At 33.2% G+C, this 144,179-nt stretch overlaps 1 non-coding gene across 1 annotated transcript; it reads left to right on the top strand.

Annotated features, from left to right (window-relative positions):
• The first annotated feature begins 125,781 nt into the window (after positions 1-125,781).
• Positions 125,782-125,912, top strand: LOC141552397 (U6atac minor spliceosomal RNA). Its single transcript, XR_012485190.1, has one exon. It is a non-coding gene; the product is annotated as a U6atac minor spliceosomal RNA (small nuclear RNA).
• The last annotated feature ends 18,267 nt before the right edge of the window (positions 125,913-144,179 follow it).

Genomic DNA, 144,179 nt, shown 5'->3' with positions numbered 1-144,179 from the left:
CGGTTTACTATTACATATCAAGGTTTGTTTTATTTTTTTTATTGGATGTCTAAATTTAAAATGATGAAGAAAATGGTAAAAAAAAATGCAGATTGAACTTATGTCAAGCTTTTCAGAGAGTAGGTTGTTAATCATTTACAAGCAAAGTACTAGAAAGGTAGATAGACAGATATAGATAGATGGATGATAGATACACACAGACATAGAGATTGATGTAGATAACTACCAAACCAGAAAACCTGAGTAAATAACCCAAAGTGCTTTAATCTTATTTAAGGCCCCTCACAAATTCAGGGATTACTTGATTCTAAGTAAAAGCATTTTTTTTCACCCTGCCATCCAATTCATTGTGTTGATCCTACTTGTCCTATTATTTTGTTATTAAGCATTTGGCATTACATTTGAATCGTGTTTGTAGTGATAAGGATCCATTATGGAAATTTTGGATGTCTTCTGTTGTTTCAGGGCATATGCATATACATACACACATGTATTTATATTATACGCATATACATATATCTTTCATATGGAAGAGATAAATAGAAATTTTATTTTAATGTCTATTTGACTTCTTTTATGTGTGAAAAGGATAAGTAGAAATTTATTTTTAAAAAAGAATTCTTAATTCTTGTATATTTTAGATAGTGATGGGGGAAAATTGCTGCAGGGACCCAGAGGAGTTTTATAAGTTTAAATTTTACCTGGAAATGTGCATTCAGAATACAATAGGATAGATATCCCAATTCCTCACCCTAAGTACTCCAGTGCTAATTTGTTGTAACACTTGATATGGCTTCAAAATTATCATGTGAGAAAAATTGATTTTCTCACCCAAAGATTAGAGAGTGACTTCAAATTGACCCGAAGTCCTATATCCATGCAGCAAAAGCTCTACCTGTTTCAGTGAATTCTATAGTTTTTTTGTTTGTTTGTTCTGTTTTGTTTTGTTTTGTTTTCAGGTAGGAAACAATTGTCTCTCCCTTTTTCTTTTTTTGCCTTTTGGTTGGGATAAGGAACATTTCATTTAAATTAATGCTTAGGAACTATTAACTTTCTATTAAACTATGTAAAATATTCTTTGTAGCATTTGTTTTTAGGGATCATTGTTTCATCTTTACTTATAACTTTAAAAAAAACATATTTTTGTGACTATTATTGTAAAGGGATCTCCTCTACTGCTCTTATTTATTCATTTTATACTATGGATTTCTATACACCATATCCATTTGAAGATTATTGTGGCATATTATTTGAGATACTGAACTAAATCTAATATTTATAGGACTTCTTTCTAATTTTCCCAGAAATTTTAATTAAATATTAATTTCATATCTGAGTAATTATGGGCTTTGGATTTTTTTTTAATATGACACTATGACTTTACGTGGATGTGTTCAATTTGTATCATTGATCAACTTCTCAATGTTTTAACCTATATCAAAAGAATTTTTTATGATTATTACATTAAAGTATAATATGAAATCAGACATTGTTTGGTCCTCTGATTTTTTAACTTCAACTTTGAGGTTTTTGATCATTTGTTCCTACAGATGTACTTACTTATTTTTACTAGCTCTAAAAATACTGCTTTGATGGTTTAACTGTAATAACACTACATAAGTAAATTAATATGGGCAATATTGTTATTTTATTATATTGCTAAAGTCAATGAACAATTGATAGATTTCCTAATTTGTCTTAATTTTATGAAAGGAAAAATTTCCTAGTTCTATTCATATGAATCCTGATTTTATATGTGTGTGTGTGTGTGTGTGTGTGTGTGTATCATAGGGGATAGATTCTCAGATATTTTATATGTTCCATAATAAGTTTAGTGGAATTTGCCTTTCACTTTCTTCCTTCTGGGTTAAGTTGGTAAAAGAAAGTTTGATGATTTGAACAGAGCAATATTTTATATTCAGCTACTTTGCTTTCAATTAATTTTAATTGAATCTCTGGGGTTCTCTAAGTAAACCATATTATCTTCAAAAAGTGATAATTTTTACTTATTTGCATATGATTAATCTCTCAGTTTTTTTCTTGCCTCATTGCTATGGATAATCCTTCATAAGTATATCAAATAATAGTAGACAGAACTTGATTTGCAAGTTCTTGATTTGTCAAGGACACTTTGAATTTCTTGAGTTATGCCTTGTGACCACTCCTGATTTAATCATCACCACTTTTCAATAACAGACCTATTATAAATAGCAAAGATTTACCATTATCTACCACATGGACCAAATCATTGAGATAGGAGATTTAGTACTTCCAATGGAACTCTATTGTCCTTCTAATGGAACTGAAATTTCTGTTCTTCATTTTCTAACAGAGATAGTCATTTTGGGGGTGATTATAAAGATAATTCACTTCTTTGTTATGTTCTCTTTTTTTTCCTTTTACCTATGCTAAGTTCCAATTATACCTATTCCAGGTTTCTTAAATTCCCAAAGTCAGGATTATAGAGAAGCAGTTAACTTTTTTTAAGGAGGTAAAATATATGATCACATTCATTTTAGGCAATTCAACTGTCCCCAAGGTTGTACAAGACAGATTGTTACTTTCCAACTGGTCCATCATATTGATAGAATTAAGAAAAGCCCCAAATTCCAAGGGATTTTTTTATTTCTTCTTCTATTGGAGGTCATCATCTTCAAAGCAGAAAATAATCATCATTGTAGTCAGCTCTGACAAAGGACCCCAAGTGCTCTTGTTATCTCAGACTTAGAAATCTATTTTCAAGGTTAGAATATACATCTCAGAATTACTGCTGATTGTTCACCTATAGTTACGTAGAGACACAAAGTAGAAAAGGCAGCTGTGTACTCACCCAAACAGTTATATGTATTCTAGTTAGCATGTATGAAGTTTTCATTTTTGTTGGAGTTGGGGAAAGTCCAAATCCCATTACTGGGACTCATTCTACAAAGTTCCTTCACTGAAAGTCTCATCAAGAAAGTATGACAATACCAGAGCAAGAACAAAAGCTCTTTTTCCTCTAAAACTTATGCTATATCCATTGTGCTCAGCAAATAAACTGGGGTGCATTTGGTACATTTGTTCATATCCCCAAATCTAAAAGAGTCTTTTAGCTAAAGAGACTCAAGTACTGTCCTTTCAAATGTCTCCCCCTGTGCAAATCTTTGATAGCAGGACTATTAACCTTCCAAGATTCTTCACATACACACATACTATTCTTCATTTTAACAAGATCAGCCATAGTCATTCTGATCTAATCTTAAGATTTAATTTTAACAACAAATGTTCTAAAGCAGGTCTCAGTTCAGTCCAATAGTTCAGGCTTAAGAAAGAATGAAATGATTCTCTCATATAATATCATTTAATAGTTAACAAAAGGGCTTATTTAATAATAGCACGGAAGGAATATTCATCAAGGTACAATATTAATTTAGTTTGGAGTCATTTGCTTTCTCCTACATCGACCAAGAGATATTCCAGTCAGAATCCTTTTTAAAGCCTGAAAGCTAAGTTGAATCCATCTGTACTGTATTTTTCTGCTTAGATGACTAGGGAGTTTAATCAGTGGTTTGGACCTTGTTATCTTCTAGACCAGGACTTCTTAAACTTTTTCTAATCATAACCCCCTTTCACCCAAGATATTTTTAAGCAACCCCAAACATATAGGTATATCAATTAAGTATACAAATCATATATTTATTGATGATAAATCATAATTTCATGATCCCCACATTCAGTTTCATGACTTCATCTATTTTCCCAGACCCACAATTTAAGAAGCTTTGTTCCAGACCAATTATATTAAGACTTCATCGCCTTTGAAGAAAAAAACTATTTTAGCCCATGTGGGGAAGAAATTAGTTTAATGATACTTCTTTAGTAGAATAATGTTTTGATTTGCTTTGTTTTTAAGGAGTTTAAGTCCTAACTTATCATAGGTTACATGGAGATGGGGAGCAGGGGAGGAAGTAGGAGGTAAGTAAGAGGTAGGGGAGGATGAAGCAGAAAATTAATATACACAACAGGGTTGCTTTTTTTCTTTTTGCATTACTATTCATTTTTGTCCAAATTAAATGTCTTAATGTTTCGATTCTCTTTCTTGCTTAGCTCTGTGTATGAGGAAAACGTAAATGCCTAGATGTGTTAAATAAAAGTTCAAAGTTCTCTGAGATATGGTCTTTCCATTAAGCCATTGTTTAGTGCTCCAAATCACTTTCTCTTCTTGTTCATTTTCTCTGTACATTGTATGAAAGGAGGCCAGCAAGAAGCAATGAAACATCTCCAAGTGATTCTACAGAAAGGAAAAACTGTCAACATTTTCTGTCATCGAGAATGTTCTTTAAAAGAGAAAACAGAGAAAAGCTGACCTGAATTCCAAGCTAATGGACAATATGACTCAATGGAAAATGCTCTGATGAGGCAAAGCAAACACTCAGCCATCATACCATCAGGGCAGAAACAAATAAACAGCACTCCACTCCAATTCCTACCTCCCCTCAGTACTCATTTTATTAGAAGGGTCAATAAGCAAGTTTTTCTGCACAGATACTTGCTTGTCTGGTGATTCTTTAATGACCCGCATTTTCTCATATCTCCAATTTAGCAAAGCAACAAAAACTGATTGCATACACACCTTGGAAGGTAACCTTGCCATAAAAAAAGAACATTCATTTTGAGCTTTCCTTTCAAGCATACACCCTCGAGAATAATACCGGAGGTTATAGTTCGTTGCCTATTCACCCATTTTTCTTTATTCCTCCCACAATGAAGAATTGTTTCTGTCACTGTTATTTTCTTGCATCCTTTCTAAACCTCCCCACTTTTTTCAGCATAAGAGCTATGCTTTTAATTGGGTACTCCATAGAGAAGAATGAGGCACAGAGTAGAACAGCATGGTCTGCAGTCATTTGTTTGCAGGGAGATCATTTTAGTCATCAACATCTGAACCCTGCTGAAGTGCAGTTTCAATTTCCCTCTTCAACCATGGGTAAAACAATGTTGACAACACATATTTCTCTCTGTCAAAACATTTCACTTACTCGGCAGTCTGTAGACAGTTTGAGAGCCATATCTCCAACGAGCAATACCATAGCATTCTTCCAATTATTTTTAAATTGGGGTGGCCACATGCCTCACAAGAGGGCACAACTTGGGACTGGAGCCAATTTAGGGGAAAATATTAAACACTAGCACTGATAAAGCTCTAGAATAAGCATGTCACAAGGGGCGTCCGAGATTACCTATATGCTTATTGCAAAAAATAATAATAATAATAACAACAATAAAGAAGGTCAGGGCAACCTTTTGTAAGTCTCATTTTGAGATTTTAGTTTGCTTTTTCTTGGCTTTCTCTGTACAGGGGTTCTTTAAATGGTATTATAAAAAAATAGTTCCATTTGGACAAAATAGGATTACACAATCTCAGAATCTTAGAGTTAGAGCTGGAAGAGACCTTAAGCCTTTTTGCTTAAAGGTTACATTCCTTCTCTGTATGCATCATCAGCGTAGCTGAGTAAATAAGCATGATATACACATAACAACAACATTAACATTAATAAAATGCTTATTTTGTCTCAGACAAGTGCTTTACAATTATATTACTTCATTTGATCCTCACTATACCCCATTAGGGAAGTGCTATTTCTTATGCCCATTTTAGAGATGAGAAAACTGAAATAAATAAGTGGCTTGCCCAGGATCACATAACTAGTAAAAAAATGAGCTATTTAAGATCAAGCTGACTCTAGGTCCAGAGCTCTCTTCATTTTACCAACTAGCTATCTAGTACAATAAGTTAACATCTCTTCTATTCTGTATGAATCTTCTATGTACCTGTATAAATAAATATTAAAGGCATACCTATATACATAGGCCTTTTAATATTTATTTAAACAAGTACATAGAAGATTTACATGTATGTATATATATATATATGTATATGTATATATATATATATATGTCTCTATATGTATGTGTTTTGTAAGATTTCATTCCATCTCGGTTTCATATGACCTTATATACTTGTTCAAATTAATATAATATGCATATATATGCATTATATAATATTTAATATGTATAGTGGAAGGAAACAATGTTAATATATAGTTTGTCTTAAAAAAGGCTACAGTTCTCCAACTGGGCATGTATCTTATATGCACCTGTTTAAATATATATATTACATGATACATAATATGTATAATTCTAGGGAAGATGATAAATAACCAACTCTTCCATTAGCATAAAAAACTCACAATATAGAAACACACAATTGTCTTCTCCAATTAGTATATTAGCTAAATGAGAGGAGAAACATTTTTTTCCCTTTATTTTTCTCTCCAGCACTTAATACAGTGCCTCGCTCAGCTTGAGTGCTTACAAATGGTTGACTGATTATTGATTGATTTCCTGGTTGATCATCAGCTCCAATCCCTTGATTTTATATTAGAGGACCCTCTGGCAAATAGACATGAAGTCCATGAACCAGGTTTTCTAATTGTAAATCTGGTATTCTTTTATTGCACTGATTAGTGCCACTGGTTTTAAGAAATTTGGATATGAAAGAGAATTGGGGAATCATCTAGATCAACTCCTTCATTTTACAGTTGAAGAAATGAAAGCCCAGAGCAGGCTTGTCCTAAGTATCATGGACCAAAAGTACCAGAGGTAGCATTTAAACCAAGGTCTTCTGATTCCAAATCAAGGATTCTCTCTCCTTTACAACAACCACTTCATCTTTCTACTGCAGTCAATCAAATGAATGTATTTTATTTAGTCCAGCACTTAGCCACTATCCCCACATTCAGGTAAAATGTCAGCCTGTAGGTATCACTGGCTTTATTGACAGTCTGACCAGCTTAAGAAACTGAGAGCATAAAGAATGTATGATAGAAAGATAGCAATAAAACTGCTTATGGCTCCTGCAGCAGCATGTTGACTATAGTGTAATCATCTTTAAAATGTTTAATACTTCATGTGGAATATTTAAAGGAGATAATGTCAATGGAATGGGAATAGTGTGCTTGGATAATGGCCTCATGCTGTAAGATAAATGCCAAGGCTAGACAAGGCCATGGCATTTGTAAAAAACAAATACAAAGGCAAAGCCAGGACATTTATTTTCAAAGCAGGAAAGCATTTACCAGTCACAAAGTTCAGATTCATTGACGTTATTGTTACAGCACTCAGGGAAAAAAGAGAAAGAAAACCCTTGAAACTATGAATAGAGTCAATAAAATACACCAGAGAAATGACCAAGATGGCCAATGGGGGACGATATTCTGCAAGCAATTGGGGAAAAGCACTTTTTAAATTTTATTGCTGAATGGATCAACAAAGAGAATTGTTCAGCCTTCCTGTCTATCAAATACCAGTTTATCTCACAACATAACCATCAGTTTTAAGGTCAACCAGGATGAATGTTGATTCAAAGCAAGGGCTTTGGCCATCACCTATGATTATATTAGTATGCCTGAGTTTCACTTAAGTATACAGTCATTTTTATCCACCAAATAAAAATTATTTTATTTGAATCAAGTTGATACTAACTTTTAGAGATTCTTCCAGATTAAAATTCTGAAAACAATTCATGGTCTTTTCTCCAACTATCTCATTACATATGTGAAGTTTATTCTTTATTTGGTAGCTTGCATTAGTCTGAAAGATGTGGTCATTTAGACTTATACATTTTCTTGTTTATAAGAATACAAACAGAATCCTTTAGTCCTCTATCACACCTCAACTCACACTGAAAATGGATTGTGTCTCTTGTCTCTTTAAAGTGACAAAAATCTCTTCCCAAATCTCTATCACATGCCAGCCACCAAATTTTCATTTTTCAAAGAAATAAATAAATATATTAGTATAAAAGGATACAGTCAGAGCTAACCATCTTGAGATAGAAGTCAAGGAAGGATGGATTTCTGTCTCTTCCTCCCTAAACTAAACAAGAAAGGAGAAAGAGTCTGTGATGCAATAGTCTTGTATAATATAACCTATTGGTCTTAACACAGGGATTTCTTTTCAGTTCTGGATCATCATAAATTGACTTAGGAATTCATAGGACACTAGAGCAGGAAAGAGACAAGAATCAGAGATTTTTTAAAAATAGAATAAAAGGTAATGCACAAGTCTCAGGTTTATGACAATCAATTCAGCATTAATGAAAAGATTCAATAATCTCAAATGTTAAATTAGGACCTTTGTGTGTACTAATTTATTCATAAAACTAATTGTTCTTTACTTGAAGTAATTTCTCATTTCATTATTATTATTACTAATGAAGTACACACATATGGAAGTGCTCCATATATGATTTTATGATTATTGATCCAGAGATAGAAGTGTCCTCATATGGACTATATGTCCAACCCTTTTATTTTATAAATAAGAAAATAAAGACTCAAAGTCTCAGAGGTAGTGGATGTCAAACACAGAATTTGAACCTTTAGCCTCTGACTTTTCATATACCAGAATGAAACTGACTTAACAAATGAACCAAACTTACAAATCCAAATTGATCATTTTAATGTAGTCATATGCATATTACTGCCTTGTAGTGAAATTACAGGCAGTCAGATGTATCCTCCAGCATTTACCATCTATGAGAACTTTAGATCTGGCCTCAGATTATTTTGTGGCCATATGATTCTGGGCAAGTCACTTAATCTTATTTGCCTCAGGTTTCTCATCTGTAAAATGGGCTCAGAAAGAAATGGCAAAGCCACACATCTTCCCCCCCCCCAAAAAAAAAATGAAATCACATAAAGCAGACACAACTGAAATGACTAAATAACTGAACAGAGCTTTTTTTTAAATACTATTTTTATTATTTTATAATTACACATTGAATAATGAGTCATTATTGTTTAACTCAGAAAAATTAAACCAGCAACTATATAGTAATAATATCTAACACTTATGTAGTAATTTCAAGTAGGCAAAGCACTTTACAAATATTATCTCATTCATTACTCATAACAATTCTGCAAGACAGGAATTATTCCCAATTTATAGATGAGGAAACTGAGGCAAACAAAAGGTGATTTGCCTAAGGTCACATAGCTAATAAGTATCTGAGATTGGATTTGAACTCAGATCTTTTTGATTCTAGGTCTATTGCTATATCTACTCTTGTCAGCATTATTAAACCTCTAATATCTTAAGTAGCATCATCAGTTAGTTTGGTCACAAGTCCAATGGACATAATTCCCCTGTGCTCTATTGACTTATCTATATCTATTCTTTAACTAGTTGATGAAATTGGCTAATCATAGGCCTCATAGTCACAAATCCCTAACCCCAAACAAAGGAGAAAAGGGTCTGAGATCCTTAAGGATAACCCTTTTAGAATTTCTGGTCATTAATTATATCATAGCCTGTTACTAATGACCCATGATGACGCTTTTTTGTCAACATACTGCAAATAGACAAATTGCAAAATTATATGTAGCTAGTAGCTAAATGTATCTTTGGCACACAATTATATAGTAATAAGCACACACATCAAAGAAAATACTAAATTATAGGATAATAAAATATTGGATCATAGATTTAGAGTTGAAAGGAATCTTAGAAATGTCATCCAATATGAACCCTTATTTTAAAAAGAAGAAGCTGAGAGATACCAAGAGGTTTGTCCAAAATCACATAAATTGTAAATACCCAAAAAGAGATTTGAATTTAGGTAATATTACTGGAATTTAAGAATAAGAATACTAAAATAACTCCTTTGGAAATGGGAGAAACTACTTGAATGTTTCAGTTTAAATTCAATTTATTGAAGTAAAACATATTAAGGCACAAAGGAAAGAGCACCAAGTAGAAAATCAAAAGGCTGTGGATTCAAATCCCAATTCTGACCTTTATTACTTAACTTCCATTAGCCCCACTGAGTCTCTGAGACCACAAGCATAGACACTAAATGGAGCCAAATGGCAATACTAAAGAAGTAACCTAAAATAATGCTTACAGCATTGAATAAGACCCCAGTCAAATTCTAGCTTCAAAACTTACTAGATATTGAACTCTAAGAAATTCACTCAACTGTCCCAGTCCTCCATTTCCTCAAAAATAGCATGAGGATATTTGATTGGATGAGTTTAAAAAAAAAAAAAAAAAAAAAAAAAAACTTCCAGCTGCCAATCTGTGTCTTTATGTGCCTTATTTAATTGCATATGCTCATTGATGCATGTGGTAATATTCCACCTTCCTGCACCAAACATACATTTTCCTGTTAACTGTAATTTGTCTATTTATATATATTCTACTGTTTAATCATGTTCTCTTATTATATGGGCCTACCAATTTTGTTGGGTTTTTTTGTTTTCTTGTTTTTGTTTTTGTTTTTGTTTTTTGCTTTCTTTGCTTTACAGATTATTTTTAAATTTCCCTGATGGATAGTAATATACAATTCTCATATAAGCATATAATGTGCATGTGACAGTGAATGTAACTAAGATCTATAGTCAGCAAGGAGTTATCCAGAATTCAGGACTATGGACAGATATACCCCACATGGCCTTGATTTATTTGCAAGGGATAGCATATGTTTATCCAAAGAAAAGAATGAAAGAAACATACCATTAAGACTCCATTTGCATTTCTTAAAGAGTGCTCCCCCTTTCATCTTGAATGTATTATTTTTCACCTAAAAGGAAGTGAGATTTTGAGTAGCTCATTTGCACATAAAAGATCAAGAAAACAGCTGCCAACCAAAAACAATTGGATGACAGCGTGAAAATTGCTTTTATACCTTTACCTAACCCACTCATTTGCATGGACTTATGAAGAAATAAAGATTCGAGAAATGTCAGCACTTTGAACTTGGTGCTTTTCTTGGTTTTAATTCCATGAGCAAGATGCTTCACCTGCTCCAAAGCAGCCCCTCAACACTTTTAATCTCATCACCAATTTACTAACTCAAGCCTTGATTAACACAATTTTCTTCAGACTCTTCTGACTAGGCTCATCTGGCTAGAAGGCTGAAATGTGGAGCCTCCCAATGCCTTTCTTTATGAAAGGCAGAAATTGGACTTTCAGTTTAATTCCCTTTGATGTTCTGTCTGGTTTCAAGTGCATGGAACAAAATGATTTCAGGTACTCCCTGTTGTCCTGTGGCCTGCCTTTTACAGTTATCTTATCCACAGGGAGATGTTACCAATCACAGTTCTGATATACCATAGGTCAGCATAAGAAATTAAATGGGAATTTGGGGAAGATTTGCAGAACTCACAAATGACATGCAAAACCCAAAAAATGACATAAAATTTTTTTTAGAAACTCAGAAATATGTAAAATATATGTATAGTAATGTTTAATACTTTTGTATTTTATATATATATGTATGTAATGTTTATATACATCCATATAATATCATATAATATTTTATATTTTTATGGCATAATAATTCAAACTTTTCTAATATGAAGAGAAGGGCAAAATATTTTAGGAAGATTTTCCAAATCACAGTAGTGCCATATCCTAATCATCTTCTTTTCCCTTGCCTTCTTCCCACAATGTGGAAGGTTTAACTGTTGGACCTTCTTTTGTAGGTTGTCTCCCCGTCCATTAGATTATAAGCTTCTTGGTATTAAGCTTTTAATTAATTGTATCCCAAACTCCTAGAACAGTCCCTGGCACATAATAGGTGCTTAATAAGTGTTTATTAGATTAGACTGGATGTTTTTAATAGTTATCATAAGTAAGAGTAAGATTTATCATGAAATGAACCCATCTAAAAACTAAAAAGAGGGATGGAAATAAAAGGAATTGGCTCAATGAGCTAAATCTACTCTGGCTCCTTCCTGTTTTGGGATACAACAGGTCCCAACCTTAAGGCTCTCAGTGAAACAGATCTGAAAAAGGCTTCCTATAAGGAGTGCCTGCTTTTTCTGAAAGATCATACATGTTTTGAAGTATAGAAATGGAGCTCAAAAAGCTGTATTAAGCAAGTAGAGGGAAAATATGGATGGGTTAGAGGTCCAGTGCTCAGAAACAAGCCTGAACTAATCAGATATGAAGAATATTGGGACAGATGCTATTCTTGAAACTGCAGACAATGGATCTTAAGACAATAATGCTGAATTATCTTTTTTACTAGTGTTCTACTGTATTTTTTTTATTTTAAAGCTTTTTATTTTCAAAACATGCATAGACAGTTTTCAACATTCACCCTTGCTTGTAAAACCTTGTTTTCCAATTTTTTTTTACCCCTTTCCTCCTTCCCTCCCCCCCTCCCCTGGACAGCAAGTAATCCAATATATATTGACCATGTGCAGTTCTTTTATACATATTTCCAGAATTGGCATGCTGAAAGAGAAAAATCAGACCAAAAAGGAAAAAAATAAGAAAACAAAATGCATGCAAATAACAAAAAAGGGAAAATACTATGTTGTGATCCATATTCAATCCCCACAGTGCTCACTCTGAATGCAGATGGCCCTCTCCATCACAAGACCATTGAAGGTGGCTTGAATTACCTCACTGTTGAAAAAAAAAACATGTCCATCAGAATTAATCATTGTATAATCTTGTTCTTTCTGTATACCATGTTCTCTTGGTTTTGCTCACTTCACCTAGCATCAGTTCATGTAAGTCTCTCCAGGCCTTTCTGAAATCATCCTGCTGCTTTCTTATGTAAGCCTGAAGCATTTCTCTTAGTCATGGGGAAAGTCTATTTGCCTTACTCAAATTAATTTCACCAGTGCTAGTAAAACCATCACCCCATGATATCATTTATCCTTTTCAAAATGAAGATAAAAAACAATTTTAAAGGAGGTAATTGAGGTAGGGTAACTGTCCTACTACTAAAGTCTTGCATGTCATGCTATAAGAACTTGTTTTATCAACATGTAACAAATGACTAGAACATCTGTATTTTCAAGAAAGAGAAAAAGATAGTTCCTTTCTAAGGATGCTTCTTCCTCAATTGCTTCAATACAAAATTAAAGTATTTTGCTAGAGTACCTTTTCCAGCTAATCGATCAAACTAGAAAATTAGAGAAAAGTACAATTATATTGATACAACTCCTTACAGCAGAGATAAGATTCAGAAAATCTATCTAAGTGATTAGTCAGTAAGTACTGGGATGAGGGGGACAAATAGGAATGGTCAAAAATTCCTCTCACCACAACACATCAGCATTGCTACACACAAATACATATGATACAAAATAAAATGGGATAAGGAGAAATCTGAGCTATTTGAAGAATGGAGAAGATTCAAGAAACTTTCTAAGAATCAAGAAGATTGGATATGCATTATCTAGCTCTCCTGAGAAGTTTTCTGGATGTGGGAATATACTGAAAATAACCAGAATAGGTTCATAAAATCTGCATCACCCTTCGTTAAGGCATTTTGGATGCTATTCCAGGTAATAAAGACAATTTTACAAGAAGTGAAAATCAGAATCAGAATTCAAATTCAATTTAAATGTATTTCTGAAATGACCATAGTGCTGAAAACAGAACCTAATTTTAAATCCCCAAATTTGACACCACTATCAAATATACTCTGAGAATGATTCTGATTTTGAATGGTGACAGGAAACAGGTAAGGAATTATCTGGTTTCAGGGAATTGATGTGTCTGGAAAACTGCCCTATCATCAAAGCCTAACATGTTGGGCTAAAAGAATTTACTCTATCAACATTTACAAATGATTAGATCAATCATAAATATCACAAATATTTCTTGAATAATAGATACTGAAGTTGAAAGAGATCACTTAACTCAGCTTATAATTTTCTATGTGAGAAAGCTTGAAGTCATAGAGATTAAATAATTTAATGAAGGTTAACTGGATATTACATAAGATAAAGTGAAAATAGAGTCATTTTGCTAACTCCATTACTATTTTTTATGAATGACTTGGATTGTCAGTCTTGTGGTATATTAGAAATAGCAGAATTGAACCAAAACAACTTAGATGCAATTTCTTACCTTTTCTACTTTGTTACCTTTAACCAGCTGCTTTACCTTTCTAGACTTGAACATCCTTATTGCAGAATGAGTTAGACTGGATGCTTTTGTGATCTATGATCTTATGTTCCTAACTAATTCTACCATGACTTCCATCTCAGCAAAAAAAAAAAAAAAAAACAATTTGAATTTCTAGCCAAATGCAATAAAAATTTGAAATCTATTTGCCTTATAGCTTTGCCAGTTCTTTAAATATAGATGACTTCTACAAGCACTGTTGAACTGTACTAAACAAAGACCAATCTGCCTTATAATTCTGGTCTGACCAATGAATGCTTCAATGTACTTCAGAAATGACTCTATAAATTAATCTTACTTCAAATAGAACTGCTTTAGTGAAAAGAAGTCAGCCTTCTCCTAGGATGCCTCATAGTGTGAGCCAAAGGTTTCTTTCCAGGATTCTGAAAAGTGTGGAAATTTGATGAAACTTTTGCACTTCAATAAATTTAATTATATTAAGGAAAAAGGAAAATCCAATCCATGCCCTTTAGCCTTAACACTATCTCACACACACACACACACACACACACACACACACACACACACACACACACACACACACACATAATAAACACACAATCCCTTTTAATATGCCCCCATTTCCCATATTGTGGTATACTTTTCCAGTACTATATAGAGTATATTGTTTGATTCTAGGACCTAAAGGAGTCAATGGAGAAAAAAAGAAAGTCTTCCTCTATATATAGAAAAAAACTTCAGAGTTTGATGAAAATCCCAAGTGACATTTTCCAATAGAGAAGAGAGAAATTAAATGAATTATGCAACATGCCCAAAAATTCATATTACACTTTTAAGATTTAGTAATGTAGGACATCCTGTATATTGAGAGGAAGTTCTAGTTGTGCTTGAGATAGCCAAAGAAGTGCATTAAGAGTTTAGTCAACAAGTGTTATCCAAACTAGATCATTATCATGGGCATAAGTAAAGCTTGTTATTATTCTCAGTAAATAAACAGATACAATAAATAAATAAACAGATATATATACGGATATACAATATATTTATTCTATACTATTTTATACCCTGTAATTGGTTTATTTGCTTACTTATCCAAAAATTAGGAACAATTGCTTAGAAAATATAGCCTTTTACATAATAAGAAAAGCCAAAATAGGTACAATTAAATAAATGTTTGATACAGGTTATGATTGGGACAAATTGTTTAGCACAAGAAAAAGTGCTAATGGCTCAAAAACTTGCACACAATAATAATTACCATCTAAAGAGTTAGTATACCTTCAAAAACAAAACTTATATCTCTATACCCCTTGTTCAAATCTTAATTTAGAGGATAGACTACTTCTTTCACACCTAATATCACAAAGATGAGACAAGAGAATTCCTAGAAGGTAAAGATATTCTTAATTAATTTATATTGCAAAGCACTGAGTCCAATACAATCCATGAGCATACTTACTGAATATTATTGAAAAATTAAGAGAACAGAGACAAGAAAATATATTAGAAGCAGCAATCCAGATGAACTCTCACAATATTCCCTTCCAAACAACTTTAAAATAACACCCCAAATGATCTTTTGGACAGCAGAATCAATAAGCCAGGATGAATCATTTTTCCAACCTAAGAAAAAGGCCCATTTGGAACACAAAAAAGGACAACAGCAAGAGATTTGGAGTTCTCTGCCCAGAGACAATAAAGGGATCAGACAACTGGCAAAAAGAGATCGACCGATGACATATTGATGGTACTGGACACAATTGGCATTGGTCGGCAATTCTAGGTTGCATAAAAATCACAAAGGAGCATTTCCAAAGCAGAAAGGAACACTAGTCAAGGTAGCTGCAGCAGAGCAGGTGACCTAGTCACAGTTCCAAAGGCAAAAAGACTACTAATAATTTGGCTGTAAAAAAGTAGGGGTCCTTCCTGGGTAAAGACCAGAACACAAACTAGGAGAGCAGTAAACACACCTCTCCGATCATACCAACTTGGAAGCACTAAAAACTTGCCTATTTTAGAACTACCTCTAAAAATGGGAGTACCAAAAACAAATGAACAAACAAAAAGCCTGAACCTTGGAAGAATGTCTCTCCACTCAAAGTGAGCAGAGCCAAACTTTAACATAAAGTCAAAAGTCATGAAAGTAACTAAGAAAATGAGTGAACAACAATAAAAAAAATTTGACCATAAAAGGCTAATACGGTGTCATGAAAGACACAATCTCAGAAGGCTATAATGTAAAAACAGCTACAAGTAAAACATCAAAGAAAAATGATAACTGGACACAAGCAAAATAAGAATTATTGGAAGAGTTAAAGAAGGAGGTGAATGGTAAAGAGGGAGAAATGGGAAATGACTTTGATATAAGAAAATTGTGAAAAGAGAATTATCAAATTGTTTTCAAAGACACACTAGCAATATTGAAGGAAATAACACCAAAAAAAAACAAAAAACAAAAACAGAATAAGCCTAATGGTAAGAAAGGGATTAAAAGAAAAAAAAAAAAAAAAAAAAAACAGAGTGGCCAAATAGAGAATGAATGAAAGCTCACTGAGGAAAATAATTCCTCAAAAATAGGAATTGGAGAAGTAGAAATAAATGACCTCATGAGACACCAAGAAACAATAAAGCAAAAGTACAGGAGTGAAAAAATTAGTAATTGTGAAATTGGAAAAACATTGGAAAAACAACTGACATGAAAAATAAACCGAGAGAGAATTTTAAAATTATTGAACTACCAAAAAGCTACAATAAAGAAATATCTAGACATCATTTTCAAGAAATCATCCAGAAAACCTGCCCTGATATTCTAGAACCAGAGGGTAAAATAGAAATTGAAAAAATCCACTGATCACCTCCTTAAAGAGTTCCTCAAATGAAAACTCTCACAAAAGTTATAGCTAAATTTTAAACTCCCAGGTTAAGAAGAAAATATTATAAGCAGGCAAAAAAAAACAATTCAAATATTATGTAGTCATAGTCAACTCACATGCAAGATTTAGTGATTTTCATGTTAAAAGAGTAAAGTATATAGAATATGATATCCTGTTAGGCAAAGGAGTTAGGATTATAACCAAGTATAACCTACCCAGCAAAACTGAGTATAATCTTTTAGATAGGAAAATGTCTATTTAATAAAATAGAGGATTCAAGCAATGGTGATGAAAAGACCAGAGCTGAATAGAAAATTTGACATTTAAACATAAGACTCAAGAGAAATAGCAAGGAACTTAATACAGTTAAATTGTATTCCTTTATGGGAACATGATGCATGTAACTTCTAAGAACTTTATCATTATTAGGATAGTTAAAAGGAATTTATATAAACAGAGAACATAGATTAATCTAAAAAATTGGAATGATCTAAAAAAATTGAAGGATAAGAAAGAAAGTTATACTGGGAGAAGAAGGAAAAAGTATGATATGGAAAATATTTTCACATAAAAAAGCATGCAACAAAAAGCTTTTACAATGGAGGGGGAAGTAGAGGGCAATTTTTGGGTCCCATTCTCATTAGAATTGTTTCATAATTGGAAGAATATATAAACACTTGGATGTTATAAAAATATAACTTTAGTTGGGAAATAGGAGAGGAAGGGAATTAAAAAAAAAGGTTAATGATAAAAAGTAGGGCAGATAAAGGGAGACTGTGGCTAGAAGCCAAATGTTTAAGCAGAAACAGGATTAAAAAGAGAAAAAAAGAAAAGAAGAAAAGGGAAGGAGGGAAACTTACAGTTAGTAATAATTATGAATGCAAATTTGAATGAGCCAATCCATAAAATGGAAGTGGATAGCAGAATGAGTTAGAAAGTCTAATCCAACAATTCACTGCTCACAAAAGACACACTTGAAACAGAAAAACATGCAGAATTAAAATGAAAGCTTGAGCACAATTTAATATATTTCAGCTGAACTTTAAAAGTCAAGGAAAGTAATCATAATCTCAAACAAAACAAGAGCAAAAATAGACTTTGTTAAAAGGGATAACCAGGAAAACTGTATTGTTATAAATGAAACTTAATTAACAAAATAATATAAAGATTATATGCAAGTTTCTCTGATAAAGCCCTCATTTCTAAAATATATAAGGAACTGAGACAATTTTATAAAAAAGAACAGCCATTCCCCAATGAAAGAATGGCCAAAGAATAAAAATAAGAAAACAAATCAAAGTTTTCTATAATCATTTTTAAAATGTTCTAACTCACTATTCAGTAAAGAAATGTCAATTTTTTAAAAATCTAAGGTACTATATCACCTATCAGAAATAAAAATTACTAGAGTGGATGATGGAAAATAGACACACTAATAAATTGTTGATGGAATAATAAATTAGTCCAAACATTCTAAACAAAAATCTGTAGCTATCCCCAAAGAGCTACAAAACTGTGCACTCACTTTGACCCAGAAATATCCCTACTGTATCTGTAGTAATCAAAGAAAAAGCGAAAGACATATTTGTAAAAAATAAAAATAAAAAAATAACAATATTAGCTTTTGTAGTAGTGAAGAATAGAAAATCAAGAAAATGCTCATCAACTGGGAAATAGCTGAAGAAATTGTAGTATGTGATTGAGATAGTGCTATAAGAAATGAAGAGAGGAGTTGTTTGGGGGGGCTAGGGAAAAGACATGGTAAGATCTGTATAAGACCTAAACAAAGCAATAATGATAAACTGTAAGAGAAATTATTTATCTCCAGAGAGAGATCTAGTGAACTCTGAGTTCAAATTGATGTATGATTTTCTTACTTTTTAGCCTTTTTTTCAATATGTGGAAATACATGTTGCATAATTTCATAAATATGATAAATATTATTTTGCTTATTTTCTCAGTGAGTGGAGAAGGAGTGGAAGGAAGGAAGATATTTTTAAATTCAAATTTTAAAAAGAAACATTTCAAATAAATATTGAAAAAAAGAAAGAAAAACAAAGAGGATGAAGAAGCAGGCAGGGTAGCTATGCTAGATGCAAGAGCCATTAGAAGGAGCATGTTGTTTGGGAACTATCTCTACTTATGGATTACTGAATTAGACCTACAAGATTTCAAGGACAAAATTTCAAAGACATGATGGAAACCATTATTACTACTAGCCAAAAGAGGATAAGTGAAAAATATAACTCTGGCTGTTACCATGACATCCTCATTATTATTGCTTTTCAGTAACATTTTAAGCCATAGTTCTCTGAGAGTGTTTTCTGCATTACTTCATAAATTGTAGGTCATCAAAGAAAGCATGTGCTCAACCATCAGAGATATTTGGAACATAAGAGGCATCAGAGAAACACAGCAGCACCAGCAGGGCCTATAGAGACACAACAACTAATGACACAGCCAAGAAATAGTCCCTGATCAGTAGATCAAAAGTCTAGCAGCTATTAAACTAAACAAGGGATGCAATTTTGAAAGGGAGAAAGAAAGGGGCCCTAGAGCAAGGCAATTAGAGAAATAATGCTATACCTTCCTCTTAACCCTGGTTCTTAAATAAGAATTAAAGACTGAGTTATGTATTTGTGTCCCATGCCAATTGCAAAAGATTATTTTTTTTAAAATTTTTTTGGTTACACAATTGGGGTTACATGATTTGCCCAAGGTCACACAGCTAGGAAATGTTAAGTGTCTGAGACTGGATTTGAGCTCAGGTCCTCCTGATTTCAGGGCTCATGCTTTATCTACTGCACCATCTAGCTGACCTTACAAAGGATTTATTATAGTTATGTATATGTCATAGACCCAGATCTGAGTATAGCATGTGTTTTTTTCATAGAGATAATTTATTGACATTTATTGGTCAAATCCAGACCAAAACTTTTGAAAAATAACTCATTAAATAATACAAAAACTATCATTTGTATAGTACTTATTAAGCGTCAGGCACTATGCTAAGTATTTGACAATTATTTCATTTGATCTCCACAACAACTTTTGGAAGCAAGGGCTATTACTATACCTATTTTATAGGTGAGGAAGAGGAAACTGAAGTAAACAGAGATTAGATCATGTTCTCAGATTCACAGAGCTAACAAGTGTCTAAGAACAGATTTAAACTCAGATCTGTCTTTAGACTTTCTTAAGTCTTCCAGGACTTCTATTCATTACTCCAAAAAGCACTAAACTCTCAATTCTATGGGAGGGAATAGCAAGGAAGCAGAAGACATGGTGACTCTTCTCCAAAATCTTATAATCTAATCAGGTATCCAAGATAAGGTACACACTAAATAAACCAATATATGGCAGAATGCTATTATAATTAAATAACGTATGTGAAAACGTTTTTTGTAAACCGTACACCACTAAATCAGGGGAAAGTGCTAGTGGTAATAACAATAAATGTCCAAATAAATGAGACAGATGCATACTATCAGAGATCTGAGGAGGAAGTGATCAATATGAATTAAAAAGGCCGCAGAAAGCTTCAAGGAAGGGAGAGTGTAAACTCAGTCTTAAGGACAGATAAAATTTAGATTAACTTTAAAAACAAAGTAAAAACAGCATTAGAAGAGCTGTGGTATGTTTATGGAACAGAATGTAACTGTAATAATAACAATACTAGCTCTCATTTTAAATAGCACTATGCAAAATCTTTTTCATGCGGCAAGATTTCAGTGGAACTAATGTTTAACTATTTGTATAACTATTATTATCCCTATTTTATAACACATTAAAACTAAGATGCAAAATGTTTTTCATGTGGCAAGATTTCATTGGAACTGTTTTTAAACTACTTGCATAACCATTATTATCCTGATTTATACACATTAAAACTAAGATGATTAAAAACTCAAAATGGAAGATCCAGGACTCAAATTCAGGTCTTCTGATTCTATAAATAATGCTCTTTTCATCATGCCATGCTATCTGTCTCTTAGATGTTTAATGGGAAAAGATGAGCCTGGTTAGAAGATAATGTTCAGATAACATAAAAATGAAATATAAGTTTCAGTTTGTTAAGTTGCATCCAAATCATGGACAGCTTAAGTGGAAAACTAAGTAGCTAGAGTCATATTTGCTAGGCAGAAGTTAATTGGAACTTGTTTATATGAATAAAATAAACCTAACAGATAAAGTGTTTTCAAAAGCATACTAATAAAGTTCTCAATATCCAAACCACTAAATGAAATTCACAGTGAGTCAATTATCTTTTTAGTTTAAGGAAAAAGAGAGAAAGAGGGAGCACCAGATTAAGGGGCAGAAAACATAGATCAAAGTACCAGCTTCATCTTTTACCGGTTATGAAATCTTTGGCAAATCACAATCTTTGTAAGCCTCAGTTTCCCCAAATGTAAAATGAGAAAATAGAACTTGCGTATGTTACAAGGTCCTTCCAGCTGCAAATCTATAATCCCCTAAAGGTATATGTAATTGTCAGTAATTCTTTATATTACTGTTCTCACTAACATTTCAAAAGTGTGAAAAGTAAAAATTACCTTAAAAATCACTAGGCAGATAGATGCTCATGTGCTCTTTAGAATAATCTGATCCAGAAGATGCTTGCTTCTTTATAATGTAATATAATTTCTTTCCAGAGAAAACTATCAAGCAAAAAATGTACCTTTACTCAAATTACATTATTGACCACAGCAATAATTTTGAAATAATAATGATAATAATAATAATAGAAGTCAACATTTATGCAGAATTTTTAGGTTTGCAGAGCCCTTACATATATTTTCCTCATTTGATCTGTGTGAGGCAGGTTAAAAAAATAGATTGTAACTAATAGGAACTGCAGGTGGAAGGAGTCTGTTGTTTGTGGGCAGTCTATGAAGTAAAATGGCATCATCTAATTTATTACCAGTAATAGCTCTTAGGAGAGAAGAGCAAACAGTACAAAAGAACTGCATTATTTGTAATGTTTTGCTTCACAGAATGCTTTGGCTCATTTTCTTGCTGCCTGAGTATGCTACAAAAAAGAGAGTGCCAAGCTGACAACTTTGCTTCTGATTTATAGGAAAGGTCAGTTAATCCCAAATAAGCATTTTTCTAAATATCAAGATCTCCCCCTATGTTTCCTTAATTCAACTAAAGGAAGGTAATATTATATATATTATCACAGGAAGGTATTATTATCCACATTATTAAGGTTAGAGAGTAAGAGGTAATACTCTAATGACCTGTTTGAGATGATTTTACCTTTAATATGTCACACTGTCACTTGGGTCATTTATCTCCAGCATTTGTCCAGCTGTCAAAGAAGGTAACTTATTCTAATACTATTAGCTAAAATTTAAATATACCAGAAATGTATTTTAAATGCATGTAGCTATGAGTTCAGATAATGAAATACTAAAAACAATGCATATTGATAATAATATAAATGTGATAGAATAGTCAAAGAGAAACACTGGATGGTACAAAGTGAAAAGACTTTTAGTATCCTTATGGGCTTCCAAATCTGAAAATATTGACACATCATCTTTAGATCTGTTAAAATTAATAGAATCTAGAAATGCCATACAAAGCAAGTTATATTAATTGCATATAATGGGTGCCATCATCTTTCTAATACTCAAGGACATGATTTGCAATTACACACTACCTGAAGGGCAGAAAACAACAGAGGGAGATATTCAATACAATTATCATCCTTACAGCAGATGGGGGGAGGCTACTTAGGAGAGATTACATCACCTCCACTGGTATTAGGAAATAAATGAAGCAGAAGCAAAGACATTTACATCTGTTTAAGTAAAGTTATGGCAATAGGCACATAGTATATAAATTAAAAAATAAAATAAAACTTTCCTCTTGCCCTCCCCTCAAAAAAATCCCTGAAGTATCCCAAACCTAACAATCCATAACATTCTCTATATTAAAATACCATATCACACCTGCCAAGAAACAAAGGTAAAATTAGAAGGTCACTGAAGATCTTTGCTGTTATGTTATTCTTTGCCAAGTAGTAAAAGTTATCCAAAGAGTAGTATCCTCAAGTAAAATACTGATGTGAGGGATTGGCCTTCTGGTTTGACTGAATGGATTTCTGAAGCACTAGGAAAGATTTTACAGAGGCCTCTTTCTACAGGCTTGAATATCTCACTCATCGTTCATACATACATACATACATAATACATATATGAATGAATAAAAAATGCAAATCTAGTCCATGGAGTCCTAATATATATCTAATTCATAATTTTATTCCTAATTCAGGGTCATATAGGGGATTTTCAACCCTATTCTTATATAATATTGAACTGAACAAATTTCAAAAGCCAAATTTTATAACTGCTTCACAAAACAATGCTTTAATCCTCTCAAATATCTTAATTTCCATACATTCTCTTCATCCTATTCCATATAATAAATTATGCCCTTTCATTCTGCTGAAAATACTATTTATCTAACAGCTTCACACACTTACTCAACTCAATTATCTAATATAAAGGATTTACCTTGAAAGGAATTTTGCCTTTTACAATAAATGGCTATAGATTCCTTTAAAATATTAGTTCTGAAAGCATATTAATTTGGGGTTTCATTTGATCTACTCAATTTTAAAGTAATTTTATATTGTACCCACCTTTAATGAAGTTACTTGATATCATTCCACCATGCCCAAGTCCAACCAATATCTTTCAGATGTTGGATTTGAGATAATGAAGATATTAGCAACTTTCCATGGAAAAAGTCAAATAGAGATTTACTATTCAGAGAACACAAGTTAAGAACATGTTGTAGTAGCATCATCTACACAGTCACCCTTCTTTCATATTTTGGGAACTGCAATAGATCAGCTATAGCTTAAGCATTTATCTATAAAGGGTTGCCAGGAGAAGCTTAAGATTGCCATTCTAGTCTAACAATGACATAACTATATATCCAGGACTTTTAATATAGTCTCAAGCAATATCAGTTAACAAAAATCTTAATTCTAATGCCAGTCAGTTCACAGCATTAAGAAATGACACAGTTGGGGCAGCTAGGCGGCGCAGTGGATAGAGCACCAGCCTTGAATTCAGGAGGACCCGAGTTCAAATCTGATCTCAGACACTTAACACTTCCTAGCTGTGTGACCCTGGGCAAGTCACTTAACCCCAGCCTCAGGAAAATTAAAAAATTAAAAAAAAAAAAAGAAAGAAATGACACGATTAAATATAATCAATTATGGGGAAGCATTAATGTTTTACTAATTAAAAAAAAAAGAATCAGATGCCATCCAAATAGATTTATGTGGGAGCACAACTGAGTTACATTATTTTTCTTTTTCTATAGAGAAAAACAAGTGACACAAGGTAGACTGTCACATGTGGAATATAACTACAGAGAGACAATTCCAGGAACACACTGAGAAGTCACATGGAACAAGCAACAGTACAATTCTGAGAAGTAGATCAAGTACCCATGATAAAACATACAAGATAGTGATTGAAAGAAAATACCAGAGTTTCTCTATTCTCTAAATAGGTCACATTTAATCATTATAATCTATGAATTTTTAAAGACTATTATGTTAAACATTAAGTGAAAATGCTAGTTCACAGAATCATAGAAATTCAACATATTTTATAGAAATGAGAACTTAAACCCTGAGATTCAGGACGATTTATCCAAAATTACTCATCTATAATTTCAGTCCATTGTGCCTATATTGCATGTAGTCATTCTTCCAAATATTTGCCAAATGCTAATTTATAAATGAGACAATTGGTTGCTCCTTGGACATAGGGCTAGTCCTGGAGCTAGGAACACTCATCTTCCCAAGTTCCTCTCTGACTTCAGACACCTACTAGCTGTGTGACTCTGTTCAGATCACTTAACTCAGTTTCATTATCTGTAAAATGAGCTGGAGAAAGAAATGGCATGACTGAAAAACTGAATACCATCAATTTATAACTACATATATTTTTAAAACAACAGATATTGAATGGATAGTAAATATAATCAACTCCATCCTATCTTCCCTAAACATAAACTTCCCCCCTGCAACTTATTCCAAATGTAGTCATCTAGACATGAAAAGATAATGATAAATGTCAGAGGGGATATGAGCAAACTGGCACATTAATGTATTGTTGGTGAGCATTCTGGAGAGCAATTTGGAAATATGCCCAAAGGACTTATAAACAAAGCCCTTTGATCCAGCTGTCACAATTGGATCTATATCCTAAAAAGATCATAAAAGAGGGAAAAGGACTATATGTACAAAAATATTTGTAGTCACTTTTTTGCAGTGACAAGAAATTGGAAAGTAAGTTGACCATCAATTGGGAAATGGATAAAGAAATTATGGGATATGAATGTAATGGAATATTATCGATAAGAAATGATGAGCTGACTGACCTTTTAAATTTATTTTATTTGAAAAAAGAGTAAAAAAGAAAAAACAGAAAAGGAATATAAAACAAAACAAAAAAGAACATTGTAATTATTAGGGCCTGACAACATCAGGGAAGATTCAAAATATTTAATAACAAATCACCATATCAAGAAAGTATGTGTATGTGTGTGTACGTGCATGCACGCACATGTATGTGTATGTGTGTGCATGCATGCACGCACATGAATATCCATTTTTTCTTTACTTACTTGTAGATTTTTCCTTGGTTCACTGCTGTGCATCTTATTTACTTTATTCTTTTTTTCCCCTTTCATCCTCCCCAAATCTCAAGCAGGATATAGTTAGAAAAGGATATATTTATATATACATATGTGTGTGTGTATATATATATATATACACACACATAAAACACACATTTATCTTTCCTAATCCTGCTGACCATTTGCTTTAATTCTGCTTAATTTGCTTTGCTATAACTTAACCTCTTCCATTGATGGATCCCTCCTTTTGTCTTCTTCCCCCACCCTTTCTTTGCTCCCCCCTCTGCCCATCCTTCACCTCTTATTCCTTTATAGATTTTAGAGAGTTCTATAAACCCTTCAAGGTATATATGTAGTATTGCCTATTTAACCCATTCCTGATGTGAATAGGTTTTCAGAACTATAAGTCCTCCTTTCTCCCCCAATGCCTCTGTGTCTTTTCTTCCTCTGCACCTAATTTGTATGACATTATTATTTCTACCTTAACTCTGCCCCAGTCTTTCTTTTGAGTTGCCCTATTGTTGATGTTAAACATATGCTATATATTTTTCATGTAAAAAAAAACAATTTATATATGTTCAGTTCCTTGAAATTGATCTTTGATATTGGCTCTTATACATTAAATTTTCTATTAAATTAGGGTTTGTTCTAACCTGAAAGTCCTGAAAATCTGCAAGTTTGCTAAATGTCCATTTCTTCTCATTTTCAATATTATAAATAATTTTGCTAAATATAACATTTTGGCCACAGGCCTAGTTCTTTTGAATGTTGTTATATATGATTCTAGGACCTGTTATCTTTTATTGTGGCTGCTGATAAGTTCTGTACAATTCTAATTGAAGTTCCAGTGTATTTGAATTGATTTTTCTTGTTTCTTGCAAAAATTTCTCTTTAATATGGGGGTTTCAAAATTTGGCAATAATGTTCCCATATGTCTTCCACAAAAGATCTCATTGAGGTGGTGATCAGTGGATTTTTTCTATTTCTACTTTCTACTCTTTTTCTATCACTCCAGGACAATTTCTTGTATTATTTCTTACTTTATTGTGTCAAGGTCCTTTTTTTTTTTTTGGTCACAACTTTCCTATATTTTACATTCTGTTCTATTTTTTTATTCTTTTTAATCTGTTTTATTATTTCTTGGTCTCTCATAGCTTCACTTCCCCTTAACCAATTCTAATTTTCAAAGAGCTATTTTCATCTTTCTGACTTTGTAAATCCTTTTTCTAGTTGCTTACCTTTTTGTCATAATCATCTTGCTTTCCTTGGATTTTTTAAAAGTTTTTCTTCAAGGTCTCTCATTTTATTTTTAAATTCTTATATAAATTCTCTCTGGGCAGGAAATCATTTCACAGTAGTCTTTGGGGTAGAACCTTTTTTTTACTTCAGTGTCCTCCTCTGAAGATGAATGTCAGTCTTCCTTATTCCCATGTAGGTTTCTATGGTGTGATTGATACTTTCTTCTTTGCCTGCTCATTTTTTTAAAAATAAGAGTTATCATGTAAGCACCTTTAATCATGGGGTGGGAGGATAATGCCTCAAGCTTCCCTTCAGCTTTATACTCTAATCAGGAATCCCAAACCAGAGCTCCACTTTCCTGCAAATGCTCATAGCTAGCAGCCTCCCTGCCCTCCTGCTTCTGGTGTTAGTTCCCTCCCGCCCAGAGCAAGATGTTCAAGATAATTATTGAAAGAAAATACCAGAATTTTTATATTCTTTGAACCACTACATTTGGTCACTATAATCTATGAATTTTTAAAAATTATTATGTTAAACATTGAGCATACTAGTCCACAGAATCATAGAATTTTCAAGCAGGAAATTCAACATTATTCATTTTATAGAAATGAGAACTTAGACCCAGAAATTTAGGATGACTTATCCAAAATCACTCATCTAGTAACACTAACATTCTAGAATTTCATTCCTTTGTACCTATGTTGCATATATTTACTTTTCCAAATGTTAATTTTATCTAGTTTTCTTTTTGCCAACTGTTAATTTATAAATGAGACAGTTTGGATAGAGTGCTAGGTCTGGAATTAGGAAAACTCATCTTCTTGATTTCATATCTGATCTCAGCTACTAGCTATGTGACTCTGGGCAAGTCATTTAATTATTTTTACCTCAGTTTTCTCATTTGTAAAAATGGCATATCATCAATTTATGAATATGTATTTTTAAAATAATAGATATGGAATGAATTGTAAATACCATCAATTCTATCCATCAACTGTGCATACTTTTGATCCAACAGTGCCACTACTGGGTCTACCCCAAAAAGATCATAAAGAGGGAAAAGGACTATATGTACAAAAAAAAAAAAAAAAAAAAAAAAAAAAAAAAAACCTGTTTGTAGCCACTTCTTTATAGTGGCAAGGAATTAGAAAGTGAGATGGCCATCAATTGGGGAATGGCTAAATAAGTTATGGGATATGAAGGAAATGGAATACTATTGTTCTATAAGAAATGATGAGCAGACTTATTTTTAATGTTTTTTTTTTTTTTACTTTAATCAAAGACAAAAAACATACAGGTAAAACTTCTTCCCCAATACCATATACAAAACAAAACAAGGAAAAACAAACCTCAATGAATCCCATAGAAGTCATTATAAATTCTAGGATCAAGATTATCATGTTGTGTCATCAAAAGGTACATCATTTCTATTCTACTTGTGATGCTTCCTTCATTACAGTTTAGTTTCTACAGCATAGTAACAAATTATTTTAATGTCAGCAAGCAAAAGCCAATAGGAAAACTCACCAATTAATTACATACCAGGCAGCACCTTGTTCCAGCAACTCTGTTTCTGAGTTCCCTTTAAATATCTTGAATAAGGTTCTCGGATTAATTAGATTTATATGCTACTTGAGAGAGAAAAAAAAGTTAGGGTTGAATGCTGAGTTTTAGAAACTATTCCTTGCCAACACAATGGCTATGAGTAAAATCTTGAATTCTCCTAGAAAACATAATGAATTAGGAATATCAGAACATAAAAGGAGAAAAAAGGACAAAACAATGACTATGTTGTGAGTCTGAATATATTCTTTGGAAGGGAGTTATTAACTTACTAAGATGTAGCTGAATGTTCAATTTAAAGAGATATGGGTACATCTGGACCTAACTGGCCTATTCTATGCCTTAGTTTTCTGTCAATGCCAATTAACTTCTCTCATACTGTTGACCCATTTCCAAAGAATCAAAAATCTCTTTTTTAAATTTTTTTTAATTTTTTAATTATAACTTTTTTTTTTGACAGTACATATACATGGGTAATTTTTCACAACATTATTCCTTGCACTTACTTCTGTTCTGATTTTTCCCTTCTTTCCCTCCACCCCTTCCCCTAGATAGCAGGCAGTCTTACACATGTTAGATATGTTATAGTATATCCTAGATACAATATATATGTGTGTGTGTGTATATATATATATATATATATATATATATATATATATATGTGTGTGTGTGTGTGTACATATATATATATACACATATATATACATATATATATATGTAGAACCGAATTTCTTGTTACACAGGAAGAATTGGATTCAGAAGATAAAAATAACCTGGGAAGAAAAACAAAAATGCAAACAGTTTATACTCAATTCCCAGTGAATTGTACATGTTTAACCTATATCTGATTGCTTGCTGTCTTGGGAAAGAAGAGAGACAGGGGAAGGAAAAAAAATTGGAACATAAAATCCCTATTTCCTTCAAGTAACCCTGAAATGGTATATTCTTCACACAATTTTATCACTTTAATGTATGCATTTGTCAAATTGCTCGCTAGCTCATTAATATTCAAAATTACTAATGTTCTAATTATGAGTTAATTGCTTCAACCAATTTAGTAATTCATTTCCAATTAGTTTAATCATATATCCTATACCTATATCCTAAAAAACTCCTAATCAAACTCTACCTGATAAGTCAATCAATATGCAATTAATTGTTCTTCTTTTCATTGAATTGAATCCTTAAAAGGATTCCAATATTTTGATGCCATAATTCACTGTATACCAAAGTCCTGCTCCATATATGAAAACTAAGGTATAGAAATGATTGTTGTTAAGAAGAAAAGGGGAGCAGATGAAAGGGAATCGCATAGTGGTTGGAGTACCAGCCTAGGGAGTCAGGAGCATCTGAGTTTAAATCTGGCCTAAGATGCTTAACACTTACTAACTATGAGATCCTGGGCAAGTCATTTAACCCCAACTGCAAAGAAAGAAAGAGAGACCTACAGAGAGATGAAAAATAAGAAAGAAAAAAAAAGAAAAGAAAAGGAAGAAAGAGAGAGAGAGAGAAAGAGGGAGAAAGAGGGAGGGGGAAGGGGAGAGGAACAGGGGAGGAGGAGAGGGAGGGGGAGGGGGAGAGAGAACCATGACATCAGGGAAGTAATACCATGCCATTCAAGTGAATTGAATTTAATTGAAGGAAAACTGTGCAAGGTCACTTGCCTCACTTTGTTCTCCAGAGTCATATGAGTACAGTGACCACACGTAGATCAGGATGATGGGAGATGGCCCCAGATACAGCAAGCTGGTCTTTTTAAGCTAATGTCTTTAACATCTTTCAATTTGACTGATATAACACCCATTCATTGATTAAGACTAGATAAGAAATGAGACAGAAAATAGCTTTTTTTTTACCTAGTTAAAAATATCATTTGGGGAGAAAAAGACCCTCAAGGTTTCCTCAAAAAAAAATGGTATGATGCTAAGAGCAAAATTAGAATTAGTTATCCAGTCACTGAATGGAAATATGAAAACCATATATTAAAAAACTATCCTGAGATTCCAGGAAGAATAAACATATATCCACAGACTAGATATTTTTAAATGGGTAAAAATGGGTTGTCATCAGTTAGAAGCAATTAATGGTAGAGTAGATTGAGTTTTGGATATAGGGTCATGAAGATCTGAGTTCAAATTCATCTTGACTCTCTTCAACAATGAATTGATTCAGACAAGTTTCAATTGTTCAGTAATGAAGAGAGCCAACTACACCCAGGGAGAGAACTATTGGAAATGAGTATGGATCACAACTTACTAGTTCTGTGACACTGGGAAAGTCACTTAATTCTGTCACTCTCAGTTTCCCCATTTCTTTTTTTTTAAATTTTATTTATAAATTTTTGACAGAATATATGCATGAGTAATTTTTTATAACATTATCGCTTGTATTCATTTTTCCACATTATCCCCTCCCTCCCTCTACTTCCTCCCCTTGATGACAGGCAATCCCATATATTTTACATGTGTTACAATATAACCTAGATACAATATATGTGTGTAAATACCATTTTTTTTTGTTGCACATTAAGTATTAGATTCTGAAGATATAAGTAACCTGGGTAGATAGACAGTAATGCTAACAATTTACATTCACTTCCCAGTGTTCCTTCTCTGGGTGTAGTTGTTTCTGTCCATCATTGACCAACTGGAAGTGAGTTGGATCTTCTTTATGTTGAAGATAATCACTTCCATTAGATTAAATCTTCATACAGTATTGTTGTTGAAGTGTACAGCGATCTTCTGATTCTGCTCATTTCACTCAGCATCAGTTCATGAAAGTCTCTCCAAGCCTTTCTGTATTCCTCCTGCTGGTCATTTCTTACAGAGCAATAATATTCCATAACCTTCATATACCATAATTTACCCAACCATTCTCCAATTGATGGAAATCCATTCATCTTCCAGTTTCTAGCCACTATGAAAAGAGCTGCCACAAACATTTTGGCACATACAGATCCCTTTCCCCTCCTCAGTATTTCTTTGGGATATAAGCCCAATAGCAGCAATGCTGGACCAAAGGGTATGCACAGTTTGATAACTTTTTGGGCATAGTTCCAAATTGCTCTCCAGAATGGCTGGATTCTTTCACAACTCCACCAAAAATGTATTAGTGTCCCAGTTTTCCCACATCCCCTCCAACATTCATCATTATTTGTTCCTGTCATCTTAGCCAATCTGACAGGTGTGTAGTGGTATCTCAGAGTTGTCTTAATTTGCATTTCTCTGATCAGTAGTGATTTGGAACACTCTTTCATATAAGTGGATAGTTTCAATTTCGTCATCTGAGAATTGTCTGTTCATATCCTTTGACCATTTATCAATTGGAGAATGGTTTGATTTCTTATAAATTAGGGTCAGTTCTCTATATATTTTGGAAATGAGACTTTATCAGAACCCTTAACTGTAAAAATATTTTCCCAATTTGTTACTTCCCTTCTAATCTTGTTTGCATTAGAATTGTTTGTACAGAAACTTTAGTTTGATGTAATCAAAATCTTCTATTTTGTGATCAATAATGATCTCTAGTTCTCCTTTGGTCATAAATTCCTTCCTCCTCCACAGGTCTGAGAGGTAGACTATTCTCTGTTCCTCTACTCTATTTATGATCTCATTCTTTAAGCCTAAATCATGGACCCATTTTGATCTTATCTTGGTATATGGTGTTAAGTGTGGCTCCATATCTAATTTCTGCCATACTAATTTCCAGTTTTCCCAACAGTTTTTTTCCAAATATTGAATTTTTATCCCTAATGTTGGTATCTTTGGGTTTGTCAAAGACTAGATTGCTATAGATGTACCCTTTTTTGTCCTTTGTATCTAATCTGTTCCACTGATCGACTGGTCTATTTCTTAGCCAATACTAAATGGTTTTGGTGACTGCTGCTATATAATATAGCTTTAGATCAGGTACACCTAGACCACCTTCATCTGACTTTTTTTTCATTAGTTCCCTTGCAATTCTTGACCTTTTATTCTTCCATATGAATTTTGTTATTATTTTTTCTAGGTCATTAAAATAGTTTCTTGGGAGTCTAATTGGTATAGCACTAAATAGATTAGTTTGGGGAGTATTGTCATCTTTATTATATTCGCTTGGCCTATCCAAGAGCACTGAATGTCTTTCCAATTATTTAAATCTGACTTTATTTTTTTGTGGCAAGTGTTTCGTAATTTTTCTCATATAATTCCTGACTATTTTTTGGTAGATGGATTCCCAAATATTTTATACTCTCTACATTTGTTTGGAATGGAATTTCTCTTTGTATCTTGCTGTTGCATTTTGTTGGTGATATATAAAAATGCTGAGGATTTATGTGGATTTATTTTTTATCCTGCAACTTTGCTAAAATTCTGAATTATTTCTAAAGCTTTGTAGCAGAGTCTTTGGGGTTCTCTAAGTATACCATCATATCATCTGCAAAGAGTGATAGTTTGATTTCCTCATTTCCTACTCTAATTCCTTGAATCTCTTTCTCGGCTCTTATTGCTGAGGCTAGCATTTCTAGTACTATATTGAATAGTAATGGTGATTGTGGGCAACCTTGTTTCACTCCTGATCTTACTGGAAAAGGTTCCAGTTTATTTCTGTTGCATATTATGCTTACTGACGGTCGTAAATATATGCTCCTGATTATTCTAAGGAATAGTCCATTTATTCCTATACTCTCAAGCATTTTTAGTAGGAATGGATGTTGGATTTTATCAAATGCTTTTTCTGCATCTACTGAGATGATCATATGGTTTTTATTAATTTGATTATTAATATGGTCAATTATACTAATAGTTTTCCTAATATTAAACCAGCCCTGCATTCCTGATATAAATCCTACTTGATCATAGTGTATTATCCTAGGCATGATTTTCTGAAGTCTTTTTGCTAATATCTTATTTAAGTTTTTAGCATCAATATTCATTAAGGAAATTGGTCTATAGTTTTCTTTCTCAGTTTTTGATCTACCTGGTTTAGGTATCAGTACCATATCTGTGTCATAAAAGGAGTTTGGTAAGATTCCTTCATCCCCTATTTTTTCAAATAATTTATATAACATTGGGGCTAATTGTTCTTTAAATGTTTGGTAGAATTCGCATGTAAATCCATCTGGTCCTGGGGAGTTTCCCCATTTCTAAAATAGGGATAATAACAGCACCTACCCCACAAGGTTATTTCCAAGATCCAAGTAAGTTAACATATAGGAAATGTTTCACACAAAAAGTGCTATATTTATACTTACTATTACTATCATTAGAATTTTCATGATTTTGTACCTTTTCTTCATATTTTCATTTTGTAATCTTTGGTCTACAAAAGTGGCATTCTTTCTTTTCTTTGGACAAAGCATGCCATCTCCTATCTCTACGGAGTCTTCAAAAGATCTAACCTCAGTGCCTGTGAGGTTCTATCCTCATCTTCAATTCTTGTAATTCCTAACTTCTTTCCACACTCAATTCCAACACCATCTTCTTCATGAAGTTTTTCTTGATAAATGACCATATGTTAATTCCTTGTTCCTTTACTTTTGTGTATTTATACATGTTTTACATTATATATTTATATGTGAACATATAGTTTCCCCTAAGACAAGGAAAACTCTTTGTTTGAAGTCATAGACTACGTATATGTTATGTTTATATATATATATATATACACATATATATACATACATACACATATATCTGTATGTATGTATAAACATATATATATATATATATTTGCATCCTGAGTGCCTAGCATAGTGCTTGGTCATGTAATAAGTGCATAAAAATGTTTTTTACTTCATTGATTGATACAAATTGCATAACAAGGGACAATGCCAAAAAGGGAAGGTAATGGGAGAAAATAGGAAGGAGGAATAAGCATTTATACAGCACTTACTATGTGGCAGGCATTGTACTAAGCCCTTTTGCAAAAGTTATCTTATTTAATCCTCACAACAATTCTGCAAAACAGATGCTATTAATACCCTAAAATACAGTTAATAAAACAGAGATGAACAGATGACTTGTCCAGGACCACACAACTAGTAAATCTCTGTGCTGAGTTTGAATTCAGGTCTTCCTGATTCTAGACCATAACTTTATCTACTGCACCACCAGTTGTTAGAATTACTTTATAATATTAGAATTACTTTATAACATAGGTTGGAATTACTTTATAACAGGCAAGATTTTCTAGAAGAAAAAGGAAAAAAGTGAATATAGCATGTGTTTATTAACATTCAGTCTCCATATTTTTCTCTCTCTGGATAAGGATGACATTTTCCATCTGGACATGGTTTTTAAAAAATAATTAACAATAATAAAAATAATATTTTTGTGTCAAAGAATACTGCTTCTCAGACATTTATATTTTTTTTTTACAATTTGACACAAATTTGGGTATAAAAAAGAGTTTACAAAACTCTTTCTTATCTTATCTTATCTCATACATTCCCCAGAGAAAAAATGGCTTAAAGAGCCCACCAGGGATGGAAAAAGCTAGAAAAAAAAACTACTATACTTAAACTCTTAGTACTAAAAGGTGTCCTCAACACAGTGGGAAAGCCAAGCTGTGAAGGAATAAGATATTAATGGAACTCATACTCGAAAGCAGAACATCAATCTAGGTCAAAGTCATCCAGAATAAATATAGTTAACATATATCTTGGTAAAAATATATATATATTTTTTCTGATGTGCAAAAATGTTTGTGGCAGCCCTTTTCATAGTGGCTAGAAACTGGAAACTGAATGGATGCCCATCAATTGGAAAATGGCTGAATAAATTGTGGTATATAAATGCTACAGAATACTATTGTTCTATAAGGAATGACCAGCAGGATGGTTTCAGAGAGAACTTGGGAGTCTTACATGAATTGATGCTAAGTGAAATGAAAAGAACTAGGAGATCATTATACACAACAAGACTCTACGATTATCAATGATGGTCATGGCTCTCTTCAACAATGAATTGATTCAGACCAGTTTCAATTGTTCAGTAATGAAGAGAGCCAACTACACCCAGGGAGAGAACTATGGGAAATGAGTATGAACCACAACATAGCATTTTCACTCTTTTGGATGTTGTTTGCTCGAATTTTTGTTTTCCTTCTTAGTTTGTTTTTTTCATTTTAGATCCTATATTTCTTGTACAGCAAGATAACTGTATGGATATATCTACATATGTTGTCTTTAACATATATTTTAACATGTATTGGAATACCTGCCATCCAGGGAAGGGGGTAAGGGAAAGGAGGGGAAATTTTGGAACAGAAGGTTTTGCAAATATGTTTTGTAAATAAAAATCTATAATTTAAAAATTATTTTCTCTCTTTAAATGGTCAGAAGAAAATGTGAAGGCTAGTAAGTAAACCTCTGGAATATTCAACAAGTAGGATTCATTCCATTATCTTTTTTTCTCTTTTGCCTTCCTTTCTTTTCTTTTTTTAATTAAGAAAAAAATCCATTTTGTCTCCCTTCCATGACTACCCATTGGGGAGAAAAAAAAGACAAAAACCCAACCCTTGTAACAACTAAGGATAATCCACATAGTGAGTAAATAACCATGGATATATCTGGCTATATATGCCTAAATTATTTGGTCTGAACTGTTTGTTACAGAATAGCTTTTTCTGGTGATTTTATGTGTGGGTGATGCCAATTAAATAAAAAGACTGAAAATGTAAAATAAAAATATCAGCCCCTGCTGAGTTTAATCTCATTAGTGCAAAGTCAAATAATTAGTCCTAAAAAGGACTCTAACAGGCTGCTAAGACAGCATTAAACTTGCAAGTGTCTTTTGCCTACACATTAAGATAATGAATCACAATTGCTCATTGTAGCCTAGAAACCCTGGGCATTCCTGAGGTAAACAGCAGAAAAGCTTATCGTTGCTTGCTCTGACCCACTTCTTGTTACTCTCCATAGGAACGGTTGTGAGACTGTCATGAGTGATACATAAGAATTTTAAATCCACAACATAAAATTATCATGTCCTGCCTTTTAAGGACAAATAGCATGTGTACTTGGATTGAGTCATGAAATCCAGTAGACATACATTATATACTAGCCTGATGGTTTACATACCTTCAGACATCCAACTTTTCTTTTTCAGATTAATGCAAATCAGTCAGTTAAATCTGACATGAATTGCTTTGAGAAGTATGTATTTTCAAAGAAAAATTAAGCAAAGAAAGAAAATGGTTCTTATCCAAGTTAGCCTTTGCAGTACTTTAAGATGAAGTTTTTGAACAGATCTGGAAATTGCCAGCAAACCACTAGCTAACAGTTAGACCTCTGGTTTAATATCATATTTTCAGTTCCTATATAAAGAATGCAATCTAAATTTGCTCAAAAACAGGTTTCTTTTGCTTTTTAAAAAAAAGTTCTTCTTATGCCTTTTGTTTTTTATAGCACTAATTTTCCTACGTATTACCTCCAACGTCCTTTCTCAAAATCAAACCTTTCCTTATAATTAAAAAAAGAAAAGAGGTAAGCAAAATTGATCAAGCAAACTGCTCTGTCTGAAGAAAGACAATTAAAAACCAATCAGATCACTCTGCAAAAAAAAAAAAAAAATCAGTATTGCAATGTATATCCATGGTTTATTTCTTTAAATAATGCATTTCTATAACTTCATTTGCCACCTATGAAAAATAAAGAATTAAGATAAAAAATAAACAGGACAACATCCATAATAATAATAATCAAAAAGAAAAAAAATGGAGACTTGATTAGGCTGTAATAACTTTGAACCAATGACTTTGGTGCAAAAAGTAGTGAAAAATACATTATTGAGGACATTTACAGCCAGAAAGGGAAGCCAACCAGTCATGAAACGAAAAGAAAAGAAGAGCAGACTGAATTGTATTGATTCTCTTGAGATATTTAAAGGAACAAAAGCAAGACCTATAACTCTTTAATCAATTTCTGATGGGAGATTAGAGAAAACAATAAGCAAGGATTTAGGATGAGAAGGCATGAAACAGTTTTATTTTGCTTTTGAGGAAAGAGAATCCACACAATTAAAATTACAAAATGATCAAAGTAACAATGTTTAACTGGTAAGAACAAGAAAACAGGTGTTGCAACAATATTGCAGAAAAAGAAACTGATAGAAGAAATACAAATTAGGTAACTTTTTGTAAGAAAACAAAACCATGTGGTGATGGAGACACTCTTTGAAGCCAGGTTTTTGATTTTTTTATTTGTTTGTTTGTTTGTTTTTGCTGAGGCAATTGAGATTAAGTGATTTGTCTAGAGTCACACAGCCAGGAAGTGTAAAGCTTCAGGGCTGGTACTCTATCCACTACACCAACTAGTTGCCCTGGTGTATGAATTCTTTATGCTTAATTTCCATAAAAGGATGACTTTGAAGTCATAAAACATCCAGTCAAATTCTACCTCTGCACTTAATGTGGTCTTGAGCAACTTACGTAAATGTTCTAAGATTCAATGCCCCCATATGAAAATGAGAGTGTTGATATGGAGATATGAGTAAGAGGAAAGGAATAGCATTCATTAATCCTCAGCTTCTTAAGCTATGGTTTGCAACCCATATGTCTCATAACTGAATGTAGGGGTCATGATATTATGATTTAGTACCAGTAAATGTTTGATATATATACATATATATTTTATATACCTATTACTCAGGATTATGAGTGGAAAAAATTAAAAGTCCTGTTGCTTAAGTATCTGTAATATGCTAAGTCCTGTGCTATGTACCCTACAAATATTCTCATTTTATCAGATGGTTTCCAACGTTCCTTTTAGCTAACAATCTATGATTATACTTTTTATAACACCATTGAGCTCTGAACAACCAGATGTGGAATAAATTTGAAGAGGAGACCCCAAAACTCTGAAAATGCTGAAGGAGAAAATCTCTTTCAACTCTGCCTCAATAAGAGACTCTGTCCCAAGGGACAAACAGTTTCATTCTTGTTATCTGGGTGGGATTGGCTCAGTCCTGAAATTGAATTCAATTCAAATTCTAGCTCAAGCTGAAACCCACCGAGGAGACAAGTTGGCACTCCACCCATGAGTCCCCTTCAGCTTGTAACCAAAGCTCTTATTATAAAAAGAGCTAAACTAAAATCCTCTCTTTGTAGAGGTTCCAGACATGCCAGCTCCATGCTTGGCATGCCAAGGGCCTCTATCCACTAGAATACTCTTTCCAGTGCCATATTCTCTCTATCCTCACCTAATTCCTAACCAGACTTTATGCCTCTCTGTCAGGATTTCTAATATTACTTCCAATTCCCATAATAAACCCTTTTATCAATCTAGGTTTTCAGGTCTGTAAATTCTTTTACAGAGAACCTCTGCACCACCAGAAGGGAGTCCCCCAAATTCCCTACCCTTGTGCCAAATCCCAAGTGTAATATTCTCTCCTAAAATATAATGTTCTCTGGGAGCAGGTTTCTTAATGGGCTTCTGGGAGCAGCCTTCCTTTCAGTTCAGTGTAATCACCCCAAATGCAGCCAGGGATTAAAGTCCAAATCCTTTTTTGTCTCCATCAAAAACTTATCTCCTTCACTTGGGGCTCAGCTAGTTTTCTGGAGGCCTTCCAGATCTTGCCGCTAGTCCTTTGCCTCTGCCAGCTTCTGTCTCTAGCTCCCTCTGAATGTCTCTGAATCCAAAGGTTTGTACTTCAGCTTCCAGCCAGCACAAAGATAGAAAATGGAATGAATCTGTCTCCTCCCCCGAGAGTGGGCTTTTGTGTCTGGCCCTGAGAGCTTCTTGCTTATATGTTGTACACTGAGTACACACCAATCATTATATCACTAGGAAGCCATTATTTGTCATAGGATTAAATCAATGATAAACTAGATTTCACCACTTGTCTCCTCAATTCCACTTAGTACCTTGTTTCAAATTCTGACCCATAACATTTCCTTGTAGTTCTGCACAAACAAAACTAATGCAAACAAGATTAGAAGGGAAGTAACAAATTGGGAAAACATTTTTACAGTTAAAGGTTCTGATAAAGGCCTCATCTCCAAAATATACAGAGAATTGACTTTAATTTATAAGAAATCAAGCCATTCTCCAATTGATAAATGGTCAAAGGATATGAACAGACAATTTTCAGATGATGAAATTAAAACTATTTCTGCTCATATGAAAGAGTGTTCCAAATCACTATTGATCAGAGAAATGCAAATTAAGGCAACTCTGAGATATCATTACACACCTGTCAGATTGGCTAAGATGACAGGAACAAATAACAATGAATGTTGGAGGGGCTGTGGGAAAACTGGGACACTGATGCATTGTTGGTGGAGTTGTGAAAGAATCCAACCATTCTGGAGATCAATCTTGGAATTATGCCCAAAAAGTTATCAAAATGTGCATACCCTTTGACCCAGCCGTACTACTACTGGGCTTATATCCCAAGGAAATACTAAAGAAGGGAAAGGGACCTGTATGTGCCAAAATGTTTGTGGCAGCCCTTTTCATAGTGGCTAGAAGCTGGAAGATGAATGGATGTCCATCAATTGGAGAATGGTTGGGTAAATTATGGTATATGAATGTTATGGAATATTATTGTTCTGTAAGAAATGACCAACAGGAGAAATACAGAGAGGCTTGGAGAGACTTACATCAACTGATGCTAAGTGAAACGAGCAGAACCAGAAGATCATTATACACTTCAACAATGATACTGTACGAGGATGTATGCTGATGGAAGTGGATTTCTTCAACATAGAGAAGAGCTAATCCAATTCCAATTGATTAATGATGGACAGAACCAGCTATATCCAGAAAAGGAACACTGGGAAATGAGTGTAAACTGTTATTTTTACCTTCTGAATCCAATTCTTCCTGTGCAACAAGAAATTCGGTTCTACACACATATATTGTATCTAGAATATACTGTAATATATTTAACATGTATAAGACTGCCTGCCATCTGGGGGAGGGGGTTAGGGGAGGAAGGGAAAAAATCTGAATAGAAGTAAGTTTAAGGGATAATGTTGTAAAAAAATTACCCATGCATATGTACTGTCAGAAAAAAAAGTTATAATTATAAAATAAAATAAAAATTAAACAAAAAAAAAAAAAAAAAAAAAACATTTCCTTGTAGGATCAGATCAATCATACTGAACCGTGCTAAATTAGATAATTATTGTCTCTATCAATTCCACTGTCATAGTACCTTGTAAGAATCCTAACACCCAAAGGGTTGCAGGGGAGCTAAACCTCTCCATTTGGTTCCCTGAACCCCAAACCTGCCACTAGACCTTATTATTTAACTCCCTGACCACCAGAAACCCTAATTTCATTTTGGTTCCCTAAATCTAAACCTCATCAAATTGACATCAGCCTCCTCAGAAATAAATTAACAAACACATGATGATTTATATATAAATATATATTTATGTATGTGCATGTGTGTACATGAACATATATGAACACACATACATTACTCACAAATAAAATTTAGTGTAGGGCAATGTTTCATCTAAGAGATAGAATGATGGCCTCCCTGTGACACTGTTATGTACTCTGGCAATACTCTATCAATATCTCTCTTGTAAGTAGACAGAGAAATTATTATTTCCTTCTTGTATTAATAGCTAATTATTAAATCAGAACTAAGGTGGGTTTTTTCCTCCTTTTCTACTTACTTATCCAAAAATCAATCAGTGTGGGAAATCTTGCTCAAAGACTTAACCAAACTAAGATCTAATTAGACAATAAAAGAAATTCTAAGTTTAGCCTCATGGAAGGCTTCCTTTCATTGTATTTAATCAGACAAGTCTAGGAAAATGTGGATTCTCCTTTTTGTCAGACATCTCCTTGATCAAGACTTAGGTGATCAAAGTCACATATCTCAGGACCTCAGTAAGCTACTTCCCATTGTAATATTCATTCTCGTATCAACCAGAGTTGATTGCCACCCTCAGGAACATCTACTCTTCAAGCATATATAAATTATGAGTCCACTACCATGAAAGGATCTTTGGTCTAACAGAGATGATCAAAAAACCATCATTTTATTAAAATTCTGGCATTAACAATAAACAACTAATTACATAACTAATTACATAGTAATTATGTCTGTCGAACTTTTTTAAATATTACAAGTCACAGGAAAGAAACTGATTTTTTATTTCATGAAATCTTTTATTACCCTTCTCCTAATGCTCATGTTAACCATAGAAGGTGGTAGGAAAGGCTGCCAACCTTAATTTAAAATTAAGTATCTTCATACCATTCACATGTACTTCCTTTCTCTCACCAGACACCTCAGTCATCTTCATGTATATGAAGTGTCACACATGTGTTTCACACAGGTAGCAATGTCACTACTACCATCACCCCATGGATTTGGTCTCCTCTACCCCCATCTTGTACCCCTTGAGCACCAGGAAGGGTCAGGTCCAACTTGGCTAAGGACTATTTTAGGTCCCATTCCCAGACAGCCCAGTATCTTCCTCAGAATCTATGGGGAGGGTATAAAGGGAAAGGGAGTCCTGCTGTAATGAGTTTATCTCTGGCTTCTGGAGCCTGGGCAGACAGAGACCTACCCTTCCCTGTGGCAAGTGATATAAAGATATTTTCTTTTTCTAATTCTATATTCAAAGTTCGTTCAAGTACTGGCTAAGCATTTGGGATTATAACAGACAGGAAGAATATAAGTACATTTTTCATATGTGTGTGTGTATGTGTGTGTGGTTATTCACTTGTTCCCATCCCCTCTCATCTTTCTCAAGAGCCTTGTCTTTCACTTTCAGTCTTCAAGTCTTTCTCTGCTGCTTCTAGAGTTTCCCTATAATGGCTAAAAGTTAATCCTAAGCTTCTAAACAAGAATAATGCTTTCTTGTGTCACCAGCACCACCAGTGTCTCTCCTGTGTCCTCTGTCTTCTTCCCGGGTTGTGATGGTACCTAACTAGAATAACTGTTCTCCAAACATACACAGGCATGCAAAAATCCTGAATTTGCCTCTCTTGTACCCTAAAGTCAACAATTTCCCAAGTCTTAGAGATTCCATATCCAATGTCTCTGGCCCCTGACTCCTTTTCCCTAAGTATTCATCCACCATTCTAGTTCAGGCTACTAGCACCACTGCCCTGAATTTATGCAACAGCATTCTAACTAGTTTCCAATCTCTCCCTTCTCCAATCCATTATTCAAAGAGATGGCAAAATGATATTTTCCCCAGAGTTTAATCATTGTCACTTTCCTTCTCAAATAGTGAAGTCACAACAAAAGTGACTGTTCTCCATGCTGATTTAGCCATCCTGTTATGATCTAAAAATGGAATGGGATACCTTTTCTCTCAGCTAAGGCTGGATCCTCATTTCTTGTATATATTAGAGTTGGTATTCATGTCAGTATAGGTCAGACCAAATGACTGTTAAGGAAAAAATTCTTCTTAACTCTAAGATTGTGATTATATATATATATATTGCTTTCAAGACCTAGTTCAAGTAGGCTTCCTGTGAATGAGGATGAAGGGGAAGTTGAAGGTATAAACTAATAATATGTATTATTATTATAATTTCCAGGATTTATATAATATCTACCATGTGTCAAATGCTTTATATAAAATTATCTTCTTTAATCCTCACAACAACTCTGCAGAGTACATGCATTATCTCCATTTTACATTTGAGAAAAATAAGGTAGGCAGAGGTTAAATAACTTACCCAGAGTCATTTCCCTACTGAATGTTCAAGACCACATTTAAACTTAAATCTTTCTGACTCTAGGCCCAGTATTCTACACACAAAGCAATATAGCTAAGTAAAGAATAACACTTTCAGGACCAGAATTAGTTTTACCACTTAGGGCTGATGTGATATTGGGAAAGTTATTTTAGTTCTAGGCCTCAGTTTCTCTGCTGAACAATTAGGAGGTTAAATATAATTGATGAGATCTAAATATGGGGTCCCTAATTGAGGTCTGGTGTCAGGTTCAGGGTACAGGGAGTCAAATGGAGCTCCCCTGCAACCCCTTTGGATTCGGCTCAAGGATACAGAGATAATGAGGTCTAGTGGCAGAGCAAGAGTCCCCTGTAAAGGAATTTACAGACCTGAAAACCTAGATTGATAAAAGAGGTTTATTATGGGGTTTGGAGTAAGGTTAAAGTCTAGTTAATAAAAGGAGTTAGGAAAAGATAAGAGGGCACCAGAACCAGTGATCAGAGAACCAGTGAGGGCAGAGAGTTGGCATGTTTCAACCCTCTGCAAAAAGAGGACTACAGCTTGGCTCTTTTATAAGGAGGGATTTAGCTAAAGTGGCCTATGGGTGGAGTCTGAAATTGGTTCCTTGCTGGGACTAGAATTTGCTAGGTGGGGGGTTGGAAAACCTGAGCAGATCATTAGAATGGTGGCTGGGACAGCCCAAGTTAGCTCAGATCTGATTGGGGTTGTGAGAGCCCAGATATCTCCTACTGGAATTCAAAAGGGCGCTTTTGCCCAGGATTTGTGAATCAAAAGTCCTACCTTCTTCAATTGATCAGCTAGGAGGGGTTGGGAATCAGAAAGGAATAAATCAATCTGAAAGGACTAGTCTTAAAGGGACCACAACCCGCATCATAATAACCTCTAAAGAAACTTCCAGGATCTATGATTCTAAGATAATAAGGGCAATGAGATAACAAAAATAGTGTAAAAAAAAGTGAGAACTGAAGTAAAGGCAGAATCATCCCCTTAGTTTTTCTCTTGGATTTTTAGAATTTTTTAAGAGGTAGAAAGAACATTTAAAATCTAACTCTTAATTTTATAGACAAAGAAAATAAAAAGGTAAAAGGAACTTGATATTAAAACACATTGGTAGTAACACCAGGGATGAGGTTTCAATTCCAGATCTTTTGTTTACCAGTGAAATATTCTTTCTATTATATCATGTTGGTATAGTAGTTCTGGAAATCCCCTTCCCCACTTGCACATTCGATCAAAAAAAAAAAAAAAAAAAAAAAAAAAAAAGGAACAAAACTACATGTGACCTCCCATAACTCTCCTTGGCTCCCCCGCCTAGCATTCAATTCTATCAAGCTATGACTATGAGAGTCCTGAGGATCATGGGCTTTTGTCATTATCCCCTTTCAGTTAGTACCAGTGAGTTTACTGAGGTGGAATAAGTTCATTAGCGCAAGAAGACCATCATTTTTCTTTAGATTGCTACCAAGAAAAACATGTCTATTTTTCAAGTAAATGATATTTTATACTTTTTAGTAGCACTACCCTAAAATTACAGCATATTCGAAACATACATTCACATCATTTTTAAAATTTATGTATGATACTATTCAAGTGCTATAGTAATTTAATTTTTTTCAGCTCCAAGAATAATTAATAAAGCAGTTAATATTCTCTTTTTGAAACAATAGCAAAGTAGGAGCATTTTATTCCTCCATTGGATTAAAGTAAATAATTATTGATTATATCTGATTTGAAATAACTATCATATAGTTTCTTTGTTGATTGTTGTGGTGTTGTTTTTTATTCATTTGCTTTAGGAGAGCTTAATATATGTCCATTGACAATGTCCAGGAAGGCAAGAGTGACTGGTATTTGATTTTTCAACAGAAATTCAAACGTATCAAAACAACTTACATTCTTGCCACAAGAAAAAGATTATCTGTCATATCATTCAGCAAAGTTGTAATAGATGACAATAAGATGCTTGTACCCATCTTTTGAATAGGGAATACCTACCATGACATTCCAGAGGAGCTGACTTCAAGGAGAGGAATATATGGAACAAGATAAAGGACTCCGTACAAACTTTATCAGCTTGATGTGTGTCAAGCTTTGTAAATCAATTCCTGGCACTGTGAAAGTGTTTATGACATTCTAAAATCTATCAGCCATCCAAGATATGAGTCAGAGTTTAGTATTGTGATTCATAGGATCTCTAGATGAAAGGGACCTTGGAGTTCACAACAATCTCATTTTATAAGATGAGGAAATTGCAGCATAGAGAGGAAGGAGAAAAGAATAAAGCATTTATATAGTGTTTACTATGTGCCAGGCACTGTGCTAAAGGCTTTTAAAAAATATTACCTCATTTGATTCTCACAACAATACTGAAAGCTAAGTGCTATTATTTCCCTGAATTTGTAATTGTGGAAACTGAGGCAGACAGAGACTGGGTGATTTGCCTAGGGCTACACAGCTAATAAGTGTCTGAAATCAAATCTAAACTTACTCAGGTCTTCCTAACACCAAGATCAGGTTTTAACCTACTACTCCACCAACTAAAGAAAAATGATTTATCCTGGTTTGATAGATAGTTTAAGTACAAGAGTCAGAATTTCAGTGTATCTCACTGACATTGTACTTCCATTGCATCTCACTGTCTCCATACAAAGCCAAGAGGCTAGGGTTTCAAATGTAAGACCAAGAGATCAAGATCATTAGGTATTAAATACTGGGCTCTGTTCTTTCTTCAATCTACAACATCTTATTGATTTATATATTGCAGGGGTTTCTGAAGATTATCTGTGAGTGGCTAAATAGCAGCTACTTTAAATTTGATAATTCTTGTTTTACCCAAGAGTACCTCTTCCAGATGATAAGCATTTGGTTATAACAATATATCAAACATCTAAGGCCATAGCCCTAGAATATCTTTTATTAAACAATCTTTATTCAGTATAGTATGCAAACATTTAATGGATCCATTGCAAACATCTTTAGTCTCAACAGCCTTCTTTTTAGAGTAAATATGAATAGTTTTATGCCAATGATATATGGAAATACGAAGAATTATATTTAACTTGTTCCTGATTTAGGCCTATTTTAACACACATTCCTTTCATTTGCAATGCTGACCCTCTAGAACAGAATATATATTCACTGGGAAACTCAGGAAAATAAATCCCCAGCAAATTTTGTCAATGACTGTCACTCAGTTCCTCACTTAAAGGATTGTTCCATTGTTACTCAGACACATCATTAGAGGCTTCTGGGAAAGGAGATGGATTGCAGACGCCTAATTTCTACATTCAGTCGAGGCTCAACTCTAAAGGAAAATTGAATCCTCTTTTTGTTCAATACTGTCCTAGTTGTATAATTGTCTTCATACTTGAAAATGTTGCTATATGATTAAGTAGTTCCAACTATGCCATGTCCCAAGTTCCTTTCCAGACTGACAATTCAAAGTCTTTTCTAATGGTCATGATTGGGCCAGATATTTTTAGCCTGTTTCTGAGTATACTTTATTGTCTAAAAATTTGATGGCAAAGACCCTGTACTATACTTCCCAGAAATCTACAAGGATCAAATATGACATTCTGAACATAGTAGGTATTCAGAAAAATCTGCTGAATGGATCAATTCATCATAACAGTTCATATATATATATATATATATATATATATATATATATATATATATATATGTATGTATGTATATATACACACACACACATATATATATTGCTTATATGTAGTGCGTGTATGTGTATACATATGTGTACATAGTAAAAACTTCATTTTGTCCTGAAAACAACCTTATGCTATAGAAGCTGTTATTATCCCCCTTGTACAAATGATGAAACTAAGGTTCAGAAAGGTTGTCATTTGGCTAGAGTGATACATCTAGTTAGTGTCTATGGAAAGATTCATACCCTTATCTTCTTGACACTCTATCTACTATGCCTACAATAAATCATCATTTTATCAGAACTTCAAAGATCAGTAAATTATTCTTTCTTTCTAAAAGTTCAGTTTTGCAATAGTTTTATTTTTACCAAATATTTGATGTTAGTTTTATTTTGTTGCCTTAAATAATAAGCTTACAAAAACTGAAGTTCCTAGTATCTGCAACTTCTTCACAACCATCAGAAATTTCCTTCCTCAAATCCAATAAGTCATTATAATATTTAACCTTTGGGCTCCTACAGATTGTGCTATGGATGTCCAAAGATTGTGTCACCCCTATTTTATTTATACTTAAAACCATTCATAGTAAACAAGGCATATATGTTTCTATCTAAACTGGTATTCATCCAAATTATATTTCTATATAATTTCTTCAATTTGAAGACACAGGCAAGAGTGTTAGCATGGAAAATATGGGGGAGTTTAAGAGAAGTAAAAAGCCCAATATGCAAAAGTTTAGGATACCAATATTTAAAGCCCTAAGAGACAGAGAATATATATCAAATTTATGAATCATAAATCAGTCCAACTTGACAAAAAAATGTGTTACAAATTCTTTTTTTAAAGAGCATCCAAAAAATTAGCAACCCTTAAAAAAGGAGGACTGCTTTATTCTTGAATTTGATTTGATTGACAAACACATAAATCTCTCATATGCCTTTATATCAAACTAGAAAAGATACAAATCTAGGATAGCAACAATTTTGCCATAGTTTTTCAATCATGGTTCAGGAGCCCACAAATTAGGTAACCTTGTCTAACCTCCATAAACTTCAAACTTCTTTATCTGTAAAATGGGATGATAATATCTACCCTCTCTAACTTGCTGAGCTATCTTGAGGCAAAGGCGAAAAGGGAAGAATCTCTGTAAACTTTAAAGTGGATAGCTAGGTGACACAGAGGATAGAGTACCAGACTTGGAGATAGGAAAACTCATTTTTCTGAATTCAAATATGGCCTCAGACACTTACTGTGTGACCCTGGGCAAATCTTTTAACCCTATTTGCCTCAGTTACCTCATCTGTCAAATAAGCTACAGAAGGAAATGGCAAAATACTCCAAGTATCTTTGCCAAGAAAATTCCAAATAGGGTCAAGAAGAATGCAACATGACTGAAATGATTTAATAGCAATAATAGAACTTTAAAGTGTTTCAGAAATATGAAACGTTACTATTATCCATTTCTCGTCCTTCTTGCTTGAGCTTGTCTCATTTCAGCTTACAATGTGATGACAGATAATTTAAAATGTTTCCATAAACAGTTAAAAACAGACTCATTTATGGTAACTTACAAAGGACATTTTAGCATCCCTGACAAAGTGATCTTTGTCCAGTCTCTCTTGAAGGTTGACTCATTGAAATCAAACCCTTCTCAGGTTTCTTCCCAGTATCAGCAAGTTATAAGGAAATCACAACCTGAGCAATGTCTTGGTTACTGACTTCAGGAAATAAACTGTGATTGCTGGGTGGGTTTCAAGGAGCCCAAGTAACAGTCTGTTGAGGCAGATAGGACACTGTAGAAGGGGGAAAATAGTAATAAAGAAAAAGAACAATGGTATATAAAGAACAAATAGTCCTATCCCCTCTACACATTGATATTTTTGGTGATTGCCTATTTAGGATCCTGTGGGCTCATCCCAATAGCAAAATATCCCAGCTCTTACACCTTATAAAATGCATTCTCATGGTTCTTAAACTGTGGTCTATCCCAAAGCTTTTTAAATTATGATTTGTGACCCCATATAGGTTCACATAACTGAATGTGGGAGTTGTGAAATTATAATTTGTTATCAGTATTTGATTTTTATATCTATTTATATACCTATACCAGGGTCAAGTAAAAATTTCTCAGGCAAAAGGAAGTCACAAAAAGTTTAAGAAGTCAGGGCCTATGGCAGGGGGTCAATGTATAAATTTCAAGAGATCTGTGAACACAAATTGAGGGAAAGCAACATCTTCATTTTTGCAAATCTCTAGATGAAAATTAACATTTATTTTAAAATATCATTCTAAGAGAAGTTCATAAACTTTACCAACTGCCAAAAAAGAGGTCTATGACATAAAAAATAAAGATATCCATTGTACTCAATAACATCACAAATAATGAAAGCAATGAAGGAAACACTAGTTTAATTAGTTAGTCATGCATGAGAAATATTCTAAACTTACCTTTATTAAGCAGAAAACTAGCAATGTTTTTGCACAGATGGAAATAAAAATCTGGTTAGTGAAGTACATATAAAGTAAATACCTTCCTCACAAATTGTATAAGTACTATTCTCAAATAATGAATGCTACACAAATTTTCACATAAAAGAAATTTCATCCATTCAATGAAGAGTTCCTTAGACAAAAGAGGAATAGAAATGAAAAGTAACACTTTATTTAGTGGAAAGTAACACTTTCTTTAAGTTTAATCTAACCCTTTCTCCATCCAAAGGTATGAAGCATTTTCAGGACATAAAGTATTGCTTTTTTTTCCCCTTGGCATGAGGTAAAATATCCATCTTATGCCCAGCTCTCAATATTAGGCAAACTTCAAAGATTTTACCTGGATTCCTTATAACTTACTAACAACATACACACTATACTGAGCCTAAACATATAAGACTTATCATTTGAGGAAGAATAATTCAGGAAAAGTGCTCATAATTAAAGAGACACCTTTGCCTACCTATATGGGTCTTCAAAGATGCAGAAAAATATAGCAGGATCCAGACTTGGAACTTAATATCTGATTTTTCTAGAGAACAAAGAGTACTTCATGCTATGTCTCTTATGAAAGATATATAAAAAAGCTCAATTGAAACAGAACTTAGGCAGTACCTAAAAGTGATAGAACCAGAGGAAAGCCACTTAATTACAAGACTGATTTCAGAACACAAAAGGAAATCATACAGAAATACTTAATGATAATCAAATGGTAGATATAAAAAGTTTTTTTTTAAAAAGACACCACTGATTCAAAAAATTTCTGTAAGTCTTTATTACAAATCTTGCTTTTTGATTTTATAATTAAAGTCAGGGAAACCTGCAAAGCAAAGGACTAGAAACTAAAAAGTCTGGATTCAGCTGTGACTAGCTTGTTATGTTTCACTCTTCTGATCTCTGTTTCCTCATTAGAAAAAAAAGGGAATCATAGCAGATAAACTACTCTTCCTAAAGATGAAAACTTCCATGTTTTAATATCCTATTCTTTCTGAACATAGAAGGGAAAGAATATTGGGAAGCAGCTTATCTTCATTACTTCTTGTCTTTTTGGGGGAGGGGAGCAATCAGAGTTAAGTGACTCACCTGCTACCACATAACTAGGAAATATCTGCAACCAGATTTTAATTTAGGTCTTCTAACTCCAGACTGGTACTGTATTAACAGGATCACTTTACTGCCCCTATGTCTTCTTAAGTCTTACAAGACTTACAGTGTGTGAGACTCATCAAGATAAAGTGACATTATAGAAAGATAAAAGGACCCTTCAGAAATTATGTGCCCACTTTCCTTATTATATAGCTAGGAAAAGGAAACTCAATTCAAGAGAAGCATTAGCAACTTCGTTCAAGGTCACACAGGTTGTCAGTGGCAAGTCCATGATTTTAATTCATGATTTTTGACTCTGAATTCCATTATTCATTATTCTTTCCATTATGCCAATGGGATTCTCTAATATTAATCATAATGTTTATAACAAAAAAGAAAACTGAATTGAGAGCCATGAGACTTGGATTATAATCTAAGCCCTAACAATGATGGGCCCTGATAGAGTCATAGTATGGTAGCTAATGCAACATTATGGAAAGAAGTTAAGAATCTCACACTCTTTGGCTTATTAATTCTCCCATCCTGAAGATAATTATATTTAGGACTTCCTCAAAAGGAATGAATAAAAAGGCAGTTGATATACAACATAAAGTAATTATGAGACAGATAATTTATTCCTACACTGAAAAGAAATTCTAAGAGAAGAAAATGAAATTGAAGGAATTAGAATAGACAATAAGGAAACAAAACAATCACTCTTCATATATGTGATATTATACTTATATAATCAAATTAAAAGCTACTAGAAACAATTAACAACTTTAGCAAAGTTGCAGAATACAAAATAAATCTCCATAAATCATTAGGTTTTTTTTTTCCTATATATTACTAACAAAGTCAGCTGCGAGACATGGAAAGGGAAATTATATTTAAAATAATTATAAGCAATACAAAAATATTTGGGAGCCCATCACCAAGACAAGCCAGGAATTATATCAACACAATTAAAAAACATTTCTTATACAAATAAAGTCAGATCTGAACAATTAAAAAATTGCTTATGTGTAGCATGAGCCAAAAATTTTTAAGTGACAATTTTGCCTAAATTAATTTAGAAATTCAGGATTATATCAACCAAATTACAAAATAATTATTTTATAAATAAAGAAAAAATGAAATTCACATGGAAGAACAAAAGATCAAGAATATCAAAGAATTAATTGGGGAGGAGGTAGATGTAAAAAAAGGTTACCTAACTATATCAGATCTCAAAATATATTACAAAGTGGTAATACTCAAAACAATCTGGTACTAGGTAAGAAAAAGAGTAGTGGATAAATGAAATAAAGTAGATACACAATACACACTAGTAAATGACCACAGGTTCTATGAAAAAACCAACAAAATAGATAAACCCTTGGTAAATTTGATTAGAAAAAGAAAAGAGGAAAGTCAAATTGTTAGTCTTAAAAATGAAAAGGGAGAATTTTCCACTAATGAAAAGGAAATTAGAGCAATATTTAGGAGTTACTTTGCCCAACTTTATGCCAATAAATTTGATAAATGAAATGGATAAATACCTTCAAAAATATAGGTTGCCCAGATTAGCCTAGGAAGAAGTAAATTGGTTAAATAGTCCTATTTTATAAAAAGAAATAGAACAAGCTATTAATTAGCTCCCCAAGAAAAAAATCTCCAGGATCAGATGGATTTACTTGTGAATTCTAACAAACATTTATATAATATAAACTATTTGAAAAAAATAAGGAATGAAGGAGTCCTACCAAATTTCTTTTATGACACAGGCATAGTATTTATACCTAAACCAGGTAGGATAAAAACAGAAAAGAAAAATTATAGACAATATCCCTAATGAATATTGATGCAAAAATCTTAAATAAAATATTAGCAAAAAGATAACAGAAAATCATCCCCAGGATAATACGCCATCACCAGGCAGGATTTATACCAGGAATGCAGAGTTGGTTCAATATTAGGAAAATTATTAACATAACTGACTGTATCAATAACCAAATTAACAAAAACCAAACAAACCCAAAGACCCCAACTTTTGGGATAAGAATGCACTATTTGACAAAAACTACTGGGAAAATTGGAAAGTCATATGGCAGAAACTAGGTATTGATCCACACTAAACACTAAGATAAGATCAAAATGGGTTCATGATCTAGGCATAAAAAGTAAGATTATAAATAAATTAGAAGAATATAGGATAATTTACCTCTCTCAGACCTGTGGAGGAGGAAGGAATTTGTGACCAAAGAAGAACTAGAGATCATTATTAATCACAAAATAGAAAATTTTGATTATATCAAGTTAAAAAGCTTTTCTACAAACAAAATTAATGCAGACAAGATTAGAAGGGAAGCAATAAACTGGAAAAAACATCTTTACAGTTAAAGGTTTTGATAAAGGCCTCATTCCCAAAATATATAGAGAACTGACTCAAATTTATAAGAAGTCAACCATTCTCCAAATGATAATGGTCAAAGATATGAGCAGACAATTTTCAGATGATGAAATTGAAACTATTTCTACCCATTTGAAAAGGTGTTCCAAATCATTATTGATCAGAGAAATGCAAATTAAGACAACTCTAAGATACCACTACACCCTTCTCAGATTGGCTAAAATGACAGGAAAAGATAATGATGAATGTTGGAGGGGATGAGAGAAAATTGGGACACTGATGCCTTGCTTATGGAGTAACCATTCTGGAGAGCAATTTGGAACTATACTCAAAAAGTTGTCAAACTGTGCATATCCTTTGATCCAGCAATGTTACTACTGGGCTTATATCCCAAAAAGATCTTAAAGATGGGAAATAGACCTATATTGCCTAAATGTTTGTGGTAGCCCTTTTTGTAGTGACTAGAAACTAGAAACTGAATGGATGCCCATCATTTAGAGAATGGCTAAATTGTGTTATATGAATGTTAAGGAATATAATTGTTCTGTAAGAAATGACCAGCAGGATGATTTCCGAAAGGCCTGGAGAGACTTAGATGAACTGATGCTGAGTGAAATGAGCAGAACTAGGAGATCATTATACACTTCAGCAACAATACTATATGAGTATCAATTCTGATGGAAGTGGCTATCTTCGGCAATGAGAGGATGAAATTCAGTTCCAATTGATCAGTAATGAACAGGACCAGCTACACCCAGCAAAAGAACTCTGGGAAAGGAGTGTGGACCACAACATAGCATTTACACTTTTTCTATTATTGTTAGCTTACATTTTTGTTTTTCTTCCCAGGTTATTTTTGCCTTCTTTCTAAATCTGATTTTTCTTGTGTAGTAAGACAACTGTATAAATATGTTACATAAATTGTATTTAACATTTACTTTAACATATTTAACATTTATGGGAATACTTGCCATCTGGGGAGGGGATGGAGGGAAGGAGGGGAAAAGTTGGAACAGCAGTTTTTGCAAGGGTCAATGCTGAAAAATTACCCATGCATATGTTTTGTCAATAAAAAACTATAATAAAAAGAGAATATGGAGTAATTAATCTATCATATCTATAGGTAAAGAAAGAATTTAACACCAAAAGATAGAGAACATTACAATATATTAAATGAATAATTTTTATAACAAATTTAAAAGGTTTGCACAAACAAAACCAAAAACCAATGAAACCAAGATGAAAAGGAAAACAGAAAGTTGAGTGGAAAGTTTATAACAAGCATTTCTTATAAAGGCCTTATTTCTCAAATATATATATGTATACTACACATATACACACACACACACACACACACACACACACACACTCATATATATATATATATATATATATATATATATATATATATATATATATATATATATATATATATATATATATATATATATATATATATATATATATATATATATATAAATGTCATTTCACAACTAATAACTGATCCAATAATTGCTATTGTCAGGTGAAAAAAAACTCAAAGCTACCTATAGAAATATAAAAAAAAAAAGTTCTAAATCATGATTGATTAGAGAAATATATATATATATATATATATATATATATATATATATTTTAAATGCGATACCACCTATCAGATTGGCTAATATGATTAAAAAAATGATAAATTTTGAAAGGAATGTGAGAAAAACAGGATACTAATGAACTGTTGGTAGAATTGTGAATTAATCTTAACCATTCTGAAGACTCATTTGGGAACTATACCCAAAGGGTTTTTAAAATTGTGCATAGACTTTGACCCATAAATGCCACTGTAAGACTGTATATCCCAAAGAGATTTGTTTTAAAAATGGAGAAAACTTATGTACAAAAATATTTAGAGTAGTTTTTTGTTTTTTTTTTGTGGTGACAAAGCATTGAAAATTGAGGGGATGACCATCAAATGGGAAATGGCTAAACATGTTGTAATATATTATGATAATAGAATATTAGTGTGCTATAAGAAATGACAAGCAGGAGGATGCTTTTAGAAAAAACCTAAAACAACTTACATGAACTGATTCAAAGTAAAATATCCAGAACCAGGAGAACATCATACATAGTAACAGCAATATTATATGATGATAAACTCTGAAAGACTTAGCTATTCTCAGTAACATACTGATCCAAGACAATTCTAAAGAACTTATGATAAAAAAAAAAAAGCTTTTAAACTCCAAACAAAGAATTGATGGAATCTGAATGAATATCAAAGTGTACTTTTTTTTTTTTTTACTTTCTTCATTTTTGTTTTGTGATGGTATTGGTCTTTTTTAAAAGCATGCACAATATTTGTCCAATTCTCCATTAGGAATAATAATTTGTATTTTATTGTGTTATGCTTGTCATAATATATTACATTAATATATTGCATTTATACATAGTATAAATTAAAAACAAAAAAATAATAAATTGTTGTTGTATTTTGTAAATTTAAGGGATGTGTATATCTTTACAAAAGAATTTTTCCAAGCACTTTTTTCTAATTGCCTTCTTTTAAAGGAATTATATAAGAAAAAAAAAAAAAGATGCAAACACCTCACATTGCATATTTATCAGAGAATTCATATTTAAATGACAATCTAGGATCCAACTTCATTTATGCAGTAAAATAATCAATTTTAAGTATAAATGATTAACACTGAAAGCATTCATGAGTTCGTTTTCCCTCAGCCACTATGTGACCAACCATTGTTTTTAAAATACGTATACATTCAATCATATGCATTTTATTCATGACAGCTAACTATCCTGTTGAATTATATTCATGCATATAATGCAGAAATTTCTGCCAGCTTGGATAGGCATAGTCTATTATTTTCTGACATCTCAGGGATAATTTATTGAAACTAAGTATTGAGCCCCATCTTTTTTGTGGGACAGCTTGTATTTACATCCTGAATAATAATGTATTGCATTTATGTAGTACTTTACAATTTAAAAATTAATTTACCAAAACATCATCATTGTGAAATTCACAATAACCTATGAGATAAGGAAGTTATTATAACCCAATCGGCAGATAGGGAAACTGAGACCCAGAAAGATGAAATACCCAAATTTTAGAAGACTGAAAACTGGTAGAAGTGTATCTCAGGACTCTTGATTCTTGGTCCATCATGTTATCTCTCACTCAGTTTTTTCCACTTATTATGGGGCTTACACGATTTCAGAAGAGGTGATTGTGATCCTAGACCAATTTACTGGATGCATATCTAATTAAAAGCCCTGGGGATATTTGAACATGATTAGGTTAAGAACATGAGATTGCAACTCAGAAAGGAATTACCTGCAAAGTTCAACCAGAAAACTGTTACACAACTTGGAAGAAATTTTCAATATCAGCTTCATGTCATCATTATTTTTAAATGATATTAGAATAGTTTCACAGACATAGTCTAAAAGAATTATTAACTCACAGAAATTCAAATTATTCTCTTATTCTTTACGATTGTCAGAGTCTTGTTTAGTAGTATAAGAAATCCTCATTCCGATTGATGTGACAATGATGGGACTGTGAGACAGATACCTGATCTTTTTTTTTTTTTTCTTTGCCATTTATTTTAGAGGTTTGACTTTTTATGTCTAATTACTTCAGAAGCAGTTAACTTTTTGCTGGGATTGTATCTGTCACCAGATAAATAGTGGTGTTCAGATGTGGCCATATGGGTCCACCAACTAGGTTTCCTCCAAACATGAATAATTCGTTTGTATATTTTCCAGTACTTTTTACATTCTATATATTTTTTAAATAATTTCATTGATAAAGGATTTCTCCGTTTCTATTCATCTCCAAAATATTTCAATCAATTAACCCAGTGATATCAAACTCAAATAGCAATAGAGGGCCACTAATTCTACATAGATATCCCTGGGTCACATTGATTTAGAGAAAACATATTCTTTTTTTCTTTATTTGTTTTGTTAAATATTTAGTTCTTAAAATACAAAATCTAAATTTAATCAACTAGATTCTAATTTGTTTTCCAGAGTCTGAGGGGGTCTGGTAATCAACACCTCTGATCTAGCCCAAAATATCTCTTTAATACAGAATTAAATATCAAAACCCATAAGATCTCATAAGTTTTCTTGATTCTCTGGTCTCTTTCAAGATGGAAATGTCAGTTTAAACATCATTTCTGTTTCTAAATTCTTGTCCTCATTCAAGGTTTTTTAATATATGCAGAATCAAACAAGTAGGAGAAGTAAAAAATAATTAAGCAAATAAGAGAAAGGAAAAAACTACTTTAGAAATCACAAAAGACATTCCATTATAGTTGAAGACTAAAGTTCAATTCCTGCTTCATCCAAATGGGAATTTGTTCCTATCAGGAAAAGTGAAACCTGTCATTCAATGGTAACCATCTTCTGTTTTTTTTTCTTCAAATGATTTTTAAAAATCTATTTGGAATATCAATATAATATATGGAGGAGTAGAGACAGCAAATGATTTCAAGGAAAATACAGCATATTTGAAACACGCATTCACATCATTTTTTAACCTTATTGATTTTTTAAATTATTTTTGGTTTGGAGGATGTGCTCTGGCAAATAGCAGTTGCCTCTGGACATGTATTATGGAAGATAATAGTAAGAGACAGTGCCTTCCAGGAAAGCATATCATTTTACAGAAAGAAGATAAACACGCCACATATCCCAGCCTTATTTATATGCATACACACACAACCTAATCATGTGAAAAGGATTTAAAATTCTAAGTGAGATGCATGACTATTGATTTGCACACAAGAGTCTTTCCCTTAATGTCATTGTTTAAAGTCACCACGAGGCACCATAACAATCTTAGTCCACTCATGCCATACAAGGACCTCTGGTGTATCCTGATCTCTGGATAATGTTACTGTAATACAGTATCCATTTTCACATTTGAAGAGCTCAAATTTCTTATATATTTTTTTCTTTTTTAAGCAGAAAGTAGGCCATGTTTCAACATCAATTTTTTCCTAGCTAGTTAAAGATGATAGCACCATATAATCTCAGAAACCCAGAAGCATCTAAGAGACCAGACAGTTCATCTCATACCTAAATAATGATCTCTTTTACATTATTCTTAACAAAAAATCATTCAACTTTTGAAAATTCCAGGGGAAATAAATTTTCTATTTCTTGAAAACTACCATTCCATTTTGGGAGAAAATTGAATTTTGTTGGGGGTTTTTATTTGTTTGGTTTTATTCTTTTTTTTTTTTTTCATTAAGATTAACTAGTCTATTTGAAATTGCTATTCTTTGATATTAGTTCTGCTTTCTGGGGACAAACAGATCAAGTCTAAACCATTTTCCATGGGACAGTTTTTCAAATACTGATAGGATGCTATCATGTCCCTACTATCTCTTATTTTCTTTAAAAAAAAAAATTTTTTTTTAAGCTTTTTATTTTCAAAATATATGCATGGATAATTTTTCAATATTGACCCTTGCATAGTCTTGTGTTTCAGATTTTCCCCTTTTCCCCCCCATGCCCTTCCTTAGATGGTAAGCAATCCAACATATGTTATACATGTTAAAATATATGTTAAATCCAATATGCTACCTCTTCTTTTCTTTAGTTTAAACATCCCTACTTCTTCCAAAATGACCATCCTATAATATGCTCTCTGAGGTCTTTCACCATCTTGGTTGTCCTCTACAAAACTCTTCTGTATTTTCAATGTCCTTCCTAAAATATGGTACACAGAATTTAATATAATCCTTCAAACATGGTCTAACTAGGGAAGAATATAGAGGAATGTCACCTTTCTTGTCTTGAACATTATATAACTCAACATATAGGGTTAGGGTTAGGGTTTAGGGTTTAGGGTTAGGGTTAAGGGTTAGGGTTAGGGTTAAGGGTTATGGTTAAGGGTTTAGGGTTAGGGGTAAGGGTTAGCGCGAATTTTAGGGTTAAGGGTTAGGGTGAATTTTAGGGTTAGGGTTAGCGCGAATTTTAGGGTTAGGATTAGGGCGAATTTTAGGGTTAGGGTTAGCGCGAATTTTAGGGTTAGGGTTAGCGCGAATTTTAGGGTTAGGATTAGGGCGAATTTTAGGGTTAGGGTTAGGGTTAGCGTTAGGGTTAGTTATTTCATATTGTTTATCAGTTTAAGCTTACAGTTTGCTAATAACTTCCTGATTTTTTTCAATGAACTATTGTCTAATGACAATTCCCCATCTAGTATTTATGAAGTTTATTTTCTTGTGCCAATCACCCCACATCCATCCCCACTTTTGCTCCACTGTATTCTAGAAAATGTCCTTATTCATATTTCCCCAGGTTTTGGGACTCTGACATATCTGGCTTCCAGTTCACTTGCATCAGGATGCCAGAAAGGGGACACATTTCTTTTATAATTTGTTTTTGGAGGGCATACTTTCAAAAGTACTACATTGTTTGCAAATATTTTCACTTCAAATATTGTTTGAGATCACTTCCCTTCTCATCCTTGCAATTAACATATACAAATATTTTATCAGGCTCTAATTATTTAATAAAATAAAGCCACATTCTTTCCACATTTTTAAGTGAGTAGTTTTTATTAGTTTGCTACTCTCTCTCCTTTACTTCATGTCAGTTTCAGACTTCACACTCTCTACTTTGTTCCATGATAATATATTTTTTTATCCATTGGTTGTGTTTTAGAAAGCTATAGGCATTGCAAAGATTCAGCTTCATGACTGATAGGTAAAAATGCTATACTGGACTTCACTAATATTGTGGCAACTATAAAAGTTTCTGTAATTTTTTTTTCTATTTTAATAATAAAAATTTCATCATATCCTAATGTATTGAATTGATCACAGATCTTTTGGATTGTCTGGTAGAAATCATAATAACCCAATTTTCCTAATTCCTACAATATTACTTGCCTCCAAGACTGATAGTCCTAAATTCAGTGCTTCATACTGACATACTCTTAACCACTTTTCCATTCTGCCAGTAAATAGTAAACTAATCTCTTTTGATGAAAGGTTATCTAGATTTTGTTATTCAGAGACCAATGATTCTATGCATCTGAAACATCATAAGTATAATTTACTGATGTAGCACTAATGGAAGCTAGTAACAGATAGATTCAATCTGATCATTGAATTTGAACTGTCAAGGAAATCATCTTGAAAACAGTATTTGAATATTTTCTAAATGTTATATTACTTAACCCAAATTATCTTGTCACTGATAAATTCACAAATCTAGCCATAAAGTTCAAATTTCATCTAACAGTAATAAGAATACATAATATAGAATATATTAGCTAGCATTTATGTATCACTTTTAACTTTCAATCGTGGTAACAAAGTTCTCCAAATGCAGAAACTGCAGCTGAGAGAGGTTAAGTCATATGCTCAATATCAGACAGTTAGTAAATGTGAGAGACAGTAAATGTGAGCAAAACACAGGTCTTGCTCACTCCAAATCCTACACTTCCCACTATACCATCTGATTCTACTGGTGTTGTTATTGTTCATTTTTGGAAGAAGATCAATGACATCATGGTGAGTGATGTCTTGATTCATGTGTGAGATTTAAGTGAGGCAGAATTGGCTCTACTACATGCAGTAGGAAAATGAAAGATAAAGTCCTATCCAAGTTATTGTTTTGTTTTTGTTATTTTGCTTTGCAAAAAAAAAAGGGTCATTATGACTTTTTTTTAATGTGAGGTGATATCACTGCTAACACTTTATGGATGCTGATCAAGCTAGTAATGAGAAAGGCAATTCTAAAAAAAAAATACAATAGTATTTAAAATAGTGTGGATTTTCTATAGTTTTCCAGTGAATATCTTCATCTGTGTTTAATTCAGAATCATAAGGTTTGTCCAAACATTGTGATCTGCTTAAAAATAAGAATTTATTTAAATTATAGTATCCCATAAGAATTTAGCACTCTTTCAGATCTAAATTTGCTACTTGGTAATCTTTGAAAGACTGTGTAGAGTGGAAGAAGTAGTACAGACCCAAAGGTGCAAATATTTTGTCCAATTTTCAAAAAAAAAGATAGAGAATGGAATTTTCAAATTAAAGGCCACTGAACTTTTATTCTGAGAAAAATTCTAAAAATATAATTAAGTATTAGTAAACTTCAAGCAACAAAAGTAGCGATCACCAAAAGTCAACATGGATTCATCCAAAACAGGTAATGATAGACCAACTTCATTTTCTTTTTGACAGATTTAGTAAGTTATTAGATTGAGAGAATATCATGTCTATATTTTAAGTTTATATATATATATATATATATATATATATATATATATATATATATATATATATATATATATATTATTTTTGTTTTTAGAACCCAGGATTTTAAAATATTCACCAAATCTAACAATACAAGGAATGTTCCAACTCTAGAGTGTTCTGTTCACCTCTGGAAAGTAGGGAAAGAAGTGTATATTCACAGCTCTTTTCTGGAGTAAAGTTTGGTTATTATTTTTTGTATTAGGATGTGTGTTTATGTGTATGTGTATGTATGTTTCATTTACATTGTAGTCATTACATATCTAATTTTTCTATTTTTATTTATTTTCATTCTGCATCTGTTCAGAAATCTCTTTCTTTACTTATGTGAATTTGTAATATTCATCATTTCTTACTTCCTTATATTTGCATACAACAGTTTGTTTCTACATTCCCCCAAAATGGGACTTTTTGTTTTCATGTCTGGCACACCAAAGTAGCATGCATATTTTTGACCTGTATTGGATTTCCTTTTAGTCTTTGGTCCCTTTCAGGTATATGCTAAATAGTTGAATATGTAAGTTAGAATATATTTTACCTAATATTTAGGAAACCATTTAACAAAATCATTTTTCTAATGGGAAAAAGATGGAAGGATATGTCCAATGTATGATAGTATAGTTAGGTAAATTAGGATCTGGTTTAATAACTGTGCCCAAAGATCAGTTTAAATCCTTAATAATGGTTTAATATCAATTTTGAAGAGGAGTAACAATGGAATACTCATGGTTTGCCCTGTTTAATATTGTAATCAACAACTTTGATAAAAGAATAGATCTAATTTATATCCAATGTGTAGATGGTGAGTTTAGAAGAGATAATCTTGGCGTACACAGTGAAATTAAAAAAGTAGAAAAACGGGCTAAAAATGTGTGTTCTAAATCTATCAAGATTAAATTTAATCAAGATAAATATGTTATACTTGGATTATATTGTGAAAGGCCATTTTGCCAATAATTATGTTACTTATTAAGCTTATCCCTGAGATGCAAATGGAATGCAGGGCCTGGATTCAGGAAGACCTGAGTTCAAATTTAGCCTCAGATACTCATTAGCTGTTTAACCTTGGGTAAGTAACGATCTCTATTTGCCTCAGTTTATCTATAAAATGGGGATAGTAATAACAGTTCCATACCTTCAAGAATTGATGTGATCAAATGAGATAATTATTATAAAATACTTAGCACAGCTTAACATATAGTAGATGCTATATAAATGTTACCTATTTATGATTTACATCTGAATTTTCTCATATCAAATGCTATTCTTTTCCTTTAATGAATGTAAATTGAATAGTACTTGTTTCTAGACAATGTACAGGGTCATCTCACCCTAATCCATAAGACTTGTCTCCTATTAGTATATTATCATAAAGTCTGTATTATCTCATTTGTAGTTAATACCTATTCTCAGAAGGCCAAGATTATAGATATAAAACAGAATGCTGATTTCATATGAGAGATGAAATTTTTTCCACTATTAAAATGAAGTTACTGTTTTATTACCTCATGAAATTCACTCAGATGTTGAAACCTAAGCCAGCACACTGATAATTGGCATAGGAATCTAATGGCCAGGAGAAATATGCCCTCATCTAAAAATATTTGAGGTTACCCAAACCAGATTTCTTCTCTATACTTTCTGTTTAACTAAAATCTGAGTTGTTGTAATATAACCTTAAATAAATACAGTATGCATGAGTGATGTGTTAGTTGTTGCTCTCACTTAGTGGTATAGTTATAGCCTTATAAAATAACCATCAATTTAATGCAAAGTGAAATAAGCAGAACCAGGACATCATTATACATGAGAACAAGATTATACAATGATCAACTCTGATGGACATGGCTCTCCAACAATGAGATGATTCAAACCAATTCCAATTATTTAGTAAAGAAGAGAATCAGCTACACCTAAAGAGAGAAGAACTATGGGAAATGAGTGTGGACCACAATATAGCATTTCCACTTTTTCTGTTGTTTGCTTGCATTTTTGTTTTCCTCCTCGGTTTTTTTTTTTCTTTCTTTCTAGATCTGATTTTTCTTATGCAGCAAGAAAACTATATAAATATGTATACATATATTGGATTTAGCATATACTTTAAATATTTAACACGTATTAGATTACCAGCCCTCTAAGGGAGGGGGTGCGGGAAAGGAGGAGAAAAGTTGGAGCAGAAGGTTTTGCAAGGGTCAGTGTTGAAAAATTACCCATGCATATATTTTGTAAATAAAAAGCTATAATAATAAAGAAGAAAATATTAAAACACAATATCTATCAGAATTAGACTATTCCTCACTATGAGTATCTGGAAATTTTTCTTGTGATGTTTGACAGTGCTTTATAGATTTCATATATTTTAGTGAGAAACAAAACCCAGTAACTGATGGAACATACTATTTCAGTAATTCCTCTTCTTTTGGCTTTTATGAAATAATAAAATGATAAAATAACAAAATAAAAAAATAACCATCAATTTTAAAAAGCATTTGCTACTAAATATTGGAGAAATGGTCAGGAAAAGCTAATTACCACTGTATTTTTCTAAAAATCAGTCCTTTAGACCCAAAACAGATCCTTAAAAATCAATTTTACTTGTTTTTCATTTGTTTTATATTTATTTTGTTTGTTCTTCTGTATGTAAATATCTTTATTAATAAAATGCAAGTTTCTTAAAAGCTGAGATTATTTCATTTTTGTCTTTATCTCCCTCATGCCTAGCATATATGACTCAGAATACTGTTAATGTTTTTTTTTAATTATTTGGGGGGGAAAGAAAAGATTCCTATAAGTTCTATACAGCAATATCAAAACCCAACAAGAAATGGAGAAATCACATTCTAAAATAAACCCTGTAAAATGCAAAATATATCTTTGAGTAAATCCAATAAGCAAACTCAAAATCCACATTAATAAAATTACACTTGATTAGAAGAGTATTCCTCATTCATGGCTGAGCCATATAAATTCAATTGAAAATGTCATTGATATCTAAAGTTATTATTATGCTCTGTGCTGTAACAGCTAAACTATCAAAGGGTTGCATTACAGAGCTAAGTAAAATAATAATGAATACATCTGAAGATAATTAAAGGTCTAGTTCAAGAATCTTAGGAAAATAATGAATACAAAGGAATGAAAAAAGACCAGCACTTCTATCTCAATTTTATAAAACAGGAATCTTCAAAACTACCCTGGACAGAGATATAGAGAAAGACTCTTAGTAGATTTTATGAACTTCTTCTATGTAAGATTTATAAGAGAACATGGCTAAAAGCCACCCAAGTTATAAAGCCACAGATGAATAACAATCCATACTGCTGAAGAGAACACTTAGGTCAGTAAGAAACCACAGATTTATCAAAATATAAAATATGAAACAATAGATTATTCTTCTGTTCCAGAAACATCTATTAAGACACCATGTTTTCTATGACTCATAGCTTTCATTTTCATAGAACTCTACAATTTACATGGTACTTTCCTCATTACAACCTTTTAGGGATAGGTAAAAAACAGTTATCCCTATTTCACAGATATTGCCATTTAATTCTTATCATATATAAATGATTTTAACAAAGTTTTGTGGCTAGTTAGCGGCTGATATTGAGATTTCAAAGATTTCAAAGAAAGAGTTGGAAGGTAACAAAGGTCACCTAACCAACTCATTTTCCAGATAAGAAAGTTGAGGCACCTAGTACTATCCAGGTATCTAGTAGCAAATCTGGCACTTAAAATCAGGTCTTCTAACCCCAAATCAAGTGTTCTGTCTATATTGTCTGTATAATACTAACAAGGCAGTGGACCCTCTGAGCATATAATAACACTAACATCAAAAGATCTATTCACTAATCCTGTACTCACAATACCTTTTTTTAATCACATATTAACATTTATCTATTGATTGACTTCAAAAAAATTCATTTGCCACTAAAATATGCGGTTTATTGTGGACAACTCTATTTTCCCAGCCTATTGTAGGAGTTTTCCCAATCCCCTATTCTAACTTCAATTGTTCTTCTTTGAACTATATAATAGCCTGAAAACCAATAACTAAGACTAATACTAAATAAAGGTCCACAGAAAAGGCATGATTTAATTACACACACACACACACACACAAAAAAAAAAAAAAAAAAAAAAAGATAATCATAAGGAATTGGGGATAAAGGTGAGAAGGCAGAAATCCAAACCAAATCCATCTCTTTAAAAAATTCACCCTTTCCTTTGATATTTTTAATTCACTGGCCACAGAGGTAGTTCATATTTTGGAGTAAGGTATGGAGAAACTCTTATTTGATACATATGGAAAAAATAGTAAAAGACAATCTAGAGGTTGCAATTAATGTGACAAATTTGAAAAGACCAAATCATCTGTAAGCTCTTCTAGACAATGAAATTCTGTAATTAACAAATATTTTAATTGTCCTTTCTCCCTGCCCTTGGACCACAACTACATTAGATATGCTAAGGATTCATTGGCTTTCTCTTGCATCTACACAGGATCCTTAATATTAAAAGTTCACCAAAGCTCATCTAACACCCTCAATACTGTAAACAATCACTGAGAAGTGATATTTGAAGGAAATAGAGGTAATAACAGGGTAAGCCTGAAGGTATGTTAATTTCTATTCATGATTATACCCTTTTATTATCTTTTTCATAATCCTAATTTCTATAAGGCTCCAAACATTCTATAGAAAACCTATAAATCAGAGAACAGGTTTTCTACCTAGTCTCTATTAGTCTCTGCCTCCATTAACATCGACCTCTTCACTTCAGTAATCAACAAATACATTAAGCAAAACTCTAGCTTCAAGACACACTTTTTAAAAGATTAAAAGCTCATTTACAGTAGAGAGACAATTTATTCTTACTTCTCTTGTATTGACAATACAACTTTAAAACATATTAACAAAAGCTAGACAGTGTTTTTGCTTTCTTCAAATAAACATGATACTAATATTACAGGATGAGTAGAAATCTCTTTATTCCTATAGTACATTTCCTCGTATGTTTAAATAACAAAGGGAGGAAAACTTGTCTGCTCAGAAATTCTGTCTAGCTGTTCCTGAACTTCCTTTTCTACAACAGTCTTCTCCATATTAAAAAAAAAATGAATTTAAGTATGAGACAATTGGAGAAAAAAAATGAAAATACAACTCTCTATTAGTATTGCAAAAATGTTGTAGGCCAGGCTTAAGATAATAGGTAATAATAAATAATAGCCAGCATTTATATGCTGCTTTGAGGATTTCAAAATACTTTAGAAATATTATTTTATTTTATCCTGACAAAGTGTTATTATCATCATTTACAGATAAGGAAACTGAAGCAGACAGTTTCAAAGTTTTGACCAAGATAATAAAAATAGTTTTGTGTAATGTAGAATTTGAACTCAAGTTTTCTTGATTCTAGGTCTTGTATTCTTAATAAATAAGCTAGCCTAGCAAGTTCAAAGCCTATTTTAAAATAAGCAAGTATGGATCTCCAAATAAAATGGAAAATGAGTTTACCAATTCTGAATTTTAAAATGATCCACTATAAAATCCCCCTCTGCAGTTACAAGATGGAACTCATAAAAGCTATATATAGGCATTTGGAGCTTGGGAAAATCTCAGTCTCATTTCCCTTCCCCTGCTTCCTCCTCCTCTTTCATAGTGCAAGCTACCCAGTACATAAAACATCAGAAGGAGGGAAAAGATGATCCTAACCCAAAGGTGACATTAAAACAAAATATATCAACAATTTTAAAAAAAAGAAACTCATTCAAGAACCTTATTCAATAAACCAGAGAAATAATAGAAGTGTGAAAGATATTTGGGGTGTGGAATAGAGCTTGCTGTCTTATTGACATGAAAACTAACTGTGGGTATTAACAAGAGGCCTGGACTTTTGGTTTTATTCCATTTTGCTGACTTTATTATGAATATCTGCCAGAAATAAAATCCCCAACTTTTTTGGCAAATTAGAGCCCAGCACAAACCTTTTTGGCCTCCCAATAAATGACATATAAATGATTCCAACAGACCAAAAATTATCCACTGCTGGAATATTTATTCAAATCTTAACCAAGAAATGAATTTGAAACTTTCTGGTCTCACCTGGTTTCTTTATGATATTTTCATTTTTCTCTTATTAATTTCAAACCAAGACAATTCTTCCCATAATTTCTTTTCTGCTACTTTCAAGCAAAACCAAAGGAAAATAGAAAAAATAAAATTATAATTTTAAGTTTCTGAGAATTTCTCATTTAAATCTTTAAATCTGTAACATAAAAAATACAATTGCCAAATAATATCTTGATAATCAAATAATGACTTAATACTTTCAATCTCTCTTCTACTTCAAGTCTCATAAAAAGACTCTGCAGTTGCTATCTTTAAATTTTTCCGCTAAAAGAAAGAAAAGCTTTGTAAACTTTCCTTGAACTACTTTTTCAAGCCTAAAATAAATCTTGAACTCAATGTTTTCAAATTCAGTATGAGTTATGGGGGACGGAAATCAGCTAAATTAACATTCGGAAACACTGACAGACAAAGTTTGGTTGGGGGTAAAAACTAACACATTATTTTAAAGCATCATTAAAATTCATAATTTGTTTTTTTTTTTAATTTTGGAATGAAGAATACCTGATATTCTATATCCTTTATGGAAACAGAAACTTGAAATGCAGCATGACCCAGACAATAGCTCAGGGTGGTATAAAACCACTCAGCGAATTAATAATTTATAAGATATTGTTTTAGCTTTACTTGGAATATAAATGAATATATCCTTGTCTAGTTTAAAGCTATTTCTTATTCTGTAGAGCTGAAGAGAAGTTTAACACTTTAAATCCAATGCACCTTGCTTTCCTGGTTATGTAATTTCCACAGGAATACAGTCAAGTGGGGACACTCAGCAAGTGAGTCACATTACAACTATCAATCATAAGGAAATCATTTTGTCTTACATAAAAATCATTGGTCTAAAGAGCAAGAATTTCACTTTGTACAACCAAATGGCCATCACTAGATAAATTAATAGAAAGCAGTAATGTTTTCTAAGGAAAAGTTTAGAATTAATCTACAAATATGATTTATGCTTTGAAACAATAGTATTGATCTAGTTTATACTATGGAAGATATTGTTTAGCATCTATAGACAAATCAACATCAGACCTACATGTCCAGCCTCAGGTTCTCCAATGCTTCAATTCCACACCATCTGCTTATTGGATATTTCAAACTATGTGAATCATAGACACATCATACTCGACATATCCAAAATTGAATCTGCTTTGTCCCCAAAACCACCTCTCTTCTAAACATCCCAATTTCTATTTAATTTGTCATCTCATCTTTTCATTCTCCCAGTTTTGCAATCTCAATAGTACACTTAATTCTCACTCTCTCATTTCATAAAGTCAAATATATGTTATATCGTTTCATTTCTAACATAGCTGGCAACTGACTCCTTCTTACTCTTCAGCCACAATCTTAGTTCATGGCTTCATCACTTCTTCCTTGATATATTTCAAATACTCTCTTTTTTGGTCTTCCTGACTCAGTCACTCCAATTCACCTACCATATAACTGTCAAAATGATTTTCCTTAAGGGTCTAGGCCATTTTCAGTGGCTCCCTATTGCAGCATTCATCCCTTGGCTCCAACTTAACTTAACTTAACTTTCAAGCCTGATTATGTACTCTCTTCCTTTCCTTCTTTCAAAACAAACTGTCTTCTTGCAGACATTCAGACATGATATTCTTCTTTTATCCTTATGTGTTAACACTGGCTATCCTTCAGGTATGGCATACTACTTTTCCATGTTTCTGCCTTTTAAAATCACTTATTTATGTCAAGATTGAATTTACGGATGACCTTCCACATGAATTTTTCCCAATTCCTCAATTGCTAATATTTCTCCAAAACTATTGCATATATTTTAATTGTAGAGAGAGATATACAGATATAGATATATAGCTATAGATAGTATATTTGTAGATTTTCATTAATAAAATATAAACTCCTTTAAGACATTGACTATTTCATTTTCTCTTTACATTTCCACTGGGTCTCAAATATAACAGGTATTTAATAGTTGCTTCTTGATTGATTTGATTTAGGTCAATAATTACATGGAAATCTTTCCCATTTTCCTTGATCTCCTCTATAGATATGGCCATTTTTACGGAATGCATTTTACAGATCTAGCTATACGTGAATATCATGAGAATATTATAAATATAAGTAGACACAAAAGATATTTTTAAAAGGAAATATTCAAAGAAAACAATACATGCCCCCCATCCAAGTCTTCTCCAGTTTGTGTCTCTCCATTTGGGAAGATGGAATGTTTCTATGCTGAGTCTCCTCACTATCCTGTTGCTTTCTTCTAGGTATTATTCAGAGTATTAAATGTGACACTCAGAACTGGACACAGTACTCAGTGGTTTGATTGGAACAAAATTTAATAGGATTGGCACTTCCCTAATCCTAGATACTAGGATTCTCTTAGCCTGAGATGAAATTAACTTTCTTGACTTCTAAAGGGTATTTTTTTAATTATACTGAACTTTCAGTCCAATGGAACTGACAATTTTTTCAGACAAGCTGCTATGTAGCTATACCTCTCATATCCCATATCTGTGAAGATGATATTTGAACCCAAAAAACTTCATTTTTCCTATGAAATTCATTTTCTTAGGTTCAGTCCAATATTCCGGACTGTCAAGATCTTTTTATATTCTAAACAGCATTCAGTAGGTTAGCTATCTCTTTCACTTTTATGTCACCCAAAAATTTGGAGGTAAGGATGTTGTCTTATATGAGTGTAAGTAATAAAAGGACTTAAAAAGCACAGAACTAAGCATAAATCCTTATGGTACTGCACTAAATACCACTGTGGCATATGTTCTCTAGGCTCACATTCCCAGGGTCCAGGCAAGTTATATTCTTTCCCTCTTGACTTCTTAAGTTTTAGGAAATCTTTTTTTTTCTTGTCATACCACTTGGCTTAATAGTTGTGTTTTACCTATTTGTTAGGGGCAGTGTCTAACATTCTAGTTCCACTTAACAATTTAATGCTGGATTTCTTTGACATAGTGATATTTGTTTCAAAGATATTTCAAAAAACAAAAGCATAAATCCTTCTCATAATACTTCTGGGAGATATACTCAAATCACATCTCAGATCCTACATGACTGGTTTCACCAAGTTCATTTTCAGGGGCAACAACCCTGTGAGAAGTACGCTCCTTGGTAATTTATATGTTAAGTATTTAATGAATGGGAGAAGAAAATGGCAAACTACTCCAAAAAGGAGTCATAAAGAATCAAACCCTAATGAAAAAAAAAATAAATAAGAGAGAATGTGGAACATGTATCAACAATCCATATCTGATGCCATAAGGTAAATGAAAAGTTACTCATTGACTTTGGAAGCTTTCAAAAAAGGTTTATCAGCTTAAGGTATTTTCTCTTTATTTCTTTTGCATATTAGAGAGCTTAGTGCAGGGGTCTTCAAACTATGGCCTGGGCCAGATGTGGCCCACTGAGGACCTTTATGTGGCCCACCAGGTTATGGCAAAATCAGACGGGAAGTGATGTTCAACCTAAACTCGCATTACCAACGCACACTTCTGACACTGGGCTGAGGCAGCAGAGACAGAGTGTGAGGCGATCCCTAGGTGAGATGAGTTTCCAGGCCAGGTGTATGGTGTGGGGAAGAGAGAGAGAGATGCAGAAGACAGAGAACTGACGGCCAGAGGCCTTGTAAAGTAACAGAAACCACCACAACAGACAGGAGGGAGGGATGTACAGTGCATGCTGCGCATGTCACAGCCACTGCCGGGGGAATATATGGGCCATGTCTGGTGTGCGGGTATAGTAACAGTTAGTACAAGTCCCAGCTTGACTCTATCATTGTCATTATGCTGTAATGACAATGTAACAGCTTCCTCTCCAGCTCATGTTGTGGTACTGACTGCTGTTGTCGCCCAGAGTGAGGCTGCTGGTACCAGGCGGTGGCCCTGTATCCATAGTGACCTCATGTCTGGCTGTTGTGGTCATCAGCTTTATCATTGTGTGTATGTTCTGTAGTTTCATAAAGAGATGGCATATTGTTAACATATGTCATCACCTTATAATCACTGGGGGTCTGACTTTAGTGCCCTCCCCCACTTACCCTGAGTATGAGGGAGTACAGAGCTGGTGTACTGCTTCATCCCCTTCCAGATTCTTAAGGTCCCCATACACTTGTGCAGCTTCACATGATGACCTCCCCCAGAAGCCCCAATGTACGATTTGCCACTGAAGCTCATTCTGCACATACAATATATCATGCAGTTATATACATATGTGCATAGTCTTGCCTGAGATTATGATAAATTATGAGTGCAGCACATACGATCATGCAGCGCTGGATCACAAGAATTGATCCCAGGATTCAGAATCCCAGGGCATTTGGGAGGGCCGCCTGAACGGTGACTTGTGTGCAGTAAAGGGCTGAAGCGGGAGAGAGAGTGAGGGAAACGGAGACATCACATCACAGAGGCAGCTTGGAGGAAGTTGGGCATTGCAGTCTGTATGTCTCTGTGTGGGTAAAGTTATTGCTGGTATATTGTTTTTGTAGCACTGTATATAGTGGTATTTTACTAATAGCAATTTGGAATCCCTTAGAAATAATGATGTCAAGAAAAAGAAAAATTGACTTGGAGTGTAGGATATTCAAAGAACAGTGGACTTATGATTACTTTTTCATGCAGTACAAGAAAAGAGCTGTATGTCTGATATGCCAGAATATAGTGTCCGTGTTTAAAGAATATAATTTGCCTCGACACTATGAAACTCAACATAAAGATAAATATGATTGTTTGGTTGGAGAAGTGAGAAAAGATAAAATATTAAAACTGAAAAATACATTGACAACTCAGCAAAAATATTTTTGTGAAGCAGAAGCAGCTAAATATTTCATCACTGCGAGCAAGCTCTCAAGTTGCCAAGCTAATAGCACGCACTGGCAGACCATTCGTGGAGGGAGAATTTGTTAAAGAATGCCTTCTTTCTGTTGCCAAAGAGATGTGTCCAGAGAAGGCCGATTTATTTAGTACAGTGAGTCTTTCAGGACCTACAATTACATGGAGGATTGAAGAAATGGGAGACAACCTGCATCAGCATTTGCAAAACTCCACAAACTCCTTGGCACTCGAAAAAGAACAATGATGTTCGTGATTCTGCCCAACTTCTAATTTTTATTCATGGGATGAATGATTATTTTGAAATCATAGAAGAGCTTGTTGCACTGCAAAGCATCAAAGGAACAACTACAGGAGAGGATATCTATGAAAAAGTTTGCCAAACTATGAATGGTTCGGAGCTGGACTGGGCTAAACTAGCCAGTGTGACAACTGATGGTGCCCCTAGCATGGTGGGGTCCAAGAAAGGAGTAACTGCTTGCATTAATCAAAAGATGGACAAACATAACCATTCTCATCCAATAGCCATACACTGCTTCATCCACCAACAAGTGCTGTGTAGTAAATCACTGAAGTGGGACTCTGTTATGAAAATTGTGGTATCTTGTGTTAACTTCATTAGAGCTAATGCAATAAATCACAGACAATTTCAGGAATTTCTGTCTGAGCTAAATGTTGAGTATGAAGATGTTCTATATCACACAGAAATCCATTGGCTGAGTCGAGGGAGAGTTTTGAAACATTTCTATGACTTACTTCCACAGATTACAACTTCTGCTTTCAAAAAACAAAAGAAGTGCCAGAGCTCAATGATGCAGAATGGAAATGGCACCTTGCCTTTCTGACAAATGTAACAGAGCTACTCAACAATTTCAATATGCAACTTCAAGGAAAGGGGAGCTCATCTGTGATATGCAACCACATGTCAAAGCATTTGAAGTAAAATTAGGCCTCCTCAAACAAGTGAAGGAGGAAAACTTCGGCCATCTCCCCACAACTCAAAATCTGTTAGCAGAAAAAACCGCTGATTGCATTCCAAAAAAAAAAAAAAAAAAAAAAAAAACATGTGTAGATTCATTGGAAAAATTGCAAAAGGAGTTCCAACTTAGATTTAAAGAGCTTCATCTCCATGAACAGGACATAGTTTTTCTGTAACCCATTTTCTATTGACATTGAAAATGTGGATACAATTTACCAAATGGAACTGGCTGAATTACAGAATTGTGACTTTCTGAAGGAGGCATTCAAGTCAAGCAGCCTTCAAAATATTTCTATGCATCTCTCACCTCTGAGACCTATTCTCATTTCAGTAACCATGCACTCAAAATGGCAACCATCTTTGGCAGCACTTATGTCTGTGAATAGACTTTTTCTAGAATGAAACATTTGAAATCTCCAACCAGATCAAGACTAACGGATGCACACTTGTTATGACTAGCAGTGACAAATGTGGAACCAGACATTGACCATCTCATTAACCAAAAGCAGGCCCATAGTTCCCATTGAAATACTGGTAAGTTTGTTGATTTAACTTTACTTCATTTTAAATATTGTATTTGTTCCCATTTTGTTTTTTCACTTCAAAATAAGATATATGCAGCGTGCATAGGAATTTGTTCATAGTTTTTGTTTTTACTATAGTCCAGCCCTCCAACAGTCTGAGAGATAGTGAACTGGCCCCCTATTTAAAAAGTTTGAGGACCACTGGCTTAGTGACTCTTCCCATGTCTTATGTTGAAAGGAATAGCATCTCACAACAAAGTGAAATCTAAAGACTGTCATGAGGATACATCAGGGTATTTCTGTTCCTCAGACTTGAAATTCCAGGCTGAATGTAATAGAGATCAAAGCATCCATGCCCTGAAGAGCAACAGCAATTTTCATTATTGACTTTCCAGACTTATAACCCCAAAATATGAAATGATTCATCCAGCAGAAAAGTTGCCTACCAACATAAACTTGTGGGGACCAGTGATATGTGTATGAACCTAATCCCACCTCCTTCCCATATCCATACCCTCAGACACTAAGTAGGTACGGGGCTAAGAAGATTACATTTTTCAAGTACTGGGGAAAAATTTATACATTTTTCTCATATTTTAGAAGTAAATATGTCTTTGAAAACGGTAATTGATGTTAAGCAACTGATACTAGTCATTAATGAGGGAAATATAACTAGTAGGGGTTCAAACTAATGGCAATAGAAGAGATCTCAATACATCAAGATAACTTCAAACACTGGCAAGGAAATTTAGCTTGCCTAGCTCAAAAGAAAGGCAATAACAAAAATTACATCTTTTCCCAATTAACTTTGAATCATTAATTCTTAATACTTCTACCTGTTAAGGAAATTATTCAATAGAAAAAAAAGATATCAATTCAAGTTCCACTTTTTATAAACTCAAGCAATTCAAATCAATTCAAACCCTACAGAATTCTAAGAAAGCAGACATTATTGCTAATTAAGTTTGTAATTATTGTATATCTTGATAAACAAATTAGCTTTAAGTCAAATTTATGATTGTAGTCATTTATATTTTTACATGCACCAGGTACACACTATGCATCATAGTGAGCCATCTTAGAATTGATATTACAAAAGAGTACTTATGTATGTTTTATGAGCTCAAAGTATAATTTTACTTGTTACTTATTATAAAAAATTTGTTTAACAAATATTTGCTTTTATGACACATTGTTAGCTATAGCTGATAGTTTATTTGATGTCAAGTTCTTAATTAGGAATGTAACCACTAATTACTACTTTCTTCTAATGTTTTATAATGATCCACTTAAGCGTATGTGTGCTATCCTTTCTTTGAGCCAATTCTGATGAGAGTAACATCCACTCAACTCCTCTTTACTTTCCTCCTTTCCCTCCATTGTTAAAGCTTTCTCTTATTGTTTTAATATGAGATAATTTGCCCTGTGCTATCCCCCTTTCTTCCAGTTCATTACTCTCTCACCCCTTAATTTTATTTTTTATATGTTTTATATTTTAATAAAAAAATTAGTTTTAACAATCCCTTTATATTTAACTCATACCTGTCCCTCTGTGTATATATATATATATACATACATATATATATACACATATATATATGTATGTATATATATATATATATATGTATATATATATACATACACATTCCTTCTAACTGGCCTAATAATAAGAAAGAAATTCTTACTAATTACAAGTATTATTTTCTCATGTACATATGTAAACAGTTTAATTAAATAGCTTATGATTTCCCCTTGTCCCTTATCTTTTATGGTTTTTGAGTCTTGCACTAGGAAGTCAAATTTTCTATTCAGTTCTGGTCTTTTCATCAAGAATGCTTGAAAATGCTCTATTTCATTGAATATCAATTTTCCCCTAGAAAGATTATGCTCAGTTGTGCTAATTAGATGATTCTTAGTTGTAATCCTAGCTTCTTTCTCCTCTGGAATACCATATTCTCAGCCTTTTGATCTTTTTATGTAAAAGGTGATAAATCTTGTGTTATCCTCACTGTGGCTTCACCATACTAGATTTCTTTTTGGCTGTTCGCAATATTTCTCCTTGACATGGAAATATATTCTTAGAAATTGTATTTAGGGATCCCTATCAAGAAGTGATTGGTGAATTCTTTTTATTTATATTTTATATTCTGGTTCTAGAATATGAGAGAAGTTTTCTTAGTAATTTCTTGAAAGAGGATTATCTAGACTATTTTCATCATAGCTTTTGGGTAGTTCAATAATTTTTAAATTATCTCTTCTGGATTTATTTTCCAGATCAGTTGTTTTTCCAGTGAGATATTTCATATTATTTCTATTTTTTTCCATTCTTTTGGTTTTCTTTTTTTGTTTCTTGATTTCTCATGAAGTCATTACCTTCTATTTGCTCAATTCTAATTTTAAAAGAATTATTTTCTGCAGTAAACTTTAGTAGCTCCTTTTCCATGTGGCCAAATATAGCTTTTTATGAATTATTTTTTCCTTCAATTAATGTTTATACCTTTCTTTTCATTAGCTAATTCTGCTTTTTAAGGCATTCTTCTCCTCATTGTTTTTTAACCTCCTTTCCCATTTGGCTTAATCTGTTTTGTTTTGTTTTTTAATTTTGGGTTTTTGTTTTTGTTTGTTTATTTGTTTGTTTTGGTTTGTGTTGATTTTTTGCTGAGGCAATTGGGGTTAATTGACTTGTGCAGGGAAACACAGCTAGAAAGTGTTGTGTCTGAGATCAGATTTGAACTCGGGCCCTCCTGACTTCAGGGTTGGTGCTCTATCCATTGCCCCACCTATCTGCCCCCTAATATGTTTTTAAGGTGTTATTTTCTTCAGTATCAAGCTGTTGACTCTTTTTTCCTGATTGTCTTGTATCACTCTCATTTTTCTTCTCTTACTTGATTTTCAAAATCCTTTTTGAGCTCTTATATCAGGTGAGACAAATTCATATTTTTTGAAGATTCTTGATGTAGCCACTTTGACTTTATCTTCTATGTGTATGCTTTGATCTTCCTTGTCACCATAGTAACTTTCAACAGTCAGAATATTTTTTCTGTTGTTTGCTCATTTTTTTCAGTCTATTACTTGACTTTTAAGTTTTTGTTAAAGTAGGTCTTTGTTTCCAGGATGGAAGGTGCACTGTCCCAAGCTTCAGGGTTTAGTGTAGCTGTTTTTAGAGATAGCTCTAGGAACCTGTAAGTTTTCAGTTATTCTGAGGTAGCAGAACTAAGGGGAGGTATTTACTACTCTCTTGGCCTATGTTCTTCTCTGTGAGAAACCACAAGCACTCTTTTACTCCTGAAACCAAGAGGAGAGTTCCTGTCCCACTGTAGCCACTAATTCTAGAGTGCTAGTGATCCTTCTCACTCTGAGATTGCCACCCAGGACTGCAACCCAGATCCAAGTATGGGCAAAACCACAGAGATCTGCCTCAGTACTAGCAAAGTGTCTCTTGTAATCTCCTTCTGACCAATTTCTTGACCTCCTTATTTTTTGTGGACTGAGAGCTCAGGAAGTAGCCACTCCCAGGTGACTCCCAGGTCTGCTCTTAGTTGGCTGGGGTTGTGATGGCCTGGCCTGTTCTGGAGGGTGCTCCATTCCCATCAAAGTGTGACAGACCTTTCCTGCTAGTCTTCTAAGTTGTCTGTGAGCTGAGAGGTTTGGAAAAACCAGTGTTGCCACTGATTCAGTTACCCCAAGACCTACTCTTAGACTGCTGTGGCAGGGAAACTAGGCTGGCACATATTCTGATCCCACCAACCTTCTAAGTTGTCTTGGGCAGCAAAACTATTTCATTCCATTTTCTTGTGAGTTTTATCACTCTAGAAATTTTTTAGAATCATTATTTAAGGGCATTTGATAGGGTTAGAAGGAGAGGTAAGGCAATTCACTGCCTCTACTTAGTCTCTGCCTCCAAGAGAATTTCTTTTTAATAGAAAAATCTAATGTTAAAAAAAAAAGATTGGGGGCATAATGTGCACATGACAAAGAAATTTAGCTTCTTGCTATTCTACCTGCAGCTAGCATGTATTGCCTCTCAAATATCATGTTTTTGCCTAACTACTTAAGAACATTCTAGCTTTCATGGAATTTATGTGATTCATATGAATTCATGGAATTTCAGTGATTTGCTTGTAATTGAACAGGAAATAGATTTCTTCCCTTTTCCATCACTCTTTACTGTCTCATGATTTCTTTTGGTAATTGTGCGTGTCAAGATTAACTGAGTATGCAAAAATAGGTCACCTCTCATTATCCGCCTTATAGCAGAAACCCTCCCCATGCCTCCACTTTAATTACTTTAAAACCATTTCTTCACCTTACATGACACACAACAGGAAAATACTACCATAATGCTGATAGAACTATCACTATCTAGAATGATGAGCTATATACCATGCTTTTGTTTGATCCCAGAAGATTGGGTGACTAAAGACTCTTTAGTCAGAGGAATAGGAATAGTGATTTTTACAGACACAGATATAATGAATCACTTGCCCAAGTTCTAGATCAGGCATGACTAAAAATACAACAAATCATTGTTTGAGTTTTCCAATTGCTTTTTTAAGAGGTTTAAATAACCTCAGAATAAGTAATACTGACAATTATGGTAGTATGATGAAACTTCTCAAAATAATGATTTTTTAAAAATATAATAAAATATTTAGGATTTCAAACAAAACCAACTATATTGAAATATAATTATAAAAGTATTTAAAATTTTCCTGAATGAATACTCTGTAGGCAAATAGAAGACTGGCTTTGAAATCAGACAGACTTAAAATCAAGTTCTGAATTCCTCAGTACCCCAAAAAACACTTAAGACCTTAAGACAGAGGAGTTGAAATTTTTCACAGGTGGATAGAATTATCACACCAGGAGTTCTTACATCTGCAAACACTCATGTCAAGAACAATGCAATACAACTTTTCTTAAAGCTGCAATCAAAAATAGCTGCTGACTTTTGACACAAAGTCCCCAGTTTCCTCCACCCCAGGAACTATCATTGCACATATCATAGTTCTAATTTCCATGACATCATGTGAAAAAGGAGTATCCGGCAACAACCAATCCTGTGCTATTATAAGCTTAGTTTTAAAGTTGGTTGTATCTACAAGATTGCTAAGCAGGCCATAACTTTATTTCAATAAGCAGCGCATTCAACTTCACAAAAAGTTTTACCTAGAAAAATGGGCAATTCCAAAGTTTATATATTTGTAGCTCTTAATGTCTTTTTGCCAACTCTTCCCAGCTTTACTCCTACTCATCCCTATTATGCTTTTGGAACAGATACACAGTTGGAAATTTTAATGCTATATTCCCTAATATAATATAAAAATATAATTGCCTACTATACAGAACAATTTTTTCTGAAATCTTTGTATTTCCTGTTTTCTGCCTTAGTACATATTCTCTTTTTACTATACTTGTCAAACACTTTAAACATTTATAAGGATGTATTGTATACATTTCCATTCTATCCTGCTTAATTTCTCAATTTAGATTCAATTAGTCTATATAAAACTTGAATTTAGGACCACTCTTTGAAATTTGGGAATGTGTTTTTATTCTTATTTTTTCTATAGCCATCTTGTACATAGAGTTTACAAAAATATTCAATGGATATATATTTTACATAAGGAATCATAACATACATATGTACACAGACACAGACACACACACACACACACACACCCCTGTTAGCCTGGAATAAGAACCATAAATAGCAGATAAATCCACAGAATTATACAATTTTTTTTAGATTAGAAGGTGAAAGTATCTTAAATAATTTCTCCATTAATTTACACAAAAGAAGCAAATTCATTTGTCTGTTCTTTTTTCCCCAAAATTACTATCTAGCCCCATTCTCAGATCTGCCTCCCTGCCTCATAAAGCTATAACTCATAAACCCCATCCTATATGCTTTTCAGTAAGCAGACAATAGACAAGTTGTTGTTGACAAAGGCACTTACTAAGACAGCATAGTGTTGTTGTTTTTTTTAATGACTATAAAATATTACTTCCCAACTAAAAATCTGGGGCACATATGCTTCCTGTAAATTCAGAGTATCCACAGAAAATGGGCACAAACTTAGTGAATCCCAATGTAGTTAAAAAAAAAAAAAAGATAGAGGACACATAACACATCTAGTCAAAGCTACTCAGTAGTAATTCTAATATTATTGAGCATATAGGATAAATGTGGAAATATGTTTAGAATAATTGCACATGTTAACCTATATTGGTTTACTTGCTGTCTAGGGAAGGGGAAGGGGGAAGGGAGAGAAATAAATCTGGAACACAAGATTTTACAAGGGTGAATGATGAAAATTATCTTTGCATGTATTTTGAAAATAAGAAGCTATTATCAAAAAAAGATTATTGAGCATAAAGATATTTGTATTTAGTAGAGTCCTCACAAAATTTTCCCTAAGTGTAATATTATTGTTGGTCAGATTGCTCAACTGGGAAGGCAGGATCTGTTCCTCACTATTGCTTATTTCTTCATCACCAAAGCTAATTTTCTTCTCTACTACCAAGGGTTATGCTCAAGAAGTCTTCTGTAATCACTACTATTTTTCTCTAAGATGTGAATCTAATGTTCTTACCTAGACTTTCTTGAACTAAGAAACTCTCCTTCCTGTTCAAGTATCTCTATTACTAGGTAGGGAAGAAGAGAAAGAGAGAAGGAAAAAAGAAAGGGAAAGGAAAGAAAGAAATAACCTTAATCACTCCCTCATAAGAATCACTCTGAGTCTAGACTGTTTATAACTATATTCCAGGCTTAAAACTTAAATTCCTTAAAGAATAGAGCCAGTGTTTCAATCTAGTCAAAGACATGTACTTCAGTATTCATCATTTAAATGCCTTTTCATCTGTGAACACAGTCAAAGACATCTGGGGTGGGGGAGCAAAACAAATTTCTACTCTTGATTTATAAACTATATGTGATCTTTTTTTCTAAAAATAAAAATATTTGGTGTTCATTAAAATTGCTTGCACATAAAAAACTTAACATAATAAGTACTAGTTTTGGCTATAGATATTGCTAAAATTGCCTTTTCTTGTACTTTTCTTTTTAATGTCAACAAGTGGAAAGGAATATGGTATTCCTATCAGCTTTCAAAAATTGTTTTACCAATGGTTAATAACTTAATCAGAAAAAAACAGGAAGTTTGTCATACAATCTTACTAATAAAGTTTAAACCCAAGTTCAGCTCATTCTTCTGAAATTCATGACAACAGTGTAAATATCTGACTTCTCAATAATAACATGAACATAGCCCATTTTATTTCATGTTAAAAACCATATTAATCCATTGTCTATTTGTCTTGTTTGGTTTTCAGTCTTCAGTACATGACAGTATGAGTGAATCTGGCTTTCATTCAGGAGATATTTTTTCTCCTCTATTAATTAACCTCAATGCTAATTAGGTTATTTTAGACCCACTTGCAGAGTATTCAGGAAAATAACACATCTATTATGTTGGCAATCAGAGCAAAGCCATCAGGCTTCTGACACTGCCAAAGTACAAAGCTCATTACTAAAGCTCAGGGATAAGGAGAAGTGTTCTGACTTTTAAAAATACCATGAATTGTCAATGTTATCAAACATTTGTTTGCTCTTAAAAAAAAAAAAAAAAAAAAAAAAAAAAGATTTCAGAAAGAGTCCATTCTCTACAGAGAAACAATTTTGAATAAACTTTCCTCTCAACATTCAAACCAAGGAAAATTTGATTTTCTAGTAATAGACTGTCTAGTTCATTGATTAGAAGACAATATAAAGGACAGCTAGGTGGCACAATGGATAGAATACTGGCTCTGGAGACATTAGGATCCAAGTTCAAATCTCTTCTCAGACATTTACTGTCTCTGTGATCCAATTGCCTCTAAAAGAAAATGCAGACAAGAAGAACCAGGAATACATTGTACACAATAACAACAATAATGTTTGATGATCAACTATGAAAGATCTGGTTCTTCTCAGTAGATCAGTGATGCAAGGCAATCCCAATAAACTTTGAAAGAAAACACCATCTGCATCCAAAAAAAGAACTATGGGGATTAAATATAAATCAACACATGCTATGTTCACTTCTTTTTTCTGTTGTTGTTTTTTTTCCTCCCTGGTTTTTCCCTTTTGCTCTGATTTTTCTTTCCCAACATGATTCATAAAGCAATGTGTGTATTAAAATAAATATTTTTAAAAGAAAAAGAAAATATAGAAACAATATAACTACTTAATATTTTTGGCCATGGAGGACACTAATGAAAAGTATGTGAAAATTTCCCACCACATTACTGATGCCCAAGCACTTTCAAATCATTCTTACAGAATTCTGGCAAATTTTGCATAATTTACTATATGATCACCTTTGAGCAATAGAGGAATATTGGAAGAGGGAATAGTAGTGTTTAAATTCACCTAAACAACAATGCTAGGCAAAAATCACTGAGCCTCCCCATTGGCTAGTAATAGCCTCTCTGGCTTTAAAGGCCCTGCCTCTTATTGCCCACTGTTAACAAAACTTCCATTCTAGTAGGCCAAATTCCTGATTATCTTTAGAATGTACCAGATTCAGAAGGGTTGCTCTGTATTTATTCCTTCATATTTCCTATTGATGAGATCAGGAAATATTGCTCAAAGTTAAACTGGACATCTGGATCATGCAAAGCTTAGATTATTTTTCTAGTCAGTCAGTCATTTAACATTTATTAAGCACTTACTATGTTTCAGGCAATGTGTTAAGCAATGGAAGTTAGAAAAAAAGGACAAAAACTTTAGATATATGCATGTATGTATGTATATATATACTCCTTGCCCATTAAAGAGTATGTGGTAAAATAATATGCAAACAAATATGTTCAAATAAATAAATTTATAAAGATAAGTTGGGAGTAATCTCAAGGAAATTACCAAGATTAAAGAAGAATGGACATATTTTCCTGGAAAAGGTGAGATTTTCCCTTCATGAAGCTTTAGAGTTATAATAGAGAAAAAGGGACAAATACAAAAATATATCATCTAAATAATTTATTATTAATTATTAGATATGGGAAGTCAGTTGGTTATTATGTTACCCAGGAAAATCCATCAGATGAGACAAAAGGATTTTTAGAGAGCCAATTAGCTATGAACCAGAAGAAAGGAAGAGAAGAAATGGCTTCCAAGCTAGAGCCCATGTATTCCTAGCCATGTATTCCCACCATTAGTTATCATAAAAATTAAAGATTTCCCAACCCTTACCCATGCTGATGTTAGATTATCTGACTATGAGGTAGCAGTACTTTCATGATTCTTTGAAGTTTTATTCTCTTCCATTAAAAAAAAAAAAAAAAAAAAAAACTTGACTAGTTGAGAACTCACCAACCTCACTCTAAATTATAGCATTTCATACATCCATACAAAGTATGCAGTGCTCATCTAATGAGCAAGTCATTAAAATACTTCTTGATGCCCCTCTAGATTGAATGCCATACTGATTTAAAAGTACAGGGGAAAAAAAGACTAGACTAGTAACTTTTTATCCCCAGAAACTGGAAGGAGTTAGTTTAGTTTCTTTGTGTGTGAATGTGTGGGAGTGAGAATGGGGAGGAAAAGAGATAGTGAAGTGTTTTTCATTTTAATTTTCTTGTGATTAATTTTGCTTTTCTATTCTACATAATACTTCTTTCTATTATTGTGATGCCATTTGTGACTCTTACTGTTCAAGTTATTGAGGGAAAATGGTGGTTTGTGAGTAATAAGTTTTTGTTACCTATAGGTAGCATTTCAATGTGCTATATTATAGAAAATTATAGCTATTTATTTAATGATTCAATTAGTATATAGAAGGGAAGGACTTCCTCTTCATAAAGTAGATTGGTGTCTTCTTCATAACTTCAAAGACTCAGAGATTTGTCTTAACACTGACAAAACACATAACTGGGGGCAGCTAGATGGCCCAGTGGATAGAGTTCCATCCCTGAGGTCAGGAGGAGCTGAGTTCAAATCCAGCCACAGACATTTAACATTTTCTAGCTATGATCCTACACAAGCCATTTAACCCGGATTGTTTCATTAACAAAAAAAAAAAAAAAAAAGACACAAATAACCAGTATGTCAGATGTGAAGGAATTTTGAACCCAGATATTCCTGATTTTGAAAACAACTCTCTGCCTCTTCTGTTACTTCATAATAGAAAATAAAATATAATTGAAGCTATGGGACAATGCAAAATAAAGTGATAAATGTATTTAATGGGATAAAATCATCACCACCAGAGGGAATCAAATGGAAGAATCAAATTTCATGAAGTACTTGAATTTTGAGATGGTCTTTTTAAAAAATCAGAACTTAGGGGCAGCTAGGTGGCCCAATGTATAGAGTACCAGCCTGAAGACAGGAGGACCTGAGTTCAAATTTGATCTCAGACACATAATACTTTCTAGCTCTGTGACCCTGGGTGAGTCACTTAACCCCAATTGCCATAGGGAGAAAAATCAGAATTTGAAATAGAAAACAGGCAAAATAAGACACCCCATGTATGAGGAATGTCATAATTAGAGGTCCAGAGGAAGGAAGTCAAAAAGAATAAGGAAGAGAAAAAAGGGTTCTGTTAGACTAGAGAAGGACTTCTTAAACTTTTTCCACTTGCAACCCCTTTTCACCTGAGAAATTTTTATGTGACCTTAGTGTATAGGTATGTAAGATAAGTATACAAATCAAACATTTACTGGTAAGATATCATAATTTCATGACCCACAGGTTCAGTTACAAGACCTCAAATGGGGTTCTGAACTACAGTTTAAAAAGTTGGTGGTTACAACCTAAAGAACACAGAAAGAAGTATGATAAGAAAAAAATTGATGAGATAAGGATTAATTAGACTGTGGATAAGTCTATCTAGAAGGCAGCTATTTACTAGACCAGTATATAAAAAAGGACCAGCAAAACTTTGTCCACTAACAATAGAAACACAAGGACATATGTAAGCATATATATTTATATTATAGATAAATCCCTGGTAAAAAGTTTTCTAAAAACATTAAGCCTTCAAAAGTTCCATTTGATATATAAAATTAACCACTTACATGTCTCTCTCCCTAGAAGCCTTATCACACTATCTCATCTCAATGAAAATAGACCAGCTCTCTAGTAAGAAAGTAGATTAGTCATCTAGGAAGTGGCATTGGAAATCACAGACCCATAAAATGAGAGCTGGAAGGACCCTGAGGGATGAAAATGTTATCAATTGGCAGATAACAGAAACTAAAACTCAGTGACAAGATATGCTCATAAAGCTATCTAATCACTTTGCCAGAATTAGAGTCTCCCCCTCCCTAAATGCTTGTCCAGTTCACTCTGCACTCCCATAGTACCTTTCATGCTGTTAGGTACCAAAGGCCTAAGGCTGGTATTATACTGTAATCAAAAAGTACCAGGAATTTGTGGAGAGTCTAAACATCCGTTATGTTTATTCCTAAAAACATGTACAACTTTTTCTATAAAATAATCTCCATAGTTCTGAGCTTATCACTTTATTTCTCAAGTCATTAGTGTCTCCCTACTGTTTCTAAGGGCACATTAGTTAGACCCCTAGGTCTGGAATCAGGAAAACCTGAGTTCTAATCTACTAGCTAAATGACTTTGAACAAGTCACATAATCTCTTTGCCTCAATTTCCTAATATGTAAAATGAGATGGGTAATGAAATGGCAAACTAGTCCAGTATCTTTGCCAAGAAAACTCCAAATGAAGTCAGGAAGATCCAAATATTACTGAGAACAACTGAACACCAGCAATAATTGTTTCTAGGATAAAGTAAAAATTCTTCATTCTGTTATTTAAAATCTTTCAGAATTTGGCTGAAGCCTACCTTTCTAGATTTGTTTACATTACTCACCTGGATGAATAAAATCCATGCTTTCCCCTGAATTCAATTATTTTACCTTACTCCATGCCAAGACTGTCTTCCAACTGAGAAATGCACTCCCTCCCTCCTTATCATTGCCTCATAGAATCATCCTAAACTTCCTTCTCTAGGAACTCCAATGTCACTTCCCTTGTGAAGCTTTCCCTAATCCCATTTGCTTCCTCCTTCTTCAAATTATTTTGTTTTTTGCTTGTTTTATTTTTTTCTAACAACAGAAGAAATGTGGCTTAATGGATAAAGAATGACTCTTTTTTTATTTTAATTTAATATTTTTTTCCACAACTACATGTAAAAAAAATTTTAATATTAATTTTTTTTAATTTGAATACCAAATCTTCTCTCCCATCCTCCATTGAGAAAATAAGCAATATTATATAGGTTATACATAAGGAAAGCCCTGTGAAACATTTCTATTATAAATTGTAAGAAAACATGGACAAATAAATAAAAATAAAAATAAGCATTTATCATTTTCCTTTTCTGTCATAGTAGTCAATCTGATAGGTGTGGAGAGGTACCCCAGAGTTGCTTCAATTTGAATTTCTATTATCAATAGCAATTTAGAGCATTTTTATATGACAATATAAAGCTTTGATTACTTCAAATGAAAACTGCTTTTTCATATTCTTTAACCACTTAACAATTGAAGTGTGCCTCTGGTTTCTATAAATTTAATTCAGTTCTTTATATTCTTGAGAAAGGAGGTCTTTATCTACATTTTTTTACATTTATAATTACTGTCTATGTATTTCCTTCTGTTCTATTTCCTTCCCTGTTTATCCTATTGTCTCCTTTCATTCAGTTTATTCTAAAAATGTTTTGCTTCTGACTTTTACCTCCTCCAATTCAATTTCACTTCCTCCAATCCATCTTCTCTTTTATTAGCTTCCCTCTCTCTTCTTTTCTCTCCTTCCCCTTCCATATTCTTATGATAAAATAGATTTCTATGCCCACTTGAGTATGTATGACATTTTCTCCTTAAGCCAATTTCAATAAAAATAAGATTTACATGCTAACCCCCAGATTCCCCTCATTTCTCCTTCCTCTATAATAGCTCTTTTGTGCTTCTTTTATATCAGATTGTTTTACCCTATTTTATGTCTCCCTTTATCCTTCTCCTAGCGCATTCCTCTTTCTAACTCCATAATTTTATTTTTAGATAAGTATCCCATCATATTCAATTCACACTTATACCCTCTGTTTCTATACTTCTTCTAACTGCTCTAATAATGAGAAAGTTTTCAATTAGTTGCAAATATTTTCCCATATAGGAATATTGAATTCCTTTTCTGTTTACATTTTATGCTTCTTGTGAATCTTATATTTGAAAGTCAAATTTTCTATTCAGCTCTAGACTTCAGGAATACTTGAACATCTTCTTTCATTGAATATCCATTTTTTCTCCTTAAGGCTTACTCAGTGTTGCTGGGTAGGTGATACTTGGTTGTGATCTACTGATACTGTATTGTAGAAAGTGATAAATCTTATGTCTGACTATGTTTTACAGTACTTGAATTGTTTTTGTTTTTTTGTTTTGTTTTGTTTTGTTTTGTTTTGTTTATCTTTCTCCTTGACTGGTGGCTGGGAGTAAAGCTTGAAAGCAAAAAGAGGAGCATTCAAGTACCACCTCTGGTCCACACTGACTGTGCAATCCTGGACAAGTCACTACTCAGTGCTTTAAACAACTCTCTAAGATTATAAATTACAGAGCTAGCACATCCATTGATGTCAGTTTCCTCACTGGCAGTATATTATTCAAATGAAATCACAAGTCTAGTACCTATTTCTTGTCTATTTTGCTTTATTTTATAAATATATTACACCTGCAATTAAAAATAAGCTCCTGTTTGGCATTTTTTTATGTGTATCCCTAGCAATTAAAATGTCATACTTCCAGTGACAAAATATCAGAGTGAGGAAGAAAATGTGCTCTCAAATTCTCCTCAACTAGAAAACTACCTCAAAATTGATCTAGGAGGAGGGGAGCAGCCTATCTTCACTGTAGAAAAGATCTGTCTCATTTGGGTGGGAGGGAAGCAAGATACAAGAGCAATTGGAACAGTAGCCTGCCTTATAACAGGAGGCCTGAAGCAAGGTTCCAAAACTGGAGCAATCTATCAACAAGGCCCCTGACTATTGTAAACCTACAGCCCTTTAGGCAAATAATCACTCTGTATAGTGCAAAAAAAGTCCCCCTCCAATGACTCCAATCCTAGCACAACTATCAGTCAGGCTTTGATCCATTTGCTGACCAGCCCCAGAACTGTCTAACAGTGAAACCCTGCCCCTGAAGAGACTTTCCTTAGCAACCCAGAAGCATAGTCCCACTCTTCAGACATCTCAACAAATTTACTCCTCCAGGGCCTGCTGGGAGAGAAGCAGCACAGCACAAAGGTCCTACCCCTGGAGCAGGTCAGCAGCTAAACCCCACACCTAGAGGAGGTCAACAGAGAGACCTCCCCAATATAAGTCAAAAGGAAAAACTGCCCTCCAGAGAAAGCAAGCAGCTAATCCCTAAAGTTCAGTGAAAGAGCCAGAGGACCAGAACAAAAAGCTTGGGATAATGGCAGAAACTAGTCATGGACTACCCACATTTAACACCACATACTAAGATAAGATCAAAATGGGTCCCAGATTTGGGCATAAAGAATGAATCATAAATAAATTAGAGAAACATAGGATAGTTTACTTCTCAGACTTGTGGAGGAGGAAGGAATTTGTGTCCAAAGGAGAACTAGAGACCATTATTGATCACAAGATAGAAAATTTTGATTACACCAAATTAAAAAGTTTCTGCACAAACAAAACTAATGCAAACAAGATTAGAAGGGAAGTAACAAATTGGGAAAATATTTTTACAGTTAAAGGTTCTGATAACGCCTCATCTCCAAAATATACAGAGAATTGACTTTAATTTATAAGAAATCAAGCCATTCTCCAATTGATAAATGGTCAAAGGATATGAACAGACAATTTTCAGATGATGAAATTGAAACTATTTCCACTCATATGAAAGAGTGTTCCAAATCACTATTGATCAGAGATGCAAATTAAGACAACTCTGAGATACCATTACACACCTGTCAGATTGGCTAAGATGACAGGAACAAATAACGATGAATGTTGGAGGGGATGTGGGAAAACTGGGACACTGATGCATTGTTGGTGAAATTGTGAAAGAATCCAACCATTCTGGAGAGCAATCTGGAATTATGCCCAAAAAGTTGTCAAAATGTGCATACCCTTTGACCCAGCCATACTACTACTGGGCTTATACCCCAAGGAACTACTAAAGAAGGGAAAGGGACCTGTATGTGCCAAAATGTTTGTGGCAGCCCTTTTCATAGTGGCTAGAAGCTGGAAGATGAATGGATGTCTATCAATTGGAGAATGGTTTGGTAAATTATTGTATATGAATGTTATGGAATATTATTGTTCTGTAAGAAGGAGGAATACAGAGAGGCTTGGAGAGACTTACATCAACTAATGCTGAGTGAAACGAGCAGAACTAGGAGATCATTATACACTTCAACAATGATACTGTAGGAGGATGTATTCTGATGGAAGTGGATATCTTCAACATAGAGAAGAGCTAATCCAATTTCAATTGATCAATGATGGACAGAATCGGCTACATCCAGAAAAGGAACACTGGGAAATGAGTGTAAACTGTGAGCATTTTTTTCTTCCCAGATTATTTTTACCTTCCGAATATAATTCTTCCTTTGCAACAACAACAACAAAAATTTGGTTCTGCACATATATATTGTACCTAGGATATACTATAAGATATTTAATATGTATGGGAATGCCTGCCATCTAGGGGAGGGGGTGGAGGGAAGGAGGGGAAAAATTCGGAACAGAAGGGAGTACAAGGGATAATGTTGTAAAAAAAAAAAAAAATTACCTATGCATATGTACTGTCAAAAAAATGTTATAATTATAAAAAATTAATTAAAAAAAAAAAAAAAAAAAGCTTTGGATAGTATAAGACCAGAGAGTTCAAATGTACAGAAAAAACACCACATCACAAAAAGGCAAAGGGAAAGATGAGCAACAACAAGAATATCAATAACAAAACTAAAAAAAAAAAAAAAAAAAAAAAAAAAAACCAACAACAACAAAAAAAAAAAAAAAAAAAAAAAAAGAAAAAAAAACCTTGATTATAAAAAGTTACTATGGTGATAGGAAGATCAAGGCATACAACTTAGAAGAGGACAATAGTGTCAAATTAGCTACATTTGCAACTTAAAAGAAAAATTTAATTTGGTCTAGCTCCAAAAAAGAATTCCAGAGTTTAAAAATTATTTTAAAAGCAAATTTAGAGGAGAAGAAAAAGTGGGTAAAGAAATGAGAATTAGGCAAGAGAATCATGAAAAAAGGCTTACTAGCATGGCAAAAGATATACAAAAATTTACCAAGGAAAATAACTGTAAAAAATGGAATTGTCAAAGTAAAAAAGCTCACTTAAAAAAATAATTCCTTAAAAATTAGAATTGAATGAGTGAAAACTCATGATTCTATGAGTCATAAAGATACAATAAAAAAATTTTTTAAGTTAAAAAAAAAAAGAAAATGTAAAATTTTTCTTTGGAAAAACAACTGACATAAAAAAATACATCCAGGAGAGATAAATTACATTTTTTTTTTATTTTTTAAAATTCCTGGACATCTTTCAAGAAATGATCAAGGAATTGCCCTGATATATTAGATATTTTAGAACCAAAATAGAAATTGAACCAATATACCAATCACCATCTGAAAGAAGTCACAAAATGAAAATATAACAGTCAAATTTCAGAGATTGCAGGTCAAGGAAAAAGTACTGTAAGCAGCCAAAAAAGAAACAATTCAAATATCATGGAGCTACAGTCAGAATTACATAGATTTGGCAGCTTCCACATTAAAGAACTAAGAGGATTGGAATATGATATACCATATACCAAAGGATTACAACCAAGAATCATCTACCCACAAATTCTGAATATAATCTTTTTTTGGGAAAAATGTATATTTAACAAAATAAAGGATTTTTTCCCCCTGAGGTAAATGGGGTTAAGTGACTTGCCCAAGGTAACATGGCTAGGAAGTCTGAGATTAGATTTGAACTCAGGTCCTCCTGACTTCAGGGCTGGTGCTCTATCCACTAAGTTGACTGGTGTGCCATCTAGCTGCCCCCAAAATAGAGGATTTTCAAACATTTTTAATAAAAAGATCAGAGCTGAATAAAAAAGTTGACCTCCAAATACAAAATTTATGAGAAACATAGGGGGAAAAAATCAAGGAAGAGAAAATATGAGAAATTCAATAAGGTTAAACAGTTTCTAATTCCATGTGGTAATATTTGTAACTCTAAACAACTTTATTATTATGAGAGCAAGTAGAAGTATATGTAGACCAGGATATGAAGTGACTTTAATGGGATGATATCTACCCAACCTGAAAAATTAAAGTAAAATGAAATAAAATAGTGAGAAAAAACATTATTCTGGAAAAAGAATAGGAATAGGAATTGAATAGAGTAAATTATGTACATAAAAAGGTATGAAGCAGTTATTATAATAAAGGAAAAAATAAGAGGAGATAGGCAAAACACTTACTCTCATAAAAAAAAATAAATTCAAAGACAAAATAACATCACTGGATATAGAAATCTATCTTCCCTTATAAGGAAGTAAAAGAAGGAAGAGGGAGAGAAATGTCATACAGAAAGGAGAGTTTATTAGGGAATGTGGTTAACAGAAGTAAAACATGTGATGAGGAAAATGGTGGGAATGTAAGAAAGAGAATAAACAAGCAAAAAAATAGCAAGCAGGGAAATGTTAGTTTTCATAACTATAAATGTAAATGGGACAAGCTCACCAATTAAACAGTAAGGAATAGCAAAATGGATTAAAAAACCGAATCCTACAATATGTTATTTACCAGAAACATATTTGAAGCAGAGGGATATATTCAGGATAAAAGTAAGGAGCTGAGGCAGCATCTATTATGCTTCAGTTGAAGCAAAGAAAACAGGAGTAGCAATCATGATCTCAGGAAAAGCAAAAACAAAATTAGATCTAATTTAGAGAAATAAAGAGCATTTTGCATCAAGGCACCATAGAAAAAGAAGTCCTATCAGCACTAAACATACATGTGCCAAATAGTATAGCATCTAAATTTTTGAAAAAGTTGAATGAGTTACAGGAGGAAGTAGACAAAACTATACTAGTGAGGATCTCAACTTTCCTCTCTCAGAACTAGATAAATCTAGTCAAAACTTAACAAAAAAGTTAAGGAAGTCAATACAATTCTGAAAAGATATAACTCTTTGAAAAAATTGAATGAGAGTAGAAATACACCTTTCTCAGCAGTAAATGTATCTAAACAAAAATTGACCATGAATAAAGACATAAAACCTCCTAACAAAATGCAGAAAAGAAGAAATGGTAAATTCATCTTGTTTTAGCTGATAATGCAATGAAAATTATATATTTAATAACAAACAATGCAAAGAGAGATTAAAATTAATTGGAAACTAAATAATATAATCCTAAAACTTAAGTGATTGAAAGAACAAATCATAGAAGCAATCAATAATTTCATTAAAAAAACAACAACAATGAGATCATAAGCCAAAATTTATGAGATATAGTGAAAGCTCTACTTAGGAAAAAATTTACATATCTAATTGCTTACATCGATAAAATAGAGAAAAAGCACAATGAATTGGAAATGGAACAAAAAAAAAAAAACAAACAAAAAAAAAAAAAAAAGACTAACTCTTGAATCAAAGGACAAATTGGAAATCCTAAAGAACAAAAGAGAAATAAGTAAATTTTAAAGTAAGAAATCATTGGATTAATAAAGAATTTTTTTTAATTCTGGCTTTATGAAAACAAACAATAAAATAGATAAGCCACTGGCTAATTTGATTTTTTTAAAGAAAAGAAGAAACCAACTTACTAGTATCAGATATGAAAGGGTGAATTCACAACCAATTAAGGGGAAATTAAGACAGTTATTAGTAGCTATTTTAGTTATATGCCCCCAAAATTGAGAATTTAAATGATATGTTTGAATATCTACAAAAACATTAATTTCCAGGAGAAACAAAATACTTAAATAACTCAGTCTCAGAAAAAGAAATTAAACAAGGCATCAAGAAAATTCCCAAGAGCAGTGAATTCTTCCAAACTTTTAAAGAACAATTAATCCCTATACCATATAAACCATTTGGGAAAATATGTGGAGTTCTACCAAATTCCTATTATAAAGCAAATATGGTGCTAAATCAGGAAGACCTAAAACAAAGAAAGAAAATTATAGATAAAATTTCCATAATGAATATTTAAGCAAACATTTAAAATTTAATACTATTAAGGATAACAAGAGAATCAATGACAGGGACTAAGTGGGGAAAAAAAAAAAAAAAAAAAGTGGTCTAGCTATACCAGTTCTCAAACTGTATTATAAAGTAGTAATTATGAAAGTAGTCCAGCACTGGCTAATAAATAGAGTGGTGGAATAATGGAATAGATTAGGTACAAATTACATTATTGAAAATGACCATACTAATCTAGCATATGATAAATCCAAAGATCTAAGTCTTTGGCATTAAAAACCCATTATCCGATTAAAAACTGCTGGAAAAACTAGAAAATAATATAGCAGAAACCAAATATAAATCAACATCTCACAACCCACACCAAGATAAGGTATAAATGGGTATATGATTTAGCCATCAATGGTGATACCATAACCAAATTAAGAGAGCTTAGAGTAGTTTATATTTCAGATTTATGGATAGGGAAAGAATTTAGAAGCAAAAAAAGATGCAGAGAGAAATATAAAATTTAAAATAAATAATTCTGATTAAATAAAAAGTTTTTATTTAAGCAAAACCAAGGCAACCAAAATTATAAGCAAAGCAAAAAACTACTGAGGAATGTAGAATTTTGCAACAAGTATTTCTAATAAGGGCCTTAGTCCTCAAATACATAGACAACTGTTTCAGACTTATAAAAATACAAGTCATTCTTCAATTGATAAATGATCAAAGGATATGGACAGGTAGTTTTCAGATATAGAAATCAAAACTATCTATAGGCATATAGAGAAAAAATACTCATTAACTGATCAGAGAAATGAAAATTAAAACAATGCCAAGGTGCCACCTCCATATTAGAGTGGCTAATATGACAAAAATAGAAAATATTGGACATTGAAGGGGATGTGGGAAAACTGGGAAACTTATGCATTGTTGGTGGAATTGTGAACTGATCCATTCTGGAGCAATTTGGAACTACATTCAAAGAGCTATAACAGTTTGCATATCCTTTGATCCAGAAATACTACTTTTAGGTGGTATCTTAAAGACACCCCAAAAAAAGGGTAAATGACCTGTTTGTATGAGAATATTTACAGTAGAACTTTTTGGGTTGACTGAGAATTGGATATCATAGAAATTCCCATCAATTGGGGAATGCCTAAATAAGCGATGGTATATGATCGTGCTACAAGAAATAACAAGCAGGATGATTTCAGGAAAACCTGGAAAAACTTATATGAACTGATACAAAGTGAAGTGAGCAGAACCAGGAAAACATTGTACACAGTAATAGCAATATTGTTAAATGAAGAACTATGAATTACTTAGCTAGTCTCAGCAATGCAATGATCCAAGACAATTCCAAAGGACTAATTGTAAATTCTGGGCTAGCTCCCTAGAGACCTTAGGATCAGCCAGAGTCAGGACAAGCAAATGTTCTTAGTCTTTAGGGGGAGAAGTGAAGGAGATGGACAAAACTGCAACAAGCTCTCCACCAACCTCCCTTCTCCTGGTCCTCCTGCAAAGTGACCCTGGCTTGTCTCACTCCACCCTCTAATCCCTCCTACTATTATCTGTATGCACCAAAAGATTGAGCCAGCACTGACTAGTGAGAAAGGCCATTTTCCAAGCATATGCTAATAGAGTATTGTCCAATAGATAATTATCCTTAAGTGCTTGGTTGTCTGATTCAAGCACACCTTTTAAAAGTGTCAGCACTTTACAACTAATGATAAAGCATACTATGCACCTCCAGAGAAAGAACCAATATTGGTTGATTATAGACTGAAGCATGCTATGTATCACTTTCTTTCTTTCTTTTTCTTTTATTCAATTCTTCTTATACAAAATGACTAATATGGTAATGTGTTACATAATCACATATGTATAAACCATATCTGATTGCTTACCTTCTCAGGGAGGGAGAAAGAAAGGAAAGCATAGAATTTCAAGCTCAAAACTTTTTTAAATGCTTAAAATTAAAAAAAAAAAAGAATGTTTTACCTATTAATAAATTTGATAAATACAAAAAATTTTAAATGTTGAATTAAATTGAATTGAGAAACAGAAAGCAATTATAGCTAAGAAACTTAGTCTCTCTCCACTCCTATTGCTATTTTAAAAAGTGTCCCAGAGAATGAAAGGAATAATAGGACCCAAATTTTACTCCCACATAGAAGGGAACATACCATGTATGAGACAATTTAATAGCTATAAAAGCAAATCCCAAAAGACTCTCTCACAGAAGAAGGGGATATACTGCATAGAACACTAATTAGTATCAGTGCCCAAACTCACACACTAATTTGTATGCAGGAAAAGCAACACTAATTAATAAAACAATATGTCAACAAATGTACAGCAGAGATAGACTATATTAAAAAAAAAATGTAGCCAGGATGCTTTCTCCCCACCAGTTTTTCCTTTCAAATATATATTCCAATAATTTTTATTTTGCTGGATCCATAATGTCATGAATAAGTTGCAGATTATGTTCCACTTATCCATCTCATTCCTATGTGATTCTTGTTCATATCTTCCCTCATTTCCTTGACAAACTAAAAGTGCGAGACATTATATACTCTTTTCTTGATCCTTTGACATTACACGAATATTGTGGAAGAAACACAATCTACTCCTATCAGAACGGCCAGAGTTGTTGTTTAGTCATGAAGTGGTTTTACTATTTCTTTCTCTAGTTCATTTTTATAAATGAGGAAATTAAGACAAATAGGACTATGTGCGACTTGACCAGAGTCACACAGATGCAAATGTCTAAGGCCAGATTTGAACTCAGGAAGGAAGATAAATGTTCCTGTCTTCAAGCCCAGAACTCTATTCACTGTCAGCTACCTACCAAAATTGTCAGAGACACATTACTTATAGAGATGGTCATCTTCTTGGAGAAAGTTCTGATTGGTAGCATTCTTTCTCCTGCTAAATCAAAAAAATAAATAAATACATAAAAACAAACCTCCACCTCCCCAAGAATTTTCATTCAGTGAAAATTATGGTGTTAAGTTGTTTGTAGCCATATAGCAAGGCCAGAAGAACCTTGGTGTTAAGAACTTAAAAACAAACACACACACAAATCCAACTATGAACTACTTAAGTACAGGAACTATTTTTTGCTTTGCTTTATATCCCTAGTATTTAGCATTTTGCCTGACACATAATAAGTACTTAATAATTGCTTATTGACTTGCTGACTTTAAAAGCTGATTTTTTGCTTTGGAAAATTAAAGTCATTTAAAATATTGCATTATACCCCACAGATAATTTAATTTACTTTTTTCCATTCTGTTCCAATCCTGGACACAATATCTGTACAGGTTATTTGTGTTGATATACCAGCTCTCAGAAAACCAATGGGAATATAAGAAGTACTACATTCTCTAGATCATCGAACCTCAAAAAGTACTCCTCTACTGAAAGAGTAAGGGGAAGGAGCATTACAGATGAAACTAGGGTCTCTCCTCCCCTTGTTTTATCTTCCCATGCAATGATTCCTTCTGAACCATTTTGGCTAAAATGCTTGACAAAAACCTTCAGCTTTTTGGAACAGATTTCCTATGTGGCATCATTTCACTTCACGCAGGAACAGAGTTCATATTCTTTTCTTCCATTCTTCCAAATATATGGTGACAAAGCAATACCTTTTTATAAAGTTCTAAGAGGTTGTCACCTATCTTGTTGCAAGCCAAAAAAAAAATTTAATTTAAATAATGTAAAAAGAGGCAGTTGATGGAAAGTTCTCCCAAGCAAAAATCAACAAAAAAAAGGAAGAGAATGATAAAATCTCCCGTCTGAGGAGGGAAGCTTTATTCCTTATTCAGTTTAATAAACTAGCAGGGCTTATTCCACAAAAATTATGGAGCTTCTGCTGACATAGGAGTCAGCATTTCCTTCTTCAGGTAACAAAACAAAGTAATTTAACTTGCTTTTTTTTTTTTTTACTTACTTTTATTAAGGATTTCCTTAATACTTGTTTAAGTTCTTCTTATGTGTCAGTAGGTATTAATAATTTTGAACTATTTTCTTATAGTAGCAATAAAAAATAAAAAATAAGCAATAAAAAATCTGTGACTTTTTTCCCTTTTTTTCTATTTTAAGCATCATCCTTAATATCCTCAAGTACAATCTTGCTTCATGTATACTTGATCTGATTCAGTTACTCTTTCCACTTTTGTTTTCTTTAATTCCATTTGCAATATTTCATGAAATACATCATGAATACTGATATTAGAACTCAAAATTTATGACTAATATCAATATCAGAGAATCTAATTTCTACGGATATCTTGACAGATCTTTTCAATGTTAAGTTTCTTATTGTCCTCCTGGTTTTAGCTTTGAAATCTCTTAGAATAAACTTAAATGAATTCTTTAAGAAATTTTTTGAGAAGGGAAAGGGACCTGTATGTGCAAGAATGTTTGTGGCAGCCCTCTTTTTAGTGGCCAGAAACTGGAAACTATGTGGATGCTCATCAATTGAAGATTGGCTGAATAAATTGTGATATATGAATATTATGGAATGTTATTGTTCTGTAAGAAATGACCAACAGGATGATTTCAGAAAGGCCTGGAGAGACTTACATGAACTGATGCTGAGTGAAATGAGTAGGACCAGGAGGTCGTTGTATACTTCAACAACAATACTATATGATAATCAATTCTGATAGATGTGGCCATTTTCAACAATGAGATGAACTAAATCTGTTCCAATGATCAGTAATGAACTGAACAAGCTACACCAAGCAAAAGAACTCTAGGAGATTATTATGAACCACTACATAGAACTCCCAATCCCTCTAATTTTGTCTGCCTGCATTTTGGATTTTCTTCACAGGCTAATTGTGCACTATTTCAAAGTGTGATTCTTTTTGTACAGTAAAACAACTGTTTGGACATGTGTGTGTATATACACATATATATATGTACATATATATTATGTATATATATATATATTGTATTTAATTTATACTCTAACATATTTAACATGTATTGGTCAACCTGAGGGGGAGGGGAAGGAGGGGAAAAATTAGAACAAAAGGTTTGGCAGTTGTCAATATTGTAAAATTACCCATGCGTAAATCTATTAAAATATTTTTTTAAAAAGTTTTTTGAATATTGTTATCCTTTCTACCCCTTCTCACTTTTTCATGAAATGATATTTATAATTCTCACCATAGTCAAATATAGCAGAGCATTAATAGGTGTGAATTTGTGTTAATCTATTAAAAGAAATAATAGAATAAAAGCCTATATGATGTAAAAGAAAGTTAAATGACTCAAAAGTTGGGAAGTCTTGGGTTTAGGACCTGTTTCTATGCCCTTTTTTAAAAATATTGTCTTAATATAAGAGGTGATCCTAGACATATTACCTGTTTAGTATAAGTTTACCTCCAAGTTCTACTTGGTTAAGTCTGATCCAATTTTTTTTCTCTAATAGCAGTTGCTCGTTTGTATATGACAAGCGATGGAGTCTTGCCAAAAAAAAAAAAAAATATATATATATATATATATAGTTAAATAATTTACATATAAGACTTAAAGAATCAGAGAGATTAATATCTATGAAAATATGGATAAGAGAATTGTTCCATGATTAGGAAATAAATATAACTTATCCAATTATGGACAGAAGATGAAAGTATGCTTACTAAACCATGAGCCCAGGATGAGTTTTTCAAAAAGAGCCCAGCAGCTGAATCAAGAAAGATGAAGATAGAGGTAAAAAAAAATTTTTTTCAGAATTATGTTAAAAGGAACGCTCTCTCTCAACTGTCATATGTTAACAGGTTACCAGGTAGTTTAGCTGGTCAATGAGAGACTGGGATATTCTCTATTGCAACTTAATACTTAGAAAATTAAAAAAAGAATACAAAAAAATCAGCTTTCTAGAACTTGTAGCTAAGAAGAAGAATTTAGAAGAATATACTCTATTTACTGCTGAAAAAAATATGAAAAGAAGAAAAGAAAGATTAAAAAGTACTTTTCCATATTGTCATAAGCTATTATAAAGAAGTGGAAAAGGAGAATCCTTACAAAGAAGCAGAGTTGGAAAAGTATATGCCCACTTTAACATAATGGTCATTGTCCTTTATAAAGGAGCATAATACAACTTCAAGAGCATAACTACTTTAGTTTAAAGCATAAACTAAGCCTCAAGCTGAAAGTGCTGAATATTATAGCTGCTTTCAAAAAACAAATCTAGCTGAGCAGAGGAATAGTTTGAAAGCAGGAAATCAAAGACGTTGCCAGGTGGACTGTCATCAGGCTTAGTGAGGTATTAGTCTCCTTCAACAAGCATGAGTTCAGCTTAACATGAAAGCATCTGTTTAACACAGAAAGTACATTCATCTGGTACTTTAATGGACAGTTCCTAAGACAGAAAGAGGACATTGAAATTTATAGCTTCAGATTTGTGGCATTTCTTGGCCAAATGTTTTCCTACAAGTGTTCACTGGTACTTTAGATTTGGGATTGTTCTCCCCATGGACATAGTTTACATTGGTAAGAGAATGTAATTGGAGGTTATGCATAGAATATTATGAAAATATTATGTTTGCTCTATATTTCCAGTAAATTATTTTATTAAGTTTATTAATAGTTGCTATGTTAAAAGGAAATAACTCAGTGAGGGCTGATGAGCTGTCATACTCATGGAAATAATTGCCCACAAAGTTTACCTATAGGAACCTAAGAATTAAAATAACTTTATGATTAACTGTCTGGAGAACTACCTAATCTGCTGAAGTGGGTGAGGCAGCCAACCTCAGGCCATATAAAGAGAAAGAACATAGTAAGTATTGGGGAAGAGGCACCATACCTGAGATATAAGCATGAGAATGTTTATAGTACTTATCTAGCCAGGTTATTTTTAGAGGGGGTAATGAAATAATGTATATAAAGTGCATTATAATTTTAAAGTGCCAACTATCGTTCCTATTGTTATAAACTTTAAAGTGCTATGAGTTTATGTGTTTTATTCATTTGCTTTTTTAAACTTACTTTTAAAGGGCTAAAGAAATTTGAGTTGCTTTTGTCATTGTAAGTCTCAAGTTGCATAAGACTCCAGATATCATCTAATCCTACCTCATTATTCACATACAACAAAAATGAAGACTAGAATGATGAGTTTAAAGTCATAAAATTAGAGACAGAATTATAACCAGTTTGGTAGATTTCTGCCACCTCTATGTGGTACAGCAAATCCTAATTCAAAATGACTACTCAGAGATTTCTCAAAGTGAAGAACAGCAGCTTTATTAGAATCTCACAAAAAGCTGAGGGTAAACTCACTGGAGTTCTCCAGAGAGAGGAGGCCAATTTTCACAGGACTTAAGAGCAATTATATAGTCATAAATCACAAGAATCCATGACCCTCCTCCCCTTATTCAGTTAATTTTCACTACCTCACTTAATGCTTTCTCAGGTGGAAGTAGCACGGGTTTGCTAAATTCTAGTCAAGCCGATATAGTTGACTTTATTGCATATATGTTTACCTAAATTTATGGTGGTGGTCAGTTTTACAAGGTTTACAAATGCTTGCCTGAGCTAGTATGAGCATTCTATTACTAAGAATTTCATTTTCCAAACCCATTAGATCTTCATAAACTAAATTTAGGTTATGGGTTCAATCTACCTTAGTTAATAATTTTATGAGAAACCACATAATCCTTCACAATAAGATTTATTTAGAGGTAAGCAAGCCATTAAGCCAGAGGAGTTAGAAGGTTTAACCAAGGAAACTTAGTTTACCTCAGGCTTCCTCAATCAACAAATAGAGATAGCTAGTTTGGAGACTTCTTGAATAGCTCCAGGCCATTAAATAATTAGTCATATTTTTCTCTAAGCAGTTAAGGCCAGGAGGTTATCTCAGATATTTCTGCTAGAAAAGCAAGTCTTTTGCTCTTCTTCCCAGAACCTTAATGATTAAGAGACATTTGGTGCTGTCTTTAATTTCCTACATTTATTATTCTGAGAAATCCTCAGTTTCTTGTTTCAATCACCTCCTTAACTTCTACACAATATCACACACCATACTGCCTACTTATTACTATTTCTAACTAACAAGGGATTTGTCTGAATAGATTGTTTTGGTTGGGTTCTTTTCCATACTACACACATGTGTTATTCAAATCTGTTTTATTGATTGTGACTTTTTTTCTTTACTTATCCTTCTCTTCCATCAGTCACTGAGGTATTGAATGAAATCTGAATAACTGAGCCAATAATGAAGAATTTAAGGAAAACCAGAAAGGAAAAGAAAAACTCTTAGATTGCAGTTTGGACTTTGGCTGCCTCTTTTGATTCCTGATCTTCCCTCAGGTCTGTTCAGTCTCAAGTGTTAAACATAGACTTAAAAAAAAAATTTAATGTGCTCTCTTAAAGGTTTCCTTTCATACTTAAAATGCTTCTTTTGTACACATTCAATAGGATAAATGGCCTGTTTCCAGTGTTACCATAGCTTGTAGATACACTACATTTTCTTTGAGGATTTCTGTCCAAAACTTACCTTTGCCTTCCAGAATATCATATTCAAAGCCTTCTGGACTTGAGAAAATGCTTAACTTTAAAAAGATCAAGGCCTCCCACTGCATACAGGGCCATTTCTAAGTAGTATTAATCTATATCTTACCACTGGACCCAAATGGCTCTAAAAGAGAAGATGAGGCTAGTAATTTTGCACAGCCCTCCCTTCACTTAAATTCAATTCATTTGAATGTCATGGCATCACTTCTGCATTATCATAATCCTTTTTGAGAACAAAGGGTAAACAACAACCTGTGAGTAGTAATAGGCCAGTTCCCAGTATTATAGCATAGCTCCCTTCCTCTCTCCCTTTTTCTTTCCTTTATTTCTTCCTTCCTTTCTCCCTTCCCTTCTTCCCTTTCTTTCCTTCCTTCCTTCTTTCTTTCCTTCCTTCCTTTCCTCTCTCCTTTCTTCCCAACTTCTCTCCCTCTTCTCCATCTTTGCACATAAAGTATCATACCCTTACCTGCAAGTGCTCTATCCAAAGGAAAATAAAAATTTGACCACCAAAACCTTACAATATAACTTGAAATTTAGATGTTATGTGTTCTTTTTTAAGGATCATGCCTTAAATGCCAATCACTCTGACTCTCATTGATTGGCCAACAATAGGTCCCAAGCCAAACCACACATGGTCATTGTTTGGGCCCTGATGACTAAAAGTGAATGTAAAAAGCAATTGTTTCCATTTTGGCCAAGAACTCTGAAGGCCTTCCCCTTCCAGGTTGATTTTACTAGGTGAAAGAGGTCATTCTTGCCTCATTTCTTACCTAGCCTTGATCATCGAATGGGCATTACCTAAATAAAACTGAGCCCTGGGAAAGATCTTTATAAAGGCTAAGCTCTACCGTCTTATTGAAGGCCATCTACATTATCCTTATCTAAATTTTGCCATAGGACCCAGATGGCTCCAGAGGGGAAAGACTGGTAGCTTTACAAAGCCCTCTCTCACTTAAATCCCATTTCACTTGTAATTTCACTTGCATGTCATGGCATCTCTTCCCTGATGTCCTGTTCTTAGAGAATGAAGAATGACAGCAACAATGATTTTGCCCCAAACTCCCCCAAGTAACATGTGAAATATAAAACCTTCAGAAAGATATGGCTTTTAAAAGAACAGCAACCAGTTTTGTTTTGTTGTGTTGTGTTTTGTTTTGTTTTGTATCTCCTAAAGACAGAAAAACAAGCTCAGACAAAGTCATAGTGAATTGTGAAGCAAGCAATTCTTTCACTATCATATACATGTTTCTCACAATTGAGAAATAAGCTGCTTACTCCATCTGTTTTTATTTCTTTTTCAGTTCTACAATCCCTAGTCTGTAGTGGAATTATTAAACTAGAGCATTACTTTTAATGTTTAATACTTAATTTAAAAAATCAGAAATCAATGAAAAGAGATCATTGTGCAATATCCTACAATTCTGCAGGTCCTGCCAATGCACAGGCCTTAAGGCTTCTGAATATTATGCTAACAATGCTACTTTTGTTTCCTTTCTCTAAATTTCCCACTTTATGTATGTCTAATAAATCCAAGATCTGTCCTGGAGACTTTTCTTCACTGAGATTTTTTTTAATGATGTAAAAGGTTTCTTTAAGAAAAAGTGTTTTCTATATTTAGCTTTAAAACATCAAAGACATGTCCTGCTTAGGATTTTTATAGACCTGAGACCAAACATATATCCTTACATTAAAACCTGAATAAAAGTTTCTTAGAAGAAAAGGTGGGGGGGGGGGGTTGTTGTTTTTTGTTTTTTTGTTTTTTGTTTTTTTTTTGTTTTTTTACTGATTGAAAAAATAAAATAAAATTTAACTTTAAAAGAACCCCTTAAAAAGAATTAATCTAATAAAGACTATAATAAAGTACTGAAATCATGTTATGATAATCTGAAAATATAAGGATGATTTTGAGACATATTATATCCCAAGAACATAAGTTTTTTAGCCTGCAAATATACTTGTCCAATGTGCATGTGCTATAACGAGACAGTTCGGTGGTCCAGTCAATATTGAAATGGATCTGGAATCAAAAAGATTGAAGAACCCATCCTTATTAGCAAGACCCTAGGCAAGTCAATTAACATCTGCCTCATTTATAAAATGATTATAGTAATAGCTACCTCTCAAAGTGGGTGTAAGGATCAAAGGAGATAATATTTGTAAATCATTTACCACAATAGTTGGCACATAGCATGCACTATACAAATGTTAATTATTATTATTTTATTATAGGGACAACTAGTTGACATACTGAATAGAGTAGCAGACCTGGAATGTGGACGACCTGAGTTCAAATCCAACCCCAGGCATAAAACTGACTCTGTGAACCTGTGCAACTCACTTAACCATGTTTGCTTCAGTTTCCTCATTTGTAAAATGAGCCAGAGAATGAAATGACAAATCATTCTGGTATCTGTGCCAAAAAATACCAAATGGGGTCATGAAGGATCAGACACAACTGTTGTTTTTATAACAACAAGAACAGCTATTACTACCACCACCACCACTATTAATAACACTATTACTACTATTCCACCAGCTCAAAAGTCAGGGACAGCTAAGTTCAAATGGGATCTCAGATATTTACTGCATGTATGACTCTAGGAAATTGACTTAAAATGACTCAGTTTCCCTAAATATAAAATGGGAATAATAATATTACCTATCCCTCAGGATGATTGTGAATATTAAATGGGAAAATATTTGTAAAATGCCTAGTACATTGCCTAGCAAATAAAAGGAACTTAAATATTTTTTTTGCCTTCATGCAAGGTCCCATGACTACAGATTATAGAACCTTTTAAATAGATTCAGATAAGAACTTACAGAAGGAACCTTATTTGATATAGGAAGGTTTGATAGTCTTGATAAGCATTTATGTTTATGTATTTGTTTTAAAGAGAATGTCTACTCAATTCTGGATCTTTAATCTTTTACCATAAAATGATATTCTATTTCTGGATTTGGAGAGAAAATTTTGGATGAGAGAAACAGACTTGAGTGGAAGTGATTATCAAGAGATTATTTGGGGAAATTCTGCCATTATGAAGAGTAAAGATTTATTTTAAAGGAAGATTTGGTATACTTCAAATAATCAGACTAGAGGAAGGACTTGAAGAGAAAGAGAAATAATGGAAGGGAAAGAAAAGGATAACTGAAGCTGAAGCAAAAGAAAACAATTTGAAGGACAAAAGCCCTTGTTAAGGGGAAAAAAACAAACTAAAATACAGAACAATGGATACAAAGAATTCAGACTGAAGGAGCAAGAGGAGATGGAGAAAGTATAAAAGAGAAAAAGAGGAGAAAGGTCCACATCACTCATTAGTATGCTTAACAAAATGTGAATGTATAAAAGCAATAAAATGGCATCTAGACAAGAGAGTTCTCAAAAAAAAAAAAAAAAAAAAAAAAAACTTGGTATAATAGGTACTAACTATCCAAAAGGACAAAGGATTTTATTTCCAGAATATTTGGAGAATAAGAAGAATTTGTGATGATATACTGTAACGAGCTGTTGTCTCCAGAAGCTGCTGATCGCTCTCTGGAAGGAGATCTGCTGTGTCAACTCAAATCTCTCCAACAGATTCTTCTTCCTGTAGTGAACCGTTGTCTCCAGGCAGTTGCTGTTAACTCTTGTCCTTAGAAGTGACTTCCCTTCCTGCAGAGAGCCCCGTCAGGCCTGATGTAATGCAGAGAGTCTTCTTCTATCTCTAAGAGTCCTCTTTTATTCTCCCAGAGAATGGGCGTGGGATAATGCAAGGGCTTCTGGGAAGAACCACCCCAGCCAATGAGCTTGCCCCCTCTATCAAGTCAACCTGAGTTCTCACCTTGTAATTGTCCAGAAAACCTGAATTCTCACCTTGTTACTGTCCAGACAACCTGAGTTCTCACTTAGTAATCCTAACATCTCCCCCTTTCTTTTGATTTAGAACATAGGACAGTCATGACCTTGAAACATAAATCCATCAATATGGGAAGTATTACAGATAATTACATAAATTACATAAGCACATAGTAACATAGTAACATAACACATGCTAGAAGTATATAACATAATCATAATCATAAATTGAAAATTTATAAATGTCCATAAGTCCATTGTCCATTATTCTCATCTTGTGTGAGGAAGTCCAATGATTCCTGCTGGTTTTTAAGTTCTTTAACAGTCTTCTTATTATCCATGCTCTTTCAGTGTCAGATGTTTCTCAGATCTTCTCCTTTATTTTGAGGTCTTTCTCTTTTTCTGTCTCTCTCTGATGGACAAGGCGAATATGACTTGTTGGCACCCATCTGATTCCTTCTCCTGCTGAAGAAATACAAGCAAACCCTCTCTCCCAGGCAGTTAACCTATCTAATTACCTTCTATTTACCACTTTCTAAATCTCTTCTCATCATCTGGCAATTACATTGGAATTGTTTGCACTGGACACAGCCCTGTTGGTTTAAAAGGCCTGTATTCTCCCCAAGTGTAATCCATTTTTGCAATCTGATTGCCTTTTGGCTCACTTATTAGGTAATCCCTTTCTGCCATGTGATTGCTTTTCTGCTGGTTGATCAAATCAGAGTCCTGGCCTTCTAAAGGTTCTTTGGGTGTAACATCAGCTGCCATCATGCCCCAAGTCTTTTTTGCCTGGGGCCCTGAACCTGGGCCCCTCATCCCATTTCCCTGAATTATTCTACACTCTGATGCCCAATGGAATCCTCTGTTGCATTTTGGACATGGGGTTTTAGGTCTTCTCTCACCCTGTCTTTTCACTGTATCTCCAAATCTACACTGAGCTCTTAGATGTCCAATTTTTCCACATTGAAAACATCGCCGAGTTTCTCTAGAAGGCCCTTGCCAGGAGGGACCCTGTCTTTCCACATTCATCATTGTCCGGGTGTAAAAAGCATTTGTTCCCACTGTAGCACAGCGTCTTATGATCTCCTCTAAAGGAGCATCTTTGTCTAATCCCCATATAATTCTTTTGCAAATCTCATTGGCATTTTCCTTAGCCAGATGTCTGGTCATTATTTCTGTAGCTGAATTTTCTCCAATAGTTCTTTTGACAGCAGTTTGCAAACGTCCCACAAAATCTGCAAAAGGTTCATTGGGACCTTGCTGTATTTTAGTGAAAGCCTCTCCACGATCTTTCTGTCCAGGAAGGACACCCCAAGCTTTTATTGCAGCCTTAGCAATTTGCTCATATATTGTCATGGTATAATTAATCTGTTCCGAATTCTCTCCATACTGACCTTCACCAGCTAAGTGCTCAAAAGTGAATTGTGTGTTAACTCCTATTTCCAAATTGCATCTGACTTGAATTTTACATAATTCATGAAATTCCGCAAGCCATAATAAATTTTCTCCAGGTTCCAGACATGTCCTTGCTATGGATTTCCAATCATTCGGGGTTAGGACTTCATAAGACAAACCATCTAGTAACATTTTGACATAAGCTGATGTAGCCCCATAAAGGGTACAACCTTTTTTCAAATCCTTAATTGTATTCAAATCTAAAGGTGCATATCTTCTCCTTTTTTTACCTACAGAGTCAGTATTTTCAATCACAGGATATGCATGTATAAAATCACTTATATCCTGTCCTTCTCTCTTAGCTTTAATCAATGCTTTTTCTAATCTTGTCATAGGCTTAGGCTGCTTCACAGGCAATTCTGTTTGTGTTTCTGCCTCTTCCTCTCCTCCTTCTTGCTCCACCCCTGAAGGGTTAATTGAGGGAGGAGATGGGAGGTGCTCCTGTTGCTGTTGCTCAGAATTGTACTTAACTTCATTGTTATCTGATTCATCCTTTTCACCTAGTTTAGTTGACACCTCCCCATTTTGCTCCTTCATCTCTTCCTTTAGAATAACATTTTTTAAAGCCATTTGGATTAAATTGTAGGTATGAATTGTATCTTTGGAAACTGAGTTTGGTCTGGAACCAAAGGGTAAAATGTCACAAAGACAATTGTAGTGTTCACCTAATTGCTCTCCTACTAATTCCCATTCATCTGGATCCAATTCTTCTTCCAGAGAAAAAGAAGGACATATGACCTTCACAGTTCTTAAAAGTTCAGTAATCTCCTCTAAAATTATAATCAATCCTTGGCTTTTCATAACCTTGATGATGCTCTCTAAACATTTTCCTTGAACAGAAGGTGTTTGCCCCATTTCACTATAAGAGATTGCTGGTTTAGCCCTTAACAAGTTCCTTATTTATCTATTAGCACACTCACTTAATCTTTAACAAAGTTTCCTTGTTACTCACGGTTCTGGGTCAGAGAGACTGAGATCTGGATGGGAGGCTTTTCCACTGGAATCAGGACCGTGTCTGGGCACCAAATTGCGAAGGTCTGGTCTAGCTCCTCTTGTCAGAAATAAGCAAAAGTCCTTGCCCCACGTGTGGACGCCAAATGTAACGAGCTGTTGTCTCCAGAAGCTGCTGATCGCTCTCTGGAAGGAGATCTGCTGTGTCAACTCAAATCTCTCCAACAGATTCTTCTTCCTGTAGTGAACCGTTGTCTCCAGGCAGTTGCTGTTAACTCTTGTCCTTAGAAGTGACTTCCCTTCCTGCAGAGAGCCCCGTCAGGCCTGATGTAATGCAGAGAGTCTTCTTCTATCTCTAAGAGTCCTCTTTTATTCTCCCAGAGAATGGGCGTGGGATAATGCAAGGGCTTCTGGGAAGAACCACCCCAGCCAATGAGCTTGCCCCCTCTATCAAGTCAACCTGAGTTCTCACCTTGTAATTGTCCAGAAAACCTGAATTCTCACCTTGTTACTGTCCAGACAACCTGAGTTCTCACTTAGTAATCCTAACAATATACAAAATTTATCTTTCTACTTATTGTCCAGGCAATTGTTCCCTACAACCAATTATTCTCTTCCTTCCTTTCAATCTCTCATCTAAGCAAATACAAAAAGAGAAAATATCTCTAGCTCTAGGAAAAGTAATAAATTAAGCTGCCATTGTTTCTTGTAAGGATATGTCAACCAACTGCCATATTAATGCATCACTACCTTATAAACATCTAGGCCAGAAATGGGGAACCAAGGGCCATTTGGATATTTATAACATAATTCCCAGGCCATACAAAATTATTAATTGAAAGAATTCAAACGGTGGAAGGTTGCTGATGCAGCAGTAGCCTTACCAGGGCCAGACCAAATGATTTCATTTATACAACCCATAGAACAGACGTTCCCCACTCCTGACATAGACCAACTTTATATCGTTTATAAAGTCTCTCCTTAATGAAATACGAGACACTTGAGGAAACAGACTGTAATGTTTCTAAATTTAAATCATTAGCACTTAGCATAGTATCAGATACATTGTGAGCATTTAATAATTTTCATTAATTCATTAATACCAGTAAAAATGACACTTGGATTAAAAACAAACAAAAATTTCAAAGAGATAATCACTCCTCAAGATAAGAAGGGATATAGGAAGAGAATCTAGCTTTTTTTTTTGTTGAATACCAGTGACAAGACACAGATAAAGTATGTGGCAGGGTCTGAAAAAATTGAAAAGTAGAATTGCTAAAGCCAGTGATCTTTTGAAGATCAGAGAGAACTGAAAAGGTATTTCAAAGTTAGAAAATATGGAATGATGGTCCAATTTCAAGGTAACAAAATAGAATGTGTAAGAAAAAGAAATACTGTAAAATTCATTTTAAGTCTTGGCAAACTTATAAAATATATTTGAAAATGGAGAATTAAAAGTCATTTAGAAAAAAAAAAAACAATGAACCAACATGACTTCATCACTAAGTGGTAATGCCAGATTAGAGTTACTTTTTTCTTTAATCACAGTTACTAGATTAATAGACAAGACAAATATTAAAGATATAATTTTTTGAAATTTTAGATTGTGATTGCAAAGCCAAGACAGAATATAGTCAACCCAGTTAATGTCTCCTACTATTCCCCATCCAAACAAATTTAAAATGAGCCACATATCAAAATCTTGAGTGGCAGAGCCAATAAAATGGCAGGCTGAGGCATTTTTGAACCAAATCAACTTAGGAAATTAGCAAGAAAGGTTTAGAACATCATGGCAGGGAATGGCAAAGTGCCTGCTATTGCATGGTAGGGCTAAGTTCAGAGCACACAATAGAGCAACACAAATTGTGAGTCTTGGAAGTAGCAATACCTTCAGAAGTTCTAAGCCCAAAGATGGTAAGGGGGCTGTGGGAGGGGGGAAGATGTCATATAACTGGTCAAAAAGATCATAGGAAAACTTTAGCTAGCACTGGGTGCAGAACTCTGTTGCATGAAATAGATGCAGGTCCAGAATAAAGAGGATTACTAGCATTTGCTGCCAAAAGAGAACAGGATTCTGGTTGCAGTTCCAGAGAGAAGAATGCTCTTGATTGCTCACAAGAAAATAGGAGCCCTGGTCTCACTTCTGACACAGAAAGAAGTACTAGCTACAGGGGCTAAGAGGAGCAATAGTACTTTGGGTTGCAAAGGAATAAGAGTCCTGGTCACAGTTCCAAGGCCAAGAGGATCTCTATTACATTCAGCAAAAAACTATGGAAACACAGAATAAAAAATAATTTAGAACTAAATAATCAAATACTAAAGAATACTAGGTCAAAGAACAAATCATCGAAATAATAAAGAAGATTACAACAAAGAAATAACATGGAATGCAATCAAAGCAATATTTAAGAGAAAATTTAAATATCTAAACATTTAAACTGACAAAGAATATATCAATGAATTGTATATACAATTGAAAATCTAGAAAAAGAACAAATTTAATCCCCAATTAAATACCAAATTGAAAATTCAAAAAATCAAAATAGAAATTAATAAAATTGAAAGAAAAACATTGAACTAATTAATAAATAAAACTAGAAGCCAATTTTAGTTAAAAAACAATAAAAATATACATCATCGATTAATTTGATTTTGTTAAAAAAAAAAAAAATGAATTAAATTACCAGTATCAAAAAAGAGAAGGCAGAAAGCTCCGCCAAGAAGGATAAATTACAGGAATGCAATTATTTTGTTCAATTATATGGCAATAAATTTGACGTTCTATATGAAATGAACGAATACATATATACATATATATATGAGTATATATATATATGTACATATATATGTATGTATATATGTACATATATACATATATATGCAAATTGCCCAAATTAACTGTAGAGGAAATGAGATATCTAACTTCATGTTTAGAGAAATTAAACCATAAATTATATGTGTATGTGTGTATCCCCAAAGAACCAGAGAGATTCACAAGTGAATTCTATCCAATATTATATAAAATTTTGAAAAATAAGCAGTGTCTTATAAAATAACATAAATATGGTACCGATTCTTAAACCAGAAAAAGAAAAAACAAAGAAATGTATAAGTCAATTTTCCTAATGCATATTGATGCAAATGTTTTAAAATAAAATGCTAGCAAGAATATTAAAATAATATTTTACAAAAATCAAATATCATGGGTAAGTGGGATTCATACAAAAAATATAGGTCTGGTTCAATATTAGAAAAAAACTATATAATTGATTGTTTCATTAACAAAGTCAACAAAAATTATGTGATTCTCAATTGATGCAGAAAAAGCTTTTAACAAAATATAATACCTATTTGTAATCATAAATACTAGAAAGCATAGGAACAAAGAGAGCTTTCCTCAAAATAAGTACTATCTAAAACTATCAACAAGAATTATTGATAATGGGGATGTACTAAAAGCCTTCTCAATAAGATCAGGAGTGAAACAAAGATGTCATTATCACCATGATTATTCCATATTGTAGTAGAAATATTAGCTTTAGCAATAAGAAAAAAAGAAATAGAATTAGAATAGGCAATGAGGAAACAAAAACTCTTTTTGCAGACAATATGATGATAATAAGCTTAGAAAATCCTAGAGAACCAACTTAAAGCTAGTCAAAACAGTTGACAACTTAAATAAAATTGAACTCATCAGCATTTTTATATATTACCAACAAAGTCTAGCATGAAGAGATAGAAAAAAAGAAATTCAATTTAAAATAACTACAGTCAATATATATGGCTTGGAAGTCTACATGCAAGGATATTTACAAGAACCACATGAACAGAATTACAAAACACTTTTCACACAAATAAAGGAAAATAAATGATGAGGTTCTAAATGGCATGTTTGACAGAAAGAAACTAAATAATTGATCCCTGAAGCAAGCAGAGAGAAGGCACTGATAGAAATTAGTTTAGCTTCATGGTCCCACCCTCTGGGGAGGTCCTCTAATCTGAAATCCAAGTTACGTCAAAACCCTGAGACCCACCCTCTGTAGAGGTCTTAAGTAGTCTTACCTTGCCATGACTGTCAGAAATCCCAGTCATGTCTCTAAGGTTAAATTTTCCTATAAAATCTATTTATGGGCTAAACCATCGCTGCTACCTTTGAGCCAGACAACCACAGCACTCTGACTTGTGGTTATTCCCCCTATGCCACATAGCATCTCTCCTAACTCCACTATGCTTCCCAGCCCCACTTCTTACAGCTAACTCTTTTAGGGTGCTAAATCCCTTTCAGGACTATATAACTTATTGAAGTCTATTTGAAACTGGCTGATTAGCTAGATGAAAAGAGTTGTCCTTTAGTTTGATAGTTTGAAAAGAACACTCTCATGGAGAATACTAAGAACATTTCTCTGATTAAGTTTAAAGCACTGAGAGGTATTGTAGGGTCTAAATGAGGTGATGGATATAAATCACTGGCAAAACTTGCTATATTGCTATATTGCGCTATATTGTGAAGGTCCGGGCTGGCTCCTCTGAAGGGCCCAAAATAAGTCCTTGTCAGGATAAGCAAAAGTCTTTGCCCCACGTTGGGTGCCAAAATGTGAAGATCCGGTTGTCTCCAAGTTATCCTTCCAGACTGCTGTCTCAACTCTGTCCCAACCTAGACTGTTCTCCAGGCTCAATGTTGCCTCTTTTATCCTCGCAGAGAATGGGCATGTGAGAACTCCGAGGCTTGTGGGAAAATACTTAAACCAATGAACTTGTTCCTCTTAAAGGTGGAAACTCCTTTAAACATGTAAACTCCTCCCCAGAAGTCCAAAGGTGCAAACTCCTTTCAAAGGCTTGAACCAAAGGTGTGAATTCTGAGTTAGAGAATTGTTTAGACAACCTGAGTTATCACCTTGTAATCCTAACACTATTTTAATGTCAATTATTATTGTTGCTGATGTTTTCTCATTATAATTCTTATTACACTGTTCTGAAGTGTACAGTGATGAAGATATTTCCAAAAACCATACATCTACTGTACTTCTTCTGACTCATGCAATATTTTTACAGTAATAGGGGATTTACTGGCAAATATTTAACAACTAAACTGAGGAATAGGGTAGATACAAAAAATTTTAAGCTTTATCTACTTTATTAACACATTTTCAAATCTAGATAATTGGACAAAAACAATCAAGCTTGGATTTATAGATTTCTGAAGCCAGTTACCGCCAGCTTTGCCCCTCCTCCCTCTTAATTCTTGAAGGATCCTTCTCACCAAAAAATCTGGTACTTCTTGTAATTCTTGCCCCATGTTCAGATGCCATATGGTGGATCCCAGAATCTTCCAACCCAGAATGGATCTCTTCTTGTGAGAGGATGATACAAGGAGACTGAGAGGCAGTTGCTTTTCTCTGACCTCTCTCCTCTTCCCTCCGCCTCCAATTTATCTCATTCCCCATCCACAACACCTGTGTCAGCAAAGGCTGCCCTGCAACTCCTTCAGATGCTATGGTCCACAGCTGGGGAGGCTTTCAAAGTAGGGAAAACCAAAGCAGGGGAAAGATTTTAGCCAGCCATTTAGTGTTCAGAAAGCAAAATAATAACTCTAGGAAATACAATAATCTTTGTTTAAAGAAAGAAAAGGAAAATTTAACATTTAGAAAGTTTTATACTTGTTGCAGATGCTATCTACTCAAGAACTGCAAAGTAGAAAGGATTTTACATTTCATTTTGCTGAAGTGATGGAGGCTACCTGAACTGTTTTTCTTTCCTCTTTCAGAGGATTCAATTAGATGAGTTCTTGGGCCACTTACAAGTCAAGAGAGTCTGTCAATAAACAAGAATTACAAATAGAATACAAGAAACATTCCCTCCTGACCCTGTGGTCTATGAGTTTATGAAACAAAAAGTTTGGATGAAAATGGTGATTGGGATTTAGAAGATGTCTGACAAAAATGCATACAAAGGTCTCTGGAATAAGAATTTACTATTTGACAAAAATTGCTGGGAAAACTGGAAAATAATATGTCAGAAAATCAGCCTAGATCTACACACTCCATACCAAAATAAGGTCAAAATGAATACATGATTTGGGTACAAAGGATGATACCATAAACAAATTAGGAGAAGATCAGATCTTTAGAGAAGGGAGGAGAGAACTAGAACTAGAGAACATTATAAAAGTCAAAATGAATAACTTTGGTTATATTAAATTAAAAAGGTTTTGCAAAAACAAAACTAACAAAAATAAGATTAAAAGGGAAGTACAAAGCTGGGAAAAAATCTTAACAGACAACATTTCTGATAAAGGTCTCATTTCTAAAATATATACAGAATTTTGTCAAACTTATAAGAATACAAGTCATTCCCTAATTGATAACTGATCAAAAAGTATGAACAGTTTTCAGATGACAAAATTAAAGTTATTTATAGCTATATGAAAAAATATTCTAAATCACTATTGATTAGAGAAATACAAATTAAAACAATTCTGAAGTACCACCTCATACCTTTCAGATTGGCTAAGATGACAGGAAAAGATAATAATAAATGTTGGAGGGAATGGGGGGAAACTGGGACACTAATGCACTGTTGTGGAGTTGTGAAATGATCCAACCATTCTGGAGAGCAATCTGGAACTATGCTCAAAGAGCTATAAAAATATACATACCCCTTTGATCCAGAAGTTCCATTATTGGTTCTGTTTCCCAAGGAAATCATAAAGGAGGAAAAAGGACCCACATGTGCAAAAATGTTTGTACCAGCTTTTTCTGTGGTAACAAAGAATTGGAAAAGGAATGTATGCCTATCAACTGGGGAATGGCTAAACAAATTGTGGTACATGAAATTAATGGAATATTATTGTTATATAAAAAATACTAAATTATAATTTAGCTAATTATAGAAAGGCCTGGAAAGATTTACATGAACTGATGCTGAGTGAAACAAGCAGAACCAAGAATATATTGGACACAATAACAGTAAAAATGTATGATGATCAAGTATGAAAAGTTTGGTTCTTCTCACCAGTTCAGTGATACAAAGAAATCCCAATAGACTTTAGACAGAAAATGCCATCTGCATCCAGAAAAAAATCTAAGGAGACTGAATGTAAATCAACACATGCTAAGTTCACTTCTTTTTTCTGTTGTTTTTTTTTAATTATTCCATGGATTTTTACTTTCTTTCTGATTTTTCTCTCCCAATGTGATTCACAAAGCAATGTATATATACAGAATTTCTATATATAAACTATATACAAGGTTACCTGTTTTGGTGTGAGACAGTAAGAGTTGCTATGTGGGTAAATGGGAACTGGGAAAGGCTCACATAGAAGTTGGTGTTACAGTGAGTATTGAAGGAAATCAGGGATTCTATTTCACAGATGGAATATAATCAATACCAAGCCACAGAAAGTAGGTAATAGAGCTTTATATGTGAAAATCAGCAAAGATAGTTTGGCCTAACCATAGGTTTGTGGAGGAGGCTATGGAAATAATAGGAAATAGACCTATGATTTTACTTATCTGGGTAATCTAAGATAAGGACTTGAACCCTGTTTTGAGGGTGATCTTGCTTTGAGGATGGATAATACTATGCCATACTACTTCTTTTTATAGAAGGAGCAATGGGAAAATAGGGCAAGAAAGGAGAGTGAGTGAGTCCAGGTTCTGAAGAACTTTGAATGAGAAACAGATGTATATGTTTGATCCTAAAAGAAACAGAAATCCACAGGGAAGTCATATGGCAAGACTTAATTGCTTTGGCAGTAATATGGAGGATGGATTTGAATGGAGAGTGGCTAGAAATAGGGAGGACAATTAGGTGACTGTTGTAGTAGTCCAGGAGAGAGGTAATAAGGACCTGAATTGGGGTTGTGGTTGTAAGATGTGTTGTAGAGTGAGAAGCAAGATTATCAACAAATTATATGGGTAGGGTAAATGATAGTGAGGAGTCCAGTATGACCACAACAATACAAAATAGATAACTTGAGAAATAAATTGTGATGCTTCTGATAGACATAAGGGGATCTGGAAGAAGCAGGATAAGATAGTAAGGTAAAAGTGCCTCTTTTACCATTTGGCCTATTCTATTTTTGTTTGTTTGTTTTTGTTTTGTTTTTTTTAAAGGTGTTATTTTTTAAAAAAATATTTGTATGTCTCCTTTATCAAGCTATTGACTTTTTCCCCATGACTTTCTTATGATACTGTCATTTTTCCCATCCCCCCTTCTACTTCTATTATTTGATTTAAGAAAAAATTTTAGAGCTCCTCCAGGAATTTTTTTTTTTTTTGGTGGTGCGGGAGGCTGAGACCAATCTAATTTTAGCTTTGGATGTAGGTGTTTTAATCACCTGAGTGTGTTTTGATCTTCCCTGTCATCATAATATTTCTGTGGTCAAGTTCTTTATTTTTGTTCGTTTTCCATATTATTTCTTGACTTCATATCAAAATGGAATCCTGTTCCTGGGGTGAAAAGACATTGTCCCAAGCCTCAGGGTTTTTATGCTCCTGGGTGTATGTAAGTTTTTAATTCTTTCAAGGTAAAATGATCTAAGAAGAGACATGGTGATTGCTCTCCTGGTCTTTTTTGTGAATAACCATAACAATTCTTTTCTTCCCTGAAACTGACCTGGGTCCCCATTCTCTAATGGCCAGAGTATCTAGTCTGCTAGTACTCTCTTTCTCTCTGAGACTGAAAATCATGTAATGGTCATGCAACAGAGTGCTCCCAGTACCAGGAAAGGGTCCCTTATTATTTTCTTCTGAATAGTAGTCTGACCTTCTTACCATCTGTGGGCAGAGAGCTCCCAGAGCTGCCTCTGTATTTATCACCAAGGTCTGCATCTGGCTTGCCTTATCATGGTCTATGCTTAGCTGCATTCTATTCTCATGCCAGTGAGGCAGACCTTTCCCACTGATCTTTTAAGTTGATACAAGCTGGGAAATTATCCCAACTTTTTTTGTTGTTGTTGTTGTTCTGCTGCTGCTTTAATTTTTTTTGACATGCTATTTTAGTTGTTTAGAGGGAAATTAGGGAGCATTAGGGATGTCTTTATTACTGGGGCATGTTGGCTCTGACCCAATACTACTAATAATGAAATAGCTTCTAAATTGAAACACATTTTTTTCTCCCAATCTAATTTATTACTTTGTAATAAAGAATCCCTTTTCTTTTAAGGTACATTTCCCCCCTCCCTGTAATATAGATACAGAGTGCAGAAAGAATTCCAGCAAAATATTAACTTACAAATAATTCTGCTTTTACTAACTTAAGTGAATATAGTTGCAAATATTATAAGGCAAATTGTATTACAGATGAATTCGAGGAAACAATAAGAAAAGAAAACGCTTGTTTTTGAACTTCTTTGGGTCAGGGTCTTTTTAGAAACATGATTACTACAAATAATCTAAAAAAGTAATTGTAACTTTTTTTCTAATGTAAAAAATTAGCATCTGTATTAGAGATGGAATTTATATTTTTTCAGGTTTATCTTTGCCTCACATTTTTTGAAGTTTCTTTGTATTTAAAATTATATTTTTTAAAATTCCCCTTTCTCTTAAGATGACAGTCAAGTGCATTCTTAAATAATAAGAATTCTAATTCATAGCTCACAATCATAGCAGTCATTGTTCAAAATGTCAGGTATTGTGATAAATCCAGCAAATAAAAAACAAAAACAAAAAAGTCCCTGCTCTCAAGGAACATACATTTTATCAAAGAAAATAATCTTTCTATGCATACATACATATATATATATATATATATATATATATATATATATATATATATATATATATATATATATATGTAGCAAATATGCCAAAAGTAAAAGTACATATAGGGTAGCTTTTAAGGAGAAACATCAGTGGCTGGGGTGGGACATCAGGAAATGCTTTGTTATTATAGAGCTTGGTGTTTGAAATGAGCTTTAAAGGGGGTAGGAATTCTAATAAGTAGAAATAAGAAAAGAATGTATTCCAATATGGAAGGCAACCTTTTTAAGTCACAGACATATGAATGGAATATTCTTCATGAGGGACAACAAGTAAGTCAGTTTGACTCTATTTAAGATTGCGTGAATGGGACTAATGTGTTAAGTCTGGAAAAGTAGAATGTTGTTTGTCCTAAATACTAAAGATAATAAGATGTCACTGGAGCTTCTTGGATAAACATAGTCAGGATAATCCATTATGAATATCATCTTGGCAACTATGTAGGAGATGGATAGGAAAGAAGAGAGACTAGAAATTAAGATTAAGCAATTTTAATAGTTCTTGCAAAAGTCATCTCTAATTTATTTCCAAATGCCTAAGCTAGGGTGTTTTGACTCAAGTGAGAGAAACTGTCATTTTAGCAGTATTGTCTGATAATGTGATTATTGTCTAATAGATACCTTTCTACTTCCAATGTCCAAAAATGGAGATGACTTTTTGATAATCAATAAAGTTAGCAAAAATATTTTCCGTTCATTATTTCATATGAGATTCATAATTTTTGAGGTCGATATTATAAATATTGTTATCTTCATTTTACAATTGAGGAAACTGAGGCCATTTGATTTACCTATGATTTTTATAGCAAATGAATAATAATAGGTAACATTTATATAGTGCATTAAATTTTGCAAATTGTTTTACAAATATTATCTTGTTTGATCCCCAGAACAAAACTTAGGAAATAGGTGCTTTTTATAGAAGAGTAAACTAGGTTTAGAGAGATTGTACAAAGTCACATAGCTAATAAGTATATAAAGACAGATTTGAGCTCAGCTCGTCTTAAATTCAGGTTTGATGCTTTATCTTCTGCACTACCTAGCTGGTTGTAATTTAAAAGGCAGGCTTTTGAACCCATGACTTCTTGCTTTCAGGTATTACTGTGCCAATCTGTCTATTGATTATTTATTTACTGTTGATATGGGAGCCACTTGGCAGTGGCTGCTGGAGGTCTAACTCAGACCTATAGAATGGATCTCTTCATATGAAAGGACAATGACAATACAAGGAGACTGAGAGGAGTTGCTGTTCTCTGACCTGTCTACTCTTCCCTCTGCCTCCAATTTATTTCATTCCCAATCCACAAGGAACATCTGCATTAATAAAGGCTGATTTGCAACTCTTTCAAGTATTATGATTCACAGCTGTGGAGGCTCTTGGAGAATTGACCTGTCCTTTCACTTAGACATGGTCCTTAACAATAATTCCCAGTTTTTTAAAGAGATCCCATTCTATAGGTCTCAGTTAGACCTCTGGTCTAACTGGTAGATGGCTCCCATATTATAACAATCTGCATCATGATGGTTATAAGTATTTAATAAAAATCATTAAAACCTATAATTTACTGTAATCATTTAAAATATCTGACTATCAAGGAGCTATTTTTCTCCTAAACATTTACATTAAATTTCATTAGACTTCAACTCTAGACCAATCATTATTTCCAGATTGGTCATAGTTATTGTCTTAGGTTGAATTAGGAATTTCATTAGTCTTTTACTAATGGTTTGTCATCTAAATGTGATATTGAAACAGTTATAAGGGATCAGTTACTGCTAAATCCATTTGGATTGGTTATTTTCTATAGATTATAGACTTTAGATTATAGATTAGATAGATTAGACTTTATTAAAGTTCTTTTCAATAGTCCTCACATAATAGAGCACATTGATTTTAACAAAATGTACATCGATTAAGATAAAATGTCAGTTTTATGCCATGAATATAATCTCCAACAGTCATTAAGCAGCATTATAATTTTGTTAAATCAATTCCATTCATTCCTTTTAATTAAGAGGAGCTTTTTATTTGACCTTGTTTGTATTATGTATTTGAAAGGTCATTTAAAATTAGCAGATATAAGCCCTGTACTAAACTGCCTTTTCCACTTCCAAATGTCTTGCCATAATGATGTTTAAAAAATATTACACCTGAAAAACCTAGAGACAACATATTTACAGACTTTAGATATTATTTTTAGGGAGAGATGAAAAGATTTCTTTTGGCCAAGGTTAACCCCATCCCCACCCTGTTAATTTGATCTCATTCCTTCTTGTCTCCTCTAGGGTCCTGTTCAAATGGTAGTGTCCACATTATCTGGAATCTTTGATGTTTTCCTTTCTACTGGTGCCATCTCTTTCCTCTACTTATATGGCTCAATCTTAAAAAAAAAATTAACAAAAATATTTTCTTGATTTCACTATTCCATCTGTACCTGAAAGTGTCACTTTTCCTTTTGAATGTATATTGCTAGAGAACCAACTTTGCCCATGCTACTTTTATCTCCCTACCACTACTCCTTCTTTAGCATTTTACAATTTCATTCCACAATTTTTCTCCTAATTAATATAATCCAATGACTTTTTAAAGACTTTTTTTTCCTCTTTGACTTTAAAAAAAATTATTCATCATTGGTGAAAAATGCACTCTCTTATTGATATTATTTCCTCCTTTGGGTTTCATTGTTTTGTTCTAGTATGGTTTCTTTCCTATATTTATATATGTATAAGCACTCACCTATGCATATACACATATAATCATCAAAACATTTATGCATATGTGTAAATACACATATACATAGAATTAAGGTGAATATGTAGAAAACAAACACAAATGCACATATGTATGTTTGTGGTCATTATATGGATGCATATGTATATTCATATGCATATATACCTAAGTGAACAAATATGCATATATAAATATGTTTCTATTTTAAATGTAGAGATTAATATATTACATATATACAGGTATACACAAGCACATGTACATATGTATATATACACATATGATTTTGTATATATGCTATATAGTTTATATGCTATCTATATACCTGTGTATATATATTTATATGTGTATATGTAAATTTTATATGTAAATAAATATGCAACTATGTTAAAATTTCTCTGTCTTATGCATGCTGTTTTTTGTGTATTAAAAATAATTTTTTGCTGCCCTATTTTTCTAGTCTATCACTATCCACAAAATCCTTGTAACAAATATATAGAGTCAAATAAACAAATCAACACAAAGGCCATCTTTAAGAATAAAAGCCCTATTCCATAACTGTAGTCTATCATTACTATGGCAAGTGCTGAAAAACATGATTTATCATCAGGTTTCTGGAGTTATATTTAGATACCACTTAGGCAGAATTCTGGGGTCTTTCAAAGTTTTTTCCTTACTTCTTTTTGTTGTCATTATGCAAACTGTTCTGCTGTTCTTCTCATTTCACTCTGTATCAGTTCATATATGTCTTTATGTATTTCTCCTAATCCAATTTATTTATTTTTCCTTTATGGGTCAATAAAATTTGGTCCATGCATACAAATGTAATTATTTACATTATTTGGCCATATCACAACTGATAAATACAGAGATCTTTGCACTGCCTGTACCCTATCCCTAAATGCATCCTGTCCTCACTGTTACTTCTTGTAATTCCTGATTTTCTTCAGGATTCAATTCCAATGTCACTTTTTTTTTTCATGAACTCAGAAGCTAATTCCTTTTTTCTCCTTTGTCAAGATTACTTGTATTTGTTTTGCATCCATCTAATAAAAACAATAGCTAATATATATATATATATATATATATATATATATATATATATATAGTCCCTATTATGGACCAAGCATTGTGCTAAGTGATTTAGAAGTAACTCATTTGATTCACATAACATCCCAGGAAAATAGGTTCTCTTATTATCTTCATTTATAGTTAAAGAAACTGGGGCAAATAGATTAAGTGACTTATCCAAGGTAAGAGAGTCAGTAAATGTCTGAGACTGAATTTGAATTCAGTTCTTCCTGACTCCAGGCCAAGTGTACCATTCTCTGTGCCAACCGCTGCCTACATACATCTAAATGAGTACATTTTGACGCCACTTTGAGATACAGATTTCTTTGAGGGTATTGATAGTCTTACTTTTCTGTCTTTGTGGCCATAGCATCTAACCCAGTGCCTATATACAATAAGTACCTAATAAATACTTATTGCTTGATTATTCATTTGATTGCAGTGATTTCCATGATGAGTTTGCTTTTCTGGGTAATTTCTAGAGTAATTAATACCTCTTTTGTAATTAAAATATTAGAGAGGCAGAATAGCATAATTGAAAACATGCTCTACTTAGTGTCAAAGAAACTTGTATTTCAATCTCATGTTATACATTTATTAGTCAGTTCACTATAAGTGTCACTCAATATTTTTAATTCTTAGTTTTCTGATTTGCAAAATGAAGATAAAAATAATTCCAAAACTTAACTCATAGATTTATTGTGAAGAGAATACTTTGTCAGCAGTATTATTATTGATGAGTCCTTTTGTTTGTGTTCAATCTTCATGATCTCATGTAGGGTTTTCTTGGCAAAGATAATGGAGTTTTTTGCCATTTCCTTTTCTAAGGAAATTTCATTTTACAGATGAAGAAACTAAAGCAAACAGGGATAAGTGACTTGACCAGGGTCACACAGCTATTAAGTGTCTTAGGTTTGATTGAACTCTAGAAGATGAGTCTTCCTAATTCTCAGCCCAATATTCTATCTATTTATACCACTTAATTATCTTTGTCAAGGGTTCAGGGCTGCATCAATGTTAATTATTTCTTCCTTCTTTGAATTTATTTCATAATGTGATAGAATTTAGTGAGAAATTTTATCAAGACCCCCAAAACCAAAATTATGAATCTTGTCTTTTTAATAGTGGACAATGCACTTTAAGGCAAATTTCAAATCTAACCAAGAGTTTCTTCTTGACTTAAAAATGAGGTGAAAATTAAATTGTACAGTAGCAAATCTCATTTTCTTGAGTAGATTAGAAAAATAAAACAGTATGAGAATAGGGTAAAAATCCCACCAAATCTGGAGTTAGAAGATTTGGGCCCAGGTCTTGGCTCTGACACTTTCTAGTTATTTTAATTTTTTTTATTTTATTTTATTTTTTTTTTTTTTTGAGGCTGGGGTTAAGTGACTTGCCCAGGGTCACACAGCTAGGAAGTGTTAAGTGTCTGAGATCAGATTTGAACTCAGGTCCTCCTGAATTCAAGGCTGGTGCTCTATCCACTGCATCCACCTAGCTGCCCCACCTTTCATTTTTTAAGTCCTTGTTTTCCCATTAGGTAGTTCAGGATATCTGTACTACCTATCTCACTTGTTGTGAGGAAAGTATTTCAAAATAAAATTTAAGACACTATATAAAAATGAATTATACTCAATCAACAAATGTTGATTGAGGCCCTACCAGTTGTCCAGCCTTGTAGTGTTCTGTGAAGCATATAAGAGGAAAAGAAGATGATGTCTCTATCTTTAAGGGTTGTAAAATTATAGTCTAGTTCAGAGTGAGTTAGAAACAGTCTGAGACTAGTTAAGTACTCAGTGATAGAAGAATTTTGGAAAGGGGATGTGCTTTTGATTCTTCCAGGTAGACGAAGTCTGAGAGAACAACCTTGTGTTTTTAACTTCCAGTCTTTCTCAATCTAGCAGGCACCCTATTCTTGCTGTCTTGTCGCTTCTCTACAATTCCTCATATCTAAAATGCTCTAAGTCAGATTTTTCCCGTTTTCTATCTAATTGGTATTCTTTATTGGTGACTGAAGGTTGGAGGTGGGGAAACTAATCAGATTAAATGAGCAGGAAATCTCTTCTTCCTTTCAACATATAGATAACCTTGATTCTGGAGCAGCTTTGATTTAACATCCTGCTTGAAACTGCTCATCTTGACATTATAGTCAGTGGGCTTCCCTAGAATCCTTTCCTGAATATAATGGGATCATAGCATATGCAAAATACTTTGCAAACTTTAATGTGATAACTAGCTATTATTGTCCTTGTTACTATTATTTCTTTGTGGCTTGGGTCTCCCTTTTGGTGCTTCACTGCAGTTTTGCAGTTCAGCCACATGATTTCCCTTAAAAATGCCAAATAAAAGAGCTTGTGACTCTCAGCACCTTTTGCCTGGCTTTTCTGATTTTTTTTCTGAAAAGTGTCTTAAGTCCTGATGATAGAATCTGATAGGAAGGTTTTTTATATAATACTTATTCCTCAAAGAATATGGGATTTCATTAATTTGGTGCCCCCTCTAATGGTACAGATCACCAACCCATTACAAATCACAGCTGAACATAAAAAAGCATATTATCCTAGTTAGTTAAATGATTAAAATGGTTAAAAATTTAACCCAGGCATAATGGCAATATAGGCCTTTGCAGATTTTCAGTAGCTATTGCCAGACTTGTGCTTTTGTATTTTTTTTGTTTTGTATTTTTCTTGTTGCTCCAATGCTTCCAATGCTCTCTCATTGAATTTTAGAATAATTTGCTTGCCCTGGTGCCCATTTCTGTACCCAGCCTGTACCTAGAAGTCTTAAGGAAAAGTCATTTTCTCTAACTCAGATAGGTAGGAGAGCTGGGGACCTGAATGTAGAGAAGTCTGATAGTCTCAAAGGCTACTTAGGCTAACTTTGCACATGCCAGCTGGTTGGAGCTCATATATACACATATATACATACTCTGAGACCCACCCTCTGTAGAGGTCTTAAGTAGTCTTACCTTGCCATGACTGTCAGAAATCCCAGTCATGTCTCTAAGGTTAAATTTTCCTATAAAATCTATTTATGGGCTATCCCATCGCTGCTACCTTTGAGCCAGACCACCACAGCACTCTGCCTTGTGGTTATTCCCCCCATGCCACATAGCGTCTCTCCTAACTCCACTATGCTTCCCAACCCCACTTCTTACAGCTAACTCTTTTAGGGTACTAAATCCCTTTCAGGACTATATAACTTATTGAAGTCTATTTGAAACTGGCTTATTAGCTAGATGAAAAGAGTTATCCTTTAGTTTGATAGTTCGAAAAGAACACTCTCATGGAGAATACTAAGAACATTTCTCTGATTAAGTTTAAAGCATTGAGAGGTATTGTAGGGTCTAAATGAGGTGATGGATATAAAGCACTGGCAAAACTTAAAGTGCTATATCAATGTCAATTATTATTGTTGCTAATGTTTTGTCATTATAATTCTTATTACACTGTTCTGAAGTCTACAGTGATGAAGACATTTCCAAAAACCACCTACTGTACTTCTTCTGGCTCATGCAATATTTTTACATTAATATGGGGATTTACTGGCAAATATTTAACAACTAAACTGAGGAATAGGGTAAATACAAAAACTTTTAAGCTTTATCTACTTTATTAACACATTTTCAAATCTAGATAATTGGACAAAAACAATCAAGCTTGGATTTATAGATTTCTGAAGTAAAAATGCTCATAACAAAAATTTAACTAGTTAGAATTACTCTAGCACACTATTAAAAATTATTATCTTGTATGGTATTATTTTTATGATATTGCTAGCAAGTTTGTCAGATTTTCACATAATATGATCCTTTAAGAGCCAACACTTCCTGTATATATCTTATTTGTACAGGTATTTCCATTTAGTCTTCTCTATTCGATTCTGAGTATCTTGAGGAAAGAAGCTTTTTTTGTCTTTCTAGGTATATCCAAAGCTTAGTATAGTGCCTAGCATATAGTTGGCACATAATGTTGTGCCACGGTTCCCTTTTATTGTCCTGATTCAGTTTCCCTAAATTGTCCTGACTCAGTTTCCCTAAATTGTTCTGCCTTGGTTTCCCTGAATTGTTCTGCCTCAGTTCCTAATTGTTCTGGTGAATCCTGCAACACCACCCCTCCCTCCTAATCATGATGATTCAGATAAGGAGAAAGACCTTCTATCTTAGACATCATCAGAATGTTGGATGCCTCTTCCCATTCCAATTTATCAGAATGTTGGGTGCCTCTCCCCATTCTGTAATCCTAATTTATCAGATATCCCCTATGCCTCCCCCCACCCTGTCAGAACCAGATCCATAGTCCTGTTCCCACTCTCAGCACCCTGATTCTGCCCTGACTCGGTCTACCCCTGTATCTCAGCACGTGTATATATATGTTATTGAGAACTCATATTGTTTGCTGGATTCTTGGAGAAGATAGTCCCATTCAGGTCTGGGACAAAACCATGGATCCATCTGGTCCCCAGTAAATCTCTCACTTCCAAATAAAATATTATAACCCTGTAATCTCTATCTTGCCTCAGTTTCTCTGGCATTACAATAATAAATGCTTACTGACTGACAGAATCAAGATCTTTAAAAAAACTTTTCAACAGACTAACATCATGGACCAATTCCAACAAAATGTAATTTAAAGGCAATATACTTAGGTTAAAAAAAAATAAAAGATTAGACACATAAAAAAGATTTGGAGGATTTTAGTAAACTTCAAGTACGATATAAGGCATTAGTGTAATGTGAAAGTCAAAAAGTTTATTTGCATCAAGAGAGAGATGGCTTCCAGGAATAAGGAGGTAATACTCTTTTGTGCTTATCCCTGGTCCAAACTCCTCTGAAGTATTATATTTAGTTTGGGTCAACACATTTTAAGAACTTTGAGTAAATGGAGTTTCCAAAGGAGTGGTATTATATGAAAGAAGAAAAGGTTAGTACTTCCCTTGATAAAAATGGAAGAGGTCCTAACAGCCTTTACAACGAATATATGAGTAAGGCATTGCCACCTAAAGGAGTGCAATTGTATGATAAAGGTACTTAAAAGTCCATGTCATTTGAATTTCAATGGAAAGAACTGAGTATGTTTTGCCTTTAGAAGATAGGATTCAGGTAGGATGACCTGACCAATGCTTTCAATTATGTTAAGATTTGTCACATGAAGTATGGATTGATAGATAAGAATTTTCTATTTGTTCCTAAAGGTAGAAGAAACAGTGTATAAAAGTTGCAAACTGTTGTGATCAGAATTATTTAAAAATGAAAAAGGTTTGCCTTAAGAAGTAGGAGATAAACCTTCCTTGTAGGTCATTGTAGGTCATCAAGCAAAGACCACTTCCTAAGCATCTGGTGGCTTATTACTAAATAAACTGTGAGTAGGATTAGTCTCAAAAGTTCTTTCTGACTCTGAGATTCTATTTTGTAAAATTGCAGAAATGAAATATGAAATGAGGTATGAAAAATTCAGTCAAAGCATGAATTTAGAATCAAATGAACAACAAAAAAGGTACTGGAGTTTCTTTTTGTTTAATGTTTTAGCTGATTTCAACTATGCTATTTGCTTTAGGGGTTTATATGGGGACAGCAAATGGAATTCAGTCAAACTAATTTGTGTGTATTGAGAATCTGGTTTACAGGGCTGTTGGTTTTTACATAAAGAAAATTTGAAACCAACTTACCTAATTTGAGTTGACTGTCAGTAGTCAGAATTACGGAATTTTTTAAGCGGGGAATGGTGGTAGATTTTTATTTGTTTTGTTTCTGTTTTTTGCTTTTGTTTCATTTTCCAATACCAGGGCAGAGGTTGACATAAGTCTAAATGAGAATACTATGTGAGTTGAATCCAGAAGGGTTCAATATACATTATAGTTGTGTCTCTTTGTAAACAGATAAAATCTCAGCAACATTTATTTTCAGGAGTTTGGGGAAGAGTGAAAGCTACTGATCTGCTTTATTGGTAAGACACTAGAACCTTGCTATCTTCTGTTTGGGTAGCTGCCCACCTTTCCAAGAAAGCAACCCTCAACTATTATTCTCAAAATAACCCTAAATCACTCTGCAAGTATACTTTTATGGTTCATTCCTTCTCATAGTTCTTTGTCAAATAAAATCTTATCAATCCTGCAAACAACAAGATTTCCCCAATATTATTTCTGTTATATTTTGAAAAACTTTTTAACCAAATACAATAACATTGAAAACAGGGAAATGTATAAGAACATAAATTGATTATTCAGTTACTGTGTTCTTACTCTAGAATTTGAGCATTCAACATTTAAACTTTGTTTCTTTTTTTGTTGTTGTTATTTTGAATTTAACAAATGTCAAGAAACATGAGTTCTGCCACATCTATAGAGGAATAGGAAAAGAGAATTGTACTTAAATCATGAATCTCAATTACATACAATTTGCATTTTTAAAAAGAATAAAATAAATTCAATATTAAAATTTCAAAGCTGTCCTCATATCTGTGCTTCTTTCTGCACTTCTTTTCTATTTTCTTCTTTACATTTAAAAAAGTGCTTCAATCATTCTCTTTTTTAACCCTTTTCCTTTGTTTATGGCATCTCTATCACAAAACATACTCTTCCAAATGTCACCCCTTAATCCCATTTAGAAACAAATGTTTTAAAAAATAAGTACAACCAAGAAAGACCACATATTTACCATACCCAAATTATAATTATACACAGACACATATAAATATATATATATATATATATATGATGTTAATTATAACCCGCACCTCAAGCCCTTCACTGTTAAGCAGTAGGTAGTCATCATCAATCAGATGGAGTCATGATTTTCCCGTATTTCTAAGAAATTATTTTTAATCTGATCTGGAAATGTTTGTGTGTATGTGTATATGTGTACACATACTCATATATATATATATATTAACATAATGGAAAAAGTGCTTTTTCTTTCAGGTAGAAAACAAAAGGGATAATAAGGATTAGTACTTTATTTTACTTATTCCCTATCTCAAAAATATTTTCCCTGAACGACTTGGGAAGGCTTTTTTTTTTTTTTTCACTAGAATTACAAATTAAATACTGAAAAGAATCTTCCTTTTTTAATATGAAAGCTTTAGAGTCTGTGGAAAATTAAACCTGTTACTTCTTGACCATGTTCATGGGGAAATAGAGGGTAGTATACACAGTAAAAATTGCTGCATTAGAGAAATAACAGAGTTAAAGTGTTTTCAAGTATATTATCTCATCTTTCCTCCTGACATCTCTAAAAGGTAGAGAGAAAAATAGTTGTCATCCCCATTGTACAGTTAGAAAAACTGGAATATTGAACAACTTCCTCACTCATAGAATCAAAGAACATCAGACTCAGAAAGGCTCTTTGAGTTCATCTAATCCAAAACCCTTAATTTTACAAATAAAAAAATCAAAGCCTAGAGAAGATTAAGATCAAGATCACATAGAATGAAAAATACAAAGGATTGTGGCTTAGCTATAATACCAGACCTAAAACTATATTATAAAGTAGCAGTCATCAAAACCATTTGGTACTGGCTAAGAAATAAAGGTTCAGTAGAATAGATTAGATATACACAACATAATAATCAAGGCTTATAATAATCTAGTACTTGATAACTCCCCTCAAAAAAAAAAAAAAAAACCCAGCTTCTAGAATAAGATCTCACTATTTCACAAAAATTTCTGAGAAAACTAAAAAACAATGTTAAAAACTCAGCATAGACCTACCTCTCACACCCCATGCCAAAATAAGGTCACAATGGGTATATTTGGGCATAAAGTATGAGGTTATAAGCAAACTTGGAGAGCAAGGTATAATTTACCTATCAGATCTTTGGAAAAGGGAGAAATTTATGATCAAAGAAGAACTAGAGAAAACTATGAAAGGCAAAATGGACAACTTTGAATACATTAAGTTAAAAGCTTTTTGCACAAACAAAACCAACAGAAACAATATTAAAAAGGAAGTACAAATCTGGGGGGAAATTCTACAGCCAATATTTCTGATAAGGATCTCATTTCTAAAATATATAAAGAACTATGTCAAATTTATAAGAATATAAGTCATTCCCTCATTCATAAATGGTCAAATGATATGAACAATTTTTAGATAATGAAATTAAAGTCATCTATAGTCATATGAAAAAATGCTCTAAATCATGAAGGTATTGGAATTTTTCTACCTAAAAATTATGAACAAGCTGATTTAGAAAGGCTTGGAAAGATTTACATAAACTGATATTGAGCAAAACAAGTAGAACCAGGAATATATTATACACAATAATAAAGAATGTGTGATAATCAATTATGAAAGAGTTGGTTCTTTTAAATGATTGTGATCCCAAGCAATCCCAATAGACGTTGGATAGAAAATGTCATCTGCATCCAAAAAAAGAACTATGGAGATTAAATGTAAATCAACACAAGCTATGTACACTTCTTTCTGTTTTGTTTTTTTCCTCTCCCATAGTTTTTCCTTTGTTCCTGATTTTTCTATCCCAACATGATTCATAAAACAATGTATATTAAAAATAAATAAAAAGGGAAAAAAATCACATAGAATGTCAATGACAAAAAGCAAAGTGGATAGAGCACTGGCCCTAGAGTCACAAGGACCTAAATTCAAATCCCCCCTCAGACACTTAACATTTCCCAACTGTGTGACCCCAAGGTAAGTCACTTAACTCCAATTGCTTCACAAAAGAAAAAGAAAAAAAAAGAAAAGAAAGAAAAAGAAAATTAATGACAGAAGCAATAGCACAATCCAGACCTCTTGAGTAACAGACCAGCGTTCCTTCCAGTTCAACCAATTTTTCAATAGTTTTTTTGTATATTGTTGCATTTATGTTATTTTTACTTTTCAGGTCAACTTTCACTCTGGGGGCCTATTGGGGGATATAATTATCTTTTTCTGGGTAGATGCTATAATAATCTTGTTTTTTTCTAGACATCAAACTGGATAAAACAGGGTCAGCTCTAAACCTAGTACACTTAGATTCCCAGCACCTGCTTACCACAGTGCCTGGCACATATAAGGTGCTTTAGAAATGTTTATAGATTAGCTGATTTAGTGATTATTTTGCCCTGAATTTGTGAGTTCTGAATAACAGCCAGTTGTCTTGAAGAGCACATAGTGTTATCAGGATATCAATCAGGTAATCAACAAGTATTTGTAAAGAGATTCTCTTTTATATAATTATGTACTATTAAGTCCCTCATTTATTATCAGACTTATCATATTTGGGGTTACTCAGAAAAAAATTTCTGACTAATAATAACAACTAATTCTTAGAAACAGCTAAGTGGCATTGTGGATGGAGTCCCTGATGTCATAAAAACCTAAATTCAAATTGAGCTTCAGGTAGTTTCTAATTGTGTTATTCCAAACAAATCACATAACTTGTCAGTTTCTTCAACTGCAAAATAGGGGTAACAATAGCCCCCAACTCTAAGACATATTATAAGGATCAAATGAGATAATATTTGTAAAGCACTCTTTGCAACAGTTGTTTAATGTTTGTTCCTTTAAGTAGTTATTCAAGTTTGAAGATTTACATACATTTTTCATTTGAACTTCACAATTACCCTGCAGGGAATGCACTATACATATTATCTGCCCTATTTTGCCAATTAGGAAAATGAGATTAAGGGAAATTGTGATTTATTTGCACAGTTAATAAATGTCAGATTAACTCTGTTATTTCCTTTTAAATTTTATTTATTGAACTAAATACAAAATAAGAAAAAATAAAATAGAAAAAAGACAGAAAAAGAAAATTTAAAATAAAATTTCAGCAGAACATCAGGGAGGTTACAAAATGGAAACCAATAAATTTCCATTTCAAGAAACCATATATAATAATAAAATAAATTATATTCATGAGTGTCCATCTTTTCTTTGTTTCCTTATAAGTTATTCTTTTGTTCTGTTGTGTACTTTTTTACTTTATCCTTTTTTTCCCCTTTCATCTTCCCTCACCTCTCCCAAGCACAGATATATAGATATATATATCTATATATCTGTACACACACCTAAGAACCACATATACATTATACATGTATATATAGACCTACATGCATTCATACCCACATATATTCACATATCTATATGAACATGTATCTATATATACATATACATAGATCTATATGCATACATACCACATATAACCAAACACATATATAACATATGTATAATTTGTCCCCATTGAGTTCCTTGAAATTAATCTTTGATATTGCTCTTACATGTTAAATTTTCTATTAAGTTTCAGTTTGGTTCAAAGTCCTCAAAAATCTGCAAGTTCATTGAATGTCTTTCTTTTCATTCGATATTATGAATAATTTTTCCATATATGATATTTTTGGCTTCAGGTTTAGTTCTTTTGATTGATGGAATATAATATTCCAGGACCTTTAGTCTTTTATTATGGCTACTGAAGAGTTCTAATTCTAATTGTACTTCTAGCATATTTAAGTTTTTTTGCGTGTTTCTTGCAAAACTTCCCTTTTGATCTGAGGGTTTTGAAATTTGGCAATAATGTTCCTATGTATTTTCCACAAAGGATTTCTTTGAGATGGTGATCTGTGATTTTTTTCTATTTCTACTTTCCCCTCCTGTTCTATCTCCTAAGGGCAATTTTCTTGGATTATTTCTAACATTATTGTGTCAAGGCTTTTTTTGGTCACAGCTTTTAGGTAGTTCATTTATTTTTATAGTTTTTCTTTTTGATCTGTTCTATAGATGTTTGCTTTTCTTAAAAGATATTTTACTTTCTGTACTTTTTTTTTTCATTCTTTCTATTCTGTTTTGTTATTTCTTGGTCTCTTATATCTTCCCCTTGCCAAATTCTAATTTCCAAAGAATTTTTTCTTTCAAAATCTGGATCTACTCTTCTAGTTGATTAATATTTTCCCCCATAATATTGTTTTTCTTGGATGGTTTTTAATTCTCTTTTTTAGTTTTTCCTCAACCTCTCTCATTTGATTTTTAAAGTCTTTTCTGGGTTCTTCTATAAATTCTGGGTAGATAGCCATTTAATATTACTCTTTGGGATAGAAGAGGCTTTTTTTTTACTTCGCCATTCTCCTCTGAAGATGAACCCTGCCCTTCCCTATTCCCATAGTAAATTTCTATAGTTTAATTCTTTCTTCTTGACTTGTTCCTGGGGAAATGACACCATCATTAGTTTCACTTACTCTCTCCCCTCTGAAATGGAACTGAAAATCAAGAATCCCTGCTCCTGCAAGTGACCATGGACAGCACCATCCCTGTCCCACTGTTTCTACACTACTGAATGTGCTAGTTAACTGCATCTATGCAGCACAGCTGGGCCTGGAGTTCCTAATCGGCAGAGGTTCCCTCTGTCATCCTTGACTAAGACCCCCATTCTCTAAGCTGTCCAAGAGTAAAAGTTCCTAGATGATTGAGTCATATACACACAAACTTTTAGTACTATTTAATAACTGCCTATCCTAACTGGTAGCTTAGTCCATTTCTCAGATTACTAAGCCTTTTGAATATCGACTTTCTAACCCTATGTACTGTCATAGAAAATAGATTCCAAACATCATATCATAAAAGGGGAAAATTACAAAGTACAAATTCTTTAAACATAGTAAAGAAATCAACATGGATATTTCTGAAGTCAAAATACCTAGATACAAATTCCTGCTCCATTGCTTTTTTTTTTTTTTTTTTTTTTTTTTTTGCTGAGGCAATTGGGATTAAGTGACTTGCTCAGGGTCACACAGCTAGGAAGTGTTAAGTGTCTGGAGCCAAATTTGAACTCAGGTCTTCCTGACTCCAGGGCTGGTGCTCTATTCACTGCACCAACTAGCTGCCTCTTGGAGCCCTTTATTTTCAAGCAATGATAGCTAGTGAACAAGCTGATATATTGCTAAAGTTTAGGTATGAGGGCTATCCCACAGCCATAGTCACTACCATTACCACCAGTCTAAGCTTTCAGTTAGACAACTAAGGGGGACACTGCTGCCTTCCTTAGATGTCTAACTTGCTAGAAGTGGTCCTTAAACTTTTTAAATAGGGGGCCAGTTCACTGTCCCTCAGACTGTTGGAGGGCTGGACTACAGTAAAAACAAAAGGTCACACTCTGTCTCCACCCCTCAGCCCATTTGCCATAACCCAGGGGCCACATAAATGTCCTCAGTGGGCCACATCTGGCCCATGGGCTGCACTTTAAGAACCCCTGCTTCTAGAGTCTGTGAGGAGTCCCCAATTGAGGAGTTAAAAAAAAAAAAAAATACAAGGACTAGAACTAAACAGGATGAGAGGATGATCTCCTCTAAGTCTTATCTGGTTTCTTTTGTTTCCTCTAAAATCCTCTTTTATAGGAAGTCTTTCCCAATCCCTCTTAATTCTAGTGCCTTCCTTTTGTTAATTATTTTCTATTTGTCCCATTTATAATTTCCTTTGGGTATATTTGCTTGCCTGTGGTAACTCTCATTAGATTGTAAGCTCCTTGAGGCTATGTTATGAGTATTATTGGTAGTCATCTTAAAATGGAGCAACCTTTTAATCAAGATTTAAGTACCTCTGTATCTTGTTTCCCTCATCTCCTATTTAGCACAGCTTTCACTTCAGTTTTATTGAAGAAAATAACTTCTATTTTTCAATAATTTGGGCCTCCACCTCCTTCATTCACCCTTTGAACATTCAGTGGTTTGACAGTTGTCAAGGTTAACAGTAAGCACTAAAAATAATAATAATAACAATAGAAATAAGCACTTACATGAACTGATGCAAATTGAAATGAGCAGAACTAGATCATAAATAGTATGAACAATACAATATCCAAGAAAATTCTGAAGGATTTATGATGAAAAATGCTATTCACCTCCAGAGAAAGAACTGGTAGAATCTGAATGCAGATTAAGGCATACTTATTTTTTAACTTTATGTTTCTTGGGTTTTTTTTTTGGTCTGTTTTCTTTTGCAATATGGCTAATTTGAGGATGTTTTGCAAAACTGAATGCGTATAATCTATATCAAAGTGCTTGCCTTCTTAAAGAGGGAGAAAGAGGGGAGGAAAGATATTTGAAAATGAAAAAATGATCAAAAAGAGTATTTTACATGTCATTGAGAAAAATAAAATATCATTTTTTTAAATTTACAGAGACACTTCTCAAAAAACTGGTTAACTGTGCTAACTAGCATGTATGTACCTAGAATTTCTAGAAGATAAGCAAGATTACAATAATGGTTTAGCTAAATCAGCATGAATTTCAATAATTTCTCCCTTTTGGAGTTAAGCATAAACATTGTACAGCACCAAGATCACAGTTTTATTGTTCTTCTGCTGCATCCTCCTAATCACTTCTGCTTGTATCAAATCAATTCACAAAAATGTTAGTGCTGTATGTTACAATAGGAAACAAATGTAATATAAACATAAATATTATAAATTCATAATCCAGGCTTTTTGTCAATATCATAAAAGTTGGATAAATCTGCTTCTTTTACAACATGACTAATCTAGAAATATGATTAACATGATTGCTTATGTATAACCTGTATCAGATTGCTTGCTGTCTTGGGAAGAGAGATCAGAAGAGAAAGAAGAAAATGTGGAACTCAAAATCTTACTAAAAAAATGAATATTGAAAACTATATTTACATTTAATTGGAAAAATATTATTTACATTAAATAAAAACAAATAAAAGTTGATCAAAGTTTAAAAATTATAATCTTATATCTGTTAAGAAGGCAAATGCTATTTAAAAGTTTCTTTAGATAAACTAAATCATGTTACAGATTAAATATTGAGAGGGTTTCCTATGTACTAATTTGAGGGATATTACCAAGGACATCAAGAAAACTCAGTAAACACAAATACCATGAAACAAAGGCCAAAGTAGTACAATAATAATCATCAATACTAAACAAAATCAAGTATCCTTGTAACCTGGTAACTGAATCCCAATGTTTACTTAATCCCAGAAAACATCTTCCTTTAGACATCCTGGAATAGACAACGTGGTCAGGGCAGTTTCTCCTAGGAGATATGCTTCTCTAGTTCCAAGTCACTTGCAGAGATTCCTTAGCAGATCTGCCTCTCTGGTTCCAAGTTACTTGCATAAAGTTGTGAATAATTCTAAATTCGGAGAGTGATAAAATTTTGCATAATTTAGCAAACCCTGACAAAAATCTAATAAAATTGGCTTCCCAGTAATGAGTTAATATAAGTACTAACTCAAAATGTATAGATAAGATATGATTTCAATTATTTTTAATTATTGATGAAATTTTTGTATTCAAAGACCACAATCTAATTTTCAGAACTTGTTACTAAAATATACCTTTGACCTGTAATAGAATAACATTAGAAACATTTGGAAGTCATTTGTGTATGTAGATATAGAGATAGAGATAGAGATATGTCTCTTGGTTTTTAAATTTCTACAGTCAAATCTTGTTCACTTTATCAAAGTTTACAATTCCATTAAATTTAAAAGAATTTTTATGTTATTATCTTATCCCCCCTTTTTAAAAGATATGCATATTATCCTTATATCATCCTTAGATAATTAGATACTTTAAAGACTTAATTTTATACAAGAATATGTAAGTAGTAGCAAGAGAATGGCAAAGTTTAGAACTCATTTATCTAGTTAAAAACATTAAAAACTTGCACATTTGCATTCTCTTATAGCAATGGACATATTTTAGTATTAATTAAATAATTAATAGACAAAATCACAATGATAAATGTTGCTGTTTACCTGTTCCATCATAGAAATTTGCTGTAAAAGGAAACAAAGAGATATGGTTATGACAATATCAAAACTATTCTTTCTAGTGCACAAATTGATCTGATATAATTCATATCAGAATAGGGAAACCATTATTAAATTGCTTCAAAGATATAATGTCAACATATAATATTTATTAAGAGATACAATTTCATTATTTTTAAAGGTAACAGTCAAATAATCTTAGATGAAATTCACTTCTTACTATAAGCAAACTTACATTTTCCTACTCTGACTGGAATGGCACTAGTTTCTCAGATTTCCATACATAATCAACAGGATTGATAAGATCTCATGAAAGTAGAAAGTCTCAAGGAACTTCTCAGACAAGGACAACTTAAAGTGATCTATTCTACTTTTTTCCCAACACTAAGTAATTTTTATTAATTACTATCATCATCCACTTTAAAGCAAATATGCCTCATTAAATATTTAACACTTTTCAAACATTTTTGGCATATTTTTTGACAACTCAATTCATATTCCAAAAGAACTTAATAGCATTTCTAATAGAATTTCTGATACAACCCAAATTTCATATGATAAGAAAATATTCAGAAATATAATAATGACATACACAGTATAATGTATTAAAAATATGAAATAAAACCCATTACCATTTAGGTGACATCCATTTTGTCATATAAATTTCCAAATTATCTCATATAGAAAATCATTCATTTTATCATTTTTGACATTTTATAATGATTGTATTCAAGACCAATGTAGAATTTTTAATTTATTAACATTAATATAGTTGTTATCAAGATCCAGGAACTGTGCTAAGAACTTTATAATCAAATGATCCTTACAACAATCCTGGAAAGTAGGTGCTATTTTTTAAAGTCTCATTTGCAGATTAGAAAAATGAGGTAAACAGAGGTGAAGTAACTTGTTTAAGATGAAATGGCTGACAAATCTCTGAGATCTGATTTTAATTCAGGTCTTCTTGATCCATATATTTTCCAAAATTTTTGCTTTAATGTCAAATAAAGAATGTATTTTGTATAAGTTCTGATTTGCCACAATTATCCTAATAGGAGACTATATCTCACTTAAAATAAGAGCAGAATAAAATCAATCACAGCTGTATTTATATTTCCAAATGGAATCACACAAAGTCTCAATTTTCCCAAGAGTCATTTACTGCTGGCAATTCAAATTTCAGGACCCACTCTATTCAGTTAATATATATTCAGAGAGAAGAAAAAATCATGATGGCATACTCATTTCCCCATAACTTTTCTTCTTTTATTTTAAAATCATCTGATGAGCCACACCAATTTCTTCTTAATAGTTTTTTTTTTTTTTTACCAACTACATGCAAAGATGGTTTTCAGCATTTACCCATGCAAAATCTTGTGCTCCAAATATTTCTTTCTTCTTTTCCCCACTCCTTCCCATAGATAGCAAGTAATCCAATATAGGTTACTTATATTCATGTCCTCTAAATATATTTCCATATTTGTCATTCTGTGCAAGAAAAATTAGATCAAAAGGTGACAGGAAAAAAAAAACATAAGAAAAAAACAAGCAAAAAAAAAACAAAAACACAAAACCAAAAACAAAATAAAATTAAAATACTATGCTTTGGTCCATATTCAGTTTCCATAGTGTTCTCTTTCTACCTCCCTCTTCTCTGTCTGTCCCTCCCTCTTCTCTGTCTGTCCCTCCCTCCTTCCTTCTCTCCCTCCATCACAAGTTTATTGGAATTGCTTTTATTATCTCATTGTAGAAAAGAACCAAGTCTATCACAGCTGATCATCACATAATCTTGTGATTGTTATATACAATGTTCTTTTAGTTCTACTCACTTTACTTAGCATCAGTTCATATTGTCTTTCCAGACTTTTCTGAAATCGGCCTGCTCATCATTTCTTATAGAACAATAATATTCCATTACATTCATATACCATAACTTATTCATTCAGCCATTCCCCAGCTTATGGGCATCCACTCAATTTTCAATTTTTTGCCACTACAAAAAGGGCTGTTATAAACATTCTTGCACATGTGGGTCCTTTTCCCTCTTTTATGATCTCTTTAGAATACAGACCCGGGAGAGGTATTGCTGGATCAAAGGGTATGCAGTTTTATAGCCCTTTGTGCATAGTTCCAAATTGCTTTTCAGAATAGTTGGCTCAATTCACAACTCCACCAACAATGCATTAGTGTTCTAGTTTTTCCACATCCCTCCAGCATTTATCATTATCTTTTCTGGCATCTTAGCTCATCAGAGGGATGTGAAGTGGTACCTTAGAGTAGTCTTAATTTGCATTCTCTAATTGAAACTGATTTAGAGAACTTTTTCAAATGATTAAAAAAGGCTTTTATTTAATCATCTGAAAACTATCTGTTAATATCTTTTGACCATTTATCAATTAATTCCTTTTGTGCTAATCTAACCTTACCTTGATACCTAAAGAAGGCAGAAAAAAGGCATAGCTCACTTTATCTCTAAGTTTTTCAGTTGTGACCAGGAAAAGCTAATTATTTTTTTTAAAAGAAAGAAAGGGTTTTTTTTCTTTTTCTTTTTTTTTTTTTTTTTTTTTTTTTTTTTTTGAACCCAAGGTCTAACACTTAGGTTCCTTTTTTTTTTTCCTTCTTTTTTCCCCCTGAGGCTGGGGTTAAGTGACTTGCCCAGGGTCACATAGCTAGGAAGTGGTAAGTGTCTAAAGACCAGATTTGAACTCAGGTCCTCCTGAATTCAAGGCTGGTGCTCTATCCACTGTGCCATCTAGCTGCCCCTAGGTTTTGTTTTTTTTTCCAACAAGATGCTTTGTTTTTGTTTATCTTTAGTTTTAGAAGAGAGCCACTATCATAAGGTAATTTCCTGACTCCTCTCACTCTCCTTCCAGAGTCATCAAAGTTCAGTGGCACAACAAAAGTTAACAGGACTGCTAATGGCCCAGGATACAGTAGATAATTTTGATGGGTTTTATGTTTGACCAAGCTCTAAGCGCTTAGGTATCTGGTTTCTTTTCCTTTGTTAGTGGCAAGTTCTATTATGGAACTTAGCCTACATCTTTCCCTTTGTTAATGGCTAAAATTCCCATTGCCAGAACATATTAAAATTTTTGCTTCTTGATTTGGAGATGGTCTATGACAACAAATTATTTTGAAATACCTCATGACACCAGCCCCAAATCACAATATATTTTGGAGTTCAACTCCTACACCTCAACAAGCTCACTTATATGTATAAAGCACTGACTTTATTCCTCCTCAGGAGGACTTTTGCTTAAAAGCTTTTTTCTCACTTTGAAATTAAATTGTTGATCCATGACAAATAGCCTGTTCTAATTGGCTTCAACCATACACAGATTAGAAGCCAATCATAGTCCAGTTGAGACCAAAATTTGGAAATCTGCTATAAAAATATTACGTTTCTGTTACAAATTTGGTTCTATAGTTTATAATACTGGTAGATAGTATAATATAGTATATAGTATAATACTATAAATTTCTGGAAATAAGAAAAAAAGATTTCCTTCATTTTTATTTCTACAGATTCCAACCTGTCCAAGGTCTTTAAAAAGTAGAGAGGGAAAAAAAAAACCTCCCAGTTTTTTTCATGGGTACCAAAGCATGTCTCTTCAAAATTCCCCAAGTTAAATTAAAAATCTTGTATGCACAAGAGAACTATTAAAGTGAAAGCTCCATAAAGCCTCCTGCCTGAGTCATCCTTTTACTGGTACCTATTAAAAAATGTACTTCTTTTTTTCTGAACATTCATATAAAAGTAGTTTCTTAAGAGTGTCATAGTCCTTGATTTATGTTTTATTTTCTTTTTTTCCTAAGCTCTTGCTTTTAGTTCAAGTTTGATTTTCATGTAGAGCTAGTAAATTATAAAAAGCCATATTTACCTAGTCAGATTTGTTTCTAAAGCGGTCTTTTCCCTTTTTTCCAATCTTTTTAACAGCTTACCTCAGTAAGTAGAAGTAGGCAGGAGGCTCATTGTGGTGACCTTATATTATTGCTCCACTACAGTTAGCCATGCTGGCTTGTAAGGAGGTGAAGCAGGACCATCCTCAGTAACAGTCATCAAAAAAGGTCCTAAAAAAATTTGCTGATATGTGGTTTGCTAATATTATTAAGGGGAAATTGTTTCATATTGATAAAAGAGGTAAAACTCAGGATAAAAAAATTTAAAAGAATCTTTGTTAAATAATACCAAGGCAGAAAACAAGATTCCATAGGGATCAACATGGAACTCAAATTTCCAGCCACTTTTAAAGAAAACTTTTGGAATAAGAGAAAGACAAAATTGACAGAAACAGGTTTACAAAAGGGGATGGACCATTGCATATCATCTCTTCTCCCACTGTCATTTCATAAGAAAATGAGGGATATGGAGATGAGATGAACAGATACGAAATTACATGTGTGGGTTGGAAGGTAGGACAAAGGGATCAAAAGAGAAGGCACAAATTAGCTCTCCCAAATGTCTCTCCCAATGATTACTTGCTAACACGTATAGACCCACAAAACAAGAGGAAATGGGAACAATGGGGTCACTGAGTCAGCACAAATTTCAATCCATTCTTAACAATAGCACATTCACATATAAACACAAAAAGTAAAATAGAAAAATAACTAGGCTGAAACTAAAATCTAGATGTGATATTTTTTGTAATTCATATTGCAAACCTTACAATGCTATTTAAATGCTAGCTATAGTTATTATCACCACTAAACATAGTAATATGTTTTTACACACACACACACACACACACACACACACATGCACACATACACAGAGTCAAAGTTCTAGAAATGACAATACTGCTTCTTAGTTCAATGTTCTCCTGCTATCTTAACCAAGGTTCTCCTTAGTTCTAGAGAAGGTTTTTAGGTTATAATTCTTGTCTTAGTCATGCTGATTTTTGAGTCATTGTCTGATATATGACTAGTATACTATCTTTTCTACTAAGATTCCCCTAGCTAAACATCTATCACTTCTTTCCTTCTGCTTATATGAGTCTAACTAAATCTCCTAGGTGCAATAGATGGTTGCAATGAATTATCTTTACCAGGCCCATAACATTTTCTGAGACTACTTTGTAAATGGGCAAATTGCCCAGTATCTAAACAACACATATTGGAGTAGCTCATAGTGATCTGCTAACTTGTGTGCCCCTTGTAAAACAATCTCTTAGCAAATGTTTTTAATCTCCTTTTTGAAGGTCTGTTATTATTTGTCCTTCATTCTTGAAGAGGGGAAAGACTACAAGGAGGTGATTCCATGACATGCAAATGAAATTGGATTTGAGTCCATGCAAATTGGATTTGAGCTATGCAAAGTCACCAACCTCATGTTTTCTTCTGGATCCATCTGAGTCCATTGGAAAGATAAGGATTTGGATAACTGTAGATGGTGCTAAATGCAGCGAGAGACCTTGGCCATTTTGAGTTAAAGTCTTTTATAGATCTCTGCTTGACTAAGGCAATATCCATTCAGTGATTAAGGCTAAGTAAGAAATGAAGCAGAGAATGCCTTGTTTACCTAGTCAAAAAATATGTATATACATACACATTCATGTATACCACACACATACACACACACACACCCAAACATACATATATACATGGAGACTTTGTTTTGTATCTGTGTCTGTATATAGATAATTATGTCTATATATCTATATATGTCAAACTGGGAGGGGAAGTCCTAAAGGGTTTCTAGCCAAAATAGAAACAATTACTATTTATATTCACTCAGAGACAATCAAGGTCCAACCAACAACTAAGTAGGTCTTGGCCTGGGATATAAGGGTGGTCACTCAATGAGGGCCAGAGTGATTTGGATGTAAATCACAGTCCTTAAGAAAAAAATCCCCCAAACCCTGATATCTTTTGAGATTTTGGTGATCAAACTGTAGATTCCTTTGGGCAGAGTACCTGCAGAAAGAAAGGAAGGAAAAGAAGAAGGAAAAGAAAACAATAAAAAGAGAAGAAAAAAGAAGGAAAGAGGAGAGAAAAGGGAGAGGAGAGGAAGAACGAGAGGAGAGGAAAGAAGAGGAGAAGTCTTTTTTAACAGGTCTCAGTTTGACTGAGACAATACCCAATCAATGCTTAAAGCTAGACAAGAAAGAAAGGAGATAGTTTTTTTTATGCATTAAGTACTCAATACTGGGTGCTAAGGATACAAATACAGGTGAAAAGGAAAACAATCCATCCCTGCAAACAGCTTACTTTCTATGGCACAACATACAAAAGAGAGCTAAAAAAGAAAAAGTGATATTGGAGAAACAGATAGCAGATACAAACCCAAAGTTTTGAAATCTAGAGAAAGGAAGAGGAATAGAAGGAAAATGAAAGTCAATGGCCAGGACTCCTCCACAAAATAGAAACTCCAAGAGGTATTCTCCAGGAGATTCAGAATGGGGGGTGGGGGGGAATAGAAGGAAAGATAAGATTTGCTAGGAACATACAGGGGTTATATGTAAAAGTTAATAGATTTTTTGAGTGGAAGCAGTTCCAAGATGAGCTAGCAGTAAAAAGCACATATTTTTGCAATCCAAAGAAAGTGAAAAACAAGAGTAAGAGGGGTCATTTGTTTCTGTCAAAGCTCTTTCTCTTGAGTTTAAGTTTTGGGCTAAATGATAGGCTTTCTTCAACTTCTTGTTCAGCCAAAATTTGTACTGATTGTGTTTACATCTTCTCCATTTTCTGTATTTCAAAAAACAACTCCACAGATAAGCTTAGATTTTTGCCTAGACATCAGCAAGTATAGTGTAAACACTTAGCTTCATTTCTAGTGGATTTGGACATGTGTACTAGAAATGAAATATTTCAAATCAACTCTAATTTTTTTTCTAGTTTCTATTACTAATTGAAACAATCAAGCTATGGGAGTCTTGTAGGAAAATATAGTTTTATACTTCTTGATACCTGCCAATACTATTTGTTCCTTATGTTTCTAGATCTCAAAGTATCTATCTTGATTATGGTAGACACTATCTGGGAATTCATACATTATCAAACTTTAGCACCCACAGGTTTTCTGGCTCCTGACTTGGTATGCTTGTACATATCTATGAACTAGCTAGTTTGTAAGAAATATTAACTAAAAATAACTTATTTTCTTGCTATTTCCTTCTCAACATAATAAAGTTGCAAAGGTTTCTAGTTTTCTCCTAATTTTCAGCATAAGTCAGTAGCACTTTTCTTTGAATATATCAGAACAATTCTTAAACTTCTTAATGACATCTGTTACTATTCTGGGCCAGGGAAATTTGTTTCTTACTAGCTCCAGGGTTCTCACTTCATATATCCAGAGACACCATGTAGTACTTTCCTTAGGAAAGAGTCTCTGAAGCCATATTTATCTTCCTTTTGTAGAAATGCATGTGAATTTACAAATGGCTGTCTCTACTCCGGATTTATGACAAATAGCATATAATTTGGCACTGTCAGGATATTTTTAGTCTATAATAGGAATTTTCCTCTATACACAAGTTTTTGGTGATAGACCACTTTAAAACCAATAATTCAAATGTGTATATATAATAGCAAGTTTCACTAAGTCTATAGTTAGGGAATACAATTGGCTTCTAGTGACTATCCCTCTCAATATAGATTCAAAGATCTAGAGCCTGGCATTCATGTGTAAGACAAAAGACTTGTTTGAATCTAAATAAGCCAATACTAATAAATGAAATAATGAGCTGAAAACTTGTTTGCATTAATATGTCAAACTATCTCAAAATGTCTTCACAAAGTGTAAAATTTAATTATTATTTTAGATATTCAATTAATAATTGTAAACAAGATGCAAAGATACAAATTTTAAACAAGATACAAAGAAAAAAAGAAGAGAATGTTATACAAACTATGAATTTCTTAGCATGCTATGCTACTCTTCTTTTAACCCCTTCTCTCCTTTCCCTTCCCTCTGTGTATTTTTTATAAGCTTCTATAAATATAATCATTTGATTTCATTGTTTTTAACATTTCTTTTTATAATTTTCCTAATGTTGAATCATCTTGACATCTGGCAAAAATACTATCTGATTAGCAATCTATTTTATCTAGATCTAACTTAAACAATTGAACAATATTTTGAATACATAGTTGATATTTTTTAATATATTGCTATATTTTCTTGGTAATTTTTTCAATATTTATCTGTAAATATTCATCAGAGATATCAGGTTCTAGTTTACTTTCTCATCTTACATCTCTCTATTAAGTTAGAAGAGTCATACTTGTTTCATAAAGGTAATCTAGTATCATGACTTCTTTCTCTATTTTTTCCATACAATTGATACTATCATGATTAATTTTCCCTTCTTAAATTTCACTTGGTCCACATTTTTTTGTGGTTGATCATTTAATTCTTTATTCTAAGATCAGTGGATTTTTTTTCTATTTTCTTTGTTCAATTAATCTGAGTACTTTACATTTTATTGTCACTTCTTTCAAATTACAAGATTTTTTGACCAGTATTTGGGCAAAATATTTTCTAATAGCATCTTTATTTCCTTGTCATCTGCTGGGATTTCTCATTTTTAAAATATGGATTTAGTTTTCCTTACTTTTTAAAAAAA

This window comes from Sminthopsis crassicaudata, chromosome 1 (genome assembly GCF_048593235.1).
Source record: "Sminthopsis crassicaudata isolate SCR6 chromosome 1, ASM4859323v1, whole genome shotgun sequence".
Lineage (NCBI taxonomy): Eukaryota > Metazoa > Chordata > Mammalia > Dasyuromorphia > Dasyuridae > Sminthopsis > Sminthopsis crassicaudata.
Note: the sequence above shows the minus strand (reverse complement) of the source record. Positions and strands in the feature narration are given on the sequence as shown.